The 144,179-nt window shown below is 44.7% G+C and overlaps 2 protein-coding genes across 4 annotated transcripts in view; one reads left to right on the top strand and one right to left on the bottom strand.

Moving 5' to 3' along the window:
• The window catches only part of CSTPP1 (centriolar satellite-associated tubulin polyglutamylase complex regulator 1), a gene marked incomplete at both ends in the record, with an annotated part of 203,991 nt that extends 157,014 nt beyond the window's left edge, over positions 1-46,977 (bottom strand). Inside the window, 3 exon segments of the mRNA XM_080707788.1 lie at positions 3,298-3,400; positions 46,856-46,955; positions 46,957-46,977. Of these exon segments, the coding sequence (XP_080563914.1) occupies positions 3,298-3,400; positions 46,856-46,955; positions 46,957-46,977 (224 nt within the window).
• Positions 46,978-63,672: 16,695 nt separating this feature from the next.
• LRP4 (LDL receptor related protein 4) lies at positions 63,673-126,981 on the top strand (the record flags this gene model as incomplete). Of its 3 annotated transcripts, none has more annotated exons than XM_080700562.1 (38): positions 63,673-63,724; positions 78,730-78,876; positions 81,764-81,880; positions 82,160-82,273; positions 82,546-82,662; positions 83,251-83,379; positions 83,584-83,703; positions 84,286-84,411; positions 86,060-86,185; positions 86,377-86,511; positions 87,125-87,250; positions 87,578-87,808; positions 90,270-90,426; positions 93,143-93,360; positions 93,506-93,682; positions 94,568-94,690; positions 97,501-97,709; positions 97,855-97,936; positions 99,622-99,727; positions 102,540-102,741; positions 104,732-104,921; positions 105,005-105,136; positions 107,486-107,626; positions 107,970-108,056; positions 108,163-108,334; positions 108,703-108,865; positions 108,984-109,209; positions 109,551-109,854; positions 112,035-112,253; positions 112,419-112,553; positions 113,872-113,980; positions 115,248-115,392; positions 115,678-115,791; positions 116,217-116,352; positions 119,621-119,688; positions 121,610-121,697; positions 123,364-123,505; positions 126,649-126,981. In XM_080700562.1, 38 exons carry the CDS (start codon positions 63,673-63,675, stop codon positions 126,979-126,981), a joined length of 5,718 nt encoding a protein of 1,905 aa, XP_080556688.1. The 3 variants fall into 3 exon arrangements, with proteins under 3 accessions (XP_080556688.1, XP_080556687.1, XP_080556689.1); XM_080700561.1 differs by having other exon boundaries at positions 94,565-94,690; XM_080700563.1 differs by lacking the exon at positions 126,649-126,981 and adding an exon at positions 124,670-124,714.
• Positions 126,982-144,179: the final 17,198 nt, after the last annotated feature.

The following is a 144,179-nucleotide window of genomic DNA, read 5'->3' as shown; positions in this document are numbered from 1 at the left end:
AACTGGGAGATATAAGCACACAGTAAATGCAGCTTTAAAAATCATGCTTCCAGCTATTTAAGACAGTTTCAATAGTATCCTCTTAAAGGCCAACACTAAACATTTCAATGGTAATGAACTGCTGGACGTGGTGGCGCACACCTATAATCCCAGTACTTGGGAAACTGAAGATCACAGGTTCAAGGCCAGCACATAGTAATTTAGGAAGACACTTGTTTTGTTTTGTTTTGCAGTACAGCAGATGGAACCCTAGGGCATTCGACTTCCAAGCTACAGCCCTAGCCTCATTTTATATTGTTTTTTGTTGTTGTTGTTGTTGTTGTTGTTGTTGTTGTTGTTGTTTTGGTGGTACTGGGGTTCCTGGAAGCCCTTCTACCTCCGGGCCACACTCCCAGACCTATTTTATATTTTTTGAAACAGAGTCTCTTAAACCAGCGCGGCTGGCTACGAACCTGCGCGATCCTCCTGTCTCTGCCTCCCAAGTGCGGGGATTACAAGCGTGCGCCACCACGCCCGGCTTTTTGCTTTGTTTTAAAACAGGGTCTCTCACTAGGCTGCTGAGAATCTTGCTAAGTTGCTGAGGCTGGTCTTGAACCTGTGATTCTCCTGTCTCAACCTCCCAAGTACTGGATTACAGGCATACACCACCACACCCAGCTTCAAGTCTTTAAAAATAATACATTTTTGGAGCCTTGATACTGATTCACTTTTCACTTCACCAAATAACTTATGTTAGGCCAATTTGATGTCTTAGAGATGTATTAGTGTCAGGTATGTGCCACTCATATTATGTAATTTTTAGTTTCCTGGGAACCAAAAACAGCTCACTTAGCAACTAGATCTCTATCAGAACTGTGAAAGAAAAAAAACCTTAAGATATTTTTCAAGTGTACTATGGATAAAAAGCTACCTACAGTCAAAAGCATTCTGAAACAGTTGCAAGTCTTTCTGCTAGTTCTCAAGAGTTCAGCATCAGTTACACAGACCAGTGGGTTTTGCGGCTGGAATGCTAGGCACATGGCATACAGCTTCTTAAAAGGCAGAATATAGAGTATTACCCCAAAATACAAGAGAGAGAGGAAAATAACAAAGCAGTCTTTATATCACAAACAAGAAAAGGAGTCGATACTGTGCAATACTTGATATATAGTGATAGAGTGGAGAAGTCTTTACCTAACATCTATTTTATGCTAAGCATCTTGCCAATTTCTGGGAAAACAAGGATGAAGAAAAGATGATGCCTGTCCAAGGAACCCGCATAATAGTGAAGACTTATAAAGGAGGGGCTACACGAAAAACTGCCAGGAAGAAGCGCTGCCCAGAAGAGTCCCGTTTCACTTGGCAAGGAGCTGCCTCAGTGCTGGTACAGATTAAATGGCCTAGAAATGTGACCCTGAAGCTTGTCTATAAAAGCAAGCAAGGCTATTCAATCTCAGTATTTATGCCCTCACCACCTTGTTTGCTTCAGCCCACACCATGAGAACAAAACTCTTTCCTTACTTCATCCTCCTTTAAAAGACTGAGGGAAGGAACTAGTTTTCCTCCCAGAAAGCTTGTCTTTCCCAAGAACTTAAAATTCCAATCCATGATAAATTTAAGCTGGGATTACAGGTGTGTGCCACCTGTAATCCCAGTACCAGGGAGGCTGAGACAAGAGGATTGCAGGTTTGCAGCCAGCCTCAGCAACTTTGAAAGGCCCCTGGCAAGTTAGTTAAACTCTGTTCCAAAATAAAAAATAAAATAGGGCTTGGAGGTATACCTCAGAGGTAGAATGCCACAAAAAAAAAGTCTAGATTTTATTTAGAAGAGCTCTATTTCACGACTGGAAAGGCTGAAACAAAAGGATATCAAGTTTGAGGCTAGCATGAGCAATTTAGTTAGATACTGTCTTAAAATAAAAAATAAAAGCCAGGCATGGTGGCACATGCTTGTAATCCCAGCATTTGGGAGGCTGAGGGAGGAGGATCGCAGTTCATGGCCAGCCTCAGCTACTTAGTGAAGTCCTTTACAACTCAGTGAGACCGTTTCAGAATAAAAGAAAAAAAATAGGGCTGGGGTGTAGCTCAGAGGTAGAATGCTACTGGGTTCGATCCCCAGTACTGCAAAAAAAAAAGTAAGTAAGTAAGTAAATAATAAAAATAAAAAGGTGAGAGATATAGCTCAGTGGTAGAAAACTCCTGGTTTCAAGCTCTAATACCCCAGTAGAACTCTAGTTCAACAGAAGAACCAGTGATAGTAAAGCATTCCTCTAACAGCAACTCAAGTTTAGGACATTAAAATAGCTGTCTTATCTCCAAACTTAAAAAGGAAAAAGAATCCTAATATCTATTATATGCTAAGCATCTAATATCTGCTATAAATGATTATATAAATATGTGATAGCATACCATTAATAAAAAATAATGCTTTGTATTTCTTTAGCATTTTTTCATGAAGGTGATTCTAATTTTGTTTTATTTTTATTCCTTTTGTGGTGCTAAGAATTGAACTCAGGGCCTTGCTCATACTAGGCAAGTGCTTTCCCACTAAGCACTAGCCCCAGCACTAAGCTATATCCCCAGCCCTTTTTTAAATTTTTATTTCGAAACAAGGTCTTGCTAAGTTGCCCAGGCTGGACTCAAATTTGTGATCCTCCTGCCACAGCCTCTCAAGTGGCTAGGATTACATGCATGTTCCACAATGCTCAGTGGTGTTTTAAAGTATCTCATTGAGCCTAAAAACAGCTCTATGATATTCTAAAAGTGGTAATCATTTTTACTTTTACATAGTTCAGTCATACATTATCATGAACATGACTCTTCAAAAGTATAGTCTATGAAAGATGTCCTCCCTCCAGAAATACTTTTAAATCATTAAGTGATTAACACAACATCCCATCGAAAGAAAACTGCACAAGAACATCATCCTAAAAAACCCCATGAGAAAAGCCAGCCATGAAAAATACAGGTTAGAATAAAGGAGAAAATGCAAAAACTGAAAGAGAGGCCAGTGGTAGATCACTTGGCTAGTATGCATGAGGCCCCTGGGTTCAATCCCTAGCAATACAAAGAAAAAAAAAGAGATGGACCTAAACAAATTTAGTAAATCAAAGCTACTATAGCCATGACCATTCATGAGACATGTCACTGGACAAAATTACTTGCACCACAGGTATGCTTCAAAATGTTGGGCAGCCTTCAACCAACCTACCAAAGTTAAGCATAATCATCATTGTCCAGCTCTACTCTTTATGTACCCCACCTGCTTCCAAGTACCCCCTCTGGGTTTGCCCTATTAGCAAAGCGTCCATGTACTTACTATTCAGTGAAGAACCTGGCAACGCCATATTGGCTAATATCCTCCCTGTTTTCCAGCAGCTGGCACACTGCATCCTCCATGTATGTGAGTACATGGCGCTGAGCTGCAAACAAAAAGCAACAGAAAATGAGTGATCTAAAAGTGTTCTTAAATAAAGTTCTCCCCAGCCCAGTAGGAGGCCATACAAGTCAATCGGTGTTAGTCTGCCCGAGGAAGTGGACTGGAATGGGCAGAGCAGAGTTGCTGGCTCTAACTGAGCAATGACCCCAGGGCAGAACGGGAGATGCTGTAGAGTGTGGCCTACTGCCATCTGACTGGTTGTCTCCTTCAGCGTCAACTCTTCATTCCTCAGTTCAGTGGGGACTAGGAGGCCGAAGAGCTTTCACACCTCTTAGCTATTACACAAGGAAGTTCCCCTCTACACTTCCTGCCATCTTTTCCTGCTTCTTCAGATGAGCTTACTCTATGGAGTTAATGACTTCACACCTAAAGTATAAATGATCTGATTGTAAAGAAATCTCAGCTCTTTGTTTCATTTTAAAGTAACTTAAAAAGTTTAAGGAACATGAAAATTACAGTACCCTTGTATATGTAAGGTATTACATTGGTAAATAACAAGAGCACGAGATCTGGGTAGCTCCGTTTACTAGATATCATGTTTTCTATATTCATGGTGATTGGGAAATGTGTGAATTAATCACGAGTTTGTATTCTAGAGTGTGCGTATTAGAGCTAGACAAACTTGGCTTTGACTCATGGCTGTTCCATAGCTTACTCTGGGATAGTTATTTTATCTATACCTGTTTTCTTCTTTAGTGAGTGTGGAAAGCAATATGTTTTTGTGTGTGTGCTACTGGGAACTGAACCCAGGGGCAACTTATCACTGAACTATACCTCCAGCCCGTTTTATTTATTTATTTTACAGGCGCTGGGGATTAAGCCCAGGGATATTCTACCTCTAAGCTACATCCCAGCCCTATTTTACTTTTTATTTTTGAAACAGTCTCACTAAGTTGCCAAGGCTGGCCTTGAACTTACAATCCTCCTGTCTCAGCTTTCCAAGTACTAGGATTAAAAACCTGTTCCACTGTGCCCCACTCCCAGCTCATTTTATTTCATTCTTTTTTGTGGGGCTAGGGATTGAAGCCAGGGGCATTCTGCCTCCATCCCAGTCCTGTTTTAGTTTTTATTTGGAAACAGGGTCTCACTAAGTTGATGTGAGACTCACTGAGTTGCTGAGGCTGGCTTCAAACCTGTAATCCTCATGTCTCAGCCTTCCAAGTCTTGGGGTTACAGGTATATACTACCACACCTGGCTTGCCGTTTTACTATTTTTATTTATTCTTTATTTTTTTATTTTTCTTTGTTTGCAGTACTGGAGATAGAACCTGAGGGCATTGTACCTCCGTGAGCTATACACACAGCCCTACTTATTTTATTCTTCCTCTTCCCTTTCCCTCCACTGGGGATAGAATGCAGGGGCATTCTACCTCTAGGCTACACCCCTAGTCCTATCTTTTTATTTTATTATTTTGAAATAGGGTCTCACTAAGTTGCAGAGAGCCTCACTAAGTAGCTGAGGGTGGCCACAAACCTGCCATATTCCTGTCTCAGCCTCCCAAGTACTCAATTACAAGAGTGCACCACCACACCTGGCTTATTTTTTTATTTTGAAACAGGGTCTTGCTAAAGTTGTTAAGACTAGTCTCAAACCTGTGATCTTCCTCTTAGCCCTCCCAATATGGGATTATATATGTGCATCATCACGCCTAACTGGAAAGCAATATAATTTAAATTTCCTTCTCAAAATAAGGTTAATAAACTCCTTAATTGGAAGCACCTAGGATTCCCTGTTAAAATGCTAGTAAATAAAATATTCTATGCTAATAAAAATATATTAATGACATCATTTTTAAAATGCAGATTTGTAGTATGGCACCACCCCAGATTTAGTGAGATATCTGACTGGGAGTCCAATAATTTTTGCTAAATACTTTGTTCCCTCTTATGTACCCTGAAGCTTAAAAATCACTGGTTAAGAACTCGCTTTGGCTGAGCACAGTGGTGCACCCCCAGGACTTGGGGAGCTGCTGCAAGAAGACCACAAGCTCGAAGCCAGTCCAGGCAACTTAGCGAGACTCTGACTCAAAATACAAAACTCAAAGGCTGAGAATGTATCTCAGTGGAAGAGCACCTCTGGGTTCAATTTTCAGTACCACAAAAGAGAAAAAACTTGGGCTTCGAAATTCAGAAATTGAACCCAGGGGCATTCTACTTCTGAGCTACACCCCTAGCCTTATTTTATTACCAACTTCTATTTTCAGCCCTATCATTTCCCAGCTCTGTGACCTTGAGCAAATTTTCTCCTAATCTGTTTCTTGTTTATTTTTTTCCCTTTGGTACAGGGAATTGAACCCAGAGGCTTTCTACCTTCAAGCTATACCCTCAGCCCTATTTTTATTCTTTATTTTAAAACAGGGTCTCATTAAGTTGCAGAGGGCCTCACTAAGTAACTGTGGCTGGCCAATAACCTGGACCCTCCTGTCTCAGCCTCCCGAGTACTGGGATTCCAAGTGTGTGCCACCATGTTGGGCTGTTTCCTCTTTGAAAGTGATAATCCTACTTTACCTATCAGATAGGTTTAGAAGAATTAAATAAAATAATGCATGTACAACACCAGTGTCTGGTGCATAGTATATGATTATATATATATAATATATGCCTATCAGAAAGGGTTATTTGGGGGTTACTTCTGTAAACAACATAGGCCATATCCTGGCACCCTTTACATAGAAGCTTCCAATTAATGTTCCCACTTATCACCCAAAATTCAGAAAAATATATTTTTCTGTAGCAATGAGAACAAAATACCCAACAGTAATGAATATCCTTCCAAACAGCAATTCCATAAAGTTGGCTACCAAGGACATCTCCTCTTTTACACTTTCATTCCTTGAGAAAATATGGAGGAATTACCTAGAATTGGCAAAAAAAAAAAGCTTCAAAAAAACTATTTCTAAAATCCTGATAGTCTAGTGGAATTTTTATAACAAATAAGCATATCTACCAAGCTGAATTCCAGTGAGTTGGCATCTGACAAGTGACTCTATTGACCTAGGATTCCATCATGCTTGCACCAGTAAAGTACGGAAGAATGGCACACGCACATTCCATGGCCTCTCTATGCAAAGCATCAACCACTGAAAACATTCCCTCACCCCCCCCCCCAAAAAAGATGTGAAGACATGAAAACAAACCAGCCCTTCATCAACTCGGCAGTTCATCCAACTGGAAAAGTATCCCTTTAACGGGCTGGGGATGGTAGAGTGCATACCTAGCATTTGGGTTCCATTCCCAGGACTGCTAAAACAAAAAGCAAAAGGCCCACACTGGACGCTGGGCACGTAGCTCGGTGGTAGAGCATGTAGTAGCATGTACAGACCGTGCACCAAAAAGAAAGAAAAAGAAAGTGAAAACAGTGAAAATAGGAAATGATAGATGTCAAGTTCTGGTATTAGTTATTTCCAAAATACAAATCATTAAGCACATATTAAATTAGGAAGAAAGTGGTTAAACTAACATTAAAATCAGCTATGTCTCTACCTCTGCTCCCCATTCCTTTCCTACCCACTTTGTGTGTGCATGTGACTCACTAAGTTGCAGAGGGCCTAAGGAGCTGAGGCTGGCAGTGGACCTGCCATCCTCCTGTCTCAGTCTCCCTAGTAATGGGATTATAAGCGTATGCCACCGTGCCTGGCGATGATAGGCATTTTTATACTTTCATTTACAGATGATAGAACTGAGAGATTTTTAGAGTTAAAGTACTTTGCTGAAGATTACAAAGCCAATAGTCACAGAAGCCAAGATTCAAACCAAGGTTTATATGATACCAAGAATACTTTATAATGTTATAGAAGTAAAAATTATCTTTATTTTATACAGAATACAAAGGAAGGTGTGTATAAATATTAAAATCACCTGAGAAATGTGATCTCTGTGTGTCTGTGTGAGTTTGTGGGGGGATGTGCAGGCACGTGTGTGCGCACCTTTCTATCCTGTCCCCACCTGTATACCAAATAGCATTTGTGTGAAGTTAGAACTTGTCCCTAAATTTCAAAGTTTCTTACAAAGAACCACCCTACCACAAAGTATTCACCCCACCCATTCCCAATTCACAAAGTGGAAATAGAAAGCCCTGCTTCCCTTTTTAATCTGTGGGTGAAGAAAGGACCTACGAAGAGCAGCAGAGGTAGGAAGAGCCTCTTTCTTTGAGAATTTCACACCAGCCAACAGCCAAACTTGAAGCTCTCTCTAATTGCTGCTCCTTGGTGGTTTCCTTCACCTGCAGTTCTTATCAGTCAAATGTTCCCTCTGTGGTTAAGTGAACCACCCAACCCTGGAAAATCCTTACAGTTTATCAAACTTCAATAAGACAGAAGTTCAAAGCTTTTTCCTGGCGATAAAACATGGAGAGTGTCATTTTATATTATTTTTTAAATGCTAAGGAATGGGCTTTAATTTATGTGAATGATTAAAGAATTAAGACAGCACACCTGCACCCCTGGAGGGCAGAGATATCTGGGCACCCTTGCTGCCTCTTGGGAAGGAAAAGCATTTAAGACTGACTTTTCCTCTCCTGCTTTGCTGTGACTCCCCAACAAGAGCAGGTTAGGTCTTTTAACATGCGCCACTAAGACTCTATTGTCTCAAAATCCACACTAAAGCCCAGTTACACATCTTGCTCAGATAGCACCACTGTCTAAGATAAGCATTAAGAAGTTCATGATATTACACGGAAAAATCTAAAAATAAATGTCAATAAATACTGCATGATCCTTATATGAACAGAGGAAATGAAGGTAATTATGAATCAGAAATTTCTAAGTACTGTCCCCCACCACCACTGATCACTGTGTCAAACCTGCTTTAAAAAAGGTACAAAGCCGGGCGTAGTGGTGCAAACTTGTAATCCTAAAACTTGGGGGGCTGAGACAGGAGGATCACAGGATCTAAACTGAGCGAGAGCTCAGCAATTTAGGGAAATCCTGTTTCAAAATAAAATAAGTCTGGGGGTCTAGTTCACAAATAGGATGCTCCTGGGTTCAATTTCCAGTACAAAAGCAAAACAACAACAACAAAAAAACAGGTATGATCATAATAATATGTTTGATAATAAATTAGTACTTTAGAAAACATTTTATATATACAAAAGGTAACATAGTAATGATTATGTTGTTATACTGACTCTACAGATTAAGACAGCATAGCAATTTACTACAATGGTTAAGAACATGGGCTCTTAACTCAGAACCACCAATATTTGAGATCTAGCTCTGACACTTAGTGTGTGACTATATGCAAGTTACCTAATCTCTCTGACCTTTCTGCAAAATTTGGGCAATCACAGTACCTACCACCAAAGACTATAGCAAGGATTAAATAATCTATACAATAATCTTGGCATAGTGCTTGACACATAGTATGCTCAATAAATACCCACTTACTTAAAGTTCTCTCCATCCAAATAAGAATATCTCCAGACTATATCCAAAGATTTGGGGCTACATAAATCCTACACCTATAATCACATACATAATCATATACCCATTTTAGCTATAGCTTTTAAACTTGTGGGAAGCATTCACTTAACTACTAATTACTAAGGAGGCCCTAATTTATATGGGGAAAGTCCTAAACAATTTCCTTTTACTCTCTTCCCAAGCATAAATACCATCAAAGAGTAAGCTATTCATTTTGCAATTAAATGATAAGGGGTCAGATTTGGAAAGTTTTGCTTGAGGGGTCTAGAATTTCCACCTATAACATTAGTTACACAACTTTTATTTTTCAAATTATTATTTAATACAAATACATCTCAATGCTAAAATAAACAAGTCTCACTGGAAAACTGCTCATATGTTACTATGTGTGATATTAATAGATATATACAAGGTTATTAATATATATGTGAAAAGCAAATTGTGTGTGTGTTTATTTTTATTATTATTAATTTTGGTATTAGGGACTGAACACAGGGCATTCTACCTCTGAGCTATACCCCCCAGTCTTATTTTTTTAATTAATTTTTTTCTTGTACTTGGGATTGAAACCAGGGGCATTCAACCTCCGAACTATATCCCCACCCCTATATTTTATTCTTTATTTTGAAACAGGGTCTCACTAAGTTTCAGAAGGCCTCACTAAGTAGATGAGGCTGGCCATGAACCTGTGATCCTCCTGTATCATCCTTCCAAGTACTGGGATTACAAGCATGCGCCTCCACGCCTGGTTTATTCTTTACTTTGAAACAGGGTCTCACTAAGTTGTAGAGGGCCTCACTAAGTAACTGAGACTGGCTGTGAACTTGGAATCCTCCTATTTCAGCTTCCCAAGTACTGAGATTACAAGAGTGTGCCACATGCCCAGCTTATTTTTTATTTTGAAGCAAGGTCTCACTAAATTGCTAAGGCTGGCCTTGAACCTGCAATCCTCCTGTCTCTGTCTCCCAAGTACTGGGATTACAGCATATACCGCTGCACCAGGCTTATGTTTGGTTTTTGAGATTCAGATGCTGGTTGGCACAAATAAATATTTGTTGAACTAAATTAAGACTTGTCTCTAAGGTAAGGAAAGTAAGCCTGTAAACCAACAACACACCATGTAAACTGCTTAGAAGTTTCAAATTTATTATCATTTATAAATTACTAACCTAAGTCAGGCATGGTGGCGCACGCTTGTAAACCCAACATTTGAGAAGCTGAGACAGGAGGATCAGGGTTCCCACAGCCTCAGCTACTTAGTGAGGCCATTTGCAACTCAGTGAAACCCTGCTTCAAAATAAAGAATAAAAAACAGGGCTAGGGGTGTGGTTCAGGAGTAGAATGCCCCTGGATTCCATCCCCAGTACCACAAAAAAATAAATAAATAAATAAATAAAAATTAAAAAAATTACTAACATCAACTGGGCGTGTTGGCGCACGCTTGTAATTCCAGTACTTGAGAGGCTGAGACAGGAAGATGGAGGTTTGCTGACAGCCTTAGCTACTGAGTGAGGCCCTTTGCAACTCAGTGAAACCCTGTTTCAAAATAAAGAATAAAAAATAGGGCTGGAAGTGTAGCTCAGAGGTAGAATGCCCCTGGGTTCCATCCCCAGTACCACAAAAAATAAAAATAAAAAAATTAATTACTAACATAATATTTGCTGTTCTGAGATACAAGTATATATCTTAATGGTTTAAAAAGTCACTGACCTCTAAAATTAATTATTTACATCCTCCATTTTTACTGGTATTCTGTGTGATCTGGTGAAACATTATCATCCATTCAAGACCATCTTTGATCTTAAACCACGCTAGACCAATTTCCCTTGACTCAAGGGGATGAGGAAATGAGAAAAACTAGCACAACCCAGTGAAGTAGGTAATCATTTTTGAAGCTCAGAGAGCTTAAGAAACCTGCCCAAAGTATAAATAAATGACTGAGCTAGGATTAATACTTGGGTTTGATTCCAAAGGCAAGGCCTTTCTACTAAACTCTAATACTTCTCAAGACCAAAATGAAAACAACACAAGAAAAACCCAAAAGCTTACAATGTGCCCCTTCTTAAGTTAATTACTAGAAATTGCTGGGTTTTCATGGATAATACTAGAAAAGAACTTTAAGTAGGTAAGTCAGATAAAGTATTAGCAAGATTTTTTTTTACAGTTTTATTTGTTGTGATACTGGGGATTGAACCTAAGGATGCTCTACTTCTGAGTGGCGCCCCCAGCCCTTTTAATTTTTCTTTTGAGACAGGGTCTGGCTAATTTGCAGAGGCTAGCCTTGAACTTGCTATCCTACTGTCTCCACCTAAGCACTGGAATTACAGGTGTAAGCCACATTCCTGACACAAATATTTCTTTTTAATAACAAATGTAATTAAAAGTTCAAATGATACACAAAAGGCTAAAGACCAATCCCAGTTCCCATAGATATGAGTTATTGATTAACTAATAACCCAGGTCCCGAAATCCTATTATCACTTTGAGATGCATACTTTCAAAAACATAGAAATAAACAGTTTATAAGTTGGTTTTAAGTTATTTTTAAGTAAATGATAGATACTTCCTGTACTTTGCTTTTTTCATTCAACATTATGTGAAAATCTCACATAAAACAATACAGAAACAATCCTTTTGATATTTTTCAAAGGTAAGTATTTTCCTACTGATAAATATTTCTGTTGTTTCCATATTTTGGCTAAAAAAAAAAAAAAACTGTGCTGTAAGTGGTCATGCAGGCCTATAATCCCAGTACTTGAGAGGCTGATACAAGAGGATCACAGGTTCAAGACCAGCCTCAGGAACTTAGCAACGCCCTCAGCAACTTAACAAGACCCTGTTTAAAAATAAAAAGAGGCTGGGTGTGGTGGCGCATGCTTGTAATCCCCGTGCTTGGGAGGCTGAGACAGGAGGATCGCACAGGTTCGAAGCCAGCCTCAGCTAGCTTAAGAGACCCTGTTTCCAAATAAAATATAAAGTAGGTCTGGGAGCGTAGCCCGGAGGTAAAAGGCCCCTGGGTTCCATCCCCAGTACCACCAATAAATAAATAAATAAACAATGAAAGAAAGAAAGAAAGAAAGAAAGAAAGAAAGAAAGAAAGAAAGAAAAGAAAGAAAGAAGTTGGGCATGGTGGCGCACACTTGTAATCCCAGCATTCAGGAGGTTGAGACCGGAGGGTCGCAGTTCTCAGACAGCCTCAACTACTTAGCGAGGCCCTCTGCAACTTAGTGAGACCCGGTTTCAAAATAAAGAATAAAAAATAGGGCAGGAGGTGTATCTCAGAGGTTGAATTCCCCCTAGTTTCATCCCCAGACCTGTAAAATAAATAAATAAATAGAATAGGGCTAGGGATGTAGTTCAGAGGTAGAATGCTCCTGGGTTCAATCCCTAATACCACAAAAATAAATAAATAAAATAGATTTGGGTGTGCAGCTTGGATATAGAATGCTCCTGGGTTCGGTTCCCAGTACCAAACAAACAAACAAACACATGAACAACAAAAAACCCCTGCTGCAGTGTTGAACAACTTTTTTATGTGTGTAGGTTGCATCAGTCAAACCCAGGGCCTCCTGCATGTTAGGCAACTGCTCTACCGGTGACCTGTACTCCCAGCCCCATTTTTCTTTTCTTTTCTTTCTTTCCTTTTCTTTTTTCTTTCTTTTTTTTTTTTTTTTTTTTTTTTTTTTTTTTTTTGTGTGTGTGTGTGTGTGGTACTAGGGATGAAATCCAGGGGTATTCTACCTCCAAACTACATCTCCAGCCCTATTTTTTATTATTTTGAAACAAGGTCTCGCTGAGTGGTGAAGGGCCTCACTCAGTAGCTGAGGCTGACGGCAAACCTGCGATCCTCCTGTCTCAGCCTCCCAAGCACTGGGTCTACAAGTGTGCGCCACCACGCCCGGCTCCCAGCCCCATTCTTGCACATGTTTCATGCTTCTTTGTGTATCCGTGCAAGAGTTCTTCTAAGGTAGATATGTCAAAATGGACCTGGAATTTCATAAGACACATCTTCACATTTACTAGATATGGAAAATTGTTTTTACAAAGTGTTTGTTCCAATTTACACTCTTGCCAGCCATCAGAGTATCTGTTTTCACTATCTTTGATCTAAAACTTTGTAATTTTGTCAAATGAATAGTTATGAAATAGTTTGTCATTTTTAGTTTTCTTGATTACAAATAAAGTAATGCACATTTTCATGTTTCTTTATATTTCTTCTTGTGCGAATAATATATTAGTATCCTTCTCCAACTTTCCTGTCTGGTTGTCTTCTCTGGACTTGTAGACTTTTCTAATTCTATATATGTCACAAGTACATATATTTACCTTATGACTTTTAGTTTGTTTATCTTTCATTATATAGATGTTTTAAATATTGACATAGTCAAAAGTTTTTCTTTTTTTTTTTTTTCCTTTGGTGGTACTGGGTTCCTAGAAGCCCTTCTACCTCTGGGCTACACTCCCAGACCTATTTTTATATTTTTTATTTGGAAACAGGGTCTCTTAAACCAGCGTGGCTGGCTTTGAACCTGCACGATCCTCCTGTCTCCGCCTCCCAAGCGCGGGGATTACAAGCATGCGCCACCACTCCCGGCCTCAAAAGTTTTTCTTTGGCTTTGTGTGTGTGTGTTGTATCCTGTTCAAAAAGGTGTTATCCAAGTTTATAAACCTAATAACCTATATTTTCTTTGGCGTGACATTTAAATTACACTAATTATATTCCTCATCAAAATCATTACTTCATGATTAATACAATGAGTATGGTACAAAACAAAATTAGATCTTGCAATTAAAAAAAATAAAAAGGATTAATTAAAGTCAGTCTTTTCTTAAAAAACACACTAACAATTTCTGAATATAAAGCAACTGTGTGTAAGTTTAATTTTGATTCCCAGAAACATACTTAATATAAATGTAGGAGGTCTCCCTCCTTTAATTTTTTTAAACAATTTCCTTCCTTTGGTTCTATGGACTGAACCCAGGGGCATTCTATCTCTGAGTTATACCCCAGTCCTATTTACTTGGAAACAAGGTCTTGCTAAATTGCGGACAGCCTCATTAAGTTGCTGAGGCTGGTTTCAAACCTGCAGTTCTCCTGTCTCAGCCTCCCAAGTACTAGGATTACAGGTGTGCACCACCACGCCTGGCTCTTTTTAAACAATTTTGAGATAGAATTAGCATATACAATTGTATATTTAAGATGTATAACTTGATGTTTGGATATAAGCATATACTATAAAAATCATGTCACTGTAATTAATACATCATCACTTTACATGGCTCTCAATTCTGCGTGATGAGATTTAAGATCCACCCTTTTAGCAAATATCAACTGTATAATAGTTTATTAACTTTCATCACCATGCTGTGCATTAGATAAATAGAACTTATTCAAATTGCATAAGTGAAACTTGATACCTTTTGACCAATAGCACCCCATTTCTTTCTCCCCTATATCCAGTCAACCACAAGACTACCCCCCCCTTCTAAGAGTCTGATTATTTTGGATTCTCATACACGTGAAATTACTCATTCAAGCCAGCATGGTGGTGTGCGCTTGTAACCAGTACTTGGGAGGCTTAGACAGGAGGATCACAGGTTCACGGCCAGCCTCAGCCACTTAGCAAGGCCCTCCACAACTTAGTGAGACCCTTTCACAATAAAGAATAAAAAAAAAATAGGGCTGAGGGAGTAGCTTGGATATATGCCCCTGGGTTCAGTTCCAGGTACCACAAAAAAAAAAAAAAAAAAATCATTCAGTATTTTTTCTGTCTTACTTATTTAGCTTAGCACAATATCCTCCATCTCCATCCACATGATCACAAATGGCAAAATTTCCTTCTTTTGGCTTTATTTGTTCTTAATCATTACAAGTTTCACTTAATGGTAGTTAAACCTATCAATGTAATGATAGCCAACATTTACTAAGCTTCATGTGCAGGACATCAATCTAAGCTTTTTGTGAGTATTAATTCATTTTTACTCACAACAATCCTATGAATTAGGTATTTTATTATCCCCATTATATATATAGTGGGGGGGGGGTGTCTGGGGATGGAACCCAGGGGCATTTGACCTCCGAGCTACATGCCCCTGCCCTATTTTTTATTCTTTATATTGAAGCCAGGTCTCACTGAGTTGCAGAGGGCCTCATTAAGTAGCTGAGGCTGTCTGAGAACCACAATCCTCCAGTCTTAGCCTCCCATTCACTGGGATTACAAGCGTGCACCACCACGCCCGGCTCTATCCCCATTTTATAAATGAAAGAGAAAAAGGGGAAAGATTCAGATATGTAATGGAAACTACCTAAGGTTAAAGGCCAGTAAGCAGCAAGTGGCTGCCAGCCCACCTTTGGTCACTGCCTGACACTACCATCCTTACAGGAGTGTGTGACGTGACATGTACCACGTGGAGTTTTCTGAGAACAAATTTACAAATCTAGGAATGATCTTTCACATGAATAATTAATTATAAAACAAACAAAACTAATACAATGCATCTGTGTATCCAAACTCCCAGAGTGCTGCTATATAGCTAGTCAAACTCAAATTCCGAAAGACACAAGCCAGAGGCAAACAAAGCATTACACACAGGCCAACATCACCTGTGACAACCAGAAGACAAGAGGTGACAAAAGATCTCTCTGTAAAGCAGAGGATCAAAAACCAAAGTCTACGTCCCTCAACCAAAAGGGGTATTGTATGAGTTAATAACTGTGCAAGGCTGAGAGCCCTGACAACCAAACAGTCTCTGGTCAACCATTAATCCTCCCTGTTCTCCTTCTTCCAAATCTATTGATTTTTTTTTTAGTACTGGGGATGGAACCCAGGGGCACTCTACCTTAGACTCCAAGCCCTATTTTTTATTCTTTATTTTGAAACAGGGTCTCACTGAGTTGCAGAGGGCCTCACTAAGTAGCTGAGGCTGTCTGCAAATAGTGATCCTCCTGTCTCAGCCTGCTAAATGCTGGAATTACAAGCGTGCACCACCACACCCAGCTCTAGTGATGTTTTAAAAAAAATATTATGGGAGCCAGGCATGGTGGTGCACACTTGTAATCCTAGTACTTGGGAGGCTGAGACAGGCGGATCATTGGTTTGTGGCCAGCCTTAGCCTTAGCAATTTAAGTGAGAGCATGTCTTCAAATAAAAAATAAGGCTAGAGGTATAGCTCAGAGGTAGAATGTCCCTGGATTTAATCCCCAGCACCAAAAAAAAAAAAAAGGAGGATGTCAACTAAGGCTGTAAGTACTTAAATCCTGTAACATCAGTGTTCCCAGCTTACATCTCATAATACATAATCAGTAGTTTAAAGTCCTGCAATTTCAAGTGCCAGAAGCTACAGCCTTTTTTTTCACAGAGGTTCAAACTTACAGCATTTAGCAAGCTGATCATAACAAAATGTACTCCCTGAATGCCAGAGAAATCTAAAATAGTACTTAGGTTTCCCACAGTGACAAGCTAAGGAGCACATGAAGAACCCAAGTAATAACAGACATGACAATAACTGCAAAATAGTTGCTCATGGAGCACTGCAGTTATCAAATCAACTCCACAAACATTCACAAAATGATTTTCCAGAGAGGACCATAAATTTTTTTTTAAAAGTCTGAAAATTGACAAAACATGGAGTCAATCACATGCCACTTGCATCACTTGCATTCCCTATCAGGCAGGGAAGAAGTGAGGTTGTGGGGTGAAAATTAATCACGCTATATAGTCATCAAAAGTCATAACTTAACGCTGGGCGTGGTGGCTCACGCTTGTAATCCCCCCCGCTTGAAAGGCAGAGACAGGAGGATCACTCAGGTTCGAAGAGACCCTGTTTCCAGATAAAAATATAAAAAATAGGTCTGGGAGTGTAGCCCGGAGGTACAAGGGTTTCCAGGAACCCCAGTACCACACACACAAAAAAAGTCATAATCTAGATGGGCGGGGTAGTACATGCCTATCATCCCAGTACTTGGGAGGCTGAGACAAGAGGATCATAGGTTCATGGTCAGCCTCAGCAACTTCCAAAGACCCTCTGAAACTTAGTGAGACACTGTTTCAAAATTTAAAAAAATAAAGCAGGTGTGGTGGCACCCCATGCTTGTAATCCCAGCACTTGGGAGGCTAAAATAGGAAGATCACATAGGTTTTAGTGAGACCTTGTTTCCAAATAAAGTATAAAAATAGGTCTGGGAGTATAGCCCAGAGGTAGAAAAGCCCCTGGGTTCTATCCCCAGTACCACACACAAAAATATTGATAAAATAGCCACCTGTGGTGGCACATGTATGTAATCCCAGTACTTGGGAGGCTGAGACAGGAGAATTACAGGTTCACTGTCAGCCTCAGCAATTTAGTGAGGCAGGTCCTCTTCAATTGTGTGAGGCAGGCCCTCAGTAACTTAGTGAAACCCTGTTTCAAAATTAAAAAAAAAAAAATAGAGCCAGGCGTGGTGGTGCACGCTTGTAATCCCTGCACTTGGGAGGCTGAGACAGGAGGATCGCGCAGGTTCGAAGCCAGCCTCTGCTGGCTTAAGAGACCCTGTTTCCAAATAAAATATAAAATAGGCCTGGGAGTGTAGCCTGGAGGTAGAAGGCCCCTGGGTTCCATCCCTAGTACCACCAAAAAAAAAAAAAAAAAAAAAGAATAGGGCTATAGCTCAGAGGTAAAATGCCCTTAGGCTCAATTCCCAGCACAATAAAAACAAAGTCATAATCTTTGGGAGGAAACTATATTTATAGATTATCCAATTTATGGATTTTTGTTAAATTGGTAATATGCAATTTAACCATGATATGCAGATTAGTGATAGTAACACAATAACATACTAATGCAATAATTTATCATTTGCTTGGCATTTTATATTAAAAATACTTTTAAAAAATTATTTGGGCCGGGCCTGGTGGTGCACACTTATATTACCAGCGCTTGGGAGGCTGAGACAAGAGGATCGCACAGGTTCAAAGCCAGCCTCAGCTACTTAGTGAGGCTCTCAGCAACTTAGTGAGACCCTGTTTCCAAATAAAATATAAAAATAGGTCTGGGAGTATAACCCAGGAGTAGAAAGCCCCTGGGTTCTACCCCCAGTACCACACACACACACACACAATATATATATATATATATATATATATATATATATATATATATATATATATATATGCCGAACATTGTAGTGCATGCTTGTAATCCCAGTATTTGGGAAGCTGAAACAGGAAGATGGAAGGTTTGCAACCAGCATCAGCAATTTAGTGAGGCCCTCTGCAACTTAGTGAGACACTGTTTCAAAATAAAAGAATAAAATCAGCCTAGGGGTATATCTTGAAGGTAGAATGTCCCTGGTTTCCATTCCCAGTACCACAAACACACACACACACAATTTTTTGGGGGGGCTGGGCATGGCAGTACACGCCTGTAATCCCAGTACTTCAGAGGCTAAAACAAGAGGATTGAAAGTTTCAGGACAGCTTCAGGAAGTAGTGAGATTCTCATCAACCTAGTGAGACCCTGTTTCAAAATAAAAATAAAGTAGAAATAGGGTATAGCTTGGAGTTAGGTGGCCCCTGGGTTCAACCCCTAGTACCAAAAAAGAAATTAGTTGGTATTCACAACTAAAATTACAGCAACAGGATCTCATTTTTTTTTTTCCAATGACAAACTGATACAGAACAGTTCTCAATTAAGTAGCTGAAACTCAAGAGCTGAGAATTCCCAGTCCTTCTCTTCTGGGTGATAATGCCTCTCAATGAAGATGGGGATTGTTTTTTCAAATGAGAATCTCACCTGTGAAATAACCACTAAAAACTATGTCCACATATTGCTTACGGGATATAGCTATAGGAATACTCAATAATTCCACTGAGCTTCTATTTTGGTAATGAAAGTAAAGGATGCTATTGTAGATATTTATAAATGCCCTAGAGGCCCAGGCCAAAGAGCACAAAAACCATGCAGGATGAATGACTGGGACAGCACAGGCTAGACAAGGAGGTCTCAGATTAGTTTACACAGAAAACTCATGCCAACATTTAACATATCAGTCTAAATTAATGGTATAAACAGTAACAAAGAACCCTATAAAATATACTTTGGATTTATTTTACAACACCTATAAATTTCTGACTCATCACTTTTAAGAATACTGCAATGTCCAACCCTCCCTTTCTGCCAGGCCCAACTCCAATGCCATTTTCTTCATGAAAGGAGGCTTCCCCTGCTTCTCTCCCAGCCAGAAGCAATCTTTCCTTCTTCCAAATGCCTAAACGCCTATTTTAAATATTTCCATACAACTTTCTACCTTGATATGGAGATATTTTTGGTATACAAAATAGCAAATAGAGATATTTTGCTATCTTTGCTAGACACCTTGCTCCTTAAAAGATAGACAGGTAGCCTGACTCATTTCTCCTTTATCCACTTTTAACACTCAGGACCATTCAGTGTCTTCCACACAGCAGTCATTCAAATATTTACTGAATGGCTACATAAACTGTATCCAGTATTTATAAACTGTGGGGCTATTCTTTATTCAACTCAACCATTTCAGGACTGGGCATCCCAGGTGGGAACACTAAGTACCAAAATACATTCTTTTAAAATATCAGAGTTCTTACAGGAAGCCACTTTTGTCCTGTTCTCAACCACTCTTTCTGTCGCCTTTTTACTGTTCCTTCTCTCTATTCCAATAAGAAGGCACTTGTTCCTGCTATTGTTACTAAGAGCCTCATTATGTTGGAGGTAAAGTGAAAAAATGCATTCGATGCAATTACCAGTCCTCACAAATTTGGGGGCGACTTGTCATTTCAACATCCAGGACTTGAATAAAAGAAAGTCCAAATTCTTTTCACTCCTAAGAACTATTTTCTTTTCTTCTTTCTAGACAAAATGGAAGCACACAGCACAGGAAGCAGTCCTCAGTAAGCCACCGTTCATAAACAGCTTTGCTGAAAGCATAACAAAGGTTCTGTTGTGCTCCTGCATAGCAGGGCCAGTAAGCAGCAGGAGCAGATGAACTCTTTAAGAAACAAAGGTTCTGTCTTCATGCAAATGTTTGCATTAATAAAAAATGAAGAAAAAGATATAGAAAATGCAGGCTAGCTGGACATAATAGGTCTCTAAACGGGAGGTTTTTCACATTTTCCAGGCAGAGTCAGCAGGTCTTTTAAAAACTTTGTCATTCTCAACATTTCACAGACATCACAAGAAAGACATGCAAATAACAGAAGCAAATCAAAGGACATCCCGCTGCTCTGCTGGCGCCTCCCTCATCCATGCCTGGTTTGTCATTTTCTGTTAACCCGAGTGCTGGCTGACGTTCTGTTGAGGAATGGAGTCCCTAGCCCAAGTGGCAGGACATGTTCAGCCAGCTGGCCCAGCACTGATAACATCACAATGCAAGCCGTGTACTACCACTCAGGGCCACGTGCTGCCAGGCAACAAGTGCAACGTGTGATTTTTACACAGTTGGCTTGCAAATCTGCATGGGAAAGAGCCTTAAACTAACCACTTAATAAGATGTGTAGTTCTCGAGTGTGGGCAGCATTGAGCAGCTCTCAGAAGATGGATTTGCTGAGCGCCAGTCCTTCAGAGTGAAATGTGCAATAAAGGCCTTCAAGTAAACACAGAAGACACAAAACCGATGGGGTCAGAGGGTTGGCCGCGATGCGCAAAAGCAGCGCACGCTGTGCTCAACCGGCCTCGTCCTATGTGAGCTTCACAATCACAGCGCAAGCTGGATATTTATCTCCGTTTTACGGCTGAGGAAACTGAGGCTTGGGGAGTTAGTAACTTGCTCAAGTTCACACAGCTAGTGATGGCAAGCCAAGACCCAAAATTGTTTGGTAGCAAATTCCATTTCACGTATTCTCACACCCCTCCTCCCCTTTTTTAAAATTGAAACTTAGCTTATTCTGAAAATATCACATTGAACATATTCACTATTGCAGCACCACTAAAGTATCACCTTTTTTCTTTTTTTTTTTTTTTTTTTTTTTTTTTGGTGGCACTGGGGTTCCTGGAAGCCCTTCTACCTCCGGTATACACTCCCACGGGCTACACTCCCAGACCTATTTTTTAACATTTTTATGTGGAAACAGAGTCTCTTACGCCAGCACGGCTGGCTCCGAACCTGCGCGATCCTCCTGTCTCCGCCTCCCAAGCGCGGGGGATTACAAGCGTGCGCCACCACGCCCGGCACCTTTTTTCATTTTTAATGTGTGTGTGTGTGTGTGTGTGTGTGTGTGTGTGTGTGTGTGTGTGGTACTAGGGGTGGAACCCAGGGGCATTCTACCTCCAAGTTATACCCCCAGCCCTATTTTTTATTCTTTATTTTGAAACAAGGTCTCACTAAGTTGTGGAGGGCCTCACTAAGTAGCTGAGGCTGGCCACGAACCTGCCATCCACCTGTCTCGGCCTCCCAAGTACTGGGATTACAAGTGTGTGCCATTATGCCCAGCTTTTATCATCCAGTGTGTGTGTGTGTGTGTGTGTGTGTGTGTGTGTGTGTGTTACTGCCGGTGGAACCCAGGGATATTCTACCTCTGAACTACACCCCCAGCCCAACTTTTTATTCTTTATTTTGAAACAGGGTCTTCCTGAGTTGCAAAGGGCCTCTAAGTAGTTGAGGTTGTCGCGAACTGTGATCATCCTAACTCAGTCTCTCGAATGCTGGGATTACAACATGTACTACCACGTCCAGCTACACTCCCAGACCTATTTTATATTTTTATTTGGAAACAGGGTCTCTCAAACCAGCGAGAGGCTTCAAATCTGCGCGATCCTCCTGTTTCCTGGTTCAAGCCAGCCCTGCTGACTTAAGAGACCCTGTTTCCAAAAATAAAAGAAGTATAAAATAGGTCTGGGAGTGTAGCCCAGAGGTAGAAGGGCTTCCAGGAACCCCAGTACCACAAAAAAAAAAAAAAAAAAAGAATTTGATTCAAACTATAAATGCCTTCTCATGGGAAAAATAGATATGATTTAATACTCCAGAGCATTCAAGAATCTTCTAAAACTCATCCATAGTTCCTTTGAAGGCTCATTGCACACACACACTAGAAGATGACCCCAAAACCCACACCTCTTATCCTTGAAGCACATAATCCATTTTCTTTTGCTCCATCTTTTTTCCTGCCATGATCCTTTTAAGCTCTGCAACAAACATAATAACCCATTAAACCCCTGATCTGCTAACTCCTTGTCCTCCTCAGTTAACACTGAATGTACTATATTCCTCTTCATCAGAAAGAAATTGATGAAGTCTCCCACACGCTCTCTTCTGCCGGCCTCTATTAGTCTCCCACCCCACCCTTCACCACATTTTCTCTCTGCAGTTTCAGCTGACTGTAGTCAAAGTGTCTAAGTACAGTTTGGGATGCGATTTGAGGTTCTAGCTACGCACTACAGGGTTCTTAGAAGCATCCTCTGCAATAAGGGAGAACTACTACACTTGAAAGAAGTTGTCAGACGTTTCATTATCATTTTCCCCACTGCTTCTGAATTATATAAACTTAAGAATTAGAACTTTAGGGTCATATTGTTCAGCTCCTATCATTTTACAGATAAAAAAAATTAAAGTTTTCACTTTTTATTTTTTGAGGCAAAGAAAATCTTTATTGTCACGGGAAGCAAGTGTCTCACCAATAGCTTGAAGAGTCACAAAAACACAGACTTCACACAATAAAGGATAACACAGACTTGGGGGGGAAATGTCTCTTGAAGTGTATTGGTTGTAACACTGAGGTAACCAACTGACCTTGTTCAGTGAAAATATCTCTAATACCATAAACAAAATTAACTAGTGATAACACCCAATTCATATATATAATTCAAGTAAAAATATTTATTATTTGCTTTAATGTAGAGGAAGTTTAATATATTAATGTTTATAAAAGGATATATCAGAATCTGTTAAGTAGAGTAAGACATAATAAGTTAGCCCTAAATTAATAAAGATGGTGACTTAAAGGCTATAATAGTTAAGCACATTTTATACCCAGAAATTCTTTCTTCACTTTTTCCTCTTGTTTAGGGATATAAAGTCCTTAGGTTTATTCAAATGTAGCTCTATAAAGTTTTTCATATTTCCATCTTTGTCCATCTTGTAACTATGATGCAAAAATTTCTCTTTGTAAAAGCAAGCAAAAAAATTATGGCAAGAGAGCTGGGTGTGGTGGCGCACGCTTGTAATCCCCGCGCTTGGGAGGCGGAGACAGGAGGATCGCACAGGTTCAAAGCCAGCCTCAGCTACTTAGTGAGGCTCTCAGCAACGTAGTGAGACCCTGTTTCCAAATAAAATATAAAATAAGTCTGGGAGCATAGCCCAGAGGTAGAAAGCCTCTGGGTTCCACCCCCAGTACCACCAAAAAAAAAAAAAAAAAGGCAAGAACTGAATACTTTTATTTCATTGGAGACCAGAAAAGCTAAAGAAAAAGGAACTAAACACATGTAACACATGTGTACATAAAAGGGTTCAAATTAAATCAAAGTAACCCTTGTATTTCTAGAGTTTTTCCTTTCTCATTTTTCTTCCTTTTTTTTTTTTTTTTGGTTTGTTTGTTTTGGGTTTTTTTTACTTTACTTAATATATTTTTCAGCTGGACACAGTGACACATACCAGGCTTGGTGGCACATGTCAGTAATCCCAGTCCATGGGAGGCTAAGACAGGATATCTGGGTTCACAGCAGCCTCAGCTACTTAGTAAGGCCTTCCACATTAGTGAGACCCTGTTTCAAAATAAAGAATAAAAAATAGAGCTGGGGGTGTAGCTCAGAGGTAGAATGCCCCTGGGTTCCATCCCTACAAAAAATAATTTTAGAAACTAATGGGGTACCCAATTTTGAGATATTTCTTCGTACAAATATTTCTAAGTTTAAAAAATGTTCTCAGAGTTTCTAATTTTTTCTAGAAAAACTTTAACATTTTAGATTTACCAAATCATTTTGTTATCTCTCTACGGAGATATATTCTCCTTGATTCCAGCTCTAATTTCTCCAATCTTTAGATATAAATTGGACTATGTTTCTAAGGAGGAAGAGATGCTGGACTTAGAAACTAGAAGTCTCTACATCAGCACTATATAAATATATAAATGCTTTCTATTATAAACTACCCCCATAACACACACACACACACACACACACACACACACACACACACACACATCCTCGGGCTGGTAGCCATGCGCATAAAGATCCTATCTCTTAGCTTCTCTTGCAATAGACTTTATCCATGTGGCCAATTTATAACACTTACGCAAAATATTTTGTGGGAAGGCAGGAGTTGAAACACTGTAATTCCAGTATTGGGGACGCTGAGACAGGAGGATTGAGGTTTCCAGGTCAGCCTCAGCAACTTGGCAAGACCCTGCTTCAAAATAAAAATAATAAAAAATAAAAAGAAGTGGAGTTGTAGCTCAGAGATAAAATGCTCCTAGGTTCAATCCCCATATACCAAAAAAAAAAAAAGGTGTGGATCTTCTAGAAAGTACTTAAAGGAAAGGGAATCTGCTGAGATGTTCCTTATTGACCCTAGGAAGTAGAAAGAAGTTCCTTCTGTTCTTGGATCATGACACAAATAAAGGACCGTATTCTACCCATCTAGCCAGCCTAAGACATTTCTGCAATTGCTTCCAGAGATCTCTGTTCAGAACATTTCTATTCCCCAAGTAATGCAATTCATCATGGACAGAAGTGACCTGGAGTCCAGATCTTAAGAGAGCTTGCTGCACTGCCATCCCAGAGACGGGCGCCGGGCTCAGCAGCGGGAGAGGAGGCTCATTACGTGAGATCCGGTTTCTCACCTGGTCCTAAGGATGATTCCTTGGAGCATTATGCAAAGTGTATTTACGTCTCCAACTTAATTTTTTCACTAGATCATGGGGGAGAAGGGCTTTTACTCTCCAGAACAATTTGGAAGCCTGATAAATATAAGTAAGCATTTGGCTTCTACAATATTTACTATAAGTAGACATGGAGAACGAAATTCCTACATTCTCTTCCACTTCTCTGGATTTATACTTTGTCTTAACAAAACAAAATGACTAGTAGAAAGCCTTGCTAAACAGAACTAGTTTAAGGAAAATGTTAAACAAACAGAACATGAATGATGCCAAGGTGGAGAGAAGACCAAACAAACTTTCTTTCAATTTCATTTTCTTGAGATTATACAATCATGAATCGGGTAGCTTTTTTGTTTTGTTTTGTTTTGGTGGTACTGGCAATTGAAACCAGGGGCATTCTACCTCTGAGCTACATTTTTAGCCCTATTTTAGTTTTTATTTTGAAACAGGATCTCAGTAAATAGCTGAGGCTGGCCTCAAATCTGTAATCCTCCTGTCTCAGCCTCCCAAGTGCAGAGAATACAAGGTGTGTGTGCCATCACATCCACTATTTTAATATTTTTTTAAAATTAGAAGGTCATTTCTAAGCTGGGCATGGTGGCACACGCTTGTAATCCCAGCATTCGGGAGGCTGAGACAGGAGTATCGCAGTTCACAGACAGCCTCAGTTACTTAGTGAGGCCCTCTGCAAATTAGTGAGACCTTGTTTCAAAATAAAGAATAAAAAATAGGGCTGGGGGTGTAGCCTGGGTTCCATTCCCAGAACCACAATAAATAAATAAATAAATAAATAAATAAATAAATAAATAAATAAATATCATTACTATTATTGCATTTCAAAACATCACTTACATACAAAAATCTTTCTTGATTATTTCCAACTCTCCCTCCCTTCCTTTCTTCCTTCTTCCCTTCCTTCCTTCCTTTCCTCTGTCCCTCTTTCTTCCTTCCTTCCTTCCTTCCTTCCTTCCTTTCTTTCTAAGTGCTAGGGATTAAATATAGGGCCTCATGCATGGTAGGCAAGAGCTCTACCACTGAGCTACATCCCCAACCCCGTTTTTTAATTTAAATTAATGTGGCTAGTCTGGTGGTGAATATCTATAATCCTAGTACTTGTAAGGGTGAGACAGGAGGATCTCAGGTTTCAGGCCAGACAGTGGTAATTTAGCAAGACCCTGTTTCAAAATAAAATAAAATAGAGCTGGAGATGTGGAGGTGTAGCTCAGAAGTAGGATCCTTCTAGGCTCAATCTCTAGTACCATAAAAATAACACATAAATAAGTAAATATTTTAAAAATTTCAGAGGGGTGTGTGTGTGTGTGTGTGTGTGTGTGTGTGTGTGTGTTCTACAGTGCTGGAGATTGAATCTAGGGCCTTATACATGCTAGGAAACTGCTCAACCACTGAGCCATATTCCTAGCCCTAGGTATAAAGATATTTTAACATTTTAATTCAACAGCAATTCAATGTATCATATGGTATGAGGTATGAATCTAAATTTATTCCTTTCATATTGAAATGTAGTTATCTCAACTAATTAATTCTTGACATTTTGTTATACTTAGTTTGTCACAGAGTAAACAGATTTGTACTTTGGCATCTATTTTTAGGCTCTCAATTCTTTTTCTTTTTTTTTTTCTTTTCTTTTTTTTTTTTTGTTGTTGTTTGTGTGTGTTACTGGGGATGGAACCTAGGGGCATTCTACCTCCAGGCTACACCCCCAGCCCTATTTTTTATTCTTTATTTTGAAACAGAATCTCACTGAGGTGCAAAGGGCCTCACTAAGGAGGCTGGCTGCAAACCATGGATCCTCCTGTCTCAGTCTCTCAAACGCTGGGGTTATAAGCGTGCACCACCATGCCCAGCTCATTTGCTTATTTTAGTGCTAAAAACTAACATACATTTTCAAACTTTTTATTTAAGTATAAAAATATGCAGAAAGGTGTAAATTTACTCTTTCTGCCTATAAAACCAACCTCCTCTGCTCAGCCCCATGGAACACTTTTCCTAAATTTTTAGAGGAGATGCTGCCTTGTTTCATCCATTACTTATAAAAGCCAATTCAATCTCTCAGCTAAATTTGTTAACATTTTACCTGTCGACAATAATTTATAGTTTCTTCTTTTAGGATTTTTTTGTTTCAGTAGTTTTTTTCTTTTCTCTCTCTTTCTCAGTGTCTCTCTATCCCTCCCTCCCTCCTTCCCTTCCTCTCTCTCCCTCTCCCTCTCTTTGTGCAGTGCTGGGGCTCAAACCCAGTGTCTCCTCACACATGCTAGACAATGAAGTGTTCTACCACTAAACTACATCCACAGTCCCAGATCTAAGAATCTATACAAACTGGGAGTGCTGGCACCCACCTGTAATCCCAGTACTTGGGAGGCTGAGATAGGAGGATCATAGGTTTGAGGACAGCCTCAGTAGGTTAGACACTCATCAAACTAGTGAGACCCTTTTTCAAAATAAAACTAAAATAGGGCTGGGAGTACAGAAGCTCGTAGGTACAATGCCCCTGGGTTCAATCCTAGTACCACAGTACACATACACACACACACACACAAGAATCAATACAATATTTACCTCATCAAATAAACTGAAAAATGGCATGATTAGGTAAAATTTATGGAGTTCTTCCTATCTGTCAGAAGCAGTTCTAAGAGTTGTATTCATTTTGTGGTCATAACATTCTAATTAATTTTCATTTTATAAATCCAGAAACTGTACACAGAGAGGATAATTAATTTACCCAAGGTCTTATTCTTAAAGACACAGTAAATGTCACTAATTTCATCATATATATATATATATATATATATATATATATATATATATTTTTTTTTTTTTTTTTTTTTTTTTGCAGTGCTGGGGAAGGAACCCAGGGGCATTCTACTTTCTGAGCTACACCCCCAACCCTATTTCTTCATCTTATGCTGGGATTACAAGCATGCACCACCACACCTGGCAAATTTCATCAAATCTTGACCCTTAACCCTTAAATACATGTCTTCTAACATCTATGGATAAAGATGTATGTATAAAAACATTATTATTATTACTATTATTATTATTATCTTAGTGCTGAGGATTTGGGGATTAAATTCAGGGGCATTCTACCTCTAAGCCACACCCCAGCCCTTTTTATAGCTTTTGTATGGAAACAGGGTCTTGTTAGATTGCTAAAAATCTTTCTAAGTGGCTGAAGCTGGTCTTGAACATGCGATCCTCCGGTCTCTGCCTCCGAGTACTGGGATTATAGGTGTGTACCACATGCCTGGCATCCTCTGCCCTCTTTGTTTGTTTTGTGTGCGTGGCACTGGGGCGTTCTATCTCCAAGTTACATCCCTGGCCTTTTTAGGTTGCTGAGACGCTTGCTAAATTGCTGAGACTGGTCTTGAACCTGTGATCCTCCTGTTTCAAGCTCCCAAGCACTGAGACTGCAGACATGCGTCACTATTCCCAACTGTACAAACAGCTCTGACGCGTACCGAGGCTTGACAGTCATCTTATAGAAAAGTGCTTGGAGACCGATATGTGAACTCAGCCATCTGGGTTTTTTGTTTTTATTAAACATCTTACTTTAGAGATCTAAGTACAAAGCAGGGTTATTCAGACGTGGGTATTTGGCTCAAAAAAATTCTCAAAAATTAGCAAAATAAGCCTGTTACTTTAAGTAAAACAAATGAAGGTATTTGTTATCAATGCTAAAGGCCAACCTTCCAAGAGAAAAATTAAAAATTTGAAGAACTGCATCTACCATGAGCCTGACAGCTTCCCAATTCTTATAGATCTATAGTGAAAGTAATAATTTTTTTTAGTACTGAGGATTGAACCTATAGGTGCTTTACACTAAGCTGCATTCCAAAGCCTTATTTATTTATTTAATTAATTAATTAATTATTTATTTTGCATTTCTGGGGATGGGACCCAGGGGCATCTACCTCTGAGCTATACCCCCAGCCCTATTTTTTATTCTTTATTTTGAAGCAGTTGAGTTGTAAAGGGCCTCACTAAGTAGCTGCGGTTGTCCTCGAACCATCATCCTCTTGTCTTGGCCTCCCAAATGCTGTGGTTACAAGTGTGTGCCACCCCGCCAGCCGCCCCAACCCTTTTTATGTTTTATTTTGAGATACGGTCTGACTAAATTGCCCAGGCTAGCCTTGAACTTGTGACCTTCCTGCTTATCTATATGCGCCACCTCTGCTGGCTGAATATGATGTTTTGATAGTGTATAATGAAGTATACATTTGGAAGATCTGCCATACTTAAGTGAACTAGTATTTTCTAAGTGAATGTGCAAAAGTAAAAGATCCTTTTGAAATGCAAAGACCCAAGTGAATTTTTTTTTTTTTTTTTTTGGTGGTACTGGGGATGGAACCCTTCTACCTCTGGGATACACTCTGAGACCTATATTTTATATTTTATATTTTATTTGGAAACAGGGTCTCTTAAACCAGCGAGCTGGCTTTGAACCTGCGCGATCCTCCTGTCTCTGCCTCCCAAGCGTGGGGATTACAAGCGTGCGCCACCACGCCTGGCTAGCCAAGTGAATTTTAATATAAGAAAGTATAAAGCCAGGTGTGGTAGTGCATGCCCACAGTCCCAGTACGTGGGAGGCTGACATGAGGATTGCCAGTTTGAGGCCAATCTCAACAATTTAGGGAGACTCTCAACAACTTAATGAGACCCTGATTCCAAGTAAAATATAAAAGAGGGCTGGGGCTGTAGCTCAGAGGTAGAAGGTCCCTGGGTTCAGTCTCCAGTAACACACACACACACACACGCACATGCGCACACACACACACACACACACACACACACACACACACACACACACACGAAGTCATCAGATAAAGACAAGCAACTCCTAGATCCACTTCTAAGTTTATCTATGTCCTTCACTATCCTCACTGTCTACTGTTATTGTTCAAAGATACAAGTTCTTACAGAGCCATTCTAAGACCATCTTAGGGTCTTATTTCTCACTGCTAAGAAAAATCTTAATTATATAAGTTGCTTTCAAATACAGTAAGAACTTTGAAAATACTAAATGTAACATGAAGGTAATATTATATATTAAAGATATATAACAACATTCACCTATACTTTAGTGCTAGTAAATTTTTGTCATGTATCACATATTTTCAAAAATCTCATAATCAACTGGGCATGTATTTCCAATAGTTGGGAGGCTGAGACAGAAAGATTGTAGGTTCCAGGACAGCCTCAATTAGTGAGACACGGTTTCAAAACAAAAAATAATCCAGGCATGGTGACACACACCTGTAATCCTAGTACTTGGAAGCTGAGACAGGAAGAATGCAAGTTCAAAGCCAGCCTTGGCAACTTAGCAAGACCCTATTTCCTAATAAAAAAATAAAATAGGGCCAGGTGTGATGGCACACGCTTGTAATCCCTGTACTTGGGAGGCGGAGATAGGAGGATCACGCAGGTTGGAAGCCAGCCGTACTGGTTTAAGAGACCCTGTTTCCAAATAAAAAGTATAAAATAGAAGCCGGGCGTGGTGGCGCACGCTTGTAATACCAGCATTTGGGAGGCTGAGACCAGAGGATCGTGGTTCGCCGACAGCCTCAGCTACATAGTGAGGCCCTCTGCAACTCAGTGAGACCCGGTTTCAAAATAAAGAATAAAAAATAGGGCAGGGGGTGTAGCTCGGAGGTTGAATGCCCCTGGGTTTCATCCCCAGACCCGCAAAAATAAATAAATAAAAATAAATAAATAATAAAATAAAAAGTATAAAATAGGTCTGGGAGTGTAGCCTGGAGGTAGAAGGGTTTCCAGGAACCCCAGTACTATCAAAAATAAATAAATAAATAAATAAATAAATAAATAAATAAATAAATAAATAAAAAATAGGGATGGGGGTGCACCTCAGAGGTAGAATACCCCTGGGTTTAATCCCCAGCACCAAAAACAAACAAAACAAAAATAAAAAGGGCTGAGGCTGGGGGTATAGCTTAGAGATAGAAAGGCCTTGGGTTCAATACCCAGTACCATCAATACACACAAAAACACCTCATAATAGTTTGTAGGTTAGGCACCATGTCTACAGTGCCTAATCTCTACATGGCCTTGACTCTCACCTCCAAAACAGCCCTGCACCTCTGCCTTTGACTCCAGAATTCCCTCCCACCTCTGAAAGTGTGTTCTCAGTTATTATTCATCCTTTCCTTCTGTTGGATCTTCCCTCTCTCCATAATGGCTCCTTTCCTTCAGCCTATAAACATATTCAAAGTGCTCCCATCTAAAAACTAAAAACAACAAACTTCTCCCTCCCTCTTCTTGCTTTCTCCTCTCCTTCTGTAATAAGCCAAAATTCTTGAAAAGAATCTAGCCTCGTTTCTACGCTTCCACTCTTCCCATTTACTCTTCAATCCAAGAAAACCAGGCATCCTGCCATCTTACTCCACAGACACTTCCCGAACCGCCTGTCTGCAGCCTCCTTTGCAGCTCTCCTCTCCTTTTGCCTCTCAGAGACACCGAGTCTCGCTCAACAGCCCATCCTGAAACTCTGCTCCCCTGGGTCCTGTAGCACTGCCCTTTCCTGGTTCTCCTCCTCAATTTCTGAGCAATTACCCTCAGTCTAGGAAGAGAAATAGCTTTATTTCCTGTAAAACTAGCTTTCTAGTGACAAAGTTTAGGGTCCTACAATGGGTCTCTAGCTCCCAATAGAAATATATACATTGGTAATACATAACATATATAAATAGATATGTATGTAAATACATTTATATACATATAAATATGCATATGATGTATATAAATATAGAAGCTAGGTTACGCCCAATTCCCAGCACCAACTAACTATAAAGAACCAAAAACCCAGCCGGAAGTGGTACAGCAAGTTTGTACTCCCATTATTTGGGAGCCTGAGACCCGATGATTTCAGCTTGAAGCCAGCCTCGGCTTGAGTATACCTATAATCCCAATTTCTGGGAAGGCTCAGATAGAAGGATTCCAAGTGTGAGGCCAGCCTAGGCAACTGAGGTAACCCTGTCTCACAATGAAACAGAGGGCTCAGCTAAGTGGTAGAGTGCTTGCGCAGCCAAGGCTCACACTGGAGGGACAGCCGAATAAACATCACTCAGACGACAGCTCCACACGTTAGCTCAGTGGCCCCGGATAAGGTACGTAAGCGAAATCTCGGGCTCCTCCAGGAAAAGGGGGTACGCCAGGGATCTCCTCATAAAAATGTTGTGAGGACCGAGATTGCTGTCCACTTCCAGGGCTCTTGGACATGAGAATTGGAGTTGGCACACCAAAAACATCTATTTAAACCCAAATTCTGCTTAAGACAATATTAGGGTAGCTATGCCACTTGGAAGTTGAAATAGTATCTCTGTGTGTATGTGTTTGTTTGGGAGTATTAAACAAACATTTATTTGTTTTTTATAGTGCTGGGATGAATCCAGGGACTCACTCTTATCTCTATGATTAAAAGAAAAAAGAAAAAGAAAAAAGCTTAACAAACAAAGTGCCTGCATAAGGGTTTAGGATTTAAATGAAAGGGCCTTTTCTCTTTTGGTATTACTTAATAGAAAACAAAATCTGAGAAATGAAGACTCCCAAGTACTACCAATCATACTGAAAACGAGTGACGAAATCCTGACTATCTAAATGTACCCTAGGAGTCTTCTCAAGATCTTCTACCTAAAATCTTAGGAAAGTGCCAAAAAAAAAAAATCGAAGAAGAGATATCAGTGATAATTTTGTCATACAAAATTTTAAATTGCTAGCCGGGCATGGTGGTGCACGCTTGTAATCCCAGCATTCGGGAGGTTAAGACCGGGGGATCGCGGTTTGCGGACAGCCTCAGCTACTTAGTGAGGCCCTCTGCAACTTAGTGAGACCCTGTTTCAAAATAAAAGAATAAAAAATGGGGCAGGGGGTATAGCTCAGAGGTCAAACGCCCCTCAGTTCCATCCCCAAACCTGCCAAAAAAAATATATATATATATATATATATATATATATATATATATATATATATATATATATTGTTGCCGGGTGTGGTGGCGCACGCTTGTAATCCCTGCGCTTGGGAGGTGGAGACAGGAGGATCAGGCAGGTTCGAAGCCAGCCGTGCTGGCTTAAGAGACCCTGTTTCCAAATTTTAAAAAAAGTATAAAATAGGTCTGGGAGTGTAGCCCAGAGGTAGAAGGGTTTCCAGGAACCCCAGTACCACCAAATATATATATATATATATATATATATATATATATATATATATATATATATATATATATATATTATTTACTGGTGTCCCTTCTTCTCTAACAATAACAACCAAAGCTGTTTCTATAACTTGGCTGATTTTAAGACTGTTCGAGGTAAAGAGGTGAGTATCAATAATAGACTGTTGCTTTGTTTTGTTTTGTTTTTTTATTTTTTGTGTGTACTAGAGATTGAACCCAGAGGCATTCTACTTCTGAACTAGATCTCTAGCCCTATTTTATTTTTTATTTTGAAACAGGCTCTCACTATGTTGCAGAAGACCTCACTAAGTTTATTGAAGCTGGCCACGAACCTGTTATCCTCCTGTCTCGGCCTCCCAAATTCTGGAATTACAAGCATGGGCCACCATGTCCGGCTTCAATAAGAGTTTTCTCTTCATATCAGGAAAGGTAAGAAAAAGTGCACAACGGGAAAGAGATCAACCACTTCTTTTCCTTGTAAGTTGGTTTCTCCTTTAAAAATATGAGATAAAAAATAAATATTTGCTGGAGGAGCAAAGGTCAAAATAGTCTCTATGTCCAGACATGTCAACAAAGATTATCAGGACTCCAAAAGCTATTTGTAGACATAACCTTGAAGAGAAAAAAGGCGGGGCTATTCTCCCTGAAGACTTTTAACTGTACAGTCACCATCCTCGACCATGCCGGCCTTGAAGACAAGCCAGAAGACTGCGCTTGTGAGGTTTTATACAGCAATCACATGTCTAAACAGCAGGCTTGATGGCTTTGTAGACAATCAAAAGGAAAATCAAATTTAGGCCTCATTAAATAATTTACTTTCAAGATACTTGACATAAATTAATTCACCTTCTTCAACACTCTTGTGAGGTAGCTTTTATCAACCCCATTTGTTGGGAAATTTGATCAAGGAGGGTAATAATAGTACTTTATATTTACAAAACACCTTTCTATAAAGAACTCCACCTTTATCTTCTCAATCGTCTCACATTCCTGTGAGGTAGGTGGCAATATTTCCTTTTCCCTTTTCATAGGTGAAATGCTAGGCTCAAGGAACATAATGACTTATTCATGTGGTGAGCCCGCTTGCCACTTGCTAGGACATACCCTTTGGGACTAACTCAACTATGGACTCGAGTCTGAACTGCACATAACTCAAGGGTGTTGCCAGGCGTGGTGATGCACGTTTGTAATCCCAGTACTTGGAAGGCTGAGACAGGAGGATCGCAGGTTCGCAGACAGCCTCAGCTACTTAGTGAGGCCCTCCACAACTTGAGTGAGACCCTGTTTTAAAATAAAAAAGATAAGCCGGGCGTAGTGGCGCACGCCTGGAATCCCTGCACTTGGGAAGCTGAGACAGGAGAATCACAGGTTAGCGGCCAGCTTCAGCTCTTAGTGAGGCCCCCTGCAACTTAGTGAGACCCTGTTTCCAAATAAAAAATAAGAAATAGGTCTGGGGTGTAGCTCGGAGGTAGAATGCCCCTGGATTCCATCCCAGCACCACACACACACACAAAAAAAATTCAAGGATGTTGAGCCACCAGTTTTCTCTACAGCCATCTTTCAACGCATCCCATTCCAAAAAGGACCAGTCGTACATGCTATTTCAGCTCATGCGTCACTGTGTATAAAGCATACTGCTATCGTTTCTCTCTTCAAAGTTTTGACGAGATGCCCAAGAGCAAAATTATTTTTTGTTTACTGTCTGTGCAGCAGCATTGTAAATGATGTCATCAGGAATGTACAAAACTCTGAGACAAAGCTGCGGGCCAGTAAAAGCAGCTCACGAGGGAAGAGTGCATTTCTTCTTTCCTTTTATGTTTTATGTTTTTTAAGTAGCTAACACACAAAAAGATGACTCATTAAGCCCAAAAGAGGTGACTATGTCATGTAAGGGCTTCTTATGCAGCTTTCCACAAAGAGACCTGAGTGGCAGCATACGGCCTCCTCGTCTGTGCATTTTCCTTCAGGCAGAATGTGCATTTGTGTGTCTACATACACAATTATAATCTCCTCTGAAAAGCAATTCCTTCCATATGACAGGCCGAACAGTGGCCTGAGTGCTGGCCTCGTGTAGCCCATGCAGTTAACATGCTGAAATACCAGACACATTTAATCTCTCCTTTTTGAAGAACTAAGATGGGACAGAAGAAGCAAAGCTGGAAAGAACTTCACACAAGAGAAAGGAGGCTAGTCCGAGCGCCCAAGCTCGCGTTCTCATGGGCTGCATTTCTTTTGTGTGTTGCCTACTTATGCGTCAGTTTGCAGGACTTTGGGGCATGAGAACCATGGAGCCGAGCGGTTCTGGCAGCCTCTCCATTTGACGAGCAGAGCCAAAGACATGTGGCCTTTGGTATATTTCACATTCAAAAGTGTTATTGTTTCAAACATGCCTATTTTAAAATATATAATTTTCCTATTTAGAGCACGTTATATGTAAGCTGGCCACAGGAGACGTTCTACCACATGAATTTTTTTTTTTTTTTTTTTAATGCAGAGGGCCCTAATGCAGTCCAGTTCCCGCCAGATGCCTCTGTTTACTGGAGGGCAACAGGGTTATCCCAGGTGAGAGAAGTCTGAATTAAACAAACACCTGATATAAAGTCCTGGGGCACAAGCAGATTTCTGTCTGAGATTACAGAAACTGAATCTTGTGTTTTATCACAATTACCTGTAATCTCAGGGCCAGATAATAGTATTAACAAGACCTTGAGCTACACAATAGGACAGCTGGAAAAAAGGCTCTTACTCTCTCCAAAGAACAGTGCTTTTAAAAGCTAATTCAATGAAGGAAAAGAAAGGGCTCTGAAAGTGCCTTTTCAAACAATATTTACTTTTACTGAGTTCCTGCTAATCAAACAAAACTTAGTCAAAAGCTTTTATGAAAAATACATCTGATGATTTCAGCAGTAATTGCTTTGTTTAAAGAAAGGTGCCTAAGAAAAAACACAGCTAATGGGATCAGTAATTTGGTAAGTTCAGAAGTGTTTGGGAAAATCCCTCCTCTCTTTGATAAATCATTAAAATTCTGCTCAGATAAATGTGTTTTGACTTGAAATTCCAATCATAGAATGAGCTATTTCCTAAGGCTGCTAAAAAAGTAGTACAAGGGTGATCCCAACACAGACAGAGGACCAGGGATTAGTTTACAAGGGTAACACTACTTGTAATCAAAGCATATCACTCTACCCAATTTAAGGGCAGGTTCTCACAGAGATATCCCAAAACAGTATAAAATTTCTTTCTGTCTTAAAATACCAGTTTTTGAAAAGTGGATAAAAATCTTACTGTTGGGTAACTAAAATGTGGAAACTATGCTATCAACCCAAAAAATTACCCTTAAGTACAAAGTTAAAATCCAAAGGGATCCAGGCAGATTTTAATCAGTTGTCCTTTTTTCATTCATGAAGATGGGGGGGGGGGGCATCGTGTCTCTCACATGGTAGGAATTCAATAACTATTTGTTGAACTGGATTCCTTTCCTCCATTTATTTTAAAATTTATTCTGTTACTTAAAGCAGACCATTCATTCAACAATTGAGCACTTCACTTGGCCCAAGCACTGTGCTAGATTTGAGAGATACTGAGAGAAAAAGCCTGCCCTCATGGCTTACATTCTAATAAGAAACAGACAATAACCAAGTATCCAAGAAGAAAAACAAGATAGCTGTGCTAAGTGCCTGTGGATATAAACAGAATGATGAACTAAAGAGGCTAATGGATCATGTCTCTTCTGACCTACTATTATTACCTTTTAAGCTTCAATTATTTACTTGGCTTCCTAGAGTTACTAAGCAAATATAGTATTTGTGCAAAAAAAAAAAAATTGATCCCCAACTTTTAGACAGCATTTGAAGCAAAGTTTTAAAGATTACTTAAACACAGAATTGATAACCAAGGTCAAAAATTCAAAGAGCTATTTTTGGAACAACACTGAAATGACCCTGCAATTTCTTCTGGAAAAATGGGAGTGACCAAGGGTCAGGAACAACATGCCTCAGAATTCATTTGCATGTCCCCTCTTTTTCCAACAAAAAGCTTAAAAAGCTTACAGGGTCCTTGGAAAGGTGGAAGGGAGTGCAGGCTGAACTTCCAGGAACTTTCGAAATGCACATGCCAGAATTGGGCCACAGAGGGATTTGAGAAGCTGCTGACCGAATTAGGGTGGAGCCCAGTGAGCTGCAGGCTCCAGAACCGTAGCTCAACCTCCACAGAGGCACCTACCACCCTGTCACTGGCGATGGTCATCTACAAGTATGCCCCATCTCCCATAGACGGCATATTTCTTGTGGCTTTAAGGGACACTTTATATTCATGCCTTCCTTTATATTTATTTATTTATTTATTTATTTATTTATTTATTTATTTTTGGTGGTACTGGGGTTCCTGGAAGCCCTTCTACCTCCAGGCTATACTCCCAGACCTATTTTTACATTTTTATTTGGAAACAGGGTCTCCTAAGCCAGCGCACGCGGCTGGCTTCGAACCTGCGCGATCCTCCTGTCTCCGCCTCCCAAGCGCGGGGATTACAAGCGTGCGCCACCACGCCCGGCTCATGCCTTCCTTTATAAAGAGAAAGTATCCGGAAGAAAAGAAGAAAAATAAGAAGGGGGAGAGGAAAAGAAAGATGATTTTGTGAACATGTCTATGACTATTTTAAAGTGACTAGTTTTATTAGCTTTACATATTTTTTGCTTATCTTTTATTGGTGCATTGTAGTCATACATCTGAATGGGGCACACGATGATAGAGGTATACATGTGCACATTGTTTGTTTAGCCCTTCCCCAATTCTCAGCCCATTTCCCTTCCCTTCTCTCCTCGTGTTTGGTGTAGTGATTGCCTTTGATGTGTTTATGAATGTACATCACGTACATTAGGGAATTTCCCTCTTCCTCCCTCCCATCCCCCTCAGGTCTAGTTTCCAAAGATTTAGGAAGTCAGTGTAACATCTATAATATTTTATTTCATTTCCTTCTGCAATGACTCAACACTTTTGGGTCCTAAGATTTCTGCTAGCTTATTGCTTATTAAATAGCAATGTTTCCTAGTATAGGATGGAAGGTTCACTAATAAAATTCAAACAAAAATAAGTTTATCAGGCCAAACATGGTAGCAATGCCTGTGACCCCGGTACTTGGGAGGCTGAGACAGGTTCAAGTACAGTCTCAGCAAATAGTGAGACTCTGTCTCAAAATAAAAAATAAAAAGGACTGGAAGTGTAGCTCCGAGGTAAAACGCCCCTGGGCTCAACCCCCTGTACCACAAAACTACTACTATAATGATGATGATGATGATGCTTATTGGGATTCACCCAAAAGCAAAAAATTAAAGTTGTGGCAGGTTGTCAAACTAGTAAATTTCATGTGCTATCCTATCAACAAATATAAAAAAGATTAATAACACTTAAGAGACTTCCACATACAGTCTCCTGCCAAGGATAAAACTGTATCAGCCTCATGGCTGTATCAGTGGGGACTGTATCAGTGACTGCTGACACTGTCTCAGTCCAGGTAACTGAGAAGCAGAGGCCAAAACAGGATCCAACATGTCAGAGATATACAAGATATACAACAGAAAACAAGAAAAAGCCAGAGGCACCTGGGAGAGGACCACATGCAGGTCTGCCTCTAGTGAGGGAGAAAGAAGGCAGGGAGGGGCCTATCAGTGCAATGAGGTCTTCAAGCCAAAGTCGCCCACCAGAGGAGCCACAGAACTCCTAGAAGTGGAATCCATTCTGCCCAGTCATCACTGGGAACAGCCCATGGGAAATGAATTATACCTGAACTAGGGGGCCAATTTCCCTGTCCTCCCTGGAGTAGGAAAAGTGAGAGGCACATTTAATGTTGCCACAGATATGAATTGCACTTTTATAAAACTATATAGTAAGCTGGTGTGGTGGCGCATGCTTGTAATCCCAGCATTTGGGAAGCTGAGACAGGAGTATCGTGAACTGAAGGCCAACCTCAGCTACTTACTGAGGTCATCAGCAACTTAGTGAGGCCTGGTTTCTAAATAAAGAATAAAAATAGAGCTGGGGTGTAGCTTGGATGTAGAATGCCCTGGGCTCAATCCCCAGCAACACACACACACACACACACACACACACACACACACACACACACACAAATTATATAGCAATAGTAATAGCAGGGGTTTCTAAATAAAGAATAAAAATAGAGCTGGGGTGTAGCTTGGATGTAGAATGCCCTGGGCTCAATCCCCAGCAACACACACACACACACACACACACACACACACACACACACAAATTATATAGCAATAGTAATAGCAGGGGGCCGGACATGGTGGCCCACACTTGTAATCCCAACATGTGGGAGGCTGAGATGGGAGGATCACAGTTCTCAGACAGCCTCAGCTACTTAGTGAGGCCCTTTGCAACTCATAGACACCCTGTTTCAAAATAAAGAATAAAAAATGGGGCTGCGGGTATAGCTCAGAGGTAGAATGCACCTGGGTTCCATCCCTAGTACTGAAAAAAAAAAAAATAGTAATAGCAGGTAATAATTATTGAGTACCACACAGATGCTCTAAAAGGATGTCTCACTCTTCTTTGTACACTCTCTTCATAATGTAGACACCATGTGGCAACCAGGCCCTGCTCTAAATGTTCATAAGCATGAGTTCTACCATTTTCCACATATACTTATGTGAATAAGTTCTATTATTATCCACATCTTCCAGATGTGAAAGCCAAGGAACAGAGAGGTTAGGTAACATCTTCAAAGTCACACAGCTACCCAAAGAACATAGATTATTGTCAATACGACTATCTCAAATGGTGTAGAAGTTATCTTCCTCGTTGCCTGCCTCTGATGAATGAGTCCAATGGCAAGGGAGAAGTGAAAATTTAACATTTCCTGATCCATCCTGATTCCTATGATGCCCTCTCATGGCCGAAATGTAAAATGAAGCCTTTGGAATTGACTGAACTTTCTCCAGGATCCATGTATAGGTCTATGCAAGAGTTGAAGCCAGACTTAGGAAGTTGCTCATGGTATTTATAACCTAAGAGTTTAACCATGAATCAGACTTTTGGATTAGAATTCTGCCTCCACCACTTATTAACTAGTAGGTATTCAGTGTCTTTATGCTGTAGTTTCCTCACCCGTTGAATGGCGATAACAAAGGGAACTATCTTTATATGCATAAATATGCCTAAAGCACTAAAGAAGGTACCTGGTACAAGAAAATCCTTAGTAAGTCTTAGCTGTTGCTGCTAGCTATTCATACTTGGGGTACCCTAAATCTAGGCGTAGTCATGTTCCATTGCGTGTGTGTGTGTATGCATATACACGTATATGTCTATATATTCCATTGTGAAAGGAGAGTATAAAATGATGAGTGAGGCCGGGCGCGGTGGGCACGCCTGTCATCCCCGCGCTTGGGAGGCGGAGACAGGAGGACCGCGCAGGTTCGAAGCCAGCCCCGCGCGCTGGCTTAGGAGACCCTGTTTCCAAATAAAAATGTAAAAATAGGTCTGGGAGTGTAGCCCGGAGGTGGAAGGGCTTCCAGGAACCCCAGTACCACCAAAAAAAAAAAAATGATGAGTAAAATAATTCCTGTTCCCAGGAAACTTGCAACTAATGAGCTGTTTAAGAGCTCCATACTTAACAGAGAAACCAGATCACTGATCTTTGAGCCAATAGTTGTTTTTGTTTGTTTGTTTTTATCTCTCTGGTGGAGAGGAAAAAATACAGGTTACAGAATCTGACAAACCTAGGTCTGAACCCTGCTTTATTTCACATCATTGCCTATGTGACCATGTGCAAATGAACCTATCTTTCTAAACTTCCGTTTCCTTATGCATAAATGAGGAGGTAATAGTAATAATTATTTAATGGGACTAATAGTAGTACTTACTTCATATGATGTTTGCAAACATTAAACAAGACAAAGTATTGCCAGGCATAGACAGAGTTCAAAAACTACGGCTTAAAAATACAAAAGAATAGCTAGGTGTGGTGGCACATTCCTGTAATCACAGTACTTGGTTACTTGGGAAGCTGAGACAGGAGGACTGCAGGTTCGAGGCCAGCCTAGTGAGACTCTGTTTCAAAACAAAAAAATAGAATAGGGCTTGAGGTATATAGCTCAGAGGGGAAAAACACCTGGGTTCAATCCCCAGTAACACACACACACACACACACACACACACACACACACAATATACATCTATATCTTAGCCAAGCATGGTAATATCAGGCATGTACTTGGAAGTCTGAGACAGGAGGATCACAGGTTTGAGACCAGCCTCAGCAATTTAGCAAGACCCTATTTCAAAATTAAAAATTAAGAGCCAGACATGGTGGTGCATGTTTGTAATCCCAGTACTTGGGAGGCTGAGACAAGATGATCGCAGGTTCATAGCCACCCTCAGCTACTTAGTGAGGCCCTCCACAACTTGGTGGGACCCTGTTTCAAAATGAAGAATAAAAAATAGGGCTGGGGGTGTAGCTCCGAGGTGGAATGCCCCTGCGTTTCTATAAATGCATATATAGACCCCAAAGCACAAGGACAATCTCTGATGGCCTAGAGGTACCTACTACGCCAACTCCTTACCAACCTCAGTGAGAACAAGCAGGGTCCTGGGAAACAGAAGAGCCACCTCGGAGCAGAAGTGAACATGCCCTTCGCCAGATTAGGTGGAGTCAAAATAAACCTCACACCCTAATGCTTATTCTCAGGTCAGCACGTAGGTGGTGTATTTTGGCAAATCTGGGACCAGAACAGGCTGCCCTTCGGCTCTAGAGAGTTTTCCACACCCAGCCTGATACGCAGACACACCTCAGCCTCTGGCGGAAGCCGCCAATAAGCAGCTTCAAAAGGCTTCCATGGGTCTTACACAAAAGCTGCTATACCATTTCCTTACCAGACTCTCCTCACCCCGGCCCACTCCTCCTTCTCTTACCCCACCCTTCTCTATCCTTTTCTCTCTTTCTCTCTTCCTCTTCCAACTCTTCCCCCCTTAGGCCTGGGCATTAACACAATCTCCATTACTACATTCTGATGACTGCGGGCGTGAGTATCACTAAGCTCTTCTTTTATGATAATCTTAAAATCCTAATCCATGCCAAGCCATGATTAAAGATGTCTAGTCCACAGAGTCATTGGGAAAGGATCAGTTTACCCAACATGATGGAAGGTTGTTTTCCTCCTCTCTAATAGTAAAAAAGGCAAATACAATCCCCAACTAGCAAGAAGGAAGGACTGTTGATATCTATTCTATAGGCATCCCTGTGATTTATACCTTAACCCAAAGAGGTTCTAGATGCATTTACCAAAGGGTACTCAGTTTTAACTTTTTTGGTTCACTGAATGCCAAGGGCAGCCCTGTCTCTGAAATTTTCTTTTCTTTTCTTTTTTTGAAACAAGGTCTCACTAAATTGCTGAGGCTGGCCTCGAACCTGCAATCCTCCTGTCTCAGCCTCCCAAGTACTGGGATTACAGTCATGTGCCACTGTGCCTGGCTTGCAACTTTTTTTCTACATGTATTTTCTTTTTTGCCTACTAATGCAAGTGAATTTATAATTGTAAAAATAACATAGAGACAAATTTGAAAGTCCATAGGGTTTTATACTGGTGTGTGTGTGTGTGTGTGTGTGTGTGTGTGTGTGTGTTGCTGGGGATTGAACCCAGAGGCATTCTACTTCCAAGCTATACCCACTAGCCCCCTTTTATTTATTTATTTATTTATTTATTCATTTATTCATTTATTTTTTGGTGGTACTGGGGTTCCTGGAAGCCCTTCAACCTCCGGGCTACACTCCCAGACCTATTTTTACATTTTTATCTGGAAACAGGGTCTCCTAAGCCAGCGCGCACTGCTGGCTTCAAACCTGCACCATCCTCCTGTCTCTGCCTCCCAAGCGCGGGGATTACAAGCTGCGCCACCACGCCCGGCCTCCCCTTTTTATTTTAAATTTTTGTTTGAAACGAGGTCTTGCTGGGATGCTGATAATCTTGCTAAATTGCTGAAGCTAGTCTCAGACCTGCTATCCTCCTGTCTCAAAGCCCCACGCACTGGGATTATAGGCATGTGCCACCAAGCCTGGCTGCCCATAGATATTAAAATTTTTAAACCAGCAAGTATAATCTAACCAATAGGACGTGGCTTTTTGTTTTGTTTTGTTGAGATAGGGTCTCACTCTGTTGCCCAGGCTGGCCTCAAAATTGAAATCCTCCTGCCTCCGAATCCCAAGCAGGTAGATTTAATGCTTACACAGCACCACGTCCAGTTCAGGCAGTGGTTTTTAAAGGTTATTAAGTTGAGGGTGAATGCTTCACAACGGAATGTCTTTAAGAGAGGCCAATTTGTAACATGCAAGGGTTGTCTAAGAACAAATGCACTGCAGCAAAATCACATGGTGTGATGAGCCATGAGCAATCCAGCGAGTAGCATGACTCTGCTAAGGGCAGTGTGGATGTCCAGATGATTGCCACGACGGGGTTAAGACACTTAAACATGCAACATCTCTTTGCTTTAAATGCTGAAGGAACATTGGTCTAGAATTCAAGTATCAGGTGGGTGGGTGGACTCTGAATACCTAAGCTTTCTCAACCAACCTGAGACTTTGATTCTGTTTGTAAATCCACTGTCAACAATGCCACTAATTTAGTCTTCCACTCTAAGCCACTTAGGAAGAGACCATCAACTTCTATTCACCACAGAGCCACTATGCTAAATATCCCAAGCCTTTGAGACCCAGAATTCAAAGAGCAAACACCCAAGGGAGTGAGCAATATACAGGCTTTTCAAAGACTTCATAGCTTACAAAAACAAAATCCTTAACAAAAGTCTAGATATTGCTAGACATTGAGTTGATATACACTGAATACAAATATCTCCTTTTGGCTGATTAACAGAGGTGATCGCTATCTTAAGCTATCTTTCCCCTTGATCCTCTCCCTGATATATGTTTATGCATATATGTGTGAAATATACATGTTTCTTTCAGTGACCAAATATCCCTTAACCTTGGTAAAAAGGCATTCAAATTCATAAAAGAAAAGCACATTAAGTCTACCCTGAGACTGTCACTTAACAGACAGAAAAAATTCAAAGAAAATTTTTACCTATTTTGTTGGAAAGACTGTGGAAAAACAGGCATTCTCTCACACTATTAGTGGCAGTAAAAAGGTACAACCTCTATGAAAGGCAATTTGGTGATATCTATCAATATTTCAAATGCACATGTCCTTCACCTACCAATTCTACTTTGTGGAATTCATCTTTTTTATTTATTTATTTATTTTTTTTGCGACTGGGGATGAAACCCAGGGCATTCTACCTCTAAGCTACCCTCCCAGCCTTATTTTTTATTCTTTTATTTTGAAACAGGGTCTCACTGAGTTGCAAAGGGCCTCACTAAATGGCTGAGGCTGTCCACGAACCACAATCCTCCTGTTTCAGCCTTCCAAATGCTAGGAGTACAAGTGTGTGCCACTATACCCAGCTTGAATTCATCTTTGCAGACATACTTATGAATGAACATAATTGAGAGCTATTCATTAAGGCATTTTTAATAGCAGAAAAAGGCCACAACTCATTATCTATTAATATGGAATTAGTTAGATGCATTATTTAAATATTGTGTAACTAAAAATAAATTTTAAAAAGAATAAAGAAATTTACTGACACATAAATTATTCTGAGCTATATTAAATAATAAGTATGCACTGTACACTCCTTTGTGTAAGTAATAAACTCTAAAAGGTTACTCAGGAAACCAGTAATAGTAATTACTGAGGGAGGCAAGCATGGCTGGGATAAATATACAGTGAGTGTGTATATATGAGTGTGTGTTGGTGTAATGCTGGGAACTCAACCTACAGATGCTCTACCACTGACCTGTATGCTGGCCCTATTTTTTATTTTGAGACAGGGTGCCACTAAATTGTCCTGGTTGGCTTCAAACTTGTTAATCTACAGCCTCAGCCTCCTGAGTGGATGGAATTACAGGCATGTGCCACAATGCCCAGCTACTGTGTGTGTGTGTGTGTGTGTGTGTGTGTGTGTTGCTAGGGATTGAACCCAGGGGCATTCTACCTCCTAGCTACACCCCCCAGCCCTATTTTATTCTTTATTTTGAAACAGGAACTCACTAAGTTGTAGAGGGCCTCGCTAAGTTGCTGAGGCTGGCCATGAACCTGCACTCTTCCTGTCTCAGCCTCCCAAGTACTGGGATTACAAGCGTGTGCCACCATGCCGGGCTTACATTTTTTTAATTTTTTAAAATCAAGTATCCACCAAGTGTAGTGGTGCACGCTTGTAATCCCAGCGTTCGGGAGGCTGAGACTGGAGGATCCCGGTTCGCGGCCAGCCTCAGCTACTCAATGAGGCCCTCTGCAACTTAGTGAGACCCTGTTTCAAAATAAAAGAATAATAAAAAAAAAAATAGGGCAGGGAGTGTAGCTCGAAGGTTAAATGCCCCTGGGTTCCATCCCCAAACCCGCCAAAAAAAAAAAAACCCCAAAAATCAAGTTTCCATATTAGCAATTCAAAAACGTTAACAATTGTTTTTCATTACAAAATGTGTGTGGTAGCGCCATACAATAGACCATTATCCTGTGATGCAAAGAAATGAGATATCAAGCCATTAAAAAAACATGAAGAAGCCTTACATGCCTATTGGAAAGAAAAAAGAAGCCCATCTGAAGAATTTGTACACTGTAGGACTCCAAATAAATGATATTCTGGAAGAAGCAAAACTTTAGGTAGACAACCTGCCTCAGCAACTCAGCAAGACCCTCAACAACTTAGTGAGACCCTGTTTCCAAATAAAAGAGGGCTGGGAATGGATGAAGCTTGGAAGTAGCATGCTCGGGGTTCACTCTTCTGCGACACACACAAAAAATTATAATAATGTACTGATAATAGTTTCCTAAGTGTAACAAATCTACCACAAAATGCAAGATGCTAATAATAAGAGAAACTAAGAGACAGAGGGCACAAGAGAGAACGCTATACTCTCTGTTCAATTTTCTATAAGTTTAAAACACCTCTAAAAATTTAAGCCAATGAATTGTTGACCTGTTGTTGTTGTTGTTGTTGTTGTTGTTGTTGTTGTTGTTGTTTATACTGGGGATTGAACCCAGGAGCATTTGACCTCCAGTTTCCACCCCCAGCCTTATTTTTTATTTTTGGTTTGAAACAGGGTTTTGTTAGGTTGCTGAGGCTGTCCTTAAACCTGGGATTCTCCTGTTTCAGCTTCCCAAGTACTAGAAATAGCGGGGTGCATCACCACACTCGCTTTAAGACTATGAATTTTAAAAATACACGTGTGTGCATATATGTGTGTGCATCTTTTTTCGTGCAGCAAATTCCCTATACCCTGAAGGAGCTCAACAAAGCACAGTACTACAACTACAGCTTTAGCTCTAGAGTTAAAGAGTCAAGTACTGGAATAGGAAATAAGGTTCTGATTCTAGTGCCACCGCATCTTATTTATGCTCGTCAACTCTTCAGCTTTAATGTCTCCATCTGCAAAATGGAAGGAAACACTGTAATGTTTCCCAGGACTGTTGAGAAGATTCAAATAAAGAACCCTGTATGTAAAATGCTTAGCACAGTACCTAATGTAAAAGAAATGCTAAAAATATTAGCTGCCACGATAACGGTAAAATAATTATTCATGGAATAACTTACTCCACTACCACAAGCATATTAAAAATACCCCAACAGGGCCCCAAAATCTCAACTCCAACCTGTCCCACTTTGAACACGATCCTCATTGCTTGAGTTCCAGCCAGTACAAGACATTCTTTACCCCCTAGATCATTTTTCCTCCCCACTAGGCCCTACATCTGATGCTAGGGCCCTGGACCCCCCCCCCGCCCCGCCTCTCCGCCCCTCCCTGTCCCACCCGACCCCTCCGCACTCAGACCCCGCCTCCGCCCCCGCCTCCTCCCAGACGCCGGCCTAACTTGTCTTCACTTTCCTTCCCCGAAGTTGAAGGAAGCGCCTACCCAGATACTCGTAGTCCGGTAGGGCTAGGCGCTCGGGACTCAGCATCCTTTGACCGGGGCAGCTTCCAAGCTCCAGCGCTCTAGCTTCCGGAACCCAGGTTGCCCGCTCTCTCCGTTGCCATGGCACCCAGGCCGCGGGAGGCGGGATGGGAGGTGGAGGGAGTGTCACGCCAGAAGTCTCCGTGTGGCAACGCTGAGCAGACCACGCAAGTTCCGGAAGCTATTGCTTCCCGGCCGTCTAGGTTCTTTGGACTCCAGTTCTTGCGGATCTGGTTTTAGAAATATCTGAAGTGAAGAATCCTTTGAATCTGTCATATTTCCTGATGTCGAAGAATTACGATCGGACGCCCATATCCACAGTTTCTGAATTTCATAACTATTCCCGCTTTATACAGCTGTTATTCTAATTCACAGTAATCGTTTCCACCCATGATCTCCCATAACAGCATCTGCTTACCTATTTTTAGCCCTCCCTTTGGTATTTACTATCTTAAACCGCTACAAAGTGCTTTCCCGTGCAAATTATATCCTGGCTACTTCTTGAGGTGAGGGGTGCGCCTTTTATCCTAAGGGTGCTGGATGCACAGAAAGTGCTCATTAAGTCCTCTGTAAATTGTCATTTCCTCTCAAAGTACTCTTTGTCTTTAGTTCCTCCTTCTACTCCTCTCCCTTACTATTTCATACCCTTCCCAAATGTTTTCCTTTTTTCCTACCAAGACACTTCACTTTTTGAAGTGACAGGTGGAGAAACGAGGACAGCATTCGATTTTCTTTTCGTCATATAGCCAATTTCTTATTTCTCCTTTAAAAGCAAAGAACAAGCCAGGCGTGGTGGCGCACGCTTGTAATCCCAGCTTCTGGGAGGCTGAGACCGGACGATCGCGGTTCCCGGACAGCCTCAGATACTTAGTGAGGCCCTCTGCAACTCAGTGAGACCCGGTTTCAAAAATAAAAGAATAAAAAATAGGGCAGGGGGTGTAGGTCGGAGGTTGAATGCCTTTGGGTTCCATCCCCAGACCCGAAAAAAAAAAAAAAAAAAAAAAAGCAAAGAACATTCATTGGTTTTCAAGTTCCTAGATATTTCTCTTTTTGCTCCTTTCCACTCCTTACAAAAGGTCAAAGATCTGTAGCAATCGCCAGAGTTTCAAACCTAGCAGAAAAAAAAAACCACTCTGCCCTCACTTTTAGTAAGTGTCCTCCCCTCCAAGGAGGTGAGGTTTGGTGAAAAAGAAAGAAAGAAAACAACCATGTCATCAAAGGCCTGGGAAACCCGCAGACCACCTTCCCTGGGAGGAGGAGGAAGGCGAGGCTCTTCCTTTGTGTTCTGATGTCCTATTCTTAGCCTCCTCCGCCAAGGAGCTTCCAACCTCCTAATTCTCCCTTTCCCTTAAAATTGTTTATGTGTCTCAATTCTAGGCTCCTGTGACTCACTCTGAGCTTGGATGTGGTAAGGACTAAAGGACAGAGCCAAACTAGGAGCAGTGTTTAGTACTTTGAGGTAATGAGTTTGCTAAGTTGGTATTTGATGAGAAGGCCTGCAAGTTTGATAGAAAAAAGTATTTTTCTCCCCCATCTACAACTCCCGTGATGCAGCTCGGGGGTATGCTGAGTTCCATAAGTTTTATACCTGTGGTTTATTACTATAATATTAATAAAGTAATAGGATAGTAATGATTAAGGATGATAGTTCTACTTTATTCCCAAGCAGCCTGAAGCTATTTGCAGATAGTAAAGCACTTCGCCCTTTTTTTTTTTTTTTTTTTTTTTTTTTTTTTTTTTTTTTTGTAGTAGTAGTACTTAGGCTTGAACCCAGGGGCATTCTACATCCGAGCTGTTTTGAAATAGGGTCTTGCTAAGTTGTTGAGGGCCTTGCTAAATTGCGGAGGCTAACCTCTCACCTACAATCCTCCTGTCTCAGCCTCCCACATACTGGGATTCCAGATGTATATGTACCACTGTGCCCCGCCACTTTCCCTTTTTCTAAGGAGGGAAACTGAGGCATGAGTCATAAAAGTTACTTATCTAGAATCATCATCCAGTCAGTGGGGGAGCTGGAACTGGATACCAACTGTCCTAACATCTAGGCTAGTGGTCTGACCACTAAACCACACAGCCTCTTTTTTTAGGAGCTGTTGGCTTGATGTTTATTTATTTATTTTTCCTTTTACTCTCTGCCCTGCTAGCAACTGGAAGCTACCAGATAAAAGAAAAGAATTTTGGGTCTGGCTGAACGTTTGGCATCTCTTATTTGTGAAGCATTATTCTGGAACGTGAAGGGTGCTGCTATTGGGGTCTGTGTGGTAAAACTGGGAACCGGCCCCAAGAATATAGCTTTGTTTGGGCATTAACCCATTTGTGGTTATAATAATGATAAGTTTCAGCACCAGTGGCGCCCGACTGTTAATGATTCAAAGAAAGCTAAATAAGAACAAGATGTCATCTCTGGAGCAATTTGTAGGTTTTTCCTACGGTCCCATCTCTGCCGTAAAAATCCTAAGGACCCTTAAATTTAAAGTCAGTCTTCTTTAAATACCCTGAATAGTCTATTGAGGAGGACTTAGAAAAAGGAAGGAGGTCACTAGAGAATTTGGGAGCCAAGAGGAGTGGCGCATGCCTGTAATCCCACGACTTGGGAGGCTGAGATTGGAGGATCACATGTCTGAGGCCAGTGTGAGGTAACTTAGTGAGACCTTGTTTTAAAATAAATAAGAAAAGGCTCAGTGGTGTAGTGTCCCTGGGTTCAATCTCCAATACCACCAAAAAATAAATAAATAAATAAAAGAAAGAAAGAAAGAAAAAAGAAAAGGAAAACAAGCAATTGGGGTTTCATCAAAATAACAGGTGGTTTTCCTGGTGGTAGAATTACTGACTGCATTTTTCTTCTTTATGTTTTTCTATATTCATATTCTCTATCTCGTGTGTGTGTGTGTGTGTGTGTGTGTGTGTGTGTGTGTGTGTAGGGGGAGTACTGGGGACTGAAGCCAGGAGTATTCTACCTCTGAGCTATACCCCCAGCCCTATTTTACTAGGAAAGAGAGTCTCAGTAAGTTGTTGAAGGCCTCACTAAGTTGCTGAGACTGGCCTTGAACCTGCAACCCTCCTTGTCTCAGCCTCCCAGGTACTAGAATCATAGGAGTGCACCACCATGATCAACTTGCTTTTCAATACTGGGGATTGAACCCAATGGCACTGTACTACTGAACTACATCCTTAGCCCTTTTTAATTTTTTTTTTATACAAAGTCTTCTAAATTGCTCAACCTGGCCTGGAACTTTTTAGCTTGCTATGTCAGCCTCCTGTGTTACTGGAATTACAGGCGAATGCCATGGTAGCTAGTTTTAATTTTTTTTTTTCCAGTGCTAGGGATTGAACCCACGGGCATTGAACAAGTAGCATAGAAGGGGGGCAGCCTTTTCTATTTTTTATTTTTGAAACAGGGTCTTTCTGAGTTGCTGAGGGTCTCACTAAATTGCTAAGGCTGGCCTGGAACCTGCTATCCTCCTCTCTCGGCCTCTTCAGTACTAGGATTACAACCGTGCACCACCATGCCCCACTTAACTTTAAGATATATTTTAGGCAGATGTGATGACATTCCAGAGAGTGTTTGTTTTCTCTAAGAAGCCACTACTTTTAGATTTCTCTTTGGTCATAGATTACATAATAAAATATTTTGGTAACATATCACCTGTGGAGGAAATTTTTTAGTGAAATATATAAAATACCAGTCTTAAGAATGAAAACATACAGAAGTTCTAAAAATTGGTATATTTTTTGTGATCCTGTTGAATGTTGATGAAAGAAAAAATACCAGCTCTCAATTTAAATGAAATTTTCCTAAATCATCATAACGCTTTTCTTTCTTTCTTTCTTCCTTCCTTCCTTCCTTTCTTTTTTTTTTTTTCCAGTACTGGGGATTGAACTCGGGGCATTCTACCTCTGAGCTACACTCCTAGACCCATTTTTTATTATTTTATTTGAAACAGGGTCTCACTAAGTTGCAGAGGACCCCACTGAGTAGTTGAGCCTAGCTGTGAACCTGCAATCCTCCTGTCTCAGCATCCCATGTGCTGGGATTACAAGTGTGCACCACTACACCCAACTATCATAACGTATTTCTAAAAAATTTACCTAAACAAATAATTACCAATTAAAAACCAGTAAGTCAGAAGACAATTCTATAATCCTGAAAAAAGCAAGCGATAGTATATTGATAAAAAATATAAAACAGGAGATGTTTAAGGCAAGAACTACAGCAAAGAAATGGAAACATCAGGCCGGGCATGGTGGCGCACGCTTGTAATCCCCGTGCTTGGGAGGCAGAGACAGGATCACGCAGGTTCAAAGCCAGCCTCGCTGGTTTAAGAGACCCTGTTTCCAAATAAATAAATATATGTGTGTATATATATATATTTTTTTTGGGGGGGGGGAGTATAGCCCAGAGGTAGAAGGGTTCCATCCCCAGTACCACACACACACACACACACACACACACACACACACACAGTAGAAACATCAAGCTAAACATGGCTCCTAAGCACCTGTAATCCCAGTACTTGGGAGGCTGAAAGAGGAGGATTACAGGTTCAAGGCCAGCACACAGTTACTTAGTGAGACTCTGTTTCAAAATAAAAAATAAAAAGGGCTGTAGCTCAGTGATAAAATGTCCCTGAGTTCAATCCCCAGTACCACAAAAAGAAAGACAAAAGCCAGGCTTAGTGGTACGTGCCTGTAATCTCATTACTTGGGAGGCTGAGGCAGGAGCTCACAGCCTCAACAAGTAGTGAGACTCTCATCAACCTAGTGAGACCTTGTTTCCAAATAAAAATAAGACAGGGCTGAGGGTATAGCTTGGAGGTAGAATGCCCCTAGGTTCAACCCCCCAGTACCACAAGAAAGAGAAGAAAGAAAGAAAGAAAGAAAGAAAGAAAGAAAGAAAGAAAGAGAGAAAGAGAGGTCTTGGAACAATAAGAATAACACCCACAAGAGGGAGGATATGTTCATATGTCAATTTATCAGATTATAATTCCTTATTTCATAAAGAGGAAATTAATAGACACTTTTGTCACTGCAGAGAATCTATCAAATGATTCATAAGAAAGAAAAATCCTCCCTGAAATTGAACACTACAGAAAAGTAAACATGAATGTACGAAATAGTTTTAAAACTCAAGAAAGCAATAAGGAAAGAATAAAATAGATGCAAGATGAACTATTGTTATGAAACAGGCTCAGGAAAGTAGGACAAGCTTTTATCAACTCATCAAGCAGAAGAGATGCTACCGGCAAAGTAGCTACTAAGAAATACAGGTCATGAAATTCATGAGGCTCTTCTTAAAAGACTTGTCTTTCACAAGACCAAAGAACAAACGAAGTGTGATGACACTGTCTGAGATTAACGTGTTTAAATTTAAAACGCTACCTTCAGAAAAGTAATTCTGAACTGCCACAAATCAACACGTCAGAACTTTGGAAAAATCTGCAAATGAAATGTTCACAAACTCTTGGGAAGTTAAGAATAACTAGTGCATTATAAGAAAATGGTTAAGACATAAACTGGAGCTCAAAGACAATTACAGGCTTGTACCTTCTTGTTATTTCATACTTTCAAAGGCTAAAATGAGTTGAGAATTACACTTTCATATAATTTGAAAGGGGAGAAGATTTTCCTTCTTTCCTCCTCCTCCTCCTCCTCCTCCTCCTCCTCCTCCTCCTCCTTCTTTTTCCTCCTCTCCTCCTCCTCCTTCTTTTTCCTCCTCCTCCTCCTCCTCCTCCTCCTCTTCCTCCTCCTTCTTTTTCCTCCTCCTCCTCCTCCTCCTCCTCCTCCTCCTCCTTCTTTTTCCTCCTCCTCCTCCTCCTCCTCCTCCTCCTCCTCCTCCTCCTCCTCCTCCTCCTCCTCCTTCTTCTGAAGTACTGAAGATTGAACCCAGGGGCAGCATTCTACCTCCAAGGTATACTCCCAAGTCTTTTTTATTTTCATCTTGAAATAGGGTCTTACTAGATTGGTGAGAGTCTCACTACTTGCTGAGGCTGCAATCTTCCTGTCTTGGCCTTCCAAGTACTGGGATTGTAGGCATACATCACTATACCCAGCATGATTTTATTTGTTGTTGGTGTGTGTGTGTGTGTGTGTGTGTGTGTGTGTGTGTGTGTGTGTTACCACAAGAAGGAGGAGGAGGAGGAGAAGAAGGAGGAAGAGGAGGAGAAAGAGGAAGAGGAGAAGCAGCAGCTCTGGGTTCAATTCTTAGTACTGTAAAAATAAATAAATAAATAAATAAATAAATAAATAAATAAATAAATAAATGTATGTATGTATGTCCAGGGGTACAGCTCAGTGGTAAAACACCCCTGGGCTCAATCCCCAGTGTTGCAGAAAAAAATTTTTTTAAATGCTGCTGTCTCACCATTACTAGGAAGAAGCAAAACTTGACATGCAGACATATAAACCCCTTCACAGTTTGCTCCCAACCTTCTTCCCAGCCACCTTGCCACTCACTCTTCCCTGCATCCTTCCTGCTCCAGCCAGACCTTCCTACCAGTATCCCTAAACGTCTTACATTCTTTCACACCCCCTTGCTTTGGCGTCAGCTCTCTCCCGAAAACGTGACTACCCTAGGTTTTCTCTCTAGTGAACTAATCCATCTATAAGATCGAAGCTAATATCTCCACCTCTATGAAACCTTATCCAAATTTCCAAGGAATCAATTACTACTTGAGATATATATATATATATATATATATATATATATATCTATATTGTATAAACAGTATTTATACAATAAACAGTAAATAAATTCTATATTTATACATTTACCTGGATATTTTTGTTGACTATAAGCTAAGATCATGGGACATGTTTTATTTGCTGTTATAGACTTTCTCCTGCCCAGAAAGAATAAATATTTATTGAAGGTCAGGATAAAGATGAATATTTTAAGCTTGAAATTGGCAAATATAAGACAAATATTTCCAAACTATGTATTGGCTGTCATAAACTTAAGGGACTTATAAAAAATGATGAGTATTCATAGTTTCAAAATGAGTTTAGAGCCGGCGTGGTGGCGCACGCTTATAATCTCTGCACTTGGGAGGCAGAGACAGGAGGATCGCGCAGGTTCGAAGCCAGCCGCGCACGCTGGCTTAGGAGACCCTGTTTCCAAATAAAAAATATAAAATAGGTCTGGGAGTGTAGCCCGGAGATAGAAGGGCTTCCAGGAACCCCAGTACCACCAAGAAAAAACAAAACAAAACAACAACAAAAAAAAAAAAATGAGTTTAGATAAGCTCATGCAAGTTTTTTGTTAGTTTGTTTTTGATACTGAGGATTGAACCTCCAGTATTATTTTCTATTTGAAAAAGGATCTTACTAAGTTGCTGAGGTCTTGCTACATAGCTGAGACTGGCCACGAACCTGTGATCTTTCTCAGCCTCCCAAGTTCTGGGATTACAAGTGTGCACCACCATGCCTGGCGGTGCTGTAGTTTTGAGGAAGACATTAAAGGCTAATTCTGCTTTCTATGACATACACATTAGAGGACATCATCAGAGATACAAACCTGAGTAAGGATTTAGGCTTTAATTTTGCAGTTCTTTTAATCTTTTAGGAAGGTTTTCTTAAGAATGCTTAAAATAATTTATTAAGAAGCCAGGCATGGTAGCACATGCTTGTAATCCCAGCATTTGGGAGGCTGAGACAGGAGGATTGCGGTTCATGGACAGCCTCAGCTACTTAATGAGGCCCTTTGCAACTCAGTAAGACCCTATCTCAAAACAAAGAATAAAATATAGGGCTGAGGGTGTAGCTCAGAGGTAGAATGTCCCTGGGTTCCATCCTCAGTACCCGCAAATAATAATAATAATAATAATAATAATAATAATAATAATAATGAGGAGGAGGAGGAGGAGGAGGAGGAGAAGAGAAGGAGGAGAAGGAGAAGGAGGAGAAGGAGAAGAAAGAAAGAAAGAAAGAAAGAAAGAAAGAAAGAAAGAAAGAAAGAAAGAAAGAAAGAAAGGAGCTGGGCATGGTGGTGCACACTTGCAATCCCAGCATTTGGGAGCCTGAGACAGGAGGACTGCAGCTCACGGCCAGCCTCAGCTACTCAGTGAGGCCCTCTGCAACTCAGTAAGATACTGTTTCAAAAATAAAGAATAAAAGCCGGGCATGGTGGTACACGCTTGTAATCCCCGCACTTGGGAGGCAGAGACAGGAGGATCGCGCAGGTTCGAAGCCAGCCGCGCGCGCAGGTTTAGGAGACCCTGTTTCTAAATAAAAATGTAAAAATAGGTCTGGGAGTGTAGCCCGGAGGTAGAAGGGCTTCCAGGAACCCCAGTACCACCAAAAAAATAAAGAAAGAAAGAAAAAATAAAAAAGATAGACTCGGGGTATCGCTCAGAGGTAGAAGGCCCCTGGGTTCCATCTCCAGTACTGCAAATAATAATAATAATAATAATAATAATAATAATAATAATTTTAAGCTTTTCCTAGAGTAAATTTTCAGATATTCATTAAAGAGAACCAGCAGTTAATCCACTACCTATCCCATCTCTCTCCCTGGGAAAGTATCACTCCAATTATTTAGAGTCAGAGATATAAAACACAGAAAGATGAATTAAAAAATAAGAAAAGTATGCTCCCATTTATTGAGTTATAAAAACTCAGGAAATGGTCACTGAATAATCAGATACAAAATATATACGGGGAATTTAATCCAGAAACAATTTTCAACAGTAGCTGTTTATTAAGAGCTCCCTTTTTATATTTATTTATTTATTTATTTATTTATTTATTTTTTGGTGGTACTGGGGTTCCTGGAAGCCCTTCTACCTCCGGGCTACACTCCCAGACCTATTTTTACATTTTTATTTGGAAACAGGGTCTCCTAAGCCAGCGCATGCAGCTGGCTTTGAACCTGTGCGATCCTCCTGTCTCTGCCTCCCAAGCGCAGGGATTACAAGCGTGCGCCACCACGCCCAGCAAGAGCTCCCTTTTTAGAATTCCCTAATCACCCTCTGTTTTTCTAGACACATAAGATTTTCTGGACACATAAAATTATTGCTCATTCTCCGAACAAGGAAAGGACATTCTACCTCTGAGATACACTCCCACCCTGACTCCACACCCCCCCCGTGTGTGTGTGTGTGTGTGTGTGTGTGTGTGTGTGTGTATGCATGCGCGCGCGCACACATGTGTTACACGGGATAAAACCCAGGGACATTCTACCTCCAAGCTATACCTCCAGCCCTGTTTTATTTTTTACTTTGAAACAGGGTCTGCTAAGTTGCTAAGGCTAGCCTCAAACCTGTGATTCTCCTGTCTCAGCCTCCCAAGTACTGGGATTACAAGCTTGCACCACCATGCCCCGCTGACAGGTACAATTTTAAGATACGGGAGATTAAAACAAGATTCCTCACTCCATCAGAGTTTATTACCTAATGGTTGGGAGGCAGACAATAAACGTATAACAACAACCAAGATCATTTCAGAGAATGATAAATGATAGGGAGAAAAAAATAGGGTAAAGGCAGTGAGTGAGTTCAAGGCAACTTCGGGGTGGTCAGGTCCTCTGAGACTGATGTTAGCCTGATACTAGCCAGAGGAAAGTTCTAGATAGGAAACAGCATTGTAAGTAGAGGAGACAGAACACGCTCAAGTTGCAAGACAGAAATGTTAGCATGCTCCACCGCTGAGAGCCAGTCAGTGCGGCCAGAGCGGAATGAGCAGTAGTGAAGGTAGGTCAAGGTCAGAACAAGGACCTTGAAGGTCATGTGAGAAGTTAAGGATTTTATTCTAAGTGTAATAAGAAGCCACTGGAAGGTTTTAAGCCTGGTTTTTGTTTCTTTGTTTTTGTTTTCTGTTTGTTTTACTACAGGGTATTGAATTTAGGAGAATTCTACCTTCTCAGCGACACCCCCAGCCCTTTTTATTTTTTATTTTATTGTGGTATTGAGAATTAAACTCAGGGGCATTCTAACTTTGAGCTACATCCCACCACTATTTTTTTTTTTAATTTTGAAACAGGGTCTCACTGAGTTGCAGAGGGCCTCACTAAGTAGCAGATGCTGGATTGGAACGCCTTATCCTCCTGTCTCATCCTCCCAAATAACTGGGATTGGAGGCACATTGCACCATACCCGGATTCCTTTTTACTTTTTATTTTGAAACAGGGTCTCACTGAGTTGCTGAGGCTCTTGCTAAATTACTGAGGCTGGCCTTAAACTTGTGATTCTCCTATCTCAGCCTTCCAAGTATTGTGATTGAAGACATAAGCCATCACACCCAGCTCTGATTGTGTGTGTGTGTGTGTGTGTGTGTGTGTGTGTGCGCGTGCGTGCGTGGGTATTTACAGGGGAATGGTTCTCTCTCTGAGCTACATCCCCAGACCTATTTTATTTTTTATTTAGAAACAAGGTCTTCCGCCGGGCAAGGTGGCGCAGGCTTGTAATCCCAGCATTTGGGAGGCCGAGACTGGAGGATCGCGGTTCACAGACAGTCTCAGCTACTTAGTGAGGCCCTCTGCAACTCAATGAGACCCTGTTTCAAAATAAAGAATAAAAAATGGGCAGGGGGTGTGGCTCGGAGGTCAAATGCCTCTGGGTTCCATCCCCAGACCTGCAAAAAAAAAAAAAAAAAAAAAAAAAAAGAAAAGAAAAGAAAAAAAAAGAAACAAGGTCTTCTTAGTTGCCTCCTCCTGTCTCAGCCTCCCAAACAATGGGATTACCATGCTCCACAAATTTTTCTTTTTCTTCTTCTTTTTGTTTTTTTTTTTTCGTATTAGGGATTGAACCCAGAGGCATTCTACCTCCAAGCTACACCCCCAGCCCTATTTTTTATTCTTTATTTTGAAACAGGATCTCCTAAATTGCAAAGGGCCTAAGTAGCTGAGGCTGGCCGCGAACTGTGATCCTCCTGTCTCAGCCTCCCAAACGCTGCAGCTTTCTCTTTTAAAAAAAGTCACTCCAATCTGGGCATGGTGGCACACGTTTATAATCCCAGCTCTTGGGAGGCTGAGACAGGAGATTGCACAGGTTCAAAGCCAGCCTCAGCTACCTACTGAGGCTTTCAGCAATTTAGTGAGACCCTATTTCTAAATAAAGTATAAAATAGGTCTGAGAGTTTAGCCCAGAGGTAGAAAAGCCCCTGTGTTCCACTCTCAGTAACACACACACACACACACACACACACACACCCCAATCATATAAAAAAAAGTCACTCCAAACCAGATATGGTGGCTCACACCTGTAATCCCAGTAATAAGAAGGCTGTGATACAAAGATTGCAGGTTCAGGGACAGCCTTGGCGATGTAGAAAGACTCTCAGAAACCTAGTGAGGCTCTGTTTCAAAATAAAAAATTAAAAGGACTGGAGGTGTATCTCTGAGGCAGAGTGCCCCTGGATTCCATCCCCAGTGCAAGAAAAGAAAAAAAAATCACTTCAACCCAGGTGTGTGGTCCATGTCTTTGGGAGACTGAGACAAGAGAATCACAGTTTTAAGGATAGCCTCAGCAACATAGACTCTGAGTAATTTAGTGAAACTCTGTTCCCAAACAAAAAATAAAAAGGGATAGAGGATGTAGCTCGGAGGTAGAATGCCTTGGGTTGAAAGCCCAGTAAAAGCTGGGCGGGGGGCGCACACGCTTGTAATCCCCGCGCTTGGGAGGTGGAGACAGGAGGATCGCGCAGGTTAGAAGCCAGCCGTGCTGGCTTAAGAGACCCTGTTTCCAAATAAAATATAAAATAGGTCTGGGAGTGTAGCCTGGAGGTAGAAGGGCTGCCAAGAACCCCAGTACCACCACCACCAAAAAAAAAAAAAAAAAAAGAAAACCCCAGTAAAACATGTGTGCACACACACATGTTACTCTGTAGAGAACAAATCACAAAGGAACAAGTGTGGAAACAGAGATCACACACGTGGATACTTGGTTATGTTTATTATTAAATGAGCATTTGTTTACTGATTGATTGATTTATCTACCAAAGTTTATCTTTGCCGCTACAATAAGCAATATCTTCTGAGCTATTGTCTACAAAGCTCTATTTATCTGTGCCAGATGTGTAAATACCAAGCTTTCAGGAGATAAAAATATGCTGAAAATCCCCTCTCTCAGGGCGTGCCTCAAGTTATGCCAGGGAACAGGATCAGCCACATGTCCAAGATCGTGACTTAAGAAGCACTGCTGAGCTGCAAGATGAAAAAAAGAAGGCACTAGAAATGGTGGTGTGTAGCTGGGCGTGGCGACCCACGCTTGTGATCCCAGTACTTGGGAGGCTGAGACAGGAGGATCACAGGTTTGTGGCCAGCCTCAGCTACTTCAAGAGGCCCCTCTGCAACTTAGTGAGACCCTGTTTCAAAATACGGAATAAAAAATCAGGCTGAAGATGTAGCTCAAAGGTAAAATGCAGCCGGGCGTGGTGGCACATGCTTGTAATCCCAGCACTTGAGAGGCTGAGACAGGAGGATTCAGGTTCAGGGCCAGCCTCAGCTACTTAGTGAGGCCCTTTGCAACTCCGTGAGATCCTATTTCAAAATAAAGAATAAAAAATAGGGCTGGGGTGTAGCTCAGAGGTAGAATGTCCCTGGGTTCCATCCCCAGTACATTAAAAAAAAAAAAAAAAAAAGATAGAATGCCCCTAGGTTCAATAACCAGTACCACACATATACCCACAAAAGGAAAGAAATGGTGCTGTGCAATCAAAGAAATGCAAAGCAGACTGTTCCCCGAGGATGTCATTGTTTCCGATCTCTAGTCCTCTGACCCTCAGTAAAAGCACATGCACACTCATTGCTAAAAGTTACTGATACTTTTCCATAAGTCCTATGAATTCTTTCCTGGATCAGGGCCTTTGCATATATTGTTTCTTTTGTCTGGAAAGTTTTCCCATCCATTCTTAGTCTGACTACTCTTTTTTTTTTTTTTTTTTTTTTTCACTGCTGGGGATCCAACCCAGGGCCTCACATATGCTAGGAAAATGCTCTTTCACTGAGCTATACTCCCAGCCTGTCCAATAACTCTTACTCAGTTTATGTGTCAGTACCTCTGACAGGCCTTCTTTAAACCCCCAAGTCTAAATTAAGTATCTCCTTTCACAGAACCCTATACTTTTCCTTTGCTGCTGCTGCTGCTTCTATTATTTGTAACTTTATTTTTTGTTTTATTCTATTTGTGGCTGTGAGTGGTACTGGGATTTAAACTCAGAGGCTTTTTACCTTTGATATTTGGGGGGAGGACAAAACAGGGTCTCATTAAGTCGTGGAGGGCCTCGCTACGTTGCTGAGGCTGGTTTTGAACCTGCGATCCTCCTGTCTCAGCCTCCCAAGTCCTGGGATTACAAGCATGCGCCGCCATGCCCGGCTTATTTGTAACTTTATATTCACTGTTGGGATCATTCTTGTAAGGCTTCTGCACAGTCGCAGCTCCCTGTAGCCATCAGGTCATAAGTTCCATCCTTCACCACCACCTCCATAGTGCAGCACCCCTAAAGACCAGTCACTGAGTGAATGAACCCTAGAAATACACCTCCTGAGGGCAGATACGTGTAGAACTCCCTTGGTCCCTTTAGCTGTGTCTTCTTTTCCCTTTAAAATTTTTTAAGAACGCCTCTTCGTTTGCATTCTCTTAACAAGAGAGTGAGTCCAGAGAAGTGGTGACACACTTCTTTGCAGACTCACAGTCTTGATCTTTTAAAGCAGAGTTTCTGTCTCAGCACCACTAATATTCATTGTGGAGGGAGCGTGTCCTGTTCATTGTAGGATGGTTAGCACATCCCTGGCCTCTACCCATTAGATGCCAGTAGTACCTGCTCTCAAAAATGTCTCCAGTTATTGTCCCAGGCCTGCACAATCACTCCTGGTTGAGAATCACTGTTCAAAAGTGTGAAGCTTCAGGTCATTTTCTCATTCAGAAGATTTACGTTTATAAATTCTGGTTGTTGAAGGATGCCTGGCTTACAAGAGAATTCGACCAACCCAGCTGGATCAAAATCATGCCCATTTCTATCTTGTTTCTGTAGCGTTCTCTGTGTTTCCTTTGAAAAGGCCATTAGTGATGGTCTAATTCAGAGCAATATTCTGATCTTAGCAATTCGGCTCCCCGGATTGTCCTAGAAGGAGGAAGGAAAGGGGTGGTGTTTCTGAGGAAACCGATGCCTCTGAGACCCCAGGAATTGGCAGTCCCCTATAACTTTTCTAGGGGCATGTCCCAGATGACAGTAAAAGGGAGACAAACAGCCCATTCTGGCATGCTTTTCAGGATCTCTCACTACAAACAAGAAAGTCTGAGAAGCCTGGTAAAAATAAATATGGCTCAGTCTTCCTGGCACAAGAGCATTTTCTGACAGCCAATTCTTAACTCACTCTAGGGGGTGACCAGGCACGACTACGCATGCAGTTATTCCACCCGTCCATGTTCCAGTGACTCAGAGCAGCAGGGATGGCTTTGTGCACCGGGGCTGTGCTCAACCATGGAGGACGTACGATGCGCACAGAAAACAGTCCTCTCTCCTGAGTCACACAGGGACAGGCGGCCTCTGCCTCCTTCTCCCATCCCAGAAAAACCACACCAGTCACGCCTCTGGGAAGGAACCTGTCCTTTGCATACAAGAGTGGAAACTGTTTATAAATTCTTTTTTTTTTTTTTTTTTTTTTTGCGGGTCTGGGGATGGAATCCAGGGGCATTCGACCTTCGAGCTACACCCCCTGTCCTATTTATTATTCTTTATTTTGAAACAGGGTCTCACTAAGTTGCGGAGGGCCTCACTGAGTAGCTGAGGCTGTCCACGAACCGCGATCCTCCAGTCTCAGCCTCCCGAATGCTGGGATTACAAGCATGCGCCACCACGCCCGGTTCTGTTTATAAATTTTTAATCTCCTGACATTGAAAGTATGGGGACAGCCTGTCCTGGATTTGTTGGGACAACTGTATTCATTAAACCACATGTCCCTAGTTTTCGTTTGGAACCAAATATGGCCTCCAGAATCACAAGGTCTTTCTCAACAGATTTAAAAGCAATCTTCATAGCAACATATATTGAACCCCTGAGACCAACCGTGGACTGCATTAGAAAGAGGTGAGGGGCTAAGGAATCAGCCTCTACTTTTCATATTTTTCCTCCTCGGATTTTAGGCTACAGTGACTGAGGTAGGCCAGGCAGGTCCTGTCTTTCCTAAACACTTTCAGATCATGGAAACCTGACCTGACTCTACTGCCGCCTTCAGTCAGCAAGAAGAACTACATACCCAGGGGGGAAAAAAAAGCCACATTATTAGTTACCATGGTGATGCTAATTCGGCCACATTGCATCTGGATAACAATTTCAGGCAAAATAGTAGAGTACTAAGAAAGAGTTAACTTTTTTTTGGTAGCTATCGCAAAGTACAGTTAATATTATCTATATAGTCAAAGATGGAGATTTGGAGTGAAAGCCTTGAAAAGTTGAAAACAAGCAAGAATGGAATAACTTACCCATTTGAGAGATCGCCTAATATCCACTTTGCATCATGCCAAATTACTTTCCCCTCAGCTCACTCGGGGCATGTGGCTCTTCCTGGCCGTAGTTACTGGTGAGAGGAAAGTGATCTAATGAAGTCCACAGACCATCCAACATGTGGGCATATCTACCGTGTGTGTGTGTGTGTGTGTGTGTGTGTGTGTGTGTGTGTGTGTGTGTGTGTGTGTGTGACAGCCCAGGTCCTAAGAAAGTGGGGGACTGGGGTAAAAGTACAAAACGGGATCCAGCTTAGGAAAATGTAAGGTGATCAAATGAACCCACGTTATAATGTGCCTGGGCGAGAGGGATGGGTCACAAAGCCAGGCTACAGAGTTTACAACTGTTTGTAGTAACCCAAACGTTAAATGTTACTGGAAGGTCCCGCAGACGGAAGCTGGAAGAAGGCCGAGGTCTTCGGGGGAGTACAACTGCAAGTAAAGACTTATTTTCTTATCCCCTCCCTTCCTTGCCAGGATCAGAAAGTCAGAGAAGGTGAAGAGGCTAACAACATTGATTTACCAAGGCAGCGGGGAGGAGCCGTGTCTGTCTGAGCCCAAACTGGACGTCTGAGCTGGGGCGACAGGACCCAGACAACCACCTCAGGAAATGAGTAAATGAAGAAGGGGAGGTCGCGGAATCATTCAGCCCTAGAACAACACTGCCGAGACCGGGGGAGGGGAGAGGGTGCGAGAAGAAAATCGCAGAAAAGAAGTTTTGACAGTGAGCGCCCGGGTTCAGCTAGAGCGCCGCGGGCCCCCTGACGGCCCTCGTTGGATGGCAGGGAAGACCTAGAGGATTATGCATTCGCAAGCTTTGCGTCTTCCGAGACATCCATAAAGTCTGGACGCGGGGCCGGTAGGGGGGCCGGGGTCACGTCCAGGCGACTTGGGTCAGCCCCGGGGGGGCGGGGGGGCTCCTCCCCGGCCTGCAGCGGGAGTGAACGGGATCTGAGAGTTGTCGCTAGGATTCTTCTTGTAGAAAGTTCGGGACGTCTGAGCGGCAGTCGCGGGGACGGAGAAGGGGGCTCTCGCGGGGCCGAGGAATGTGGGGGCGGGCTGAGGCGGGCGGGCGGGGGGCGGGGCCGGCGGGCGGGGCGGGGCCAGCCGGTGCGCGGCGGGGGCTGCGCGGGGCGGGGCGCGGCCCGGGACACCCCTCCGGCCCCCGGCCGGCGGCTTCGGCTCCGGCAGCCTGGCGGCGGCGGCGGCGGCCGGAGGGCCATTGCGGGGCGCGGGCCGCGGGAGCCGGCCGCCTCCCTCCGGGACCTCGCGGACGCCGTGGGCCGCGCCGCCCCGCAGGGGGCGCGGGACCCCGGGTGCAGGCGCGCGGGCGGCCGCACCATGAGGCGGCGGTGGGGCGCGCTGCTGCTCGGCGCCCTGCTCTGCGCGCACGGTAAGCCCGCCCGCCCGCCCGGCCGCCCGCGGAAAGTTTTCGGGTCCCGCGCCGCAGCCCTCGCCTCCCGGGCCGGACGGCGCCGCCCGGCCCCGCCCTCGGCGCGCTGCGGCCGGTCTGCCCCGGAGTCGCGTGCCGCGAGGGACCGAGCCCCGCGGTCGGGGGGACGGCGGCGGGGCTCCGGGCAGGGCCGGGGGGTGAGATCCCAGGCGCTGGCTCGCCTTCGCTCGCAGCTCTTCAAGAGCGGGGGGCTGCTCCCCTTTCAGGCTGAGTCGGGGTCTCGGTGTCCTGGGTGCGAATGAACGTGTGCAAAGAGAGGGGGGCGGGGAGGATGGTCGCTAAACTCCTAAGTTGTAAATGGGCGTCCTTCCCGGGGCTGGGGGCTTCGGGGCACTGCAGACAGGGGCCCGGGCGCCGTCTGAGTCCGTGGGCGCCGGGGATGCCCCCACTCGGAGAACCAGCCTGCGGCCCCGGCCCCGGCGCTCGGCGAGGGTCTCCGGGCACTGCTGGCTGTAGCATCTCCCCTTCGTGGTGTTTTGGGTTCCCTCTCCTGGCTGCGGCCAATCAGCGTCCTGCCCCAGATCCTTCCCAGGGGAGGGGTGGGGGAGAGGATTGGAAAAGGGGCTGAGGGGGAACATTGGGAAGAAACTGCCGGAAGGCTCCCGCAGACGCGTCCGGGCCGGGGCCGGGGGCCGGGGGCAGGAGGCTGAGCCTCCGCCGGCAGCCTCGGGGCCGGGCGGCGGGGCCTCGGCCTCGGGGGAGCGGGGCGGACGGCAGCAGGGCTGCCGCTTCATCTGCTCCTTATTAATAGCGTGCTCGTGCCCGGACGCCAGGGCTGTGTGTGATCAGGGCTGTGGTGGAATCTGTTTCTCTGCAGCCGCACACGACCCGTAGGTGCACCCCGTGATTGAGCAGCTGCCTCTGAGTTCGTGCCCAAAGATCAAAGACGTTTGATCTTTGAACCCCAGCCCCATTCTCCCACCGCTTTTCAACCTGGGGGAGACCCGGATCTCCTCGTTCTGCTCTCCTCTGTGCAGGGGGAGGCGTGGGGTTCGGGCCGGAGGGGTCTGCAGACCCTGGCCTCGCAGCGGTCCTCCCTTGAGTGTGGAAGAGCTCGTGTGGAAACGGGGCAGATTTCGGGACTTGCCTGGCAGGGCGTGGAGATGCCTGGGCACTTGTTTTAAAGACTGTTTTGCCTCCCGAATCCCAAACAGAGTTCTCGTGTCTGTTATTTAAACTGCCCGTGCGTTTTCAATGGCTTTCCGAGCCCTCTCCAGCGCCACCGACTGAGCTCTTTCTCAGAAGCGGTAGCCTGGCCGACCCACGTTCCTCTGTGCTCGGTGCTCTCCCCCTCCCCGGCTCCCTCCTGGAAGGTTATTTGTAGCCTCCTCGGCGTGTCGGGACAGCGGCCCTACTGGGGTAGGAATGTAGCTGTTCTTCCCACCACATGGGCCCCTTAAAGGGACAGCTATACTTTTTGGGGGGTTTCCCCCTTTTAGGCTGCAAGGGAAGGGGATGGAACTTTCCTCTTGGCCCCCTGGAGGAAGTTTTGAAAAAAGATCAAGGGAAACGGCAAGGCGCTGGAGGGGGGGAGAGGGGGCGCTAAAACGGATACTAACAAAGCCAGAGTGGAGATTGTCGCCTTTTGCCCCAGGGAAGGGGGAGCTGGAAGGTTCTGGGCTGACACCGGCCAAGAGAATTTAACTGCTCCAGAGCTGTCAAAACTGCATACATTACATCCACATAGAGGATGGGGTGAAGATGGAGGTAGAGATTCATGTATTTTTAGTGTGTCACAGAAAAAGGGGTGAGAGGGTTCTTGGTGACTCTTTTAGGTTCCTTTTTAAGGGGAACAATGCTTAATAAGAACGTCTAAGCCAGGAAGCATCCTGTGCACATCGTAGAGGCAGAGGCAGGGAGATTTATATTTTGCTGTACCTGAAACTGAGCCACCCTTGGAAGATTGGAGGGGAGAGATTCACAGTGAGACTGGGCAGTGGTAGAACTTGGAACCAGCACAACACAAAATACTGTCACGGGCATCCCTGACACTAAATCCCAGGGCCGTAGGGAGATGAGAGTTCTGGAAAAGTAATAGTGGATCAGCTAGGCAGATCTGACCTCACCTAGGAATGAATTCAAGACACTAAAGTTTAAGGTGTTTATCTGGATTCTGTTAGTCCGGAGTCTCTAGGGTTGGGTTCAGCCTACCTAGCACTCTACCCTTAAACATTTTGTAAGGACACTTAATGGCAGGGAATAGTCATGGCTATTTTCATCCGCAGGGGTTCTATTTGAAGAATGGAAACTGTCCTGTCCTGGAATTCTCTTTCGAGTAAATGAAAAGTTGAAAATTCTGTCTAGGAGCATTTAGGTTGATAAAAGGTTGTTTTTGAGGATGCGTGCAAACGCGTTGAGTGGAGACTGGTTCTCCTTTCCATCTGGCTGTTGTCTTGGTTGTCATGGTGCCTGAGTGACCTTGTCCCTGATCTCTTGGACGTGCAAAAGATGCTTGGCTTGTCACTGATTTTGGATTTCCTCTTCTGTCCCCTGTTGAGTATCGGATAACATCTTTGGGACCGGCCTGTGATATTAAGAATGACAGGTGCAAGGGAACCAAGTCTGGCCATGTCTGAAACAGAGCTCTCTGGGCATGTTCATCTTGTGGGCCTGCAAAGGACACAGGAGGTCACAGAGGACAGGGTGTTTTATAGCTGTTTGCTCACTGATTTCTACTTTCTACTGATTAACTGCTACTCTGGATCTCTAAGACGAAGAAGAAAATGGGAAGGATTGTTTATGCTGCTGTTCCTTTAAAGAGAAAATCAAGCCGGGCGTGGTGGCACAGGCTTGTAATCCCCGGGCTTGGGAGGCAGAGAGAGGAGGATCGTGCAGGTTCGAAGCCAGCCGCGCTGGTTTGAGACCCTGTTTCCAAAAATAAAAAAATAGGTCTGGGAGTATAACCTGGATATAGAAGGGCTTCCAGGAACCCCAGTACCACCAAAAATAAATAAATAAATAAAACAATAAAGAGAAAATCAATACTCGGAGTTCTTGAATGGGAACGGAATTATTTCAGGGAATACACTAAGAAGTGGTCTTGTCTCTCTTACAGTTGGGCAGATCTCATAATTATGGTAGCACTCCATGCCCTTGGTCAGCTATGTCTGCTAGTCCGGGCCAGCATGGTCTCTCTACATTCCTTGACGCAGTTTAGCCACCAGTTTTGTCACAGTTGTCTGGGCATGGGGCATCTGGGTTTCAAGCGTAAGTTTCCGTCTCATCCTCAGCAGTAGAACCCTTTCTTTCTCAGCCTAGTGGGATTCGGTGTCCCAGGAAGACTCTGTGCTGACTGGATGGCTGGCAGAGCCTGAGTTTGGTCCTATAAATAGCTCTGATGACTGCCTGTGCTCACTGCTCTCTCTCCAACTTAGAGCTGGCAGGCTCAGGCCCTTTCTCCCTACTACGCTCAGGAGCATTCCCTGAACTGGGCCCTGCACCCATTCACTTGTCCATTCATTCAGCAAACACATTTGTCAATCACTAATCGCTACGTAGTGCAATAGTTAAGAAGCACCGGCAGACCTGGGGATGGGTCTTGGATCTGGCACTTCTTGGTGACTTCGCACAAAACACTGAATCTTTCCCCAGAAGACAGGGTTCTTATCTGCAAATGAGGGTGGGATGGGAGGAGGGGAATGGTAATACATTTTCACATTAAAATACTGTGAAAACTAAATGAAATAGCAGTATGCTCAAACTTTTCAGCACAATACTGTGTTGCTCTAGGCCTGAATAAATGTCAGCTATTTGTTAGCAAAGTTGCCTAAGTGGATTGGAGATGGTTCTTCCCTTTGGAATTTGGGAGCCAAGCAAACAAATAATTACGCTGCAGTGTCCTGTGCAAAAAAAATGGAGGCTTGGTTCTTTATTCATTTCAGCTGGGATTTTCTTTTGTTCCTTTGTGATTTTGCTGTTATCTTTGAAAAATCTTGCCTCTGCTTTTCCCCACCCTGAAAATCTAATGAAACCCAAGCATAGCTTCCGCCTGCCCATACTTCCGGAAAAGAGGTCTATTAAACTATAACATGAGTCTAGGGCAGCCCACTCTTTTCATATTTTTTTGCTGAGAGAGGTCCCAGGGATGCGGCTTTTCTCTGAGAGTGTCCCTGTCCGGTGGTCAGGGGTGCGACCCTGCAACCTCACATCCTAAGATTGCTATGACCCAGGGTAAGAGGTGCTGGCTGCCGTCTCCTGTAGCTGGAACAGTTTAGAATTCCAAGCTCTGCCTCCCGCTGGCCTGAGGAAGGGAGTCAGGTCCCAGAGCTCATAAGGTAGTAATTGCCCCAATTTGGGGGCTGGGCTGTCCGGAGCCTCCATCTTTCAGGACTACTGTCTTCAACTAGGAATTCTGCCTGTGCAGGGATAATTGATATGGGTCTCCAGCCCTGAATTCACCCCAGTCCCCAGCTCCTTCACCTCATAGCTTGACCCCTAGTATCTCTTTGTTTCTTCCTTTTAAATTGAGGCCAATAACGTGGTGATTCTGGGAGCTGGGGAAAGTTGACTAGAACCCAGAGCCGGTTCTCTCACTTCCTGGCAGTCCTTTGAGTCTATTTCATGTTTTGCATTTTTGATTTAGCAAGAAGCAAACATCCCAGGTGCCTTGGGCTCCTCTTCCGCTCATCCGAGCAGATTTCATTCTTTGAGTGCACGTAGGCATCGCCGACAACATGCTCACAGATGAGCGGTTGACTGTCAGCACTCCCTGATGCCCTGCTTCCCCAGGAGTCCTTCCCCAGGAGTCTCCCATGGCTCCCCCAGCCTTCAGGTGAAAGCGAGGTGCTGCTGGAGACCCAGCAGGGGAAAGCCCGGGACTTGAAGCAAGCCCTGACTTGGCCTCTGGTAGCTCCCCCTCACCTCTGTGCAGAGTGAGATCAGAGCTGCAAGCCAAGCCGGAAACAAAAGACTAGGAGCAAACCTCCCATCTGGCTGAGAGGCAGCCACACAAAGGTGCTGCTGCATAATTTATCACCGGAGGTTTTCTGGAGCCAGGAAGCTCCTGGCTCCAAGCAGTGTGCCTTTTGGGGAGAGAGGGACCCTCCCCTTGTCTGGGTATAGAGCCCGGCAGGTACAGAGTGGGGTATTGGGAGAGACACCTGATTAGTGTGTGGAATAAGGAAGCTGGGAAGTTGTAGGTGTCTCCAGTGATCTCTCTCTGCTCAGGAGCTCAACTTCCTGTCAAGCCTGTGTGTGTGTGTGTGTGTGTGTGTGTGTGTGTGTGTGTGTGTGTGTGCGTGCGCGCGTGCAGTCGCCAAGTCTTCCCTTCCCATGGCCCCTGCCTGGGGATCTTGCCTGCCACCACCTGTGGGCATGGATGAAGACAAGAGACAGTCTCTCTGTTGACTAGAGTCTTCTAGACCTCAAACGGAGGCATCAGGTTGTCAGATCCATCAGCCTAGCAAAAGGAATAGGGAGCTTCCTCTTCCTCTTCTCACCCTCCCATCCCAAGCAGCTGGAACAAGAAGCTTCAGCTGCAGGCTCAGGAAAGCAGTACAAGCAAAGGACTCGAAAATGTGTCTCCCTCAAGGGAGATTTTTTTTTTCTTTACTGAGGATGGAACCCAGGGGCATTCAATCTCTAAGATACACCCCCAGCTCCCCAGCTCTATTTTTTATTCTTTATTTTTAAGCAGGGTCTCACCGAGTTGCAAAGGGCCTCACTAAGTAGCTTAGGCTGTCCTCGAATCGCTATCCTCCTGTCTCAGCCTCCCAAATGCTGAGATTACAAGCGTGCGCCACCACGCCCGGCTTCCAAGTGGGAATTTCTGTCCTTGTGGGAACGATCTTCTCTGGTAACCATTTTTGCACCACAAACTGGGATATGTGTTCTAAAAAATACAAATACACTTGGGTCAGTCCCCATTTTTGAGAGCTTTGCACTGTGATAAGCTCCTTACGGTAGTCTTAGGAGGAAAACAACCGTTATATTGCTGGCTTGCCACCACCCAGACACTGAGTAACTGCATCAAGATTTGAACCCAGAGTTGAGCTAGGAACTCCCAACCCATGCTGCCGCTCAGAGCATTTGATACTCAGGCCGACCGAGAGGTCTAGGTTGGGAAGATCGACACAAGGATTGGCTTTCCTCTGTTTTCAGTCATCTTCTTAGGGAACCTCAACAATACAGAGTTACTTAGACTTTAAAAGGGTCCTAGGAACTGTGGTTGATCACTTCCTGAAGTCGCAAGTTACTGGGTGGACCTTGTTTTGAGATGTAGGAGAGAGGAAAGAACTTTTTTTTTTTTTTGGTGGGTCTGGGGATGGAACCCAGGGGCATTCTACCTCTGAGCTACACCCCCAGCTCCATTTTTTATGCTTTATTTTGAAACAGGGTTCCACTGAGTTGCAAAGGGCCTCACTAAGTAGCTGAGGCTGTCCACGAACCGCTATCTTCTCGTCTCAGCCTCCCAAATGCTGGGATTACAAGTGTGCACCACCACGCCTGCCTAGGAGAGCAGTATTTTGAGCAGCCTTCACAGAGCGGAGCCATGTTCAAACCCTAAGGGATTTGGTAGTATTGGGGTTCCTGGAAACCCTTCTACCCCTGGGCTACACTCCCAGACCTATTTTTATACTTTTTAAATTTGGAAACAGGGTCTCTTAAGCCAGCGCGGCTGGCTTCGAACCTGTGCAATCCTCCTGTCTCCTCCTCCCAAGTGCGGGGATTACAACCGTGCGCCACCACGCCCGGCCAAACCCTGCTGGATTTGGGAAATTTGTTGACAACTTCTGCATAGGGCAAGAAGAATTTTTTTTTTTTCTTTTTTGGTGGTACTAGGGGTGGAACCCAGAGGCTTTCTACCTCCGGGCTATACTCCCAGACCTATTTTATACTTTATTTGGAAACAGGGTCTCACTAAGTTGCTGAGAGCCTCACTAAGTAGCTGAGGCTGGCTTCGAACCTGCGCGATCCTCCTGTCTCAGCTTCCCAAGCACGGGGATTACAAGCGTGCGCCACCACACCCGGCTGACAAGAAGAATTTTGAGACCAGTATAGAGAAAGCCGAGTATCCTAACTACATGATTAGGTCCAGGGCTAGTAATAATAATAACCATCACAACAATAGCATCTGCTTGCTGTGAACTTCATTGCCTCATTTAAACCCCATCAACCTTATGAAATAGATACTATTGTTACTCCCATTTTAAAAAGAGAAAAAAAAATTCCATTTCTGAATTGCTCTGCAATTTAGGTTCAGAATTCTGTCGTTTATATGTGCCTCCTAGAAATCAGCTGAAGATAAATCCGGCCAGGATAAAGTTCCTTGAGCCACTGGTGCCTGGGTTTTCTTTTTGTGTGTGGTACTGAGGATTGAACCAGGGGTGTTCTATCTCTGAGCTACATTCCCAGTCCTATTTTATTTTTAGCTTAAAACAGGGTCTCACTAAGTTGCCGAGACTGGCTTCGAATCTAAAGTCTTTCTGTCTCAGCCTTCCAAGTACTGGAATTACAGGCGTGTTCCACCATGCCCAGCTACCTGGCTGATTTTTACCTTTACTTTCTAGCTATTTATTTTGTGGTACTCAGGATTGAACCCAGGGCATTCTTCCTCTGAGCTCCATCCTCAATCCACTTTTTTATTTTTTGTTTTGAAACAGGGTCTTCTTAAGTTGCTGAGAGTCTCATAAGACTATCCTTGAACCTGCGATCCTCCTGTCTTAGCCTCCCAAGTACTGGGATTACAGGCATGTGCCACTATACCCAGCTGATTTTTTAAAAAATTTAATAAATAAACTATTTACATTTTTGGCAGGGCATAGTGGTGTATGTTTGTAATCCCAACATTCACTAGTTTGCGGCCAGCCTCAGCTACTCAGTGAGGCCCTTTGAAACTCAGTGAGACCCTGTTTCAAAATAAAGAATAAAAAATAGGGACTGGGGGTGTAGCTTGGAGGTAGAATGCCCCTGGGTCCCATCCCCAGTACTACAAAAAAATTAAATTTTTGCAGTACTAGGGATCAAACCTAGGGCATCTCAGATGCTAGAGAAATACTCTAAAAAAGAAAAAAAGAAAAAAAAAAAACGGGAGGCGCTGATGCCGCGGGTGTAGCTCAGTGGTAGAATACCCCTGAGTTCAATCTCTAGTACCAAAAAAAAAAAAAAAAAAAGAGTGGAGAGAGGGTTGAACTTTCTGGGACCAGAATTCATGTGTCTCATGTGTCCCTTTAGAAAGGTCCCACTAAGGAACCAGCCAAGTAAAGCTGGCCTCTAGGGATCAGGGGAATAAAGTGGACCTTGGACAGAAGTAAGTTGAGTCACGGCACGTAGGTGTCTCAGCCCAATACTGTAGAGAGTAAAGGAGCTCTTGCAGAAAGGAGCGATCTTCCCCTGGATAGGACTTTGAGCAGCCTGGAAAAAGAGAAGATTCCTGTCCTCTGGGGCACTGTTAGGAAATGACTTTATTTTTTATCTTCTTGGGTCTCTCTCTTCTCTTGACACTAGCTCTCATGAAGCTTAGAGGAATGTATCCCTTGTTCACTCACTCACTCAACCACCAAGTACATAGCAAGTACCGAATGAACGCTCTGTGCACACAGACACAAAGCTACCTATCACACAACCCCGACTGCCAAGAAGCTCAGGTCTAGCAGGTGAATAGCACCGGGGGCCTCAGGCACTGAGCAGGGGCTTCCGACACAGCCGGGGCCAACAGGGACCCGCTGGGGCAGTGCCAGGAAAGGGTCCACTTCCTCCTGCTGCCAGCAGCTTGCCCTTCCTGTTTTGGGATTGGTGCTAATGCTTGCTGGGTAAGCTTTGCCCTCAAACAGTGGCTCTGTGCAGGTCCCTCCAGGTGCCTGGTATCTCTTAGATTAGGAAAGTTTGATTCCATGTGGCTTCTCGCTGTCACTCCCTTCAGTTTTGTCGATTTCTTCTGGCTGCGAGCGTATCCCCTCCAGGGAAAGGCTGCCCAAGGTTCCGAAATCAGTGTCCCTCTGTTGGCCTTGATATAGTTTAGCGAAATATCAAATAGTTTATCCTCATTAAATAAGATCTATAGCCTCACCGTTGCCTCCAGTGAAGAAAGGGCTTTAGCAGGTTATAAGAAAAACCGTCTTTCACTTTGAAGTGATGATTCTTGCCTTTCCCATTGAAATCCTAATCCCGCTGCTGGGGCAGCCTGCATCCTCCTGAACACTCCCGGGGCACTCCTTAAGCCTTCTCGTCTCTGGTTCAACTTGAAAAAGCTGCTCTGTGGCTGTGTGTAGTCACCGTGCACCCGTGTGTCTCCACGTGACAGGTGTGGTCCCCATTCTGTAGGATGATAGAGTGCAGCGCCTCTAGGCATTTGAGTGTGCGTTGGTGTCACCTGCAAAGCTTGAAGTCTGAATTCTGAGATCACATTTAAGGAGTGCTGCTGGCCTAAGAGTCAGAAGGGGGCTGCTTTCCTAGTTCTCCTACTTACCTCGCGTCCTATCTTGGTCAGAGCAGATGACCTCACCTGGTGTTTTGTTTTTGTTTTGTTCTGCAGTGCTGGGGATCAAACCCAGGTCCACGCACTTGTTCGGTACGCACACTACTCCAGCCCCGCCTCACCTGTTAAATGGGCACTATAGGAACTGCTCAAAGTTATTGCAGCAATTAAGCGAGAATGCAAGTGTAGATTGCAAAAGTAGCTTGCCAACTGCAAAGAGAAACTACAGAGTATAATTATTTGTTGTCAGAAGCCCCGTTCCTTCCTGGATCTACAGAACACCGAGGCCTTGGTTCAAAAGAGCTGGGACTCCAGACTTTTCCCAGCTTTACTACTTTACCTTAGGGCAAAGGAAATTGGTCTTTACCTTAGCAGTAACCAGAAGGAGAGGTCACTGTTGGAGACTCATAAATTCACTGCACATTTGCTAATGAAGCATGTATAAGGGAGAGGGTCCCAGGAATTGTGGTCCCCCTCTTTGACCTTGAGGCTTTGGAGAGTCTCACCATGGTTGTGCCATTTATTGAGGGATCTACACTCCCCCTCCCGGGGTAAGTGCTGGCCCCTGGTGACCAGTCTACAGACTGACTGGTCTCGTCTTCATCTGTGAAGTGACGGTAATCCTAACAAGAGTGCCACCTCCAAGGGTAGTGCACTGGAGAGCATTCAGTGATATGGCACTTGAAAAGTATTTAGAGATGTTCTGGAAGGGCCCCTAGTAAAAATCCAGAGACAACTGGATTGTTATAAAGCTTTTGCTGTGTGCCAGCTCTGTGCTAAGCAGTTTATGTGGATTATTTAGTTTAAGCTTTCCCAAATCCTTTAAGGGAGAACGATTCATATTCCCATTTTGTGGATGAGCAAACTGAGACTTTGAGAGATTAACTAATTTGCTCAAAGCTGTAGAATTAGTGGTATGATCATGTCACAGTGAGTCTGGTATACCAGATGGCTGTTTCCCTTTTCTTCAAAAGAAAAAAGCATTGGAGCCAGGCGTGGTGGCACACATCTGTAATCCCAGTACCTGGGAGGCTGAGACAAGAGGATTGCAGGTTCAAGGCCAGCCTCAACAACCTAATGAAATTCTGTTTCCAAATAAAAAAATTAAGAAATAGGGCTGGGGGTGGAATGCCTCTAGGTTCAATCCCTATTACCGAAAGAAAAAAAAAGGAAGGGAGGGAGGGAAGAAAGAAGGAAGAGAGGAAGGAAATAATAGAACAGAGAAATTGCTATGATGGCCGGGGCGCGGGAGAGGAGATATAAATGTGAGTTAACCTCTTACAAGGGTCCCATGCATGAGTAGTTCACATGTGTCCTCAACGTTAATGACTTGATCCTGAGCACCTTAGGGAGAGACCTTTTCCCTATGGAATTCCATTAGGGGGAAGGGCTTACGCCCGAGCCCCTAGAGGCCAAGGGAATTTGCAGCCTGGCTGGCAAACAGCTTTCAAGGACAGAAGCACAGCCGAGTATTCTAATCCAGCGGTCACTTGTTTCCTTTCTTCACTCACCATTCTTGTACTCAAAAAGGGTTAAAAGCTGCCCTTTATGATCTCAGCCAGGGCTTGTGTGAAAAGGCTGAATTCCACCTCTGGGACCCCAGAGGGGCAGCAGTGTCCAGCGAAGCCGGCCTTTTGGCATAAAATGTGTCCACCTCCTGTCTGAGTGCCCAAGTCCAGGCCTCGCTTGACTGCTGGCCGCCTGACCTTCCTGCAGCGCTGACTTCAGACGCCGCACTGACATGCAGGAAGTTGTGACTCTTCAGCCACCTGCAACGAACTCAATGCCCATCCGATAGAATGCTTTGTTCCTGAGGTCTGCACCAGGAAATCTGGGCTTCTGCTATCACTCAGCCACAGGTGGGGGTGGGGCCGAGCACAGGAGCTGACACGCCTCTCCACCTTCCGTGCTCCTTTCTCACTTGCAGACAGCACCAGGGGACTGCTGACCTTGCAGTTAGCAGAGTACTAAGACCCCCGTCTTAGTACTCGGGTTTTTTTTTAAATTTTTGTTTGTTTGTTTTTAATTGCAGGGCTGGGGAACAAACCAGGGCCTTGTGCATGCTAGGCACATACTCTACCACTGACCTACATCCCCAACTCTCAGATTTTTTTCTTTATTTTTTCAGTGCTTGGAATTGAACCTACGGCCTTGTGCATGCTAAGCAAGCATTCTACCACTGAGCTGCTTCCCCAACCTCAAAAAGGATTTTTAAAAAAATGTTTATTTATTTTTTTTGCCAGGCATGATGGCCCATGCCTATAATCCCAGTATGTGGGAGACTGAGACAGGAGGATTGCAGGTTCACAGCTAGCCTCAGCTACTTAGTGAGGCCCTCTGCAACTTAGTGAGACACTGTTTCAAAGTAAAGAATAAATAATAAGGCTGGGGGTGTAGCTCAGAGGTAGAATGCCCCCCAGTTTCAATTCCCAGTACTACAAAAATAAGTTTTGTTTTGTTTGGTGCTGGGAATTGAACCCACAGCCTGGTGTGGGCCAGGCAAGTGCTCTACCATTGAGCGACCCTAGATACAGAAAACCAAGGCCTCTTGGAAAACTTTAGCCCTTTTATCCCTACACCCCTAGTCTCTATTTATTGAGCAACTTTGTGCCATGCACAAAGTTAGTTTCTTCCACTTTTATTTTCTTGTCCAACCCTTCTGACTTTTTCCCCCCTTTACACAAGGGAGGAAACTGAGGCTCAGGGAGCTACGTGATTGCATGAGGCCATCCAGCTAGTGGGTTAGAAGCCAGGCCTGTCTGCTCCAAATCCAGGGCTTTTTCCTCTGTCCTCCTCTAATTCCTCCCTTTTCCTTTCTGATCTTAAAATCCTTTACCCCCAACTCCCTCTGGTGGTGTATCTTCACTCCCTGCCGCATGTGGCTAGCAGTTCTTGCAGGACCTCAGTTGATAGCAGGGACAGGGAGGGGAGGGGGTTGTCCTGCGCACTGTAGGATGTTTGGCTGCATCCCCGTCTTCTACCCACCAGATGCCAGTAGTACCACCAGTCATGACAACCAAAATGTCCCTAAACAGGGTGAAATGTCCCCTGAAAGCAAAATCATGCCCAGCTGAGACCGGCCGAGACAGCCTTACCCTCTTCACCAGGCCCCCTCATGAAGAGGATGGAGTGTGGGGGAGCCTCATTGCATGGGGTATTCTTTGCTGTTTAATCCAGCCGGGGTTCCTTAAAGGGGTGCTTGTTGCTTGTACTGTGGTGAGCTGGTGTTCATCAGACTCTGTTGCCCAGCATCTGAGAAGCCCTCATCCCTTCTTAGTGCTCTCAGAACAGGCCAGAAATCAGCTAGGTCTTCAGTACATCCCTGGCGAAGAACTCTCTGGTTTACATTTGCAGAGAGACAGGAACACTGGGCTTGCACTGAGGCCTTCCTATGAGGTGTGGAGGGATGCCACACCTCCCAAAGGGACTCCCTTTGCCTTCTGCAGGAAATCCTGCGTCTTTTCTAGGGCAGCTGGTTCTCTCAGTATGTGGAGGGGGAGGCCAGGTCTCAACTGAGAATCTAAAAATTTGTGGTCCTACACCCCAGAAATGTACATTTTGCTTCTAGCTTTAGATGTTCACAGAGCCCAAAGGCTGGCCATCCATCCATCTGTCCATCCGTCCATTCACTGCAGGTTAGGAAACCCTGCCTTACGCTCACTCTTCCCCTTGGAGATGAAGTGGAGAGAGAGAGGGGTCTAGGCCCTCACCTTGCTTTTGGAGGACATGGAAGCACACCTTGCATTCTGGGCCCTAAGCCTTAGGCCAGGCAAATAATTCTAGTAGGAGGCAAGGATGTGTGTAAGGGAAAGAGGGGTGGCACTTCAGAGCCGACTTCTTGCCTGTTCTAGCCCAGCCCGAGGGCCGGGCCCAGATGAAGGGAGGAAGAGGAGAAAAAGCAAGGGGGAGAGAGCAATGGGCCTGGCCCCCTCCTTCCCCAGCTGCAAGCCGCCCAGAGGGTTAGATGAATGCTGGGAGGGGAAAGTGACCCTGGCAGAACCCTTTGTTCCAGCTGAGGCTGGAGCAGGGGCACTGAGCCATTCACACGCCATCCCAGGGCATCCTGCTGGGCATGCTGGGGAGGGGGCACAGCAGCCGGTCATGGGACTTGGCCAGGCAGATAGCTTGATGCTCAATAGGGAAGCCCAGCTGCACACTGCCGAGGCTGGGGGTGGGGCTGTGGCTGCCAGTCTTCCTCTGTGGCCTGTCCCACAGACAGGAAGGCCTGAGCTGGGCCCAGTTACTCTGCCCCGAGGTGGCCTGGTCTCCTCTGCCCCTGCCCCACTCTTCCTGGTCACCCTCCTCAGGATGAGCAGGCTGCTTCCTGCTCCCAGTGTGCATCCCACAACCTAAAGAGGTTCCAGCGTTTTAGTTCCATGATTCTGACTGGCTCTCCTACCAGCCTGCCAGGGTCTATTCTCACATAGAAGCAAAAGCGTCCATATCTCAACTTGGTTTTGCAGAGACTCATATGGAGGCCTCTCAGCCCCACCTGTCCTGCCTGTCACCTGCTACCCTTTCTCCAGGAGCACCATTTTTTAAAAAATTAATTTATTTATTTTTTAAATTGGTGTATTGTAGTCATATATCAATCACATTGGAGTACAAGACTTGAGAGGATATACAAGCACACATCATCTAATTAGCCCTCCTCCAGCCCCCATCCCATTCCCTCCCCCTCCCTTCATCCCATGCTTCTTTGGTGATTAACTTTGATACATTTGTTTATGTACCTCCTGCATTTTAAAGAGGCTCCTCCTCCACTATTACATACCCTCTGATTGGTCACATTAGTTGCTTCACTATAGGGCCCTTTCTATAGCTCAACCTCTTCCTGTTGCCCCTTTCCTCCTAGTTATTGCTGATTAAGAGAAGCGTCTGATTTATATTTTCTGTGATATTTCTCTGTGCATGCTGCGTTGCAAGTACCGATCCCACTCTTGACGGCCCCAGTAGTGGCCTGGCTACTCAGTGGACTGATCCAGACCTCGCTGGCTCAAGCAGCGGCCTTGCCTCATGGGAGGCCCCAGTTCTGGTCTTGCTGGCCCCCGCACCGGTCTAACCCCTAAGCTGGCTTTGGTCCCGGCCTTGGAGGCCTAAGGAGTGAACTTGCCTCACGCCAGGCTCCGATGCTGGCCATTAGCCCCTGCACCGGCCTAACCCCTTGGCAGGATTCCAATCCCGGCCTCGGAGGCCCCAGCACCGGCCTAGCCTCACGGCAGGCTCCAATGCCGGCCTCGTTGGCCCCAGCACCGGCCTAACCCCTCGGCAGGTTCCACATCCAGGAGTACCATTTTCTAGGTAGCAACATTTGCCTCTGGGCCTTTGGGGGTGCTGTGTGACAAGCCCTATCATGGGACAGCTACCTGGGCTGCTATGAGCTGACAGACAGAGAGAATCTTTTGCCTCAGCGTCTCCTTCACACTGTCACCTAGGTGACAGTGACCCTGGACTACCCCTCCCACACGCGCACATGTGCCATGGGCTTTGGTGAAACAGGCGCTCAGCCTCCTTCCTTTCCTCTGCCCAGGCCTCGCCAGCAGCCCCGAGTGTGCGTGTGGTCGAAGCCACTTCACGTGTGCGGTGAGCGCCCTCGGCGAGTGTACGTGCATTCCGGCACAGTGGCAGTGTGATGGGGACAACGACTGCGGAGACCACAGCGATGAGGATGGCTGTAGTAAGTACTGCCCAGGGGCTGTGGGAGAGAAACCTGGGGGTGGCGCCGACAAGGCTGCGTGCCCCGCTTCCCCTGCTTTGGCCCAGAGAGCTGGACTCTTGCTGGAGGGGCATATGTGATCTCTCCCCCACCATTTTTTTTCTGTGTGTGTGTGGGAGGGGCTGGGAATTGAACCAAAGGTATGCTATACTCACCCACACTTTTTTTTGGAAACTGGGTTTCCCTAGGTTGTTGAGAATCTTTCCATGTTGTTGAGGCTGTCCTCAAACCTGGGCTCCTCCTTTCTTAGCTTCTCAAAAACTGAGATGACAGGGCTATACCACCACGGCCAGCTTGGGGGACAGGTATTGATGAGAAGTGGGGCTCTTTTTTATTTTATTTTATTTTATTTTATTTTATTTTATTTGCCGTACTAGGGATGGAACCCAGGGGCATTCTTCTACCTCCAAACTACATCCCCAGTCCTTTTTTTTTTTTTGGAAACAGTCTCACTAAGTTGTGGAGGGCCTCACTAATAGCTGAGACTGTCCGCAAACCATGGATCCTCCTGTCTCAGCCTCTCAATGCTGGGATTAAAAGCGTGCGCCACCATGCCAGGCTAGAAGTGGGGCTCTTCACAATGGATATTCCTCCAATCATCTCATATTTCTTTTGGGTGATTCACACCTATATATTCAATAAAACAAACTTTGAAACAAGTATAGAAGAAAACATGCTTGAAGCCATCATAGACAGTCTCTTTATTTTTCATTTCTTTTTTTTGTGTGTGGTACTAGGGATGGAACCCAGGGGCCTAGAGGGTATACCCCCAGCCCTATTTTATTTTTTTTATTGTGGAAACAGGGTCTCACTAAGTTGCTGAGAGCCTCACTTAAGTTACTGGGGGCTGTCCTCGAACCTATGATCCTCCTGACTCAGCCTCCCAGGTATTGGGATTATAAGCGTGCACTAGCATACCCAGTTTAGATGGTCTCTTTAAACAGATCCCTCTGTATTTATGTGAATATGCATTTGTGTATGGATTACATATCTGTGCGTTTTAAATTTTATATACTATACACAGATGCATGTTATTTCTATGCTTCTTTTTCTAGTATTCTTTACAGTCATACCTTGTGTGTGTGTGTGTGTGTGTGTGTGTGTGTGTGTGTGTGTGGTACTGGGGATTGAGCCCAGGGGCATTTTGCCTCTGAGCTACATCCCCAGCCCTATTTTTTAATTTTTATTTTGAAAGAAGGTCTCATTAAATTGTGAAGGGCCTCACTAAGTTCCTGAGGCTGATTGAAACCTGAGATTCTACTGTCTTCCAAGTACTAGGATTACAGGTGTGTGCCACCATGCCCAGCTCATACCTTTTTTTTTGCAGTACTGGAGATTGAACCCAGGGGCATATTACCTCTGAGCTACATCCCTAGCCCGATTTTATTCTTTATTTTGAAACAGGGTATCACTAAGCTGCGGAGGGCCTTGTTGCAGAAGGCCTCACTAAGTAGCTGAGGCTGGCCGCGAACTCAGATCCTCCTGTCTCAGCCTCCCAAGTACTGAAATTACAGGCATGCGCCACCATGCCCGGCATACCTCTTTTAATGATATAAACTTTTTAAGAAATCATACACACGTACACACAGATACACACACATATATATATATATATATATATATATATATATATATATATGTATGTATGTATATATGTATGTATTTCTTTTTCTTCTTTTTAAATCTTTCCTTTTCTCTGTTATAGTACCCTGTGGATGATGGCCCAGAATGGCCTATCTTGGATATATAGAATTATCATTTCTAAACCAGTTGTCTGGATTTAGGGGTGCAATCTCTGACCTACAGCATCTATTCTGAGGGTGGCTAATTAGTCTAATAAGAATGAACTCGCAACCTGGACTTCACTAACCCTAGCCACTTAAACTAATTGTGATAATGATAAGTGCTTCACTTTCATATATATTATCTCAAAAGACCTCTATAAGCCGAGTATAATTATCCCCATTGTACAGTTGAAAAAAGTACAGCTCAGGGAGGGCAAATGGCTTGCTCAGTATAATAAGTAATGAGCTCTAGAACTGGAAATTGAGCTCCGATGTGCCAATCATCACTAAGAGGAAAGGAGAAAAAAAGCACTTTTTTCTCTTGCTCATGAATTTCTTACTGCTTCTTTCTTTCTTTCTTTCTTTCTTTCTTTCTTTCTTTCTTTCTTTCTTTCTTTCTTTCTTTCTTTCTTTCTTTCTTGCAGTGGGATTGAACCCAGGGTCTTGCACATTCCAGGCAAGTGCTTTGCCACTGAGCTACATCCCCAGCCCTCTCTGGGTTTTTTGTTTGTTTGTTTGTTTTTATGGTACTGGGGATAGAACTCAGAGGCATTCTACCTCCAAGCTACACCCCTGACCCTATTTTTTATTTTATTTTGAAACAGGGTCTCACTGAGTTGCAAAGGCCCTCCCTAAGTAGCCGAGGCTGGCCACAAACCGAGATCTTCCTGTCTCAGCCTCCCAAATCCTTTCTGTTTTGAGACAGGATGTCGCTGAGTTGTCCAGGCTGACCTCCGACTTTTGATCCTCTTATTTCTGCCTCCCGAGTATCTGGGCTCACAAGCCTGCACCGCTGCATCCGGCTCTCACTGCGTTCCTAGTGGCTCTGAGCTCTCTGGGTTGTTCTGCTGCTGCCCTGTGGCTCCTTCACCCCAATTCCATTCTGCTACCCCTCTCTTCCTAGCTGCAGTTTCTGCTTAGCTTCTCCGAACATTCATAGGAGCCAATGAGAAAGAGCTACAGGACAGACGGGGATTTGGAAGAGGGATGCTGGGGAAGGATGTCTGGCCCATTTTTAACCTGCCTGGTTCACTCACTTTGACCTCTCTTTTCCCGGGACTTAGTGCTGCCCACCTGTTCCCCTCTGGACTTCCACTGTGACAACGGCAAGTGCATCCGCCGCTCCTGGGTGTGCGACGGCGACAACGACTGTGAGGACGACTCGGATGAGCAGGACTGTCGTGAGTGTTGCGGGGCCAGGCCGACTCCATCAGGCCCTATTGGGAAAGGATTTTCAATCACAAAGTGATGCCCCAGGCCCACAGGAGCCCTTGGGTTTTCAGCAATCTGTCCTGTCCCTTTACCTCCTTTCTCGGTCAGATAAGCCCCAGGGAGGCGGCCAGCTCCTCCGGAGCCCGGGGGCAGCATTGGAGCCACTGGGCTGCTCTGGAAGGCTTTGTGTTGGGCTCTGGGCACTGCACCCTACTGCCTGCAGCAGCCTGACCGCCCTGTGCCCACAGCCCCCCGAGAGTGTGAGGAAGATGAGTTCCCCTGTCAGAACGGCTACTGTATCCGGAGCCTGTGGCACTGTGATGGTGACAACGACTGTGGTGACAACAGCGACGAGCAGTGCGGTGAGTCCCGGGTCTTGGGGAGAGCTTGCGGTGGGAAGAGGCGCAGCGAAGGCCCAGCACCGCCAGGCCTCGAACTGAGAGGCCCCAGCACCGCCAGGCCTCGAACCGCCACCGGGTTATGGAGCAGCTAGGAGAAGCCAGGAGGGCTGAGCAGTCCAGGCCCCAGAGAGCGCGCACCAAGCCTTGGCGCCTCTTAGGGGCCCGGGAGGTTGGGTGTCAGGGGAGAAGTATCTTTGGGGCCCTCAGCACGGCTGTCCTAATGCATCCCACAGACATGCGCAAATGCTCCGACAAGGAGTTCCGCTGCAGTGACGGGAGCTGCATTGCTGAGCACTGGTACTGCGACGGGGACACAGACTGCAAGGATGGCTCTGACGAGGAGAGCTGTCGTGAGTGACCCCTGACCTCAGGCGTGGGGCTGGGTGAGGGCAGAGGCTCCGAACCCCAGGCTGCAGCAGGCAAGGAAGGCAGGTTTCTGAGAAGTAGCTCCTGAAGCCAAATGTAGTGGCACACGCCTGTCATCCCTGTAATTGGGAGGCTGAGACAGAGCATCACAAGTTCAAGGGCAGCCCTAGCAATATAGCAAGACTCTCAGCAACCTAGCAAGACCTTGTTTCAAGACAAATAATAAGGCTGGGGGGGGTAGACTGGAGGTAGAATGCCCCCCTGATTTTAATCTCTAGCAATAAACACACACACACACACACACACACACACGCACGCACGCACGCACGCACACGCACACACAGCAGCTCCTGAACAAGCTAGGGTAGGAACAGGTGCCACAGCTGGGAGGGAGGGCTCCTGTTGGTCTACCTGAATGTGGCAGTCTGTAAGAACCATCCCAAGTGAAACTGCTACATCTCGGGGGAAGGGGGAGGCACCTGCCCGAGCACCTTTCGGGTCTGAGGAGTCGGCCTGGCCCGTCTCCTGGTCGGGGCCTGAGTGTTCACCTGCCCACCTTGTCCTGCCTCCAGCCTCAGCGGTGCCGGCGCCCCCCTGCAACCTGGAGGAGTTCCAGTGTGCCTATGGCCGCTGCATCCTAGATATCTACCACTGTGATGGCGATGACGACTGTGGAGACTGGTCTGACGAGTCTGACTGCTGTGAGTGCTCCGGTGGGGGTGGGGGGCAGGCCCAGGTGCCCGCGCAGGCAGGAGCTAGGGCGGGTTTCAGGATTCCCTGGTTTCTCTAGCAGAGGTGGAGAGGAGCTGGGGTGCCCTTGAAAGGGGCAGGAGCTCGGCTTTCTGCTCTCCCATGGGACACCGTGGGCACATACCCCTCGAGACAGAAGGCTCGTGTTTCCCCAGCCTCCCACCAGCCCTGCCGCTCTGGGGAGTTCATGTGCGACAGTGGCCTGTGCATCAACGCGGGCTGGCGCTGCGATGGCGACGCGGACTGCGATGACCAATCTGATGAGCGCAACTGCAGTGAGTGGGGAGATGGCGCCAGCGGCTGGAGGGAGCTGGGGGAAGGTCAGAGAGGCCACTGCTGAGAAAGCTCGAGGACGAATCAGACAGGACCGCCATGTCGAGTGGTGTAGGTTGTGCACTGCAGAGGCTGGATGTCCAACGGGGTGTCGGCCACAAAACAGAGGTCAGGCTTATGTACTCATTGTGGCAGTTTTCCCGCAGATGCAGGAAAATGTCTTGAGGAAGGGCAGCCTTTTCTGACTCATAACGATGCCACCAGAGTCAAAAAGGATGTCATGGGAAGCCAGGCGTGGTGGCGCACGCTTGTAATCCCAGTACTCGGGAGGCTGGGACAAGAGGCTCTCGGGTTCACGGCCAGCCTCAGCTACTTAGTGAGGCCCTCTGCAACTTAGTGAGACCCTATTTCAAATTAAAGAGCTGGGGGTGTAGCTCTTTAATTTGGGGTTCCATCTCCAGTACTGCAAATAATAGTAATAAAGAAGGGCGGCACGGGTACTGACACAAAGTCCAGCCCCGGGCGCTGGGCGGAGTTTCCGGCTGAGGCGGGGCCAGCCCCTGACCAGGCTTCGCTTTGCCCAGCCACCTCCATGTGCACCGCGGAGCAGTTCCGCTGCCGCTCAGGCCGCTGTGTCCGCCTGTCCTGGCGCTGCGATGGGGAGGACGACTGTGCAGACAACAGCGATGAAGAGAACTGTGAGAACACAGGTAGGGTCTTTGGGGTGCCCCAGGCCCCCGTACCTGGAGACGGGGCAGGGGAAGGGTGGAAAGAGGGCACCGCTGCAGCTTTCCCCGTTAGGCTGAGGCAACACTGTACAGATCCTTTCCATGGCCTGGATTCTTCCTGCACTCCCAATGACCAGGGTTCGATCCAGGTGCACCACAGACCTGCAGCCTTCTGGCCTGAAGCACAGTGTTACAGTCTTAACTCTAAGCCAGTGCCCTTCCTGCTGGCCTAGCAAGGAAGGACACTCCAGCCGACACCCCCAGGCCCGCTGCCCTAGCCACGCCCACCCTGGGTATGTGGGTGTCCTTTTTTTTCTTTTCTTTTTTTTCTTTTGTTCTCTTTTTTCTTTTGGTGGTGGTACTAGGGATTGAATCCAGAGGTATTCTATCTGCAAGTTATACCCCAGCTTCCTTTTAAAAATGTATTTGTTTTAAGCTGGGCATGGTGGCTCATGCTTGTAATCCCAGCGCTTGGGAGGCTGAGACAAGATGATCGCACAGGTTCGAAGCCAGCTTCAATTACTTAGTGAGGCTCTCAGCAACTTAGTGATACCCTGTTTCCAAATAAAATATAAAATAGGTCTGAGAGTGTATCCCGGAGATAGAAAGTCTCTGGGTTCCACCTACAGTAGCACCAAAAAAAAAAAAAAGTATTTGTTTTAGCCAGGCGTGGTGGGTTACCCTAATAATACCAGTATTTGGGAGGCTGAAACAGGAGGATCTCGGTTCACAGCCAGCCTCAGCTACTTAATGAAGTGCTTTGCAACTCAGTGAGACACTGTTTCAAAATAAAGAATTAAAAAATAGGGCTGGGGGTATAGCTCAGAGGTAGAATGCCCCTAGGTTCCATCCCCAGTATCACACACACACACACACACACACACACACACACACACACACATTATTTGTTTTGAAACAGAGTCTCTAAGTTGCTAAGAGTCTCTCTACTTGCTGAGACTGTCCTCAAACCTTCCATCCTCTGTCTCAGCCTCTCAAGTACTGGATCACCGGTGTGAGCCACCACATCTGGCTTCAGCCCATTTTATTTTTATTATTTTTTTATTTATTTTTGTAGTACTGGGGATGGAACCCAGGGGCATTGTATCTCCGAGCTACACCCCTCAGCCCTATTTTTTAGTCTTTTTTATATTTGAAACAGGGTCTCACTGAGTTGTGGAGGGCATTACTAAGTAGCTGAGGCTGTCCGTGAACCACGATCCTCCGGTTTCAGCCTCCCGAATGCTGGGATTACAAGCATGCGCCACACGCCCGGCTTTTATTTTTTTTATTTTGAAACAGGGTCTCACCAAGTTGCTGAGGCTGGCCTTGAACCTGCAATCCTTCTCTCTCAGCTTCCCAAGTACCGGGATCCCAGGCTTGCGCCACCGCTCCCGGCTCGGCTTGCACTTTTTATTCTGCCCCCCCCATCTCTCATCCACTGCGGAGAAAACGACGCAGACATTCAGCCTTGTCTGAGCTGCTTCCTGCCTTGGACCCCAACCCTCCCACCTTGAGTCTCTCTGTCTCCAGCTGGCCCTGGAAAATGACAGGTGCCCATCCCTTGCTGACCCAAGCCCTGCCCTGAGCGACCTGACCCTCCCGTCCCCGCTCCTTCCCTGTCTCCCTCCAGGCAGCCCCCAGTGTGCCTCCGACCAGTTCCTGTGCTGGAATGGGCGCTGCATTGGGCAGAGGAAGCTGTGCAACGGGGTCAATGACTGCGGTGACCACAGCGACGAGAGCCCACAGCAGAACTGCCGTGAGTGTCCCCGGCGGGCGGCACTGGCCCGTGGCTTGTGGCTGAACCCCACCCGCAGTGTTCAAGGGGAATCCTCCCCAGGGACTCCTGCAGCCTTGGGAGCTGTTCTTCGTGGTCCAGGTGGGATGCCAAGTGGGCCAGCTGGGGGAGGATTCTGGGCTCATCTCCCAACTCTGGCTCCCCTGGCGCAGGGCCCCGGACGGGCGAGGAGAACTGCAACGTTAACAATGGTGGCTGCGCCCAGAAGTGTCAGATGGTGCGCGGGGCAGTGCAGTGTACCTGCCACACGGGCTACCGGCTCATGGAGGACGGGAGGACGTGCCATGGTGAGCTGGGGCCCTGTGTGGAGCCGTCAGGGTGCCGGGCAGGGGTGTTTGCTAGGGGTCAGGCATCTGATGGGTGTGACCTTATTTGATCATCACAGTAACTCTAGGAAGTGGGGATCCTCCTTCCCATTCCACAGATGGGAAAGCTAAAGCTCAGAGAAAACTCAGAGAGGTCAAGTAATTTATCATGGGCCACAGGGCTAGCGAGTAGCAGAGCTGGGATTCCAGCCCAGGTCTGCCTGTCCTCAAAGCCCTTAATTGCTACAGTTTTCCTATGAGGCCTGTAAAGTAGATTGGAAGCCGGGCATGGTGGTGCAGGCTTGTAATCCCAGCATTCGGGAGGCTGAGACAGGAGGATCGTGGTTCGCAGACAGCCTCAGCTACTTAGTGAGGCCCTTTGCAACTCAGTGAGACCCTGTTTCAAATTAAGAATAAAAAATAGGGCTGTGGGTAATGCTTGGAGGTAGAATGCCCCTGGGTTCCATCCCCAGTACCGCAAAAAAAAAAAAAAAAAAAAAAAGAAAGTCTTTGGAATGGGGCCAGGAAAACAGCCAATCAGCTGGGGTGGGAGGGTGACGGAGGGAGACCTCCTGAGCCTGCCCGGTCTTCTCAGATGTGAATGAATGTGCTGAGGAGGGGCACTGCAGCCAGGGCTGCACCAACAGCGAAGGGGCTTTCCAGTGCTGGTGTGAAGCAGGCTACGAGCTCCGGCCCGACCGGCGCAGCTGCAAGGCTCTGGGTAAGGGTGTTGGCATTTGGCTGGGCGGGCTGAGGACCCAGCGTGGAGAAACTCCAGGTGCTTGGGAGCTCAGGGATTTACTGAGCGTTAGAAAGATTCCCGGCACTGGCAAATTGGGCTGCAAGTTGCAATCTACCCTGAGAAAAACCATGGTGGGCCGGGGTAGGAGAGATTTCCACTCTCGAGCACAGGTGCTAGCAGCGCAGGGCACGCCCTCGCGGGCAAGGGGTCCTACCCACGGACCCCTTGAGGCCCTGGGGATGCGTGCCAGATGGGTATCTGGTGGCCCTGAAGCCCAGCGGGGCCCCTTTCTATGCCGTGTCCCAGGGCCAGAGCCTGTGCTACTGTTCGCCAATCGCATCGACATCCGGCAGGTGCTGCCGCACCGCTCTGAGTACACGCTGCTGCTCAACAACCTGGAGAACGCCATCGCCCTGGACTTTCATCACCGGCGGGAGCTCGTCTTCTGGTCCGATGTCACCCTGGACCGGATCCTCCGTGCCAATCTCAATGGCAGCAACGTGGAAGAAGTTGTGTCTACGGGGCTAGAGAGCCCAGGTAGGGAACCAGGCTCCTGGAGAGGGACAGGGCTGCACTGTGTGCGCGCGGAGCAGTGGTGCTGAGGGCAAGCCGGTGTTTGCAAACCTTTTGCCGCAAGCACCCATCCTGCAGTAAAATCTTAGGTGGAGCTCCGATGCAGAAAACACTTGTTAGCTTATGTGAGCAAGTGTTTAAGGTTCAGACGTAATGTTTGGTCAATGTCATAATTGAAATCAGAGATTAACGAGCTGGGCGTGGTGGTGCACACTTGGAATCCCATTACTTGGGAGGCTGAGACAGGAGGATCACAGGTTTTCGGCCAGCCTCAGCAACTTGCAAGGTCCTCTGTAACTTAGAGAGGCCCTGTTTCAAAATAAAAAGTAAAATAGGGGTAGGGGTGTAGTTCAGAGGTAAAATGCCCCTGGATCCAATCCTAGTACTGCAAAAAAAAGCAAATAAATAATTAATTGAAATCAGATATTTATGGGTAATAGCCAGGTGTGATGGTACACACTTAAAATCTCAGGTTATAGTACTTGAGAGGCTGAGACAGGAGGATCCCAGGTTTGAGGCCAACCCTCAGCAATTTAGTGAGACCCTCTTTCAAAATAAAAAAGGACTGAACCGTGTGTAGTGGCGCGGGCTTGTAATTCCAGCATTCAGGAGGCTGAGACTGGAGGATGTAGGTTCGCGGACAGCCTCAGCTACTTAGTGAGCCCCTCCGCAACTTAGTGAGCCCTGTTTTTAAAATAAAGAAGAAAAAATAGGGCTGGGGCTGTAGCTCAGAGGTAGAATGCTCCTGGGTTCCATCCCCAGTACTGTTAATAAATAAATAAATAAATAAATAGGGCTGGGGATGTAGCTCAGAGGTAGAATGCCCCTGGGTTCCATCCCCAGTACTGTTAATAAATAAATAAATAAATAGGGCTGGGGCTGTAGCTCAGAGGTAGAATGCTCCTGGGTTCCATCCCCAGTACTGTTAATAAATAAATAAATAAATAGGGCTGGGGATGTAGCTTAGAGGTAGAATGCCCCTGGATTTGACCCTCTCCCCCCAAAAAGGAAATTTATGAATAACTGTTACAGTTCTCTTTTGGCCTTAGCATCTAGTTCACTTCCAAGTTTTGTTTTGATTGCTTAATAGTAAGTCTGTTCTGATTGACTCTAATCTTCTAATCTAAATGGTTTACAAATTTAAAATCAGCAACAGCTAACTCTATAATCTCAGGCTATTCTACAAGCAGGTGAAGTGGATTAGAATTTGGTATCTAGGATGGTGCTGGGTTCAGTGGTAGAATACTTGCCTAGTATGCATGAACTCCTGGGTTCCACCCTAGCACTGCAAAGAAAATGAGAGAGAGAAAGGGAGAGAGGAGGGAGGGAGAGGGAGGGAGAGAGAGAGGAAGCCAGAGACAGAAGCCAGGTGTGGTGGCTCACATCTATAATCTCAGTACTTGGGAGGCTGAGGCAGGAAGATTGTAGGTTTGAAGCCAGACTCAGAAACTTAGCAAAACTGTCAGCAATTTAGTGAGACCTTTTTTTTTTCTCTTCGTGTGTGTGTGTGTGCGCGCGCGCGCGCACGTGCGTGCATGCGTGTGTGTGTGTGTGTGTGTGTGTGTGTGTGTTACTGGGGGTGGAACCCAGGGGCTTTTCTACCTCTGAGCTACACTCCCAGACCTATTTTATATTTTATTTGGAAACAGGGTCTCACTAAGTTGCTGAGAGCCTCACTAAGTAACTGAGGCTGGCTCTGAATCTGTGCGATCCTCCTGTCTCAGCCTCCCAAGCGCTGGGATTACAAGCTTGCGCCACCACGACTGACGAGTGAGACCCTGCTTAAAAAAAAAAGAATAGCCAGGCATGGTGGCACATGCCTGTAATCCTAGTACTTGGGAAGCTGAGACAGGAGGTTCATAGGTTTACGACCAGCCCCAGCTACTTAGTGAGGCCCTCTGAAACTTAGTGAGACCCTGTTTCAAAATAAAAATAAAATAGGGCTGAAGGTGTAGCTCGGAGGAAGCAGAATGCCCTTGAATTCAGTTCCCAGTACTGCAAAAGAAAGAGAAGGAAGAGGAGGAGAAAGTATTGAACATAGTTGACTCAATGCTTTTGGAACTTCCAAAATGCTTCGTAAAACCCTAGGTGACAATTTGAAAACCCCAAATCTGTGCAGTGGGGAACCCTGGGTATGGGTCAGGAGCCAGGCTTCAGGAAGTGAGGTGTGCTGACTGCTAGGAAGGAAATGCTTGCGCTTGGACGGTTGCTGGACGAGACTCCTCCTCCTCCTCCTCCTCCTCCTCCTCCTCCTCCTTCGTTTTCTCATCTTTGTGGGAAGTATAGTACCTGGCTCACACAGTTGTCATGACCGAGTTACCGTATGTCAAATCGTTACAAAGGTGCCTGGCTTCTCGTTTCACGGCTCCCTGTTGGAGGCACAGAGGAACCCAGGCTGAATCGCAGACACTTTTCTTCTCGCCAGGGGGTCTGGCGGTGGACTGGGTCCATGATAAGCTCTACTGGACCGACTCGGGGACATCAAGGATTGAAGTAGCCAACCTGGATGGGGCCCACCGGAAAGTGCTGCTGTGGCAGAACCTGGAGAAGCCCCGGGCCATTGCCTTGCACCCCATGGAGGGGTGAGTAGGTTGTGTCTCAGGCTCCCGAATCTCTCCTGTAACCTGTAGGGACAGTCCCCAGGCTGCCTGAGCCAGGTTTCATGGAGCAGTCCTCACAGCGATGTGCTAACCACGTGGGCTCTGCACCCAGACACACTCCGGGGTCTCCGTGGTGGCTCTGTAACAACGGGCCGTGGAGCTACACAATCTTTATTTGCTCTCCCTTTACTCCTCTCCAAATGGGCGATAAAAAAAAAAACCTGCCTCATCGTTGCATGAGGATTAAATGAGATGATAAACCAGGCATGGTGGCGCACATTTGTAATCCCATTACTTGGGAGGCCAAGGCAGTAGGATCCGGGTTCGTGGCCAGCCTCAGGAACTTAGTGAGGCCTTCAATTTATTGAAACCCTGTTTCAAAATAAAGAATGAAAAATAGGGCTGGGGGTGTAGCTTGGAGGTCGAATGCCCCTGGGTTCAACTGCCGGTGCCACAAAACAAAACAAAATAAAACAAAAATAAATAAGATGATATTTATTTTTTTTTCTTGGTACTGAGGATCAAACCCAGAGGCCTACCTCCAAGCTATACCCCCAGCCCTATTTTTAAATTTTCATTTGGAAATAGATCTCCCTAAATTGTTGAGAGCTTCACTAGTTGCTGAGGCTAGCTTTGAACCTGTAATCATCCTGTGTCCACCTCCAAAGTACTGGGATTACAAGCATTCATTATCTTGCCTGGCAGATGATGTATTTTAAATGGAATATAAAAATCTAGGCGTGGTGGTGCACACCTGTAAATACCAATAGTTGGGAGGCTGAGGCAGGAGGATTGACGGTATGATGCCAGCACAGAGTACTTTAGCCAGACCCTATTTCAAAATAAAAATAAGTAAATAAAAAGGCCTGGGAATAGCTGAGTGTGGTGGTACCACACCTGTAATCCCAGTACCTAGGAGGCAGAGACAGGAGAATCAGATTCAAAGCTACCCTCAGCAACTTAGTGTGACTCTGTTTCAAAATTTTAAGGGTGGGGGGAGTGGCTGGGATTGTGGCTCAGAGGCAGAACAACCCTAGGTTCAAACCCCAGTACCACGCGCGCGCACACACACACACACACACACACACACACACACACACACACACAAATGGGCTGGCAGTGTAGCTCAGTAATAGAATGACTCTGAGTTCAATTCCCAATACCACTCTAAATGAATAAATAAATAGAATATGATGGCACATATTAAGTAAGTTTGAAGTGGTTAGTGTTTTTATAGAACTCAAAGGATTGAGCTAATTGATCAAAATTATTATTAATTTAAAATAATTAAAAATGCAATAGTCTAATTGATATAAATTATCACTAATTTACAATAATTAAAAAGTTAATAGAAAAGTCTTCTGAACTGAAGTCTCTTGAAATTAAAATTCTTAGCCTCTAGCTTTTAAAAATTCACTGCTGTCAACTGAAGAGATGTAAGATCCTGCACTTGAGTGTCAACTGTTTTAGAACAATATGTGCTGGGTGCAGTGGGGCACACTCGTAATCCTAATTACTGGGGAAGCCAAGGCAGGAGGATTGCAAGTTCAAGGCCAGCCTGGCCAACTTAGTGAAACCCTGTCTCAACATAAAGATGTAAAGGCCTGGAGTTGTGGCTCAGAGGTAGAGCACTCGCCTAGCGTGCGCAAGGCCCTAAGTATAATCCCCAGTACAGGGGAAAGGAATAATGTGTGTTTGTGTAAGTGTGTAGAAAATACAAGGGCTTTTTTTTTTTTTTTTTTTTTTGGTGGTACTGGGGTTCCTGGAAGCCCTTCTACCTCTAGGATATGCTCCCAGACCTATTTTATACTTTTTTTAAAATTTGGAAACAGGGTCTCTTAAGCCAAAGCGGCTGGCTTTGAACCTGTGCGATCCTCCTATCTTCACCTCCCAAGCGCGGGGATTACAAGCGTGAGCCACAATGCCCGGCAATACAAGGGCATTGAAAGAGAGTGAGACAAAAAAAGAAAGTGCCTGCAGGGCATGGCGGTGCAAGCCTGTAATCCCAGTATTTGGGAGGCTAAAACAGGAGGATTGTGGGTTTGAGGTCAGCCTCAACAACTTAGCAAGGCCCTCAGCAACTTCCCAAGAACCTGCTTCAAAATAAAAACTAAAATTGGACTGTAGCTCACAGGTAGACCGCCTTGGGCTCAGTCCCCAGGACCACCGTCTGTCCTAACATTAAACCATACTGTCAGATCCATGAACGCCGGGCCTTCTATCTGTCTTGTTCACCGCTGTATTTCCAGTACCTAAGATAGTGCCCTTCCCATAGCAGGTGCTCAAAAAAGAAAAATGTTTTCAATGAGTAAGCGCCCTGTCTAAAGACATTTAAATTCAAACATTTAAAAAATACCTGTAATCCCAGTGTTCGGCAGGCTGACACAGGAGGATCACAGGCCAGTCTCAGCAACTTAGTGAGACCCTCAGCACCTCAGTAAAACCCTGTTTCAAAATTAAAAAAATACATTTATATATATATATATACATAGGCGAGGGGTGTAGGTCATAGGTAAAATGCCTCTGGGTTCAACCTTTCATACAAACAAAAAAAAAAACAAATATAAAAAGCCACTCTGGGCAAAAAGTTCGCGTTCCCTGGGTTCAGTGGACAGAAGCCTTTATCTGATTATTTTCCTGGTCACTCCTGGGCCATCCTGTGATGTCCACCTCTCAATTTCCTTTTCTCTCTTCCTAGTACCATTTACTGGACAGACTGGGGCAACACCCCCCGCATTGAGGCCTCCAGCATGGATGGCTCGGGGCGTCACATCATCGCCGATACCCATCTCTTCTGGCCCAACGGCCTCACCATTGACTATGCCGGCCGCCGTATGTATTGGGTAGATGCCAAGCACCATGTCATCGAGAGGGCCAACCTGGATGGGAGTCACCGCAAGGCCGTCATTAGCCAAGGTGAGCGCCTTCCTCCACTCTCGTCTTTTTCCATCCCTGTGCCCGGGAGCCTTGGCAGAGGGTGGGAGTTACGCGGTTGCCGGGCCTGGGTCCAGGGGCCATGGAAGTCCACGTCTGGACTGAAGTTTTTCTGGACTTTCCCCAGGCCTTCCTCATCCCTTTGCCATCACGGTCTTTGAAGACAGCCTATACTGGACAGACTGGCACACCAAGAGCATCAACAGTGCCAATAAGTTTACTGGGAAGAACCAGGAAATCATTCGCAACAAGCTCCACTTCCCCATGGACATTCATACCTTGCACCCGCAGCGCCAGCCTGCAGGTAAAAACTTCCTCCTCAGGTGAGGCCGAGTAGCCTCAGCCAAGATGTGGCTGCTGCTCCTCTCAGGCCCTTCCTTTTGCCATTTCTTCTGTTGGGGGGGGGGGGGGAACCAGGGCTGCCATTGACATGGGCTAATTCCGCCATCTGCTGGACAATTAGGGTAGTACAACATCAAGACTCAGGAGAAAGACTCCTAGTGGCCTTACCATTCCCATTTAATTCATACAGACATTTACAGATCTCCTATGTGTCTGTTGGCACTCAGTGTGCTAGCAGCGGGGGCATATATAAAAATAAATAAGACAGCTAGGTATGGTGGTACACGCCTGTAATCTTAGTCCTTCGAGGCTGAGACAGGAGAATCGCAGGTTCATAGCCAGCCTCTGCAACTCAGCAAGGCTCTCAGCTCTTAGGGAGACCCTGTTTCCAAATTAAAAATAGTTAAATAGGGCTTGGGGTGTAGCTCAGAAGCAGAATGTTCCTGCGTTCAAACCCCAGTATTAGCTGGGCGTGGTGGCGTACACTTGTAATCCCTGCGCTTGGGAGGCAGAGACAGGAGGATCGCGCAGGTTCGAAGCCAGCCATGCTGGCTTAGGAGACCCTGTTTCCAAATAAAAATGTAAAAATAGGTCTGGGAGTGCAGCCCGGAGGTAGAAGGGTTTCCAGGAACCCCAGTACCACCAAAAAAAGAAAAAAAAGAAGAAAAAAAAAAAAACCCAGTACTATACACACAAAAAAAAAAAAAAAAGAAAGAAAGAAAGAAGAAAAAAAGACATACTTTCTCTCTTTGGAGAACTTATAACCAACTCTCTGGTCTAGAGGCTACCTTCCTAAATGTTTAGTCTTCCCTGACCCTTTCTCTTTCCCTCTGGGCTCTCGGAGCAGGGAAGAACCGCTGTGGAGACAACAACGGAGGCTGCACCCACCTGTGCCTACCCAGCGGCCAGAACTACACCTGCGCCTGCCCCACTGGCTTCCGCAAGATCAGCAGCCACGCCTGCGCCCAGAGTAAGTGGGCCTGGGACGGCGGCCTCCGTGGAGGCGCCTGTGAGCGCGGGCGGGAGGAAGAGGGCTCAGAGTTGGAGGGATGGCCTGTCGTAGGCAAGCACCAGACTCCCCAGCTGGCCCCCCGAGAGGGAAAACTTAAGAGGCGGGGGGACCCTGAATTAGAGCTGAGGCCTGAGGACCCAGCAGCAGTTGCTGAAGGCTCAGTGATTTCACCAGGTAGGCAGCGAGAGGTTTAGGCTCTTCTAGAAAGCAGGGCTATGATTTCCAACCTCTTCACTCTTAGCCTCTCCCCATTAAAAGTTTTCTTTCAAGTCAGGCATGGTGGCACACACCTGTAATCCCAGTACTTGAGAGGCTGAAACAGAAGGATCGCAAGTTCGAGGGCAGCTTCAGCAACCTCATGAGGCCCTCTGCAACTTAGTGAGACCCGGTTTGAAGATAAAAAGTAAATTAAGAAGCCAGGCGTGGTGGCGCATGCTTGTAATCCCAGCATTCGGGAGGCTGAGACCGGAGGATTGCAATTCACAGACAGCCTCAGCTTCTTAGTGAGGCCCTCCGCAACTCAGTGAGACCCTGTTTCAAAATAAAAAATAGGGCAGGGGTTGTAGCTTGGAGGTCGAATGCCCCTGGGTCCCATCCCCAGACCCACACACACACAAAACAAAAACAAAAACAAAAACAAAAAAAAGCAGTAAATTAAGGCTGAGGGTGTAGCTCAGAGGCAGAATCCTAGGTTCTATCCCTAGTACTGTAAAACAAAGTGACTTTCTTTCAGCCTTTAGACGGGGAGCCAAAATTAGGATCTCTGCTGATACTCTGTACACCCCAAATAATTATGCAGCTAGCAAGTAAAAGACAATGGGGTTCCCTGGTCTCTCCCTGGACTGGGCTCTCTTTGAGCTCCTGCAGGCTTGTTGTTTTGCTAGGCTGGCCCTGGAGTGTTCAGCACCTCAGCTGGCTTCTTCCAAGAATAGTCCAGAGAGGAGTGATGGGCATGTGGCATCAGTAGCAAGCTGCCTAGGATAACCGCTATGCTTCACACTCCTTATTTACCACCGTGCACCTCGCGGGCCTCTGGAATCTAGTTAAAATCACATTCTCCTCGGACCTGGATGCTTTCCCGAAAGCACAATTAGGGAAAACATGCAGAGGTTTCATTCAAACATGCTGATTGAGAACCTAGTTTCAGGCAATACATTTTCCCCCTAAGTGTCCATTGCTTCCCCTATTGTCTTAGGAAGATGCAAGATGTTTCCCTACACACTTCCCAGAGCTTAGAAGAAGACACTTGTTAAAGTTAGGGAGCCTTTCTGAGTAGAAAAAGTCGGCCCTCCATGTCTGTGGGTTCCACATCTACAAATTCAATCAACTGCTGACTGAGAAAATACACTTAAAAAGTGTGTGTATTGAGTATGTGCAGACATTTTTCTTGTCATTATTCTTTAAACAATATAACAACTATCTACCTAGACTATATTGCAACAGGAATCTCCAACATCAAACAAACAAATATACTGCATGAGGTATAAGTAACCTAGAGATGATTTAAAGTACACGCAAGCTGTGTGTGGTGGTGCACGCCTAGATTTCCAGTACATGGAAAGCTGGGATAGGAGAATCACAGGTTCGAAGCCAGCCTCAGCAACTTAGCAAGACTCTGTTTCCAAATGGAAAATAAAGTAGGGCTGGGGGTACAGCTTGGAGGTTGAACGCTCCCAGGTTCAGTCTTCATTACTTCACGCACATACAAAGAGCATATGCAAGGATGTGTTTAGGTTATATGCAAACACCGTGTCATTTTACATAAGGGACTTGAGTATCTGTGGGGGTCTTGGAACCAGTGCCCCACAGATACCAAGGGACATCTGTACTGGGAAAATACTCAGACAGACCACAGTGGAGCAGAGGATGGAGAAGAGCTTGCTGGGAAGATACTCCCGAGCAGCGGCCTGAGCGCCCTCCCCGGAGCTGCCGAGTCTCAGCTCTGGTGCTCTGTAGCCACGGGACCTTGAGCAGGTCACTTGATCTCTGTTAGCCTCATCTAGAAAATGGGAACAAGAGTAACACGTAGCATAAAGGGTTGGTGTGAGATGTCATGCTTTTCTAAGCACTAAGCTCAGTCGAAGGTGCTCGGCAAACAGTCACTGGCTGACGCTGGGAGGAGAACAGCAAGAGGAAGCAGCTAGATGATAGAGCAGAAGCGGAAGTCCTGAGGCCATGGCAGTCAGGGAGGCAGGGCGCGGCTAGAGATCCACACAAGTCAGAGGAGAGAAGAATTTAGATGAAGCCGACAGACACTGAAACAACACGTACCTCCAGGGCCCTGGGTAGGGTCTGTTTCCATTGAATTCTAAGGCTGTTTCTGCCCGCGCGGGCTGCCCACTGCTCAGTGGGGCCTGGGGTGTGAAGAGTAGGGGGCAATATGGGTGTGGTGGCACATGCTTGTAATCCCAGTACTTGGGAAACTGAGACAGGTTTGCAGGCTCACGGCCAGCCTCAGCTACTTAGGGAGGCCTCTCACCACTTAGTGAGACCTTGTTCAGAATAAAAAGCAAAACAGGGCTGGGGGATAGCTCCGAGGTAGAATCTCTGGGTAATCCCCAGTGCCACACACATCCACACACAGTCACCCACACACACACACACACACACACACACACACACACACACACACATAAAGAGTAGGGGGCAAAGGGCACCAGGTCCCAAGAAGTGTGATTGACCCAGGTGTCACGCAGGTGAGCGTCTGTGTCTGTCACTGTTACTGGATTTAGAGCATTAAAAGAAGACCCCTCTCGGCCTTTGATCAGGTCTTGACAAGTTCCTGCTTTTTGCCCGAAGGATGGACATCCGTCGGATCAGCTTTGACACAGAGGACCTGTCCGACGACGTCATCCCACTGGCTGACGTGCGCAGTGCTGTGGCCCTTGACTGGGACTCCCGGGATGACCATGTGTACTGGACAGATGTCAGCACTGATACCATCAGCAGGGCCAAGTGGGATGGAACAGGACAGGAGGTAGGGCCATCGTGGACCCAGGCACTCAGAGAGGGTAGAGACGGAGGGGCGGAACCCGCCATCTCCAGGGTAAGGGCATCCCATACCTGGGGCACTGGTGGAGTTTGGTAGTGCTGTTGGTGATATGGCTTTGCTTCCTGCCCAGGTGGTAGTGGATACCAGTTTGGAAAGCCCTGCAGGCCTGGCCATTGATTGGGTCACCAACAAGCTATACTGGACAGATGCAGGTATGTACAGGGAGCCATGGTCTGGCTGCCTGGGATTCCTCTTATTTAAAACTAATGCCTTAGCCAGGCGTGGTAGCGCACGCTTGTAATCCCCGCGCTTGGGAGGCGGAGACAGGAGGATCGCGCAGATTTGAAGCCAGCCGCGCTGGCTTAAGGGACCCTGTTTCTAAGTAAAAGAGTATAAAATAGGTCTGGGAGTGTAGCCCGGAGGTAGAAGGGCTTCCAGGAACCCCAGTACCACCAAAAAAAAAAAAAAAAAAAAAAAAAAAAATGCCTTGCTGGGCATAGTGGTAAATGCCATAATCCCAGAACTGGAGAGGCTAAAACAGGAAGATCACAGGTTCAAGACCTCAGCAAGATAGTGAGACTCTTAACAACTTACCCCCTGTTTCAAAATAAAAAATAAGCCGGGCAAGCCGGGCGTGGTGGCACACGCTTGTACCCCGGTACTTGGGAGGCTGAGACAGGAAGGACCACAGGTTCATGGCCAGCCTCAGCTACTTAGGCCCTCTGCAACTTAGTGAGACCCTGTTTCAAAATAAAGAATAAAAAATAGGGCTGGGAATGTAGCTCGGAGGTACAGTGCACCTGGGTTCCATCCCCAGTACTGCAAAATAAATAAATAAATAAATAAATAAATAAATAAATAAATAGCTGGGCATGGTGGCACACACTTGTAATCCCAGCATTTGGGAGGCTGAGATAGGAGGATCACGGTTTGCAGACAGCCTCAGCTACTTAGTGAGGCCCTTTGCAACTTAGACCCTGATTAAAAATAAAAATCAGGGCTGGGGGTGTAGCTCGGAGGTAGAATGCCCCCGGGTTCCAGCCCCGGTACCACACAAAAAATAAATAAAATAAGGATGGAGATGTAGCTCAGAGGCAGAATACTCCTGGATCCAATCCCCAGTATCAAATAAGCAAAATGCCCCTGGCCTCAGGTAGAAGGGAATCTTGCAGGATCCCCTTTGTCTCGGGACAGATCTTGCAGGCCCAGTACCCCTCCTGGACTGAAGTCTTTGGTTGTTGAGAAGCTGGGCTGCTCTAGAGCTGAAGCAAGAAGCTCATATCTGAGGGTTTGGCATTTGTTTGGCAAATGGTAGCTACTTTGGTGATATAGTTGATGCTTGTAAATGTTTTGAAGGTAAACCAGGCGTGGTGGCCACGCTTGTAATCCCAGCATTTTGAGAGGCTAAGACCAGAGGATCGCGGTTCGCAGAAAGCCTCAGTTACTTAGGCCCTCCGCAACTTAGTGAGGCCCTGTTTTAAAATAAAGAATAAAAAATAGGGCAGGGGGTGTAGCTTGGAGGTCAAATTCCTTGGGTTCCATCCCCAGACCAGCAAAAAAAAAAAAAAAATTTTTTAAAGATAATGAACATATGCCTTATGGTTTTCCTTTCATCGCTGTCTGAGTACAACAGATATTTCAGGTGGGTGTGGAAGGCGAGGGGAAGGCCTTATACCAGCACTGCTCTAAGTGTGGTCCCTGGACCAGCAGCATCGACATTCCTGGGGAAGATGTTAGAATGCAGATTCTGGGGCCCGCCCAAGACTTGCTGAATCAGAATCATTACTAAATAGGCATTCTGCATCTGTCACAGAATCTTTACTGAGCATCTACTGCATTCCATGCTCTGTGAATGAAGAAGACAGGAGTTAACATCTTTGCCCTTACTTCTTGGTAGGTACAGACCGGATTGAAGTGGCCAACACGGATGGCAGCATGCGGACAGTACTCATCTGGGAGAACCTGGATCGACCTCGGGACATCGTGGTGGAACCCATGGGCGGGTGAGCGCTGCCCCCAGGAGCTCCGACCCCGTGAGACCTGAGTGCTATCAGGGGATGATCTGGAGGTTAGGGAGAGTGGACAGATGTTGCAGGCACATCAAGGATGTAAGAACCATAGAGGACAGTTACAGCCCTGTGTCCTCTGTGGGCAAGGAAAGCTTTTAAATTTAAAATATTTGATTTACTTATTTTTAGTTAATTTATTGGGGGGGTTGTTCAAAAACTTAAATTGTAGAGCCAGGTGTGGGGCACATGCCTGCAGTCTCAGGACTTGGGAGGCTGAGACTGGAGGATCACATGTTTGTGGCCAACCTTGGCAACCTAGTGAGACCCTATTTCTTTTCTCTTTTTCTTTTTTAGTATTAGGGGTGGAACCCATCCAGGCTATACCCTCGGCCCTATTTTATTTTGTATTTTGAAACAGGAACTCACTAGGTTGCTGAGTCTCACTAAATTGCTGAGGCTGATTTCAAAGCTGTGATCCTCCTGTCTCAGCCTCCCAAGTACTGAGATTATAGGTATGCACTATGGTGCCAAACTGACCCTGTTTCAAAAAAATAAAAATAGAAGCTAGGCGTGGTGGCGCACGCTTGGAATCCCAGTATTTGGGAGGATGAGACCGAAGAATTGTGGTTTATGGACAGCCTCAGCTACTTAGCTAGGCTCTTTGCAACTCAGTGAGACCCTGTTTCAAAATAAAGAATAAAAAATAAGGCTGGGAGTGTAACTCTGGGTTCTATCCCCAGTACTGCAAAAATAAATAAATAAATAAATAAATAAATAAATAAATAATAAAATAGAGCTGGGAGTGTGGCTCAGAAATAAAACGCTCGTGTGTTCAGTCCCCCCATTAAAGAAAGAAGGAAAGGAAGAAAGATCAAATTGTAAAAAGTGAAAGTTCTCTATCATTTCACTCTTAACAGTTTAAGATATTTTTTTCCAGATTTTCGTGTGTGTGTGTGTGTGTGTGTGTGTGTGTGTGTGTGTGTGTGTGTGTTTTACTGGGAATTGAATCCAGGGCCATGCTACCTCTGAGCCACACCCCAGCCTTTTGTTTTTGTTTTGTTTTGAAAGAGTCTCACACATTACAGAGGCTATTCTCTAACCCGTGATCCTCCTGTCTCAGCCTCCCAAGGACTGAGATTACAGGCGTGCACACCATGCCGAACTCAGACTTTCTTCTAAATTATATAAATCTTTGTTGTTGGTGGTGGGGGGTTGGTTTGATAAAAATCACATAGTACTTTTAGACTTTTCTTTTTTTAGTTTGGCTATATAACTTTCCATTTAAGTACATAGTTCAGTCTTGTTCTTCATCACCATTATATGGAATTCTGTTAAACTTCAGTGTCATAGTTATTTGACCCACCCAGTCAAAATATTCCTCAGTCCTCAGCCAGGTGCAGTGGTATACATCTGTAATCCCAATACTTGGGAGGCTAAAACAGGAGGATCACAGGTATAGGTGAGTGCATAATAACTTAGTGGGATCCTATTTCAGAACAAAAAGGTGCTGGGGTTATAGCTCAGGGTTAGAACTCCCCTGGAGTCAATCCCCAGTATCACACACAAAGACACATAAATGTCTCTTACTGAAAACTGTAATCCCAGTATATGTGAGGCTGGGATAGAAAGATCACAGATTTGAGGCTAGCTTCAGCAATTTGGTGAAACTTTGTTTCAAAATACCCCCAGTTCTATTAGAAAGGGTGTAGCTCAGAGCTTGAATATTCCCAGGTTCAATCCTCAGTATCAAAATAAAATACAAACCATTTCTTAGTCTTAACCCTTCCTTCTTTCTTTCTTTTCAAGTAGTCTTGAGCCATATACTCTTCTTTTTTTATTTTTATTTTTTTGGATGGGAGGGAGTACTGGGGTTGAACCCAGTAGCATTCTACCTGTGAGCTATACCCCCAGTTCTATTTTAATTTTGTTGGTGGGTGCTTGGGATTAAACCCAAGGGTATTCCATTTCCCAGCAACATTCCCAGTCCTATTTTTAATTTTTTGTTTCTTTTTATTTTTTTATTTGGCAACAGGGTCTCACTAAGTTGCTGAAAGCCTCTCTGAGCCTCACTAAATTGCTGAGACTGGCTTTGAACCTGTGATCCTTCTGTCTCAGCCTCCCAAGTATTGGGATTACAGACATATGCCACTATGCCAAGCTTTTTTTTTTTTATGCTAGAGCTTGAACTCAGGGGCATTCTACCTCTGTACTACGTCCCCAGCACTTTTTATTATTATTTTTTTTTATTTTGAAACAGTCACCGGGCGTGGTGGCACACCCTTGTAATCCCAGCATTTGGGAGGCTGAGACAGGAGGATCAAGGTTTGTGAACACCTTCAGCTACTTAGTGAGGCCTTTTGTAATTCAGTGAGGCACTGTTTCAAAATAAAGAATAAAAAATAGGACTGGGAGTGTAGCTCAGAGGTAGAATGCCCCTGGGTTCCATTCCCAATACTCCACACACACACCAAAAAAAGAAGGTCTTGCTGAGTTGCTGAGGGCCTTGCTAAATTGCCAAGACTGATTTAAAACCTTCAATCCATCCTCCTGTCTCCGCCTCCCGAGTACTGGGATTACAGGCATGTGTCACCACGCCTGGCCCGAGCCATGTACTCTTGAGCAATGGGCTTTGCCTTCAAAATGCTGTGGTACCTTTCCATAGAGGTAGAAGACAGGAGGCCTTCAGAGGTAGCTCTGAGCCTAGTGCTTGGCTGGACAGTGAAGCAGGAACCCTAATTCTAGGTACCTTGGATCCCCACTGGGTGTGGACTGGAAGGCTTATAAGACCTCCCTTGCCTGTGCCCAGGTACATGTATTGGACTGACTGGGGTGCAAGTCCCAAGATTGAACGAGCTGGCATGGATGCCTCCAACCGCCAGGTCATCATCTCCTCTAATCTGACCTGGCCTAATGGATTAGCTATTGACTATGGGTCCCAGAGGTTGTACTGGGCTGATGCCGGAATGAAGACGATTGAATTTGCTGGACTGGATGGCAGCAAGAGGAAGGTAAGGGTGGTGCTAAGGCATGTTCCCACAGTCCTGACAGCCACCCGGAAACACTCCCTGGCCAGCACCTGGCAGGAGCTGGGGGACTCAGCATGGAGCCTGAGCTGTTTCTCTGAGGCTGTGGCTGCCCTCTAGTGCTAGCAGTAGGGGAAGGGGCTGCTGATTGATAATAAAAGCAAACTAAAGATTTGTGTGGATTGTGGGCTGGGGGCATAAATACACAGACCTTCCTAATACCTATCACAACTAACACGAGTAAATCATCAGTTGCACACTGGACCTATGATTAATCTCTCTCTCTCTCTCTCTTTTTTTTTTTTTTTTTTTTTGTGGTACTGTGGATTAAACCGAGGGGCATTCTACCTCCAAGTTATACCCCCAGACCATTTATTTATTTATTTATTTATTTATTTATTTATTGGTGGTACTGGGGATGGAACCCTTCTACCTCCGGGCTACACTCCCACACCTACTATATAATATATATATTATATAGTAATATATATATATATATTTTTTTTTTTTTTTTTTTTTTAATTTGGAAACAGGGTCTCTTAAGCCAGCAGGACTGGCTTCAAACCTGTGTGATCCTCCTATCTCCACCTCCCAAGCACAGGGATTACAAGCATGCGCCACCATGCCCAGCTATTTTATATTTTAAAACAGAGTCCCACTAAGTTGCTGAGGCAGGCCTTGAACCTATGATCCTCCTATCTCAGACTCCCAAGTACTAACTGGGATCACAGTCATGCACCAGCATGCTTGCTCACCCATTGCATTTAATGATCATGCCTCTTTAATCTCTAATCTGGAACATTTCTCAGTCTGAGTTTTGTTTGGTTTTTTTCTTTCTTTCTTTTTTTGCGGTACTAGGGATAGAACCCAGAGGCATTCTACCTCCTAGCTACACCCCAGCCCTATTTTTTACTCTTTATTTTGAGTTTGGGAGGGCCTAAGTAGCTGAGGAAAGAGTAAAAGCCAATTATTTTATAGAATTTCTTTTCATTTGGGTTTGTATGGTGTCTCTTTATAATTAGATTTAGATTATACATTGGGGCAGGAATGTGATATTAAATGCAGTCATGCCCTAAGTCCTCATTGTGTCTCATTAGTGGACACAGATGTCGACTTATTATATTTGTTTTGATTGCACAGTTAAAGTGGTGTCCATTATAAAACTATTTTTTCTTTTGTAATTTGTGCCGAGAAACTTTGAAATTACATAAGTAATGTATGATCTTTTGTTTATTTTACTTTATTTTTGGCAGTACTGGAAATTAAAACCAGGAGCATTGTACCTCTGATCTACACCCCCAGCCCTATTTTAGTTTTTATTTTGAAACAAGATCTTGCTAAGCTACCATACACTGCTGACGTCAAACCTGTGATCCTCCCGTCTCAGCCTCCCAAGTACTGGAATAATACATGATCTTTTTTTTTTTTTTTTTTTTTTTTTTTTTTTTTTTTTGGTGGTACTGGGGATGGAACCCAGGGGCTTTTCTACCTCCGGGCTATACTTCCAGACCTATTTTATACTTTATTTGGAAAGGGTCTCACTAAGTTGCTGAGAGCCTCACTCAGTAGCTGAGGCTGGCTTTGAACCTGTGTGATCCTTCTGTCTTAGCAAGACCCTGCTTCAACATAATAAACAAACAAACAAACAAACAAATAAAAAATTTTAAAGGGCCAGGGATGTGACACAGTAGTATAATACCCTAGATTTAATCCCCAGTACCACAAAAATAAAACAGAGTAAAATAAAATAAAGTCACATGACTCTTGAAGCCAGGCGCTGTCACAGTCACATAACCGATTGGCAGACCAAGCCTCTGAAAGAGGACACAGCTGGCTCTTGCTCAAGGTCACACAGTAGAGGGGAGTGACAGATCTGCGTTCTCGACCCCCTGCGGATCTCTTTTGGATCTCTTGAATGTGGTTCTGTGCTGTTGAACCTTGGCTGGGGCTGACACAAGTGTGGTGGCTCTGGCAGGTGCTGATCGGAAGCCAGCTCCCGCACCCTTTTGGGCTGACCCTCTATGGAGAGCGCATTTATTGGACTGACTGGCAGACCAAAAGCATACAGAGCGCAGACCGGCTGACCGGGCTGGACCGGGAGACGCTGCAGGAAAACCTGGAGAATCTCATGGACATCCATGTCTTCCACCGCAGGCGGCCCCCAGGTGAGCATCCCTGAGAAGACATGGCTTCTCCTTGGCCCTATTATGCCCTGGCCCGTCCCATTGACCCTCCTCTCCCTACGCAGTGACCACACTGTGTGCTGTGGAGAATGGCGGCTGCAGCCACCTGTGTCTTCGGTCCCCAAACCTGAGTGGCTTCAGCTGTACCTGCCCCACAGGCATCAACCTGCTGCCTGATGGCAAGACCTGTTCACCAGGTGAGTTGAAGAGTCACATCTGGGTACAGTTGCCTTTCTCCCCTGAAGATGTGTCCAGCGTTGTCTGAGAAACCATGAGTCCTGGTACTTCAAGAGAATTAGAGAAGAAACTAGAGCTTTTAGAAGAGGAGAGGGGCCCAAGGGAAGGGGTAGACAGAGTCCCATTGGTTCTTGTAGTCTTCATGCATTTTTTTTTTTTTTTTGGTGGTACTGGGGGTGGAACCCAGAGGCTTTCTACCTCCGGGCTATACTCCCAGACCTATTTTATACTTTTATTTGCAAACAGGGTCTCAATAGGTTGCTGAGAGCCTCACTAAGTAGCTGAGGCTGACTTCGAACCTGTGCGATCCTCCTGTCTCAGCCTCCCAAGCGCGGGGATTACAAGCGTGCGCCACCACGCCCAGCGTAGTCTTCATGCATTTTAGAAAAAGATGTTTCTAGCCAGAAGCCAGGAGTGGTGGTACACACTTGTAATCCCATCATGTGGGAGGCTGAGACCGGAGGATTGTAGTTCGTAGAAAGCCTCAGCTACTTAGTGAGGCTTTTTGCAATTCAGTGAGACCCTGTTTCAAAATAAAGAATAAAAAATAGATCTGGGCTTAGTGGCTCATGCTTGTAATCCTAGCATTCAGGAGGCAGAGACCAGAGGATCATGGTTCGTGGACAACCTCAGCTAGGCCCTTCACAACTCAGTGAGACCCTGTTTCAAAAATAAAGAGACAAAAAAATAGGGCTGGAGGGAGAATGCCCCTGGGTTCCATCCCCAGTACCCCCACACACACACACAAAAGAAAGCAAAAGGTGTTTCTAGCCAGGCATGTGGCACATACTTGTAGTCCCAGTACTTGGGAAGCTGAGGCAGGAGGATCTCAAGTTCAAGACCAGCCAAAGCAATTTAGCAAGACTCAATTTTTTTAGGGAAGGCCGGGCATGGTGGCACAAGCTTGCAATCCCAGTGCTTGGGAGGCTGAGACAGGAGGATTGCGCAGGTTCGAAGCCAGCCTCAGCTGGTTTAAGAGACCCTGTTTCCAAATAAAATATAAAATAGGTCTGGGAGTATAGCCTGGAGGTAGAAGGCCCCTGGGTTCTATTCCCAGTACCATAAAAAAAAAAAAAAAATTTTTTTTTTTTAGGGAAGGCAAAAAATTTAAAAAGGGGAGGATCTGGGTGTATAGCTCAGCGGTAGAATGCCTCTGGGTTCAATCTTCAGTACCACAAAAAAAAAAAAAAAAAGTTCCTGTCTCAATATGCTTTCCTTTCATCTGTTGGGAAATTGTAATGTGCTGATTTGGTTAGAATGACATTTGACTTCCTCTGCTCAAAAATTGGTACACTAAGCTGGGCGTGGTGACGCACTCTTGTAATCCCAGTACTTGGGAAGCTAAGACAGGAGGATCACACGTTTGAAGCTGGCCTCGGCAACTTAGTGAGGCCATCTGCAACTTTGTGAGACCCTGTTTCCAAATATAATAAAATAGGTCTGGGAGTGTAGCTTGGAGGTAGAATACCCTTGGGTTTTTTTCCCCCGGTATCACACACACACAAAAGAAAAGAAAAATTGGCATACTAAACACATATAATATCTACAATACAATAGTCTCCCCTTCCCCTTAGATGTGCTCCTTTTGTGAATGCATGACCTATAAGACAGCCTTACTGGAGGGCCCCAGATGCAGGACCTGGCTCCTCAGATGTTGGAAGTCAAGGTTTCTCCCTAGGCAATGCTGCATGGTAGGAACTCTAACCCCTCAGGAAACTTGAGTGTTTCCCAGGTTGTGAGTAAGGTCCTCTGGGATCCCCTTACTCCCTTTCTTGAGCTTCATGGTAAAGGATCCTTCCAAGAGAGCTGCTTCCATATTAATTAGATATCATTTATGAATATGTATGAGACCTAAGGCTCAGTGCTATGTGGACATGATCTCTGTTAACCCTCGTAGCCACCCTGTTATCATTTTATAGATCTGGAATCTGAGGCTTAGATAATTTCAGTGACCTGCATAAGATCATACAGCTAGGAACTAGCTGGGTTACAGGATGAGCTTTGGTTTGCCTGACTCCAAATCCTTTTTTTTTTTTTGGTGGTACAGGGGATGGAATCCAGGGGCATTCTACCTCTGAGCTACACCCCCAGCCCTATTTTTTTTTTAATTATTTATTTTGAAACAGGGTCTCACTGAGTTGCAAAGGGCCTCATCACTAAGTAGTAGCTGAGGCTGTCTGTGAACCGCGATCCTTCTGTCTCAGCCTCCCGAATGCTGGGATTACAAGCGTGTGCCACCACGCCTGGCCTCCAAGTCCTCTCAATGGCTCTCTTGCGTGATTGTCCCCCTCCTCTCTCTGTCTGGGCAGGCATGAATAGTTTCCTCATCTTCGCCAGGAGGATAGACATACGCATGGTCTCCCTGGACATCCCTTACTTTGCTGATGTGGTGGTACCAATCAACATTACCATGAAGAACACCATTGCCATCGGCGTGGACCCCCAGGAAGGTCTGTGCGGCCCTCCCTTCCCACCTGGCCTTCTGTCCGCACCCAGCTATGGGCCTTCCTTTCCTGCTACTTTTGCTTCCTGCTAAGAGACTGACCGTCCCCTCTGGCATAGTGCCTGCTCCTGTCTTCTCGGCACTCTCTCTGGTTGTGGGGATGTGGTTTGGGCCCTCCTCTTTCCATCTCTACCAAGAGCTATCCTGTTAGAGTTCTCCATTTCCCTTGATTTCCTCTGGTAGGGGCTAATGGGCTCTCTGACAGGCCCTGGTATTTCAGGACATACTCAAATTGTGTGTGCCATTGTGAGAGGGGAGGGCCTGGGTTGAGCCAAGCTTTCCCTTTCCAGGAAAAGTGTACTGGTCTGACAGCACACTACACCGGGTCAGCCGTGCCAGTCTGGATGGCTCACAGCATGAAGACATCATCACCACAGGTGGGCCTTCCTCCCCGCCCAGGGACCACCTGTCTGGCTACAAAGCTGGGGAAATATCCCATCTGTCATAAAGCAGGAGCCAGTGTGCTCTTCTGACTTCCTGCAGGGCTGCAGACCACAGATGGGCTCGCAGTGGATGCTATTGGCCGGAAAGTGTACTGGACGGACACAGGGACAAACAGGATTGAAGTGGCCAACTTGGACGGGTCCATGCGGAAAGTGTTGGTGTGGCAGAACCTTGACAGTCCCAGGGCCATCGTGCTGTACCATGAGATGGGGTGAGAGCTGGCTCTGACGCTCTAGGTGGTGGTGTGGGCCAGCTCTGCTGGGGCTGTGGACGGGATGAAGGTGGGCAATGGAGGGCAAGAATGTGTCACAGGGACTCTGCGGACTTGGTCGGTCACTGTTTACTGGCCTCCCCGCGACCATTCCATTCACTCGTGGATCCTTTCAGGGTGCCAGCCAAGCATGGAGGTTAAAAGCCTTAGCCCTGAGCTCGGAAAACCAGGATCCAAAGTCCCTCATCATTTATTTGTCATATCACTTTGGATATAGTGCTTAGCTTCTCTCATCTTTGGCTTCTGGACCTTTGTGCATACTTTGTGGCCCTTGCCAGAGTAATCAGTTCGTGCTTTTCCTCTCTCAGGTTCATGTACTGGTCAGACTGGGGTGAGAACGCCAAGTTAGAGCGGTCTGGGATGGATGGCTCAGACCGCACCGTACTCATCAGTCACAACCTAGGATGGCCCAACGGGCTGACAGTGGACAAGGCCAGCTCCCAGCTGCTGTGGGCTGACGCCCACACTGAGGTGAGAGGCCTGTCCTCGCTGCTTCTCAGAAGCCTGGGAAGATGGCGAAGGCCTGTCTCCAGTCCGCACTGCGGGCTCCCGGTCCACTGATTGCTGCTTCCCACCCTCTTTTCTGCAGAGAATTGAGGCTGCTGACCTAAATGGCGCCAACCGGCACACACTGGTGTCACCTGTGCAGCACCCGTACGGCCTCACCCTGCTTGGCTCCTATATCTACTGGACTGACTGGCAGACCCGTAGCATCCACCGTGCTGACAAGGGAACTGGCGGCAACGTCGTTCTGGTGAGGTCCAATCTGCCAGGCCTCATGGACATCCAGGCTGTGGACCGGACACAGCCACTGGGTGAGAAGACCTCTGGACTATGGGTTGGGGCTTCTTGGTTTCTGGGGCTATAAACAGCAGAGATACCTGCAAAGTACAGAACTCCTTTACGGTCAGAAAGACAGCAACCTGCCTGGGACCTATCCAGGGCAGGCTGTGTTCCCTCTGGGTATGGCTGATACTAAAAATGCATGATGCTGTCACCTCCAAAGGACTCCTGGAGAGAGTCCCTCTACCTCACCGCTGCCAGACACTGAATCCTGTCAGAATAGCAAGGAGTCAGCCACAGGAAACTAAGACTTTTGAGAGTCAGACCACATTCCAGGCTTGGTGTGAAACATGTGCTCCCCTCTCTTCACCAGGTTTTAACAAGTGCAGCTCGAGAAATGGTGGCTGCTCCCACCTCTGCTTGCCCCGGCCATCTGGCTTTTCCTGTGCCTGCCCCACTGGCATCCAGCTGAAGGGGGACGGGAAGACCTGCGACCCCTCTCCCGAGACCTACCTGCTCTTCTCCAGCCGAGGCTCCATCCGGCGTATCTCCCTGGACACCAGCGACCACACAGATGTACACGTCCCTATTCCTGAGCTCAACAATGTCATCTCCCTGGACTATGACAGTGTGGATGGGAAGGTATATTACACAGATGTGTTCCTGGATGTTATCAGGTAGGAATGTCGCACACACCTGCTTATAAACCCTCGTGTGTGTTCTGTGTTAATATCTAAATGGACTGGGTTATTTGGCAGTTCAGGTAGTAAGTGGTAATTCTGACTTGTTTATTTGTGACATTACCACTTAGAGCAGCGCTCCAAACTCTTGTTTTGAGATTATGTGAATCTAGCTGGGTACAATGGTGCATGCCTATAATCTCGGTACTTGGGAGGCTGAGATAGGATGATCACAGGTTCAACACTGGCCTTGGCAATTTGGCGAGATCCTGTTTCAAATACAGAATAAAAGCCAGATGGTGATGTACACTTGTAATCCCAGTACTTGGGAGTCTGAGACAGAAAGATCAAAAGTTTGCAGCCAGCCTCAGATAATTAGTGAGGCCCTCCATAACTTAGTGAAACCCTGTTTCAAAATAAAAATAAAAAGGAGAGCTGGGGGTATAGCTTATAAGTAGAAAGCCCCTGGGTTCAATTCCTAGTACCACCAAAAAAAAAAAAATATATATATATATATATATATGTATGTATGTATGTATGTATGTATATAGTCAGGTGTGGTGGCACACGCCTGTAATTCTAGTATTGGGAAGGCTGAGACAAAAGTATCACAGGTAGAGTTGGGGGTATAACTAAGGGTAGAATGCCCCGGGGTTGAGTCCCCAGCACATCAATCAATAAATAAATCTAAGGCTGAGAGTATAGCTGAGGCCAAAAGCCACTGGGTTCAATCCCCAGTACCATATGCGCATACACAAAGAAAAAAGTAAAAACAAAAATAATTATATGAATCCCAGCTACGCAGGAAGCTGAGGCAGGAGGATTGCGAGGTTGAAGACAGCCTGGGAAATAAAGGAGAGACTCTCCAAAAATAAACAAATGAAAATAAAAATTAAGTAAAAGTCAAGTATCCAGGCATGGTACACACACTTGTAATCCCAGAACTTAGAAAGCTGAGACAGGAGGATCGGAGGTTCGTGGCCAGCCTCAGCGACTTAGGCCCTCAGCAACTTAGTGAGACCCTGTTTCAAAATAATGAAAAATAAAGCTGGGCGTGGTGGCGCACGCTTGTAATCCCAGCATTTGGGAGGCTGAGACAGGAGGATCGCGGTTTGTGGACAGCCTCAGCTACTTAGTGAGGCCCTTTCAACTTAGTGAGACTCTGTTTCAAAAATAAAGAATAAAAAATAGGGCTGGGGGTGTAGCTCAGAGGTACAATGCCCCTGGGTTATGTCCCCAGTACCACGAAATAAATGAATGAATGAATAAATAAATAAATATAATAATAATAATAATAATGAAAAATAGGGCTGGAGGTATAGCTCAGAGGTAGAATGCCTCTGGGTTCAATCCCTACTACCGCAAAAAATAAAAAATAAGAATAAAATAAATAATTAAGTAAAAAATAAAAATAAAATTTGAGTATGTACAACAAAAAGGTTTTTTAAAGTTAGGCTGAAGACCTGGAGTCTTCCATACCCTGAAAAGGGAGCTCCAAGAATTGCCTAGGACTCACTGATGGAGGCCATGTAGCTAGTCTCTGTATTGCCTCACAGGAGCCCCGACCAAATGTCAAAGCTCATGGTAGTTTACAAAGAGGTGTTTTTAATGATTCTTATCATTCTTTAAAGTTTTTATTCAAACTAAGCTCAGAAACATGATGTCTTGCAACCAGTAAGAGTGGTGTCCCATGGCTGAGATTCTCATGTGGGAACAAGGGGTATTTGCCTTTGTTCTGAGGGTATATTAGAATCCCATTCTAGGGCAGATGGGGATTTGTAGTTTAGAGAAGTCCCCTAGGTAATTGTGATACATTCCTCACCATGAGGTTGAGTTCTTTGGTGTGAGGCTTTGTGAAAATGCACAGGTAGATTTTGACCAATCTGCCTTTCTCTAATTACCTCCCAGCAATCCTTGCTTCCTCCCAAAGATATATGGTGGATGATTAACCTGTCCTCTGGCAGCCCCCAATGTTTCCAATTTGCCAAAACACTGTTCTCCTAAGAATTCACTCATTCATTCTACAAATATTTTATGGAGCACTTATCATGCTGGGACCTGAGATACTTGGTCTCTATGGAGCTTACAGTCTAGTGGGGGTCCAATTATGGATTAATGGAGTTTCAGTGTATTCCTGGTCAGTCTGCTCTCTCATCCCACCCTGGGCTCTCCCTAAGGCGAGCAGACCTGAATGGCAGCAACATGGAGACAGTGATTGGGCGTGGGCTGAAGACCACCGATGGGCTAGCAGTAGACTGGGTGGCCAGGAACCTGTATTGGACAGACACAGGCCGAAACACCATTGAAGCATCGAGGCTGGATGGTTCCTGCCGCAAAGTACTGATCAACAACAGCCTGGATGAGCCCCGGGCCATTGCTGTTTTCCCCAGGAAGGGGTAAGTTCACGGCCAATAGAAAAGAGATCCAGGGAAGAAGGGCAGGGTGGCAGGGAGGCCCCTGGAGTGCATATATATTGATGGCATTGGTGTTTCCCCTGGACTCTGCCAACGCTGGGTACCATCTCCTCACGCTTTGGTGATGATGGTACTGTTGTGTCTCAGGTATCTCTTCTGGACAGACTGGGGCCACATTGCCAAGATTGAACGGGCAAACCTGGATGGTTCCGAGAGGAAGGTCCTCATCAACACAGACCTGGGTTGGCCCAATGGCCTTACCTTGGACTACGATACCCGCAGGTAGGAATCCTGTCCCAAATTGCCTCCTGGAAATCAGGTGGGCCACAGAGAAAGATGGTTGAGACTGAAGAAAACTCTTAGTGGGTGGTTTGTTTGTTTATTGTGCTGAGGGTTTAACTCAGGAGCATTCTGTTTCTGGGCTACACCCTCAGACCTATTTCATTTCTTATTTGGAAACAGGGTCTCTCTAAGTTACTGAGAGCTTTACTAAGTTGCTGAGGCTGGCTTCCCACCTGAAATCCTCCTGTCTCAGCCTCCCAAGTAGTGGGATTACAGGTGTGCAACATCATGCCTTATTTCACATATCTTTTAATTTGAGGGCATTTATTTATTTATTTATTTATTTATTATTTTTGCAGTACTGTGGATGGAACCCAGGGGCATTCTACCTCCGAGGCACACCCCCAGCCCTATTTTTTATTATTTTGAAACAGGATTTCACTGAGCTGCAAAGGGCCTCACTAAGTAGCTGAGGTTGTCTGAGAACTATAGTCTTCCTGTCTCAGCCTCCCAATTACTGAGATTACAAGCATGCATTACCAAGCCAGGCTCCTTCCCATCCTCTTAAGGGCTGATTCTTGTATTTGTTGCTCACCTGACCTCTTCAGACACTGGAAATTATAACCCTGGACTAGATTTTTTAAATGCTGTAAGTCAGGAAAAGAGGTAAAAGGGGCTTTGAAGCAGCTGATTACCTTTTCTACCCCTCGGAAAAAGGGAAAGGAAGCAAGGTCAGTGGCATGTCCCGCTTATTTTAGTCTTGGTGGGAACCATATAGAGTGAACTCTTTTTGAAGACTATTCATAAAAATTGGCACTTAGAATTTTGGACAAGAGCCAAAGGGGAATCAAGTGGCCGAAATGGAGGCTAGAGGTGGAGGTCGGTATTCTTTCTGAAGACACTAGTCTTTCTGTGCCTCCCTAGATGTGAATCACCAACTTCCCTCTTCAGCTTTGGGATTTACAGTGACCTCTCATCTCATCCTTTTGTTTTTGGAAAAGGGGCGTGCTGGGGATTGAACCCAGAGACATTCTATGTTCTAACTATACCCCAGCTTCTTTTAGCTTTTTTTTTTTTTTTTTTTTAACAAGGGCTTGCTTGGTTGCTGAGAGTCCCACTACTTGCTGAGGCTGGCCTTGAACCTGCATTCCTCCTGTTTTCGCCTCCCAAGTACCCAGATTACAATCATGTGTGTGTGCTTCTTGAGTGCTCAGGGCACCTGTCAGTTCAGCTCAGGAGGCAACAGACAGCTCCTCATGGGAAAGCGCTGGGCTCCCTGCAGGCGTCTGGAGCAATCACCATTCTCTTCTCTTCACAGGATCTACTGGGTAGATGCACATTTGGACCGGATTGAGAGTGCTGACCTCAATGGGAAGCTGCGGCAGGTCTTGGTCAGCCATGTGTCCCACCCCTTTGCCCTCACACAGGTACTGGCTCAGGAGAGAGGTAACTAGACCTCCTTGACTGAGTGTTTTCTTGGGGTTCTAAGCTACAAATGCCCTGCTAGTCCCGCCCCACCACTCCTATGTCTAGCATTCAAAGTAGCGGCTTTCAAACAGTAGTGCACACACTCAGCCTGTTATAAATGCAGACGCCTGGGCCCTGGCCATAGAGAATCTCCTTTTGAAGATTGGGCCCAGGCATACATTTCATGTTCCTCTGTTGAGCCTAATGCTGTGTTCCTACATTTGGAACTCAGGTAACTTTTAATTGGGGTAAGGTGCAGTGGCCAAAAGCCAGAGTTTGGAGGCCTCTAGCCAGGTACACATTCACATTCTGTTTGTAGGGTTCACATTCTGTTTGTATTAAATAACTTTGAACAAGAAACTGGACCTCTCTCAGCTTACTTAAAGAATGAACCGGTTTAATAATAGTGTCCTTCTAAAATATACACAAAGCATTAGCATAGTACCCAGCATATAGCTTGAAATGCATGTGATCTCTAACCATTTTAATTATTTTTAGCATGATTTTTTGAGAACTCTTAACACTGTAAGATTATTTGGGAGAGGATAAAGTTGATCAACCAAGCCTTGGGCTATAAAAGGGATTCTCAGTCACTTAAAAATCTTTGTCCCAGCTGGACGTGGTAGTGCACACTTGTAATCCTAGCATTTGGGAGGCTGGGACTGGAGGAGTGCCGCTCAAGGACAGGCTTCACCTACTTAATGAGGCCCTTTTTTGCAACTCAGTGAGACCCTGTTTCAAAATAAAGAATGGGAGTCAGGCGTGGTGGCGCAAGCTTGTAATCCCCAGGCTTGGGAGGCTGAGACAGGAGGATCCCACGCAGGTTGGAAGCCAGCCTCAGCTAGCTTAAGAGACCCTGTTTCCAAATAAAATATAAAATAGGTCTGGGAGTGTAGCCTGGAGGTGGAAGGGTTTCCAGGAAAACCAGTACTACCAAAAATAAATAGATAAACAAACAAATAAATAACTTAAATAGAGTGTTCCAAACCCACACATGGAAGTGACTGCCAGGCACTGAACGGCATGGGGGAGACATTGGTGAGCTGAGCGGGTTGGGGGGCTTTCCTGGATGTTATCATGATTGGGGAGATGCACAGAAGTTGACCCAGTGGATGAGATAGAGAGGGCATTTCAGCAGAAGGCAGAGCACATGTCGAGTCACAGAAGCAGCACCAGGGTCAGGCTGCTGGGTAACAGTTCCTCTTTTGGGGGCTCTATATTGAGTAGCAGGACAGGTGGATCTACTGGACAGACTGGCAGACCAAATCCATCCAGCGTGTTGACAAATACTCAGGCCGCAACAAGGAGACTGTGCTGGCAAATGTGGAAGGGCTCATGGATATCATCGTGGTTTCCCCGCTACGACAGACAGGTAGGTGAGCCCCTGGATACTGAGCCTGCTTCCTCACCACCAACGGGATTAGTAGTGGTTACCCTAAGGGCGGTTAGTGACCAAGATAATTAGGGCCACACGAAAGCCCTTGGCTCCTGTGGTAAGCTCTTAGGCTTTTTCACTCCCCTGCTTATCCCCTTCCTGCCCTGCTGTCCTTGGGGGTGGGGTAGCTTTAGATTTTCTTTTTTTTTTTTTTTTTTTGATGTGTTCATTTGGGAGACCCAGTTCTGTCCCAGACCAGACACTCATCTGCTTTGCCTCCAGGGACCAATGCCTGTGGTGTGAACAATGGTGGTTGCACCCATCTCTGCTTCGCCAGAGCCTTGGACTTCGTGTGTGCCTGTCCTGATGAGCCTGACAGCCGGCCCTGCTCCCTGGGTGAGTTGAACTGAGTGGTTCCTGGAAGGGCAGGGGATCAGCATCCCTATCCTTCTGGCTGGGATCCCCCTACAGAAGGGCAGAGAGTGAACAACGAGAAGCAATGTGTTTGGGCTTTGGGATCAAGATTTAGGTTTGTCTGGCTTCTGGCACTGACTAGAACAGAACTCAGGTCTTCAGATTCCAGACCCCTGCTGTGAGTAGCCTGTGCTTTATTATCTCTTCTTGAACTTTGTGGGCCAGCTACCCATACAGAACTAGTAGTAATAAATCAGATCCTTGTTATTTATAGTATTAAGTGAGGATGCCTGGGATTGGGGCAGATAAAAGATTCCTTTGCTAAGTCTCCAGGCTGCTACTCTTACTTAGACCATATCTAGATGTTTTGGGCTCCCGTGGCCTATCCAATTCTCTTTTTTCTTCAGTACCTGGAATGGTGCCCCCAGCTCCCAGGGCTACCAGCATGAGTGAAAAAAACCCAGTGCTCCCCAACACACTGCCCACCACCTTGCGTTCGTCTACCACCAGGACCCACACATCTCTGGAGGAGGAGGAAGAAAGGTAAGTAGGGTTAGTTCAGGATTTAGGATCTTTTGACTCAAGTCACCATGCCCCACCAGCAGGAGACCATTATCCCAGCTTGATAATTCTGACAGATAGGAGGTAGATCACATTGTTAATCACCAATCCCTCCTATTTGGGATAGGAGATGATATTTCAACTTGTAGATCGTTGCAAGTGATTTTCTCTTTAGCTCTCAGGGCAAGTTTTAGGAATGGCTTTAAAGAGAAATCATTTAGAGCCGGGCGTGGTGGCACACACTTGTAATCCCAGCATTCGGGAGGCTGAGACTGGAGGATCGCAGTTCGTGGACAGCCTCAGCTACTTAGGGAGGCCCTCTGCAACTTAGACCCTTTTCAAAATAAAGAATAAAAAATAGGGCAGGGGGTGTAGCTCGGAGGTCGAATGCCCCTGGGTTCCATCCCCAGACCCGCAAAAAAAAAAAAAAGAGAGAGAGAGAAATCATTTAGGAGGATCTCCCATTCCACACGCCTCCCTCCTTCTTCCTCTGTCTCCGTGACACTTGCTCTCCTGTCTCAGGTATAGTATTTGATCTTGTCCTTGTCCTACAGTGGTCTCTGGACTGTAGCTTTATGACTTGGAACACAAAGGTTTCCCCACAGGTGTGATGACCTTATCTTTTTTTTTTTTAACATTAGTCTTTATTTTGGAAAATGCCTTTTTTTCTTTTTTTGGTGGTACTGGAAGCCCTTCTACCTCTGGGCTACACTCCTAGACCTATTTTTTTTTATACTTTTTTATTTTTGGAAACAGGGTCTCTTAAGCCAGTGCTGCTGGCTTCGAACCTGTGCGATCCTCCTGTCTCTGCCTCCCAAGTGCGGGGACTACAAGCGTGCGCCACCACGCCCGGCATATGACCTTATCTTATAATAATGACCCTACACTCAAACATATATGCACTATTATTATACAAGCAAGGATAGCAGGACACAATGGCACCGTCAATAATCCCAGTACTTGGGAGGCTAAGACAGGAGGATCACAGGTTCAAGGTTAGCCATGGCAATTTAGCTAGATCTTGTTTCAAAATAAAAAATAAAATAGGACTTTGGGTATAACTCGGAGATAGAATGCCCCTGGGTTTAATCTCCAGTAACAACCTCCCCCACACACATACACCTACATGTAGTTGACAATTTCATTTATAAAAGCAGAAACAATAATTCCAAATAATACTTAAACTCAGTGTTTCTAAAAGTTACAAGATTTGCACATGATCAAATGCATATGCTGTGTGCATCACTCTCTTTAGTAGTTTGTAAAGAAAAGCAAATACCCAACTATAAACACTCATGTACATTCTAACTTTGAAATACTAGCAGTCATCATTATTCTTGGATTTTCTTTAGGTTTTTTGTAGTGTTGGGGATTGAACCCCAGGGCCTCATACATGCTAGGGCTGTGCTCTACCACTGAACTACACCTCCACTGTCCAGGTTTACTAAACTTCTGACCCCTCTATAGATATTTTGTCTGTCTGCCTGCCTTCCTCCTTCCTTCCTTTCTTCCTTCTTCCCTTCCTTCCTTTTCTTTCTTTTGTACTGGGAATTGAACGCGGGGGCATTCTACCTCCAAGCTATACTCCAGCCCTTTTTACTCATTTTTGGTTTTGTTTTTTTATTTGGTAGTACTCGGGATGGAACCCAGAGGCCTTCTACCTCTGGGCTACACCCCAGCCCTATTTTTTCTTATTTCCTATTTGGAAACAGGGTCTCACTAAGTTACTGATAGCCTAAGTTGCTGGCTGAGTCTGGCTTCAAATCTGGATTCTCCTAACTCAGCCTCCCAAGTACTGGGATTACAAGCATGCACCACACACCTGGCTATTTTTGTATTTTGAAACAGGGTCTTTCTAGGTTGCTAAGTTTCTGATCCTCTTATCTCAGCCTCCCAAGTACTGGGATTACAGGTGTGTGACACTGTGTCTGGCTTCTAGGCCCTTTTCTTTTTTTGGTGGTACTGGGGGTGTGGAACCCAGGGGCTTTTTTACCTCCGGGCTATACTCCCAGACCTATTTTATATTTTATTTGGAAATAGGGTCTCACCAAGTTGCTGAGAGCCTCACTAAGTAGCTGAGGCTGGCTTCGAACCTGTGTGATCCTCCTGTCTCAGCCTCCTAAGCGCAAGGATTACAAGCCTGCGCCACCACGCCTGGCTTCCAGGCCTTTTTTTAATGTCAGAGTTCTATTTGAAGATTCAACACATCTTTTTATCAGTTTATCTTGCAAGTGGCTTTTCTGTAGGATTTTAGGGGATGCCTTTAATTAGCTCCTCATAATATACCCCAAATAACTTAGCTCTGTGTGTGTGTGTGTGTGTGTGTGTGTGTGTGTGTGTGTGTATCTGGGGATGAACCCAGGGGCATTCGACCTCCGAGCTACACCCCCTGCCCTATTTTTTATTCTTTATTTTGAAACAGGGTTGCAAAGAGCCTCACTAAATAGCTGAGGCTGTCCAGAAACGGCGATCCTCCAGTCTCAGCCTCCCAAATGCTGGGATTACAAGCATGTGCCACTATGCCCAGCTCCAAATAACTTAGCTTTTGAATATTTAAATTTAGTTATCTAAACTAGGCATGGTGGCTCACACTTGTAATCCCAGCATTTGGGAGGCTGAGACAGGAGGATCCTAGGTTCAAGGCCAGCCTCAGCAACATAGCAAGACTTTTAGAAACCTAGCACGACCCTGTTTCCAAACAAAATATAAAAAGTGGTAGGGATGTAGCCCTTGTAGGTAGAATGCACTGGGTTCAATGAAAGAAAGAAAAAAAAGAAAGAAAGGAAAAAAATAAGGTCAGTTAGTTATCTGGCCCTTTTGGATATATTGCATATTCTCTCATGAAAGAATTAAGGGAAGAAAAGACGCTTTTTTGCTTTGTGACATTTGAATCTTGTGACAATGCAGTCAGATTTGCTTAGCTAGTGGCTGCTTCCCACTCATCCTCGTAGTTTAAGAAAACCTAGGATTGATGTCCTTAGCATTCTCTGAGTAGACCTCCAGCTCACTCCAAAACCTGCTTCTCATTTTTGATGGTACGTAATTGAAAACACATCTGGACATGGTATAACAGCTTGACAGTAGTGAATCCCACTGATTTCTCTGTTTCCTGATCCTGCCTTCTCTATGCTTCTGCTATCTCTCACCTGGTACTTTCTCATACCTGCAGCCTTTCCACCCCTCCCCAGAGGAGGGTGAGAACTTCTGTGAATACATGTAGACTTCATATTCCGTCTTCTATGCTCCACAGATGCTCTGAAAGGGATGCCCAGCTGGGCCTCTGTGCACATTCCAATGAGGCCGTACCTGCTGCTCCAGGTAAGCCCTGAGTGCCCCACTGTTTTGAAAAAGAAAATTAAGGAATCTAAGTCTCCAGTAGGGTTGGTGAACTCTTTTTATAAATTAAACTCACAGAAATAATAATCATAATAGTCACCACTTATGATGTGCTTTCCATATGCCAGGCAAGTGCTATAAACCATACTATATATATATATATATATATATATATATATATATATATATATATGTCTATGTGAATGCAGTAGTCTCCCTTATCCACGGGGGATACATCCCAAGACCACCAATGAAGGCCTGACACCTCAGATAGTACTGAACTTTATTTTTATTTTATTTATTTATTTATTTATTTATTTATTTTTTGGTGGTACTGGGGTTCCTGGAAGCCCTTCTACCTCCGGGCTACACTCCCAGACCTATTTTGTACTTTTTTAATTTTTGGAAACAGGGTCTCTTAAGCCAGCGTAGCTGGCTTCGAACCTGCACGATCCTCCTGTCTCTGCCTCCCAAATACGGGGATTACAAGCATGCGCCCCCACGCCCGGCAGTACTGAACTTTAAATGTACTGGTTTTTTTTTTTCCTATACATATAATACCTACAAGAAAGTTTAATTTATAAATTAGTTACAGTAAGAGATTAAAAATAAGCAGGGCATGGTAGTGCATGCTGGCAATCTCAGTTCAGGCTGAGACAGGATGATCACAGGTTCGAGTGTAGTGCATGGTAACTCAGTGAGACTCTGTTTCAAAGGAAAAAAAGACTGTGTAAGCCAGGTGTGGTGGCACACGCTTATAATCCCAGTATTTGGGAGGCTGAGACAGAAGGATCGCAGGTTCACAGTAAGCCTCGGATACTTGGGGGGGGGCCCTCTGCAACTTAGTGAGACCCTGTTTCACAATGAAGAATAAAAAATAGGGCTGGGAATGCAGCTCCAAGGTAGAATGCCCCTGGGTTCCATCCCTAGTAACACACACACACACACACACACACACACACACACACACACACACTAGACTGGGTGTAGCTCAGAATGCTTCTGGGTTCAATTTCCAGTAACCCACCCACACAGAGTGAGAGGTTAACAAAAATAATTAATAATAAAACAATCATAACAATAAATTATAATAAAAGTTATGAAAATGTGGCCTCTCAGAATCTTAATTTCTTATAATTTCTTGTTGCATTATAATAATCTTTTGGGGCTGTGGGTAGCTGAAACCATGGAAAGTAAAACCATAAATAAGGCAAAATTCCTTTATTTATGTATATAGATACTCTCATTTAACCTACCAACCCTATGAGCAATTTATTATTTACATTTAATTGATGAAAAAAAGTAGAAGCTTGAACTTACGCACCTTGCCTTAAGTCACAGAGCTACTAAGTGGTAGAGCTGGGACTGGAGACGCCGAGTGACGGTTTCTCCTCAGCCTCCTTACCCTACTTCCTATGGCCTCACCTCTGAGGAGGAGGCCCTCACTCTTCTCAGATGGTAGGGAGCCAACACCTACTAAAGGAGCCCTTCAAGCTGGTAACAAGGGCACACACCAGTAGTGCCAGCTACTCAAGAGGCTGAGGCAGGAAGATCACACTCTAGCAAGTCCCTGTCTTCAAAAGACAAACAACTGGGTATCGTGGTGCACGTTTGTAATCCCAGTACTTGTGAGGCTGAGACAGGAGGATCACAGGTTCAAAACCAGCCTCAGCAATTTACAGAGATCCTTAGCAATTTGGAAAGACCCTGTATCAAAAAAACAAAACAAAACAAAACAAAATAGGAGGTGGTCTGGGGGGTGTAGCTCAGAGATAGAGTGCCCTTGGGGCTCAATACCAACCAACCACCCAGCAAGACGAACCCTTCGTCCTCCTACCCCTCCAACCAGCACCAGCTAGAAGGCTGTTAGCGATCCCTGCCTCTGTCCCTCTCTTCTTCCTAGGGGAAGGACTTCATATCAGCTATGCCATCGGTGGACTCCTCAGCATTCTGCTGGTTTTGGTGGTGATTGCAGCATTGATGCTATACAGGTAACCTAAGCTTTGCTGCAGGGGCCATGTGCTCTTTGGTCTTCATTAGCACTTCTGAGATCTCCTGAAGCGTCACAGTGCACTACATCCATCCCCAGACAGCCTTGGTTCAGGTTGGGTCCTTGGTCGGAGTAGTGGAAGGAAAAGATAGAAACCTGAATACTTACTCTTCTTGCTTGGTCATGGTCACAGCCCAGTACAGTTTGATTTAATGACCACAGCAAAACCACCCTTAGGCTTTTCATTATAGACGAGGATGCTGAGGACACACCGGATGTTACTCACACAGTAGGAGACAAAAGCTGGGACTGACACTAGCATCTTTGCTTTTTCCATATTACTTCAAACCATTGAAATGGGAAATTATTTCCCCTCACAACACAACCCTTCACTACAAAAATGGTTGACATAGTGATCAGTAGTAATCACCCTGGGAGGAAGAATATGACATTTTTAATATAAGACCTCTTTATGTGCCTCTCTCTTTATATTTTCCCCCAAATGTTTTACATACATAGCTTAAAACAAAAATGTATGGATTTGGGGGAGGCTGAGACAGGAGGATCACAGACCCAAGGACAGCCTCAGCAACACAGTGAGACTTTTAGCAACCTAGCAAGACACTGTTTAAAAACAAAGAAACAAAAAAAAAGGGCTGGGGGTATAGCTCAGAGATAGAATGTCCCTGGGCTCAATCTCAATAACACAAACAGGAAAAAAAAAGTCTGGATTTTGCTGTTGCTAATAATAATACCATCTCTCAACATTTAATGAATATGTATCAATGCCACAACTTCGTAATTCAGGTATTCCTCATTTTATAGATGAGGATCTGAGGCTCAAAAAGTTTAGATTATATATACTAGGATCCTAGCTAGTAAGTAAGAAAGGTGGGGCTGAAACAGAGATCTGCCTTGACTATAAAGTTAAGTGTATTAGTTTTTCATTTTTTCATAACAAATAATTAAAATCTAGAGATTTAAAATGAGAGCTCTTTATGATCTCACAGTTTGTGTGGGTCAGAAATCTGGGTGCAGCTTAGCTGGGTGCCTCTACCTCAAGATCTCACACCTGCAACCCAGGTATATAAGCCAAGATTGTGGTCTCACCTGAAGGCTTGATGGGGGAAGGATTACCTCCCAAACATATCCATGTAAATCTTTGGTAGTATTCAGTTCCTCACTGACTATTGACATTTCCTTGCCTGGGAGTCTTTCTATAGAATTTATACCATAGCAGCTTGCTTCCCCCAAAGCAAAAGCAGAAAAAGAGAAAGAGAAAGAGAGGGAGGGAGGGAGTGGAGGGAGGGAGGAGAGAGAGAGAGAGAGAGAGAGAGAGAGAGAGAGAGAGAGAGAACATGAAAGAAGAAAAGGAGGAGGAGGAGGAGGAGGAGGAGGAGGAGGAGGAGGAGGAGGAGGAAGAAAGAAGCTCAAAGCCAAGATGGAAGCTAGTTTCTTTGTAACCTAATCTTGTATCACTTTTGCCTAAGAAGTGAGTCACCAGGTCCAGCCCACACTCAAAGGGAGGGACTCCGAAGGACATGAATACCAGGAGGTGAAGATCACGGAGCCCTGCATAGATGCTCCCTCCCACACACAGGCTACAGCTTCCCTAGGTATCACCTCCAGTAAGACCAGAACTAATTTCTCACTCTTTCTTCCTAAAGACACAAAAAATCCAAGTTCACTGATCCTGGAATGGGGAACCTGACCTACAGCAACCCCTCTTACAGAACTTCCACTCAGGAAGTAAAAATTGAAGCAATCCCCAAACCCGCCATGTACAATCAACTCTGCTATAAGAAAGAGGTAAAAATGAAAATTTATATTCAGTGTTTCTTGGAGGGCAGGGGTAGGTGGGGACTTGGGTTCCAGTTGCCTGAATGGTTCAGTATGGGTTATTGGGTGGTCTCATTTACCATTTTGGAAGTCAGAGTAAACAGAGGAATTGAGTATAATTTGGGTTTCTGGGGAGACCTAGAATTTTTGAGAAACCCTAGTAAGAGCAAGGCTAGAAAGCAGATCCCAGAAGATTTAGGTCTGAAAACACCAAGTATATATCTCTATGCCAGGAGATATTTTTCAGGGCTCATTGATTCTTTCCTTCCTAGAATCATCCTTACCCTGCAGTGAGGCTGTGCCCCCCTAAAACAAGGGAGAGCCCCAGGACAATACCTCTCAAACCCAAGAGCTCCTAAACTCTCCCTTTTCTACTTGGGATCCAAGCAAGTGGCACCTATGGCTGGGAATGGCTGGTTTTGCTTTCCTTCTTCTTATCACAGGGTCTTAAGGGATTTCTCTAGAGTTCTGATAATGTATGTACTTTTGATTTTTTTAAATCCTTTGTTGCTTTAATGGAAAACCATTTGCTGAATGTTTAGGTATGGAAAATAGTCCTCTTTCCCCCAAAGGACCTGTAGTCTGAGATTTTAGATGTTCTTATCTGATATAACCCGTGTTTTCTTTTAAAAATCCTCTAACCTTCATCAGAAGTTATTCGCTGTGAAGACCCTAATCAGTCTACTTCTCTACTTCCCTGCAGGGCTTTCATGCATAATGAATACCCTTTACACAGTAATCCTGTGCTTTCTGTATCCATGAATTTCCATATTAAAAATGCTTCCACTATAGTTCAAAAGAGAACCTGCAGGAACAGCTTGCAGTTCTGGGAATGGATAACCCCTCCTCAATATTTTTTTAGAGAAGGACTCTTGAAGATTTTGGGGGCCTTTGGAGTGTTAGATGCCCTAGAAAAGAACCACAGTGAGGGCCATCAATTAAAATTAAAAATGGAGCTGGAAGTATAGCTCAACAGTAGAGCGTGTGCTTAGAATGCTCAAGGACTTGGGTTCCATCCCCAGCACCTTGGAAGGAAGGGAGAGAGGGAGGAAGGAAGGAAGGAAGGAAGGAAGGAAGGAAGGAAGGAAGGAAGGAAAGTTGTGTGACATCTTCTATTGTCTGCTTTTTCCTCAGCAGCTCTTTCACCCCTCTGATAGCCTTTCACCCTTTCTCTTCTGATTTCCTCTTGATTTCAGGTACCTATTGCTGTGTATGTGTGTGGAGGGAGTGCTGTCCCCAGAATTGCTAGTGCCATGTGTGCCACCCTTCCCTGACTTACTCAGTGTGTTTCTGTAGTGAGCACTCTTGAGTGGACTGCATCTTAAACTAATTTCAGCTTGGTGGATGTGCTAGGTGAATGGCTGTTGGCCTGTGTGTTGCTGTCTGTCTGTCTCTGTCTCTGTCTCTCTCTCTGCCTGATCAAGGGAACTGTCACTCCCAGCGGACAGGGACCATCATTAAAACCCCAAACAGTATGTTGCTCAGTGTAGGGGTTTAATAACTATCTGCAGAAACGAATTGTTACTAATATAATGCAGTAGTTGCAAGACTCTGGACAGAGACAGTATCCCAGAACTCAAGCTATGGCCCATTTGTTCCTGGCAGTGGTGGCTCATTGACTAATAATCTCCAAAAGCCAACAGTGAGGCTACCCTTTGAGGAATATATAAAGGGAGAAGCCTGAGCAGAAGTCAGGACTAGCCGGGCATGGTGATGCACGCTTGTAATCCCCGCACTTGGGAGGTGGAGACAGGAGGATCGTGCAGGTTTGAAGCCAGCCTCACTGGCTTAAGAGACCCTGTTTCCAAATAAAAATAAAAATAAAAAAAATAGGTCTGGGAGTGTAGCCCAGAGGCAAAAGGGCTTCCAGAAACCCCAGTACCACCAAAAAAAAAAAAAAGGTCAGGACTATCTTTGAGGACAGGTTGCTTGGGAATGATCCCAGGGGTCATGAGAGCAGGTCCAGAGTAACCTTCCCCAAAGAGGTCACAAGGTTACAGGCCTGAGTGGACAAACAGTTAGAACCCAAATAAAAAAGCCAGTCATGGTGGTCCACACTTTTAATCCCAGCACTTGAGAGGCCTGAGACAGAAGGATCGCAGATTCACAGCCAGCCTCAGCTACTCAGTGAGGCCTTCAACAACCCTGTTTCAAAATAAAGAATAAAAAAATCGGGCTCTGAGCTGGGCGTGGTGGCACACACTTGTAATCTCAGCATTAGAGAGGCTGAGACAGGAGGACTGTGGTTTGAGGACAGCCTCAGCTACTTAGTGAGGCCCTTTGCAACTCAGTGAGCCTCTGTTTCAAAATAAAGAATAGAAAATAGGGTTGGGGGTGTAGCTCAGAGGTAGAATGCCCCTGGGTTCCATCCCTAGTACTGAAAAAAAGAAATGGGGTCTAGGGGTAGAGCTCAGAGGTAGACTGCCCCTGGTTTCAATCTCTAGTAAAAAAAAAAAAAAAAAAAAATCCTGAATAAATACACATTAGATTGCCTTTTTTTTCTCTTTTTTTTTTTTTTTTTTTTTTTGCTAAAATTGTTGACAGCCTTACTAAGTTGCCAAGGCTGGCTTTGAACCTGCAATCCTTCTGTCTTAGCCTTCCAAGTACTGGGATTACAGGCACGCACCAGTGCGCCACCATGCCCAGCTTGCCAATTACTTTGATTGTTTATACTTGGCATGATGTCCCATTAATAAACCGTGGTCACACACTTTAGTGCGTCTTATATCTAACACCCTAACAACTGCATTCCATGTATCGCCTCATTTAATCCTCACAACAATAGCTTGTGAAGTTGGGATACTGTTGTTTTCTCCACATCTGCAGATGTGGAGACTGAGTTTCAGAGATGTTGTCATTTGCCCAAGGTGACAGGTCCAGTGAGTGGCTGATGACCGGAAGCCATCATTCTCCTTGCTGTATGATAATGGTGATGATCATCATAGCTGCCCTCTCCTTAGTCGAGGCCTCATAAATTGCTTTGCCCACATCAGTTTGTGGGGTTTTCTGCTCTTCATGCCTGCTTTTACTTGTCCACTTCCTTTCTTAGTTCACCATGCGACTCTTTGTAGAAGGCCAACTGACTGACTCTGTGTCCCCACTCTCTACCCTAGGGTGGGCCTGACCATAACTACACCAAGGAGAAGATCAAGATCGTAGAGGGCATTTGCCTCCTGTCTGGGGATGATGCTGAGTGGGATGACCTCAAGCAGCTGCGCAGTTCCCGGGGAGGGCTTCTGCGGGATCACGTGTGCATGAAGACGGACACAGTGTCCATCCAGGCCAGCTCTGGCTCCCTGGATGACACAGAGACGGAGCAGCTACTGCAGGAAGAGCAGTCTGAGTGTAGCAGCGTCCACACAGCAGCCACTCCAGAAAGACGGGGCTCTCTGCCAGACACGGGCTGGAAACACGAACGCAAGCTCTCCTCTGAGAGCCAGGTCTAAATGCCCACGTTCTCTCCCTGCCTGCCTGTTCCTCCTCCTCTGTGGACTTCCAGTCCTCGTGCTTGCTACAGCAGGCCCCCTTCCTGTGTGCTCGTCCTCCTCCTCCTGCCCCGTAACTGCTCCCAAGCCCTCCAGGGGAGCCATTTTCCACCTAAGTCCATAAGTACCTGGGCACAAGAAATGAGGGTGCATCTCAAGAATTAGGCCTGGATTTTACCATGAACCTCGACTCTTGCACTCCGTCCTGGGCTCCCTGAGACTGGGCTCGGTAATGATTTGTCACCATGAAGCTCCATCTCCTCTTCCCCTGGGACCCTCAGTGCCTGCTCCATGGCACCGATGCAACTGATGATACAGGACTGAACTGCCCCACCACAGCTAGCATGACGGCTTCTCCTGCAACTTGCCCGCCAGGGGCTGTAGTAGGGGGTGATGGGTAAAGAGTGGGGTGACAGCTAGAGGCTAAGAGAAGAGCCAGCCCAGCTGGTCTGGGCATCCTGGGTAACTTCCAGCATGTGTTTTGGTAATATGAAAAGGCTGTGGGGAGTTCTTGGGCCTGGGTGTCCTGTCCATTGCTGGCAGTGGACAATATCCTTACCCGAGGAGTCACTGCTTTGTCAGCTGCTGGTACTGTTGAGATGTGGCTATGACTCAACCTGTTCTTCTTGCTGGAATGTCTGGAGTCTTCTATCTTAGATGACTGGGGACCCCCACCACATGGCTGCTGGCTCATAGGAATTCCTTCCTGGTGCCACCACTGGCCAGTCCCTTTCCTAAGCCTTTTAAGTCACCAAGCTGTGAGCCAGTGGCTTGAGAGACTAAGTCTCTAAAGGATCTAAAAAGCTTTGCCTAGACCAAACATAGCATCCCACCTGAACTTCAGTCTTCTTCCACTCTCTTCCCGATTCTCTGGGATTCTGCAGAAAGAGATCCTGCAGCAGTCTTTCCATGAAGGACCAGACTTTTCTTTTTTATAAATGGTCAGAAGGCACAATTAGAGATGTGGGACATCCAGGGGCTAAACAGAAGTATGGTGAAGTTGAGCCTCCTGTGTTCTCAAGTGCTCAGGGATCTACGTCTATGGACAGAGAGCTCTGGGCTGGTGAAGTTCCTAATCTAGCACTCCCTCAGCTGAGTGACTTACTTTCCACGCCGAGAAGCCACTGCTTGGTTCCCACTCATTTACAACAAGGGCTGTGTCTCAGGCTTGTATCACAGGAGTTGAGACTTATTGCTGCCCTAAAATTCCCCCCCAGCCCCTTTCCACTTTTCGAAGAGCTTGATTTGCTTTTTCTGAATTAGCCTTGGGCCCCAGCAATATCCAGTCCTTCAGTGATGAGGGCCGAATGAAGACGCAGAGGGGTGATCAAGGTAGAAAGGCCCATGGATGAAGCTCTCCCAGTCCAGGTCAGACCCAGAACTCTTCTCCCCAGGAATTAGAAGCGGCAGGAAAGGATATCAGGGGCTGAGAGGAGAGGAGAGATTTTTTTAGGGAAAATTTCCTGATTTGAATTATCTCCTATAGTTATTGGTACTGAGAAATCAGCAGCCAAACATGTGGGTTTAAAAAAAAAAAGACAAGATCAATCTTTTCTGGTCACTTCTAAAACTGCTAGAGACAGATGCCAAGTCCTTAGCCCTGCTCTCAGTAACCATCACCACGTCTGGGTCTACACATAGAGGCCAAGAAGGCTTTTCCAGTGCACCAAGTAGGAAAGGAGGGGGGCCCTTCCAGGAGGAAATGAGAAAGTAAAAGGAGCATATGAGTCTTCAGAGTCACAGGTGGGGAGGAGGAGAAAGAAAAGTGGCGTTCTTCTTGATTGGAAAGGGGGAAGGTTCTTATTGCACTTGGGCTATTCAGAATGTTGAAAGGACATTATTTGAGGAAATATCTATTTGAGCACTGATTTACTCTGTAAAAAAGCAAAATCTCTCTGTCCTAAACTAATGGAAAATGATTCTCCCGCGCTCATGTGTAATGGTTTTAACGTTACTCACTGGAGAGATTGGACTTTCTGGAGTTATTTAACCACTATGTTCAGTATTCTAGGACTTTATGATAATTTAATATAAATTTAGCTTTTCTTAATTACCTCGCCTGGCTTGGAGTCATGACTAATCCTGCACCTGCTCCGTGTGGCAGACCCATGCTGCGGAAAACCTACTTGCAGATATCACCTCTAAGTTCTCTGGGGATGTGGGAACAATGGAGAACAATAAAGAGTGTGAGGGTCCAGCTGGAAGTTCAGCTCATCTTGATAAGATAGGCCAAGACCAGCGATCACTGACTTATTTCCTCTACTGGAGGGATAACAGGTTTTATCTTAAGTGTTGACTCACTGGTTGGTAGTAGCTACCTGAGGTCCTATCTAAAATAACAGAAAAAATGTCATAATCATTAGCGACATTCTTAGCCTGGAAGGAAAGATAATAGTATGTATACCATTTATCTTCTATTTTTGTTCTCAGAGAACTTTTTTATTTTATTTTTCATATTAGGGTTGAACCCAGGGACATTCTACTCTAAGCTACATCTCCAGCCCTATTTTCTTTTTTTATTAATATTGCAGGTGTGGTAGCTTACACTTGTAATTCCAATACATGGGAGGCTGAGACAGGAAGGATTACAGGTCCCAGACCAGCCTCAGCTACTTAGTGAGGCCCTCTGCAACTTAGTGAGACCCTGTTTCAAAATACAGAATAAAGAGCCGGGCGTGGTGGCGCACACTTGTAATCCCTGCGCTTGGGAGGCTGAGACAGGAGGATCGCATGGGTTCGAAGCCAGCCTCGGCTACTTAGTGAGGCTTTCGGCAACTTAGCGAGACCCTGTTTCCAAATAAAATATATATTTTTAAAAAAAGGTCTGGGAGTATAGGCCGGAGGTAGAAAACCTCTGGGTTCCACCCCTAGTACCACCAAAAAAAAAAAAAAAAAAAAAAAAAAAAAAAACAGAATAAAGAATAAGGCTGGGGGTGTAACCTGGAGGTAGAATGCCCCTGGGTTCCATCCCCAATATCTAAGAAAAAAAGATAATATTATTATTAGTGCTGGGGATTAAACCCAAGGCATTCTGTCTCAAAGCTATATCCCCAGTCCTATTTATTTTGAAACAGGGTCTCACTAAGTTACTGAGACTGTCCTTGAACCTGCAATCTTCCTGTCTCAGCTTCTCAAGTACTGAGATTACAGGCTTGCACCACTACGACCAGCTCATATGTAGAAGATTACGTCAAGTCTCAGTAGTTTATTTTATATAAACTACAAATAATTGCTGGGCCAGCCTCAGCAACTTAGCAAGACTCTATTTCAAAATAAAAAGGACTGGGTGTAGCTCAGAGGTAGAATGCCCCTGGGCTCAGTCATCTGTACCACAAAAATTAAAAAATAAATAAATAAACTACAAACCATTGATAGGATAATGACCCATTCATTCATTCATCTCCTATGATGGATCAGGCACTGCAGGCAGCTAAATAAGAAATAGTCTTACAAGGATTAAAATCTAGCAGCACCACTAGCTCCCCCAAGAGGATGAAGAAGAAAGATAATAAAAACAAAAAGCCTGAAGCCTCTGGTACTTAAGCGACAAGAGATCTTAAAATAAACTATGCCACGTAACTTCCCCAATTCTGGCAAGGGGTAGGTGTGCCAGAGCAAAAGTATATGGAATTGCTCAAGGATAACCATCACTACCACCCCCACAATTTTTGAAAACAAAACAGAAAACAGAGAAGAAAGAATCTTGAGGATGAAATAAATGTTGAGAATTCCTTATTTGGCTCTCAGATATGAAGATGAAACTGATACCTAGGCAGAAGGTGGGTCAAATCCTAATAATCTGGCCGGGCATAGTGGTACTTGGTAATCCTAGTACTTGGGAGGCTGAGGCAGGAGGATCATCGCCAGTTTGAGGCCAGCTTTAGCAACTTAACAAGACCCTGTTTTGAAAGAAAGAAAGAAAGAAAGAAAGAAAGAAAGAAAGAAAGAAAGAAAGAAAGAAAGAAAGAAAGGAGGAGAAGGAGGAGGAAGAGGAAGAATAGAGCAGAAGCAGCAGCTGCCAGTTTCATGGTGCACATTTGTAATCCCAGTACCTGGGAGGCTGAGATAGGAGGATTGCTGGAATAAAATAGTACTAGGGTTGTAGCTGAGAGTCTATAGAAGGACCCTGGGTTCAATTCTTAGTACCACAGACACACATACCAACAAAAAACAAAAACAAAACTTCGGGTATAGCCTGGAAGAATGCCCCTGGGTTCAACTCCAGTGCCAAGGGGGGAGGGGGCGAAGAAAAAGAAAAAAAAAAAGCCTAACAAACGACATATTTCTTGCAAACTACAAAGTCAAGTCACTCACTGCCTTCCTTTCTGTATTATATGAACAAACTCTGGAACCTAAGATGAAAAGGACTCTGCCCAGAGGAAAGTCTCCATGGAACGAATGGCACTTTCACCAAACCTAGGCCTGAAGAAAACTGAAAGGCAGTGATGAATAGAAATTTAGAAGAAGCCGGGCGTGGTGGCACATGCGTGTAATCCCAGCATTCGGGAGGCTGAGACCAGAGGATCGTGCAGGTTCAAAGACAGCTGTGCTGGCTTAAGAGACCCTGTTTCCAAATAAAAATATATAAAATAGGTCTGGGAGTGTAGCCCAGAGGAAGAAGGGTTTCCAGGAACCCCAGTACCACCAAAAAAAAAAAAAAAAAAAGAAAGAAATTTAGAAGAAGCCGGGCGTGGTGGCACACGCCGGGTAATCCCAGCATTCGGGAGGCTGAGACTGGAGGATCGCGGTTCGCGGACAGCCTCAGCTACTTAGTGAGGCCCTCTGCAACTCAGTGAGACCTGGTTTCAAAATAAAGAATAAAAAAAAATAGGGCAGGGGGTGTAGCTCAGAGGTCGAATGCCCCTGGGTTCCATCCCCAGACCTGCGGGGGGAAAAAAAAAGCATATCCAAGAGCTGATGGTGCAGAAGGTTCTAAGTGTAATGCACGGACATTCTAAGGTATCCAGCAAGCCACGGTTCTCAGATTTCTATTTATGGACATAATGATAAAAGATATGTGGTTGAGGGGCTGGGATGTAACTCAGGTAGAGAGCTTGCTGAGCATGTGGCAAGGCCCTGCAAAACACACACGCACATGCAGTCAAATGCCTTTTACAGCAAAGACTCTCTGCCTGTTCTTCATATGGGAAGATGATTTAACTGATCCACTTAATGGGTTAACTGTGTGTTTGGGGATGTTCTAGGCAGGCTTTGTTTTGAAACATTCCCTTACTCACCCGTTCATTTTCTCTCTCCATCATTCTCCTGTTGACCAGCTGGTAGAAGCAAGCAGAGCTCAGCATAAGCAACAGCTTTACTTCCAGTCAAAGCTCAAGTTCCCAACTTTGGACCCCTTGGCTTAATGTTAAAACAGACCCAGACAGCCTAATTAAGGGTCTGAGTTGAAACTCAAGGCTAAGTTTGCCCCAAAGTACACAATCTGCTTGTTTTATTTCATAAGACATAAATAGCTAAGAACCCTCACATATCCTGCCCTTCCCTGTGGTTTCCCCTCCATCTCTTAAAAGCCCGTTGCCAGCCTGTTAATGAGGTCCCTATCTCTCTCGTCTGCCTCCTTCCTCTTTGGTGGGGTTGATGTTTCTGTGGTTAAAGTTCCTGCTGCATTCTGAAGGCTATGGAAAATGGGAAGAGGAGACTGGAAATATGGATCCATGTCCCACGATAGGGATGCTTCCACCAGAATGCAGTTTGGGCTTACAATGGAATGAGCACCTGTCACAACCGCAACAGGCTTCTGAAAAATGGTTACAGCAGTTACTCAGCAGCCACGAAGTCTGACATTGGTTTCCTGTCCCTCACTGCAAAAATACAGTGCTCGCTTCGATCTCTAATGAGCACTGGCCTCTGAATATGCTCCTACACAAAACTATTCAGAGTGTCCTGGAATAACTAATAAGTATACAGATGAACACTATTTGATGATAATCTTGGACTGCCAAAGATGACTGGCCAAGCATATTCAACACTTACAATGAGCACAGAAACTGTATTGTGTTTCTATGAGACTCTACAGGACCCGCCATTTCTCCTCCATTTATCTGTTAGAACTCATCTCTCTCGTCCTCCTCCTCCCAACTACTCTACTCCACCTACTCTGGCATCCCAGGTCCTCAAACCTGCCAAGCATGCTCCCAACATAGGGCCTCGGTATGGCTGTTCCCTCTGCCTGACACTTTCTTTCTCTAGATGTAGTCATGACTAACTCCTTTGCCTTCTTCAACTATTTGTTTGATTGTAACCTCAGTAAAGCCTATACTGACCACCCCTTTAAAATTCCTAGCCAGGCATGATAGCACACACCTGTAATTTGGAATCTCAGTACAGGGAGGCTGAGACAGGAGGATTGCAGGTTCCAGGTTCAAGGCTAAACTTGGTAACTTAGTAAGACCCTGTTTCAAAAAAATAAATAAATAAAAGCCAGGTGTGGTGGTGGTGCACACTTGTAATCCCAGGACTTGGAAGGCTGAGACAGGAGACTCACAGGTTTAAGGACAGCCTCAGCAAGTAACAAGACTTGCCTACCTAGAGAGACCCTATTTCAAAATAAAAATAAAATAGAGCTGGGGGTGTAGCTGGGAGATAGAATGCCCTGGGTTCAATTCCTAATACCACACGCACACACAAAAAGGGCTGGGGTGTAGCTCAGAGGTAGAATGCACCTGGGTTCAACCCCCAGTACAAAAAATTAAATTAAATTAAAATTATATTCTTTGCTGGGCTCAGTAGCACATGCCTGCAATCCCAGTCCTTAGGGCAGGAGGGTAGCAGGTTTGAAGCCAGTTTGTGGTGACTCAGTGAGACTTTGTTTCAAAATAAAAAAGAGCAGAAGATGTAGCTCAGTGGTAGAATTCCCCTGGGTTCACTCCCTCGTAGCCTTCCCCATACACAAACCCAGAACTACCCTCTTTTCCCCCACTTTCCTGCCCCTATTATCCTGTCATTCTTTTTTTCTCTTTCCCTCCGCACATACTGCCCAGTAACATGCGATATAATGTATTTATGTGTTGACAGATTATCTAAGGATCCTCAGTATATCATGAGCTCCATGAGTGAAGGGAACTGTATTTGGTCTACTTTGTTCACTAATTATTCCAAGTGTCTAGAACATTCTCTCCACATTCTACTGCTTAATCAGTATTGGCTGAATGAATAAACAAATCAGCCATCTAACAACCCTTCCTAGTAGAGCTGCCTCCCCACAGTCCAGGACAAAACAAGATTTGCCCTCTTGTTTCAAAACTCTTCAGGAGCCGGGTGTGGTGGCGCACGCTTGTAATCCCCGCGCTTGGGAGGCTGAGACAGGAGGATCGCGCGGGTTCAAAGCCAGCCTCGGCTACTTAGTGAGGCTCTCAGCAACTTAGTGAGACCCTGTTTCCAAATAAAGTATAAAATAGGTGTGGGAGTATACAAGAAGTAGAAATGCCCCTGGGTTCCACACCCAGTACCACAAAAAAACCAAAACAAAACTCTTCAGGACCCAGCATGCATCCTTTTACTGAGAAAATCCCAAGTTACCAACATCCTCTCCTACATGTAATCTTCTATTTATTTTTGTGATATTTAAATAAGGTGGCCGGGCGTGGTGGCGCACGCTTGTAATCCCCGTGCTTGGGAGGCTGAGACAGGAGGATCGCACAGGTTTGAAGCCAGCCTCAGCTACTTAGTGAGGCTCTCAGCAACTTAGTGAGACCCTGTTTCCAAATAAAGTATAAAATAGGTCTGGGAGTATAGCCTGGAGGTAGAAAGCCCCTGGGTTCCACCCCCAGTACCACCAAAAATAAATATAAATAAATAAATAAATAAATAAGGTGAACATGCCCATGAGCAATGACTGGAGCAGACTATTTCTGTACTTTCCTCACCCCCCCTCTCTGGGTTCCTTTCCTCCCCGCGCAGGGCTCTGTCCTCATGGCTCGTCCTTCACACTCGCCTCTCGTCCTGCTGGGTCTCATGCGCCCTGCAGAGGCCATCCCCACATCTCTCTCTCTTGAGCCTGAGTCTAGGCTCCTGGTGTTTATTCTGCATGTTCTAGACATGCTCAGATCGATTCCGGTTGAATGTGTCATTGGTACTTGAAAGTAAACGGCTGAGACTAAGCTCTGCCTTCCTCTTGAGACTGGCTTCTCCTGCCTTTCCACTTCCATTCGGACAATCACTGCCGTCCCAGTCTCTGGGCTCAAGTCCCGGCACTCTCTTTGACTCATCTTTCTAAATGGGACCCACCCTTCCTTGCCTTTGCACTTAATCTAATTGGTTGCTAAATCTTGAATATGTTCTCATCCTTTTCACTGCTACTACCTCACATCAGATTCCGGGCTTCCAATTCTTACTCTTTTTATTTTTTATTTTTGATGAGTGTACTGAAAATTAAACCGAGGGTCATTCTACTTCTGAGCTATGCCCCAGTGCTTGCTTGCTTGCTTTCTTTCTTTCTTTCTTTCTTTCTTTCTTTCTTTCTTTCTTTCTTTCTTATTTTGCAGTACTGGGGGTGGAACCCAGGGGCATTCTACCTCTAAGCTACACCCCAGCCCTATTATTTATTTATTTATTGATTGATTGATGGTACTGGGGTTCCTGAAAACCCTTCTACCTCTGGGCTACACTCCCAGACCTATTTTTATACTTTTTTATTTGGAAACAGGGTCTCTTAAGCCAGCGCAGCTGGCTTCAAACCTGTGTGATCGCGATCCTCCTGTCTCCGCCTCCCAAGAGCCAGGATTACAAGTGTGTGCCACCACGCCTGGCTATTTTTTGGTCTTTATCTTGAAACAGGGCCTCACTATGTGGCTGAGGCTGTCTGAGAACCTGGATCCTCCTGTCTCAGCCTCCCATGTACTGGGATTACAAGTGTGTATCACCACGCCCGGCTATTTATTTATTTATTTACTTACTTACTTATTTAGTTTTTGGTGTTGGGGGTTAAACCCAGGGGCGTTCTACCTTTAAGCTACATACCTGACCCTATTTTATTTTGAAATAGGGTCTCACTAAGTTGCTGAGGATCTAAGTTGCTGAGGCTGACTATGAACCTGTGATCCTCCTGTCTCAGCCCCCCAAGTACTGGCATTACAATTGTGCACCACCATGCCTAGATTTTATTTTTATTTTTTATTTATTTTTATTTTATTCTATTATTTTTTTTCTTTTTCTTTTTTCTTTTTTTCTTTTTATTTTGGTGGTACTGGGGTTCCTGGAAACCCTTCTACCTCTGGGCTATACTCCCAGATCTATTTTATATTTTTATTTGGAAACTGGGACTCTTAAGCCACCAAGGCTGGTTTCGAACCTGTGCAATTCTCCTGTCTCCACCTCCCAAGCGCACACCTGCAACACCACACCCGGCTATTTTTTATTTTTATTTTTTTGTGGTACTGGGGATGGAACCCAGGGGCATTTTACCTTCGAGCTACACCCCCAGCCTTATTTTTTATTCTTTTATTTTTGAAACAGGGTCTTGCTGAGTTGCAAAGGGCCTCACTAAATAGTAGCTGAGGTTGTCCGTAAACCACGATCCTGCGGTCTCAGCCTCCCAATTACTGGGATTACGAGCATGCACCACCTCACCTGGCTTTTTAAAAACTTTTGAAATAGGGTCTTGCTAAGTTTCTGAGGTTCTTCTTGAATGTGAGTTCCTCCTGTCTCAGCCTCCCAAGAACTGGGACTACAGGGGTGAACTACCATGACTACCTGTCTAAATTATTTTTGAATATCAAGCTAATTAATTTTCCTAAAGTACAATCTTGAGTTTTATTAGTCTCTTGCTCAGAAACTTTCAATAGGTTCCCTTATATATTTAATAAAGTACAAAGTCCTTGCCCTGATATTCAAGACTAAGAATTGTTCCTTACTTTCTTTTTCTCTCTTTTATTTTTTGGTGGGTCTGGGGATGGAACCCAGGGGCATTTGACCTCTGAGCTACACCCCCTGCCCTATTTTTTATTCTTTATTTTGAAACAGGGTCTCGCTGAGTTACAGAGGGCCTCACTAAGTAGCTGAGGCTGTCCGGGAACCGCGATCCTCCTGTCTCAGCCTCCAGAATGCTGGGATTACAAGCGTGCGCCACCACGCCTGGCTGTTCCTAACTTTCTCCATTCATCTTGTGTCCCACTGCTTCCCAACATGAGTCTTGTCTTAAAATCAAGTGTGTGTTTCCAATCCCATATAAAGAATGCACTTTCTTGTCTCTGTACCCTTGCTGTTATTTTTGCGCTACTAAATATTCTTGCTCCATCTACAAAAAAGGAAAAAGTAGCATGTCGATAGCAAAACAATTCTCTCCCTGTTGAGTCACCATTAAGTTTCTTAATGTTCTAATGATTTTTAAGCATGCACACACATATATATTTATAAACAAATACAATAGCCGGGCGTGGTGGCGCACCCTTGTAATCCCTGCGCTTGGGAGGCTGAGACAGGAGGATCGCACGGGTTCGAAGCCAGCCTCAGCTATTCAGTAAGGCTTCTAGCAACTTAGTGAGACCCTGTTTCCAAATAAAATATAAAAAAGGTCTGGGAGTGTAGCCCGGAGGTAGAAAGCCTCTGGGTTCCACCCCCAGTACCACCAAAAAATAAAATAAAATAAAATAAAATAAACAAATACAATAAAATTGTTTCACGTATGCTTTTATATAACTTCCTCTTTTCAATTAATAAAATTTGTTTATTTTATATTCTATAAATGTTCTAATGATTTTTTGGCATGCACACACATATACTTAGAAATATATATGATACAATTGCTTCACATATGCTTTTATGCAACTTCTTTTCAATTAATAAAATTTGTGCATTTTATTTTATTTTGTGGCACTGGAGATCGAAAGCAGGGGCATTCTACCTCTGAGCTATATCCCCAGCCCTATTTTTAAATTTTTATTTGGATACAGGGTCTCACCAGGTTAATGAAAGTCTCACTACTTGTTGAGGCTGTCCTCGAACCTGTGATCCTCCTGTCTTGGGGATTACAGGTGTGCACCACCATGCCTGGCTTTTATTTTTTGTTTTGAAACACCTGGCTGAAATTTGTGCATTTTATATTTCAGCACATATAATCAGATTCTTTTTCAACAGGTGCATAGTGTTCTATTAAATGGATATTCCATAATTTATGTAAAAAGTTCCCTATTCATGGACCTGTGTTTTCCTAGCATAAGCAGTGCTTCAGTAAATATTCTTGTATATTTTACTTTGCATACTACATTTGTAGGATAAATGTCCAACAATGGCATTACTGGCAGAGATTCTGTGGATTTCATATTTGAGTAACTTAAAGTAACCAAAACCATATTATTCTCCTAAAAGTTTGCACAAATAATGCTTTTTTTTTTAGTACTAGAAGTTGGACTCAGGGGTGCTCTACCACTAAGGTACAGCCCAGCCAGTTTTATTTTGAGACAGGATCTTGCTAAGTTGCCTAGGCTATTCTTGAACTTGTGTTCTTTCTGGCTCAGGCCTCCCTGGTCACTGGGATTGCAGCTATTTGCAACTGTACAGCAATTATATATATGTATATATAATTTTATACTATGCATTTTATATTATATATCATATATAATATGCCTTTTATATTATATATATATATATATTTTTTTTTTTGTACAGGGGTTGAACCCAGGGGCCTTCCATCTCCAAGCTGCACCCCCAGCCCTTTTTATTTTTGTTTTGAAGTAGGGTCTCACTAGGTTGCTGAGATTCTCACTAACTTGCTGAAACTGATCTCAAACCTGTGATTCTCCTGTCTCAGCTTCCCAAGTACCAGGATTACAGACCTGCTCCAGCTCATACTTGGCTAGCAATTATACTCTCACCAACAATTAGAGCATCCATTTCTCCCAATTTTGACCAACCAAAAGTTGTTGAACTTATCTTTGCCAATTTGATAAAAACAAAACATAAAAAAGGAATTGTTTTATTTACTTTTACCCACCTCCGTTCCATCATTTAGCTTGTTGGTTATTTATATGTTGTTGTTGTTGTTGTTATTATTGTTATTATTATTTCTTTTGGTGCTGGGGATTGAACCCAGGGGCATTCTACCTCTGGGCTAAACCACCAGCCCTTTTTATTTTTTATTGTTTTGTGGTATTGGGGATTGAACTAAGGGACATTCTTCTACCTCTGAGAAACACCCCCAACCCTGTTTTTTTTTTTTTTTTTTTTTTTTAAACAGGATCTCACTAAGTTACAGAGGGCTTCACTAAGTTGCTGAAGCTGGCTATAAACCTGCAAATTCTCCTGTCTCAGACTCCCAAGTACTGCAATTACAAGAGTGCACCACCATGACTGGTTACCCCAGCCCTCTTTATTTTGGAACAGAGTCTTTATTTTGGAACAGTTGCTGAGAGCCTTGCTAACTTTCTGAGACTGGCCTCAAACACACAATCCTTCTGTCTCAGCCTTCCAAGTACTGGGATTACAAGTGTACACCACCATGTCTTTTGTTTTTTGTTTGAAACAGAGTCTTGCTAGGTTTCTAAAAGTCTCACTAAATTTCTAAGGCTGGCCTCTCCAAACTTCGATCCTCCCAAGTACTGGGGTTGCAGGTGTGCACCCCCCCCCAATTTACATGTCCTTTAAATGACAAGGCAATTTGCATATCCTTTAAGCCTTAAAAGTCCACCCCTTTCATAGATCCGCTCTAAAATTCTCCCTTTGCTAAACATCTATAGCTTTTCACTTATATAGTTTTCATATTGTTTTGAATTCTAGTGACTGGCCTATAAGATATGTTTTACTCCTCCTACCACTGTGGATCACAAAATTCCTCGGGAGGTAAGGACCCGGTCTTACAGACACATTGGATGTAGAGATAATCAAGAATTTTGGAGATCGGTAACCAAGGCTCTCATTTTAATAAAACGCGTACTAAGCATTTGCAGAATGCATGACAGTTCATAAAGGTCTTTCCCAAATATTCAGTTGGTCATATTCAATCCTCATATTAGGAAAAACATTGTTATCCCATTTTACAGATGAGAAAATTATATAAAAGACTTACTGAGAACAGTGATTTTCTTAAAGCACACCAAAACTAGAATACAGCGTCTTGGCTTCATTCTCTGCATCTTCTAGGACATCCCACCCACCTCTCCAGTTTCCCTCACAGAATTGGCTGCACAACCAATAGCTGGTGCAGCTAGGGCCCCCAAACAGTCAGGTGTTGACAGCAGTTTAGACATTTATAATTAAGTAAAACAAACACGCTGAAGGGCGAGAATGGACAGTTCCACGAACGCCTTTCGCTCTTCTTTCCGGGGTCGTCTTGCAGCCTGCCTTCCTGCCAGCCACAGGGTCTAGAGAAGGCAAAAGCGGGTCCTGAAGGGGGAAACCCGGCTGCGCGCGGCCCCTTTAAGGCTGCGTACGGCGCGTGCCCACAGTCCTTTCAAATGGACCAATAAGAGGGCGAGGGGCGGTCCGTCGAGGACCAATAAGCGACGAGGACACTGCGGGGTGTGCGGCGGCCCAAGCGGTTTCAAACGGCTTGGAGAAGGCCATTCGGTTCTGACCCGACGGAGGTGAGTGGGCGGCGGGCCAGGCCCCCGGCGAAGGCCCTGGGGTCCGGGCGTCGCGCGCGCGGAGGGCGCCTGCACCCGGGCGCGGGCCCCGCGGACGCGCGCCTCCCGGGGCCCGCGAACCCGGCAGGTCTGCGGCGGCGGCGCGGGGCGGAGGCCGGGGAGCGGCGGCCGGCTGGGCGGGGGGCGTGGGCGCTGGCGCGCGGCGGGGCCGGGCCGGGGCCGAGCGCGAGGCCGCGGAGCGCGGCGGCCGCGACCCGGGAGGCGGGCGGCGCTGGGTCGCGCCTGGCGGCGGCCGCGTCCGGGGCCGGGGCGGGGGCTGCGAGCCGGCCCTGGGGAGTGCGCCTGGCGGAATTGCGGAATGAATGAATGAGAGGGCCCGGCGGGGCCGCGGTGGTTGTGAAGGGCCTGGTCGCCTCGGAGCGCGACCGGGATGGCGGTGCCAGGGCCTGCATCGCACCTGTGTTCCTCGGGCTGCGGTTTCAGCGATTCCGATCATTCGCTGCTCCGCCCTTCTGCCTGGCTTTCTCTCTCAAAAGGTGTCAGTAGAGTTCAGGTGTCTTTCCGGATCCGAGGGTGAGGGGGGACCCATACCATAGCCAGCAGAGTGGGCTAAGCCGACCGTGTTACCTTCAGGTGGAGGCTCAGTAAGCTAGATTCTTACTCTTTTTGGCCTTTATTCGCTAGCTGCTGAGATAGCCACCTGCAGTCATGGTACTAGTCAGGCACGATTTAATGCATCCCGTTTTGTTTCTTACATAGAAAACGATGAAAGAGATGTTGCCAGAGTGGCTGCTGTGTGTTAGGAGATATATTCGTGTTGAAGAATATTAAAAATGAGGTTTTTTTTTCTTAATTCAGCATCAATAGAAAGTGAGCTTTTTGCAGAACTTTGCCCCAAATTTATGCATGGCTCTAAATTTAATTCTTATGGGAACCAAGGCATCAAATCTTGACCCAGATAATGATGCTTGTCTTATATTATACATAATTATGGTAACTGAAAATTCATTTTTAGAAAGGTGAGCTCCTCTTTGTCTCCATTTTCATCACCCTGAAAAGTCCTTCTTTGACCTGAAGAGCAGATAAAATTAACAGGCTTTTAAAACTTTTTTCTTAATTGACTGGACAAACTGTAATGGTACACAAGTTTGTTGTTGTTGTTGTTGTGGTACTGGGGATTGAACCCAGAGGCATTCTACCTCTGAACTACACCCTCCACCTATTTTATTCTGTGTGTGTGTGTTACTGGGTTTTGAACTCAGGGTCATTCTTCCTCTAAGCTACACTCCCAGCCCTATTTGTGTGTGTGTGTGTACGTACTGGGGGTGGAACCCAGGGGCATTCTACCTCTGAGCTACACCCCGAATCCCATTTTTTATTCTTTATTTGGAAACAGGGTCTCACTGAGTTGCAAATGGCATTACTAAGTAGCCGAGAATGTCCCTGGACCGCAATCCTCCTGTCTCAGCCTCCTGAATGCTGGGATTACTAGCGTGCACCAACATGCCCGGCTCCCCAGCCCTATTTTTTATTCTTTATTTTTAAACAGGGTCTCACTAAGTTGCATAGGGCTGAGGCTGGCTGTGAATCTGCAATCTTCTGTCTCAATCTCCAAAGTACTGTGATTACAAGCATGCCCCACCATGCCCAGCTTTATTTTATTTTTGAAACAGGATCTCACTAAGTTGTGGAAGGCCTAAATTGCTGAGGCTGGCCTCAAACCTACCATCATCCTGTCTCAGCCTCCCAAGTAGCAGGATTACAAGTGTGCACCACCACACCTGGCTCACTCAAGTTTTTAAAGGCCTTTTATTTAAGGCAATGACAAGTAAAGCTATTCCATAATGATTAATGTGCCATATATTTTATTCTTTAATGCTTTTATATTGTTTTAGTTATACTTCTGTTCGTGTATTATAATCTCAACATCATAATGTAGCTCATAGTGATAGTGACATACATGCACACAGCACTTGGTGAGCTTTCCTCTGGCTTCTCTAATGCTTTTGTCTCATCAACTTTGAATTATAAACAGTGGTATGTGGTAACTTCATTATAGAAGTAGTCTGCAACTGAAAGTTCACTTTTAGTAGCAATGTTTTAATTACAGTAAATATGAATACCTTCCTTCGTATTATAAACACTTGTTCTAAGTAGTTGGGAAACAATTAAAAATTAACATCTTTAGGAATACCTTTGGATAGTGTTAAAAATATTCCTGGAGAAGGAGGCCAGGCATGGTGGTGCACGATTGTAATCCCAGCATGCAGTTCCATCATTCGGGAGGCTGAGACCAGAGGATCATTGTTCAGGGACAGCCTCAGCTACTTAGCAAGGCCCTTTGCAACTCATTAAGATGCTATTTCAAAAATAAAAAGACTAAAAAATAGGGCTGGTGGTGTAGCTTGGCGGTATAATGCCCCTGGGTTCCATCCCCAATAACACAATAAATAAATAAATAAATAAATAAATAAATAAATAAATAAATAGACTAAGCCGGGCGTGGTGGCGCATGCTTGTAATCCCAGCATTGGGAGGCTGAGACAGGAGGATTGTGGTTTGTGGAGAGCCTTAGCTACTTAGGCCCTCTGCAACTCAGTGAGACCCTGTTTCAAAACAAAGAATAAAAATAGGGCTGGAGGTGTAGAGAATGCCCCTGGTTCCATCCCCAGTGCCACAAATAAAAAATAAGTAAATAAATACATACATAAATAAGACTAAAAAAAATAGGGTTGGGAGTGTAGCTCAGAGGTATAATGCCCCTGGGTTCCATCCCCAGTGCCGCAAAAAAGAAAGAAATGAAGACTAAACACTAGGGCTGGGGTTATAGCTCAGAGGTATAATATCCCTGGGTTCCATCCCCAGTACTGCCAAAAAAAAGGGGGGAAAAATCATGGAGAATGAAAACTTTATATTTGAGTAGAACTACGCTCTTTCTCTTTTGACACAATGGAGTCTCATTCTTTCACTCAACAAAAACTGAGATTGATGTCTACTGGGTGTTAAACATTGTTTTAGATTCAGGGAATATATTGGTGAGCCAGAAAAAGACAAAGCCCCTGACCTAAGGGAGTTTGACAGTTTTATCTTCCTAACAATTAGCTATAGCAAATTGTAGTTTCCATAGCCCCTCTGGCTAAATCTCAGTGCTTGAACAAAAATACTCAAATACTCTGTGTGTGTGTGTGTGTGTGTGTGTGTGTGTGTGTGTGTGTGTGTGTGTGTGTGTTTTACTGAGGATAGAACCCAGGGGCATTCTACCTCCAAGCTATACCTCCAGCCCTATTTTACTTTTTTATTTTTGAAACAGAGTCTAACTTGCAGAAGAGGGCCTCACTAAATTGCTGAAGCTGACAAAGAACCTGTGATCCTCATGTCTCAGCCTCCCAAGTACTGGCATTACAGGTGTGCACTACCATGCCAGGCTTACTCGAATACTTTTACTAAGAGTAGTCAATGTTTACAGACTACTGTCACTGCTTTCCACATTTTATTCTTTTTAATCCTTTTAGTTTTTTTTACAGATGAGTGAGTTAGGAAGGTTATGAAAAAACTCATGTAACTTGAATTTGAATCTAAGTTAGTCTGTCTCCAGGGCCTTTATTGTTTACTTTTGAGATACTA

This window comes from Muscardinus avellanarius (genome assembly GCF_963383645.1).
Source record: "Muscardinus avellanarius genome assembly, chromosome: 1".
Lineage (NCBI taxonomy): Eukaryota > Metazoa > Chordata > Mammalia > Rodentia > Gliridae > Muscardinus > Muscardinus avellanarius.
This window is presented reverse-complemented; position numbering and strand designations above follow the sequence as displayed.